Source organism: Maylandia zebra, linkage group LG5 (genome assembly GCF_041146795.1).
Source record: "Maylandia zebra isolate NMK-2024a linkage group LG5, Mzebra_GT3a, whole genome shotgun sequence".
NCBI lineage: Eukaryota > Metazoa > Chordata > Actinopteri > Cichliformes > Cichlidae > Maylandia > Maylandia zebra.
Genome location: NC_135171.1, coordinates 42762928 through 42905032, shown reverse-complemented (window position 1 = coordinate 42905032; position 142105 = coordinate 42762928). Strand labels below are relative to the sequence as shown.

Genomic DNA, 142105 nt, shown 5'->3' with positions numbered 1-142105 from the left:
AAGAGAGAAAGAGAAAAAACCTAAATAAAGAGAAGGGAAAAAGGAAAAATACTTACCTGAAAAAAACCTAAATAAAGGAAAAAATACTTACCTGAAAAAATCCTATAAAAAGGAAGAAAGCAAATTATCTGGGCTAGTCTGAAGAAGGCACAACGAAGCCGAAACGTCGCGACAGCCCACTAGCTATTTAACCCAAGACATGGGTAATTTTTGGAAACACCGGGCAGGGTCTCCACCTCCCGGCAAGAACCCTCGGCCCCCACGATGGACAGTGCACGCCAGGCTCATTGTTGGCCTGTTTTCCTCAACTCCTAACTCAGCCCGTGCCTCGTGGGGGTGGGAGATGCCCCTGCCTGATTCAAGACCCTAACCCTAACCAGGGGGGGGTCTAATTCAACTTAGAAAAAATGAAAAAACCTAAAAAAAGAGAGAAAGAGAAAAAACCTAAATAAAGAGAAGGGAAAAAGGAAAAATACTTACCTGAAAAAAACCTAAATAAAGGAAAAAATACTTACCTGAAAAAATCCTATAAAAAGGAAGAAAGCAAATTATCTGGGCTAGTCTGAAGAAGGCACAACGAAGCCGAAACGTCGCGACAGCCCACTAGCTATTTAACCCAAGACATGGGTAATTTTTGGAAACACCGGGCAGGGTCTCCACCTCCCGGCAAGAACCCTCGGCCCCCACGATGGACAGTGCACGCCAGGCTCATTGTTGGCCTGTTTTCCTCAACTCCTAACTCAGCCCGTGCCTCGTGGGGGTGGGAGATGCCCCTGCCTGATTCAAGACCCTAACCCTAACCAGGGGGGGGTCTAATTCAACTTAGAAAAAATGAAAAAACCTAAAAAAAGAGAGAAAGAGAAAAAACCTAAATAAAGAGAAGGGAAAAAGGAAAAATACTTACCTGAAAAAAACCTAAATAAAGGAAAAAATACTTACCTGAAAAAATCCTATAAAAAGGAAGAAAGCAAATTATCTGGGCTAGTCTGAAGAAGGCACAACGAAGCCGAAACGTCGCGACAGCCCACTAGCTATTTAACCCAAGACATGGGTAATTTTTGGAAACACCGGGCAGGGTCTCCACCTCCCGGCAAGAACCCTCGGCCCCCACGATGGACAGTGCACGCCAGGCTCATTGTTGGCCTGTTTTCCTCAACTCCTAACTCAGCCCGTGCCTCGTGGGGGTGGGAGATGCCCCTGCCTGATTCAAGACCCTAACCCTAACCAGGGGGGGGTCTAATTCAACTTAGAAAAAATGAAAAAACCTAAAAAAAGAGAGAAAGAGAAAAAACCTAAATAAAGAGAAGGGAAAAAGGAAAAATACTTACCTGAAAAAAACCTAAATAAAGGAAAAAATACTTACCTGAAAAAATCCTATAAAAAGGAAGAAAGCAAATTATCTGGGCTAGTCTGAAGAAGGCACAACGAAGCCGAAACGTCGCGACAGCCCACTAGCTATTTAACCCAAGACATGGGTAATTTTTGGAAACACCGGGCAGGGTCTCCACCTCCCGGCAAGAACCCTCGGCCCCCACGATGGACAGTGCACGCCAGGCTCATTGTTGGCCTGTTTTCCTCAACTCCTAACTCAGCCCGTGCCTCGTGGGGGTGGGAGATGCCCCTGCCTGATTCAAGACCCTAACCCTAACCAGGGGGGGGTCTAATTCAACTTAGAAAAAATGAAAAAACCTAAAAAAAGAGAGAAAGAGAAAAAACCTAAATAAAGAGAAGGGAAAAAGGAAAAATACTTACCTGAAAAAAACCTAAATAAAGGAAAAAATACTTACCTGAAAAAATCCTATAAAAAGGAAGAAAGCAAATTATCTGGGCTAGTCTGAAGAAGGCACAACGAAGCCGAAACGTCGCGACAGCCCACTAGCTATTTAACCCAAGACATGGGTAATTTTTGGAAACACCGGGCAGGGTCTCCACCTCCCGGCAAGAACCCTCGGCCCCCACGATGGACAGTGCACGCCAGGCTCATTGTTGGCCTGTTTTCCTCAACTCCTAACTCAGCCCGTGCCTCGTGGGGGTGGGAGATGCCCCTGCCTGATTCAAGACCCTAACCCTAACCAGGGGGGGGTCTAATTCAACTTAGAAAAAATGAAAAAACCTAAAAAAAGAGAGAAAGAGAAAAAACCTAAATAAAGAGAAGGGAAAAAGGAAAAATACTTACCTGAAAAAAACCTAAATAAAGGAAAAAATACTTACCTGAAAAAATCCTATAAAAAGGAAGAAAGCAAATTATCTGGGCTAGTCTGAAGAAGGCACAACGAAGCCGAAACGTCGCGACAGCCCACTAGCTATTTAACCCAAGACATGGGTAATTTTTGGAAACACCGGGCAGGGTCTCCACCTCCCGGCAAGAACCCTCGGCCCCCACGATGGACAGTGCACGCCAGGCTCATTGTTGGCCTGTTTTCCTCAACTCCTAACTCAGCCCGTGCCTCGTGGGGGTGGGAGATGCCCCTGCCTGATTCAAGACCCTAACCCTAACCAGGGGGGGGTCTAATTCAACTTAGAAAAAATGAAAAAACCTAAAAAAAGAGAGAAAGAGAAAAAACCTAAATAAAGAGAAGGGAAAAAGGAAAAATACTTACCTGAAAAAAACCTAAATAAAGGAAAAAATACTTACCTGAAAAAATCCTATAAAAAGGAAGAAAGCAAATTATCTGGGCTAGTCTGAAGAAGGCACAACGAAGCCGAAACGTCGCGACAGCCCACTAGCTATTTAACCCAAGACATGGGTAATTTTTGGAAACACCGGGCAGGGTCTCCACCTCCCGGCAAGAACCCTCGGCCCCCACGATGGACAGTGCACGCCAGGCTCATTGTTGGCCTGTTTTCCTCAACTCCTAACTCAGCCCGTGCCTCGTGGGGGTGGGAGATGCCCCTGCCTGATTCAAGACCCTAACCCTAACCAGGGGGGGGTCTAATTCAACTTAGAAAAAATGAAAAAACCTAAAAAAAGAGAGAAAGAGAAAAAACCTAAATAAAGAGAAGGGAAAAAGGAAAAATACTTACCTGAAAAAAACCTAAATAAAGGAAAAAATACTTACCTGAAAAAATCCTATAAAAAGGAAGAAAGCAAATTATCTGGGCTAGTCTGAAGAAGGCACAACGAAGCCGAAACGTCGCGACAGCCCACTAGCTATTTAACCCAAGACATGGGTAATTTTTGGAAACACCGGGCAGGGTCTCCACCTCCCGGCAAGAACCCTCGGCCCCCACGATGGACAGTGCACGCCAGGCTCATTGTTGGCCTGTTTTCCTCAACTCCTAACTCAGCCCGTGCCTCGTGGGGGTGGGAGATGCCCCTGCCTGATTCAAGACCCTAACCCTAACCAGGGGGGGGTCTAATTCAACTTAGAAAAAATGAAAAAACCTAAAAACAGAGAGAAAGAGAAAAAACCTAAATAAAGAGAAGGGAAAAAGGAAAAATACTTACCTGAAAAAAACCTAAATAAAGGAAAAAATACTTACCTGAAAAAATCCTATAAAAAGGAAGAAAGCAAATTATCTGGGCTAGTCTGAAGAAGGCACAACGAAGCCGAAACGTCGCGACAGCCCACTAGCTATTTAACCCAAGACATGGGTAATTTTTGGAAACACCGGGCAGGGTCTCCACCTCCCGGCAAGAACCCTCGGCCCCCACGATGGACAGTGCACGCCAGGCTCATTGTTGGCCTGTTTTCCTCAACTCCTAACTCAGCCCGTGCCTCGTGGGGGTGGGAGATGCCCCTGCCTGATTCAAGACCCTAACCCTAACCAGGGGGGGGTCTAATTCAACTTAGAAAAAATGAAAAAACCTAAAAAAAGAGAGAAAGAGAAAAAACCTAAATAAAGAGAAGGGAAAAAGGAAAAATACTTACCTGAAAAAAACCTAAATAAAGGAAAAAATACTTACCTGAAAAAATCCTATAAAAAGGAAGAAAGCAAATTATCTGGGCTAGTCTGAAGAAGGCACAACGAAGCCGAAACGTCGCGACAGCCCACTAGCTATTTAACCCAAGACATGGGTAATTTTTGGAAACACCGGGCAGGGTCTCCACCTCCCGGCAAGAACCCTCGGCCCCCACGATGGACAGTGCACGCCAGGCTCATTGTTGGCCTGTTTTCCTCAACTCCTAACTCAGCCCGTGCCTCGTGGGGGTGGGAGATGCCCCTGCCTGATTCAAGACCCTAACCCTAACCAGGGGGGGGTCTAATTCAACTTAGAAAAAATGAAAAAACCTAAAAAAAGAGAGAAAGAGAAAAAACCTAAATAAAGAGAAGGGAAAAAGGAAAAATACTTACCTGAAAAAAACCTAAATAAAGGAAAAAATACTTACCTGAAAAAATCCTATAAAAAGGAAGAAAGCAAATTATCTGGGCTAGTCTGAAGAAGGCACAACGAAGCCGAAACGTCGCGACAGCCCACTAGCTATTTAACCCAAGACATGGGTAATTTTTGGAAACACCGGGCAGGGTCTCCACCTCCCGGCAAGAACCCTCGGCCCCCACGATGGACAGTGCACGCCAGGCTCATTGTTGGCCTGTTTTCCTCAACTCCTAACTCAGCCCGTGCCTCGTGGGGGTGGGAGATGCCCCTGCCTGATTCAAGACCCTAACCCTAACCAGGGGGGGGTCTAATTCAACTTAGAAAAAATGAAAAAACCTAAAAAAAGAGAGAAAGAGAAAAAACCTAAATAAAGAGAAGGGAAAAAGGAAAAATACTTACCTGAAAAAAACCTAAATAAAGGAAAAAATACTTACCTGAAAAAATCCTATAAAAAGGAAGAAAGCAAATTATCTGGGCTAGTCTGAAGAAGGCACAACGAAGCCGAAACGTCGCGACAGCCCACTAGCTATTTAACCCAAGACATGGGTAATTTTTGGAAACACCGGGCAGGGTCTCCACCTCCCGGCAAGAACCCTCGGCCCCCACGATGGACAGTGCACGCCAGGCTCATTGTTGGCCTGTTTTCCTCAACTCCTAACTCAGCCCGTGCCTCGTGGGGGTGGGAGATGCCCCTGCCTGATTCAAGACCCTAACCCTAACCAGGGGGGGGTCTAATTCAACTTAGAAAAAATGAAAAAACCTAAAAAAAGAGAGAAAGAGAAAAAACCTAAATAAAGAGAAGGGAAAAAGGAAAAATACTTACCTGAAAAAAACCTAAATAAAGGAAAAAATACTTACCTGAAAAAATCCTATAAAAAGGAAGAAAGCAAATTATCTGGGCTAGTCTGAAGAAGGCACAACGAAGCCGAAACGTCGCGACAGCCCACTAGCTATTTAACCCAAGACATGGGTAATTTTTGGAAACACCGGGCAGGGTCTCCACCTCCCGGCAAGAACCCTCGGCCCCCACGATGGACAGTGCACGCCAGGCTCATTGTTGGCCTGTTTTCCTCAACTCCTAACTCAGCCCGTGCCTCGTGGGGGTGGGAGATGCCCCTGCCTGATTCAAGACCCTAACCCTAACCAGGGGGGGGTCTAATTCAACTTAGAAAAAATGAAAAAACCTAAAAAAAGAGAGAAAGAGAAAAAACCTAAATAAAGAGAAGGGAAAAAGGAAAAATACTTACCTGAAAAAAACCTAAATAAAGGAAAAAATACTTACCTGAAAAAATCCTATAAAAAGGAAGAAAGCAAATTATCTGGGCTAGTCTGAAGAAGGCACAACGAAGCCGAAACGTCGCGACAGCCCACTAGCTATTTAACCCAAGACATGGGTAATTTTTGGAAACACCGGGCAGGGTCTCCACCTCCCGGCAAGAACCCTCGGCCCCCACGATGGACAGTGCACGCCAGGCTCATTGTTGGCCTGTTTTCCTCAACTCCTAACTCAGCCCGTGCCTCGTGGGGGTGGGAGATGCCCCTGCCTGATTCAAGACCCTAACCCTAACCAGGGGGGGGTCTAATTCAACTTAGAAAAAATGAAAAAACCTAAAAAAAGAGAGAAAGAGAAAAAACCTAAATAAAGAGAAGGGAAAAAGGAAAAATACTTACCTGAAAAAAACCTAAATAAAGGAAAAAATACTTACCTGAAAAAATCCTATAAAAAGGAAGAAAGCAAATTATCTGGGCTAGTCTGAAGAAGGCACAACGAAGCCGAAACGTCGCGACAGCCCACTAGCTATTTAACCCAAGACATGGGTAATTTTTGGAAACACCGGGCAGGGTCTCCACCTCCCGGCAAGAACCCTCGGCCCCCACGATGGACAGTGCACGCCAGGCTCATTGTTGGCCTGTTTTCCTCAACTCCTAACTCAGCCCGTGCCTCGTGGGGGTGGGAGATGCCCCTGCCTGGTTCAAGACCCTAACCCTAACCAGGGGGGGGTCTACTTCAACTTTGAAAAAATGAAAAAACCTAAAAACAGAGAGAAAGAGAAAAAACCTAAATAAAGAAAGGGAAAAAGGAAAAATACTTACCTGAAAAAAACCTAAATAAAGGGAAAAATACTTACCTGAAAAAAAACCTATAAAAGGAAGAAAGCAAATTATCTGGGCTAGTCTGAAGAAGGCACACTGAAGCCGAAACGTCGCGACAGCCCACTAGCTATTTAACCCAAGATGGGTAATTTTTGGAACCACCGGGCAGGGTCTCCACCTCCCGGCAAGAACCCTCGGCCCCCACGATGGACAGTGCACGTCAGGCTCATTGTTGGCCTGTTTTCTTCAACTCCTAACTCAGCCCGTGCCTCGTGGGGGTGGGAGATGCCCCTGCCTGGTTCAAGACCCTAACCCTAACCAGGGGGGGGTCTACTTCAACTTTGAAAAAATGAAAAAACCTAAAAACAGAGAGAAAGAGAAAAAACCTAAATAAAGAAAGGGAAAAAGGAAAAATACTTACCTGAAAAAAACCTAAATAAAGGGAAAAATACTTACCTGAAAAAAAACCTATAAAAGGAAGAAAGCAAATTATCTGGGCTAGTCTGAAGAAGGCACACTGAAGCCGAAACGTCGCGACAGCCCACTAGCTATTTAACCCAAGATGGGTAATTTTTGGAACCACCGGGCAGGGTCTCCACCTCCCGGCAAGAACCCTCGGCCCCCACGATGGACAGTGCACGTCAGGCTCATTGTTGGCCTGTTTTCTTCAACTCCTAACTCAGCCCGTGCCTCGTGGGGGTGGGAGATGCCCCTGCCTGGTTCAAGACCCTAACCCTAACCAGGGGGGGGTCTACTTCAACTTTGAAAAAATGAAAAAACCTAAAAACAGAGAGAAAGAGAAAAAACCTAAATAAAGAAAGGGAAAAAGGAAAAATACTTACCTGAAAAAAACCTAAATAAAGGGAAAAATACTTACCTGAAAAAAAACCTATAAAAGGAAGAAAGCAAATTATCTGGGCTAGTCTGAAGAAGGCACACTGAAGCCGAAACGTCGCGACAGCCCACTAGCTATTTAACCCAAGATGGGTAATTTTTGGAACCACCGGGCAGGGTCTCCACCTCCCGGCAAGAACCCTCGGCCCCCACGATGGACAGTGCACGTCAGGCTCATTGTTGGCCTGTTTTCTTCAACTCCTAACTCAGCCCGTGCCTCGTGGGGGTGGGAGATGCCCCTGCCTGGTTCAAGACCCTAACCCTAACCAGGGGGGGGTCTACTTCAACTTTGAAAAAATGAAAAAACCTAAAAACAGAGAGAAAGAGAAAAAACCTAAATAAAGAAAGGGAAAAAGGAAAAATACTTACCTGAAAAAAACCTAAATAAAGGGAAAAATACTTACCTGAAAAAAAACCTATAAAAGGAAGAAAGCAAATTATCTGGGCTAGTCTGAAGAAGGCACACTGAAGCCGAAACGTCGCGACAGCCCACTAGCTATTTAACCCAAGATGGGTAATTTTTGGAACCACCGGGCAGGGTCTCCACCTCCCGGCAAGAACCCTCGGCCCCCACGATGGACAGTGCACGTCAGGCTCATTGTTGGCCTGTTTTCTTCAACTCCTAACTCAGCCCGTGCCTCGTGGGGGTGGGAGATGCCCCTGCCTGGTTCAAGACCCTAACCCTAACCAGGGGGGGGTCTACTTCAACTTTGAAAAAATGAAAAAACCTAAAAACAGAGAGAAAGAGAAAAAACCTAAATAAAGAAAGGGAAAAAGGAAAAATACTTACCTGAAAAAAACCTAAATAAAGGGAAAAATACTTACCTGAAAAAAAACCTATAAAAGGAAGAAAGCAAATTATCTGGGCTAGTCTGAAGAAGGCACACTGAAGCCGAAACGTCGCGACAGCCCACTAGCTATTTAACCCAAGATGGGTAATTTTTGGAACCACCGGGCAGGGTCTCCACCTCCCGGCAAGAACCCTCGGCCCCCACGATGGACAGTGCACGTCAGGCTCATTGTTGGCCTGTTTTCTTCAACTCCTAACTCAGCCCGTGCCTCGTGGGGGTGGGAGATGCCCCTGCCTGGTTCAAGACCCTAACCCTAACCAGGGGGGGGTCTACTTCAACTTTGAAAAAATGAAAAAACCTAAAAACAGAGAGAAAGAGAAAAAACCTAAATAAAGAAAGGGAAAAAGGAAAAATACTTACCTGAAAAAAACCTAAATAAAGGGAAAAATACTTACCTGAAAAAAAACCTATAAAAGGAAGAAAGCAAATTATCTGGGCTAGTCTGAAGAAGGCACACTGAAGCCGAAACGTCGCGACAGCCCACTAGCTATTTAACCCAAGATGGGTAATTTTTGGAACCACCGGGCAGGGTCTCCACCTCCCGGCAAGAACCCTCGGCCCCCACGATGGACAGTGCACGTCAGGCTCATTGTTGGCCTGTTTTCTTCAACTCCTAACTCAGCCCGTGCCTCGTGGGGGTGGGAGATGCCCCTGCCTGGTTCAAGACCCTAACCCTAACCAGGGGGGGGTCTACTTCAACTTTGAAAAAATGAAAAAACCTAAAAACAGAGAGAAAGAGAAAAAACCTAAATAAAGAAAGGGAAAAAGGAAAAATACTTACCTGAAAAAAACCTAAATAAAGGGAAAAATACTTACCTGAAAAAAAACCTATAAAAGGAAGAAAGCAAATTATCTGGGCTAGTCTGAAGAAGGCACACTGAAGCCGAAACGTCGCGACAGCCCACTAGCTATTTAACCCAAGATGGGTAATTTTTGGAACCACCGGGCAGGGTCTCCACCTCCCGGCAAGAACCCTCGGCCCCCACGATGGACAGTGCACGTCAGGCTCATTGTTGGCCTGTTTTCTTCAACTCCTAACTCAGCCCGTGCCTCGTGGGGGTGGGAGATGCCCCTGCCTGGTTCAAGACCCTAACCCTAACCAGGGGGGGGTCTACTTCAACTTTGAAAAAATGAAAAAACCTAAAAACAGAGAGAAAGAGAAAAAACCTAAATAAAGAAAGGGAAAAAGGAAAAATACTTACCTGAAAAAAACCTAAATAAAGGGAAAAATACTTACCTGAAAAAAAACCTATAAAAGGAAGAAAGCAAATTATCTGGGCTAGTCTGAAGAAGGCACACTGAAGCCGAAACGTCGCGACAGCCCACTAGCTATTTAACCCAAGATGGGTAATTTTTGGAACCACCGGGCAGGGTCTCCACCTCCCGGCAAGAACCCTCGGCCCCCACGATGGACAGTGCACGTCAGGCTCATTGTTGGCCTGTTTTCTTCAACTCCTAACTCAGCCCGTGCCTCGTGGGGGTGGGAGATGCCCCTGCCTGGTTCAAGACCCTAACCCTAACCAGGGGGGGGTCTACTTCAACTTTGAAAAAATGAAAAAACCTAAAAACAGAGAGAAAGAGAAAAAACCTAAATAAAGAAAGGGAAAAAGGAAAAATACTTACCTGAAAAAAACCTAAATAAAGGGAAAAATACTTACCTGAAAAAAAACCTATAAAAGGAAGAAAGCAAATTATCTGGGCTAGTCTGAAGAAGGCACACTGAAGCCGAAACGTCGCGACAGCCCACTAGCTATTTAACCCAAGATGGGTAATTTTTGGAACCACCGGGCAGGGTCTCCACCTCCCGGCAAGAACCCTCGGCCCCCACGATGGACAGTGCACGTCAGGCTCATTGTTGGCCTGTTTTCTTCAACTCCTAACTCAGCCCGTGCCTCGTGGGGGTGGGAGATGCCCCTGCCTGGTTCAAGACCCTAACCCTAACCAGGGGGGGGTCTACTTCAACTTTGAAAAAATGAAAAAACCTAAAAACAGAGAGAAAGAGAAAAAACCTAAATAAAGAAAGGGAAAAAGGAAAAATACTTACCTGAAAAAAACCTAAATAAAGGGAAAAATACTTACCTGAAAAAAAACCTATAAAAGGAAGAAAGCAAATTATCTGGGCTAGTCTGAAGAAGGCACACTGAAGCCGAAACGTCGCGACAGCCCACTAGCTATTTAACCCAAGATGGGTAATTTTTGGAACCACCGGGCAGGGTCTCCACCTCCCGGCAAGAACCCTCGGCCCCCACGATGGACAGTGCACGTCAGGCTCATTGTTGGCCTGTTTTCTTCAACTCCTAACTCAGCCCGTGCCTCGTGGGGGTGGGAGATGCCCCTGCCTGGTTCAAGACCCTAACCCTAACCAGGGGGGGGTCTACTTCAACTTTGAAAAAATGAAAAAACCTAAAAACAGAGAGAAAGAGAAAAAACCTAAATAAAGAAAGGGAAAAAGGAAAAATACTTACCTGAAAAAAACCTAAATAAAGGGAAAAATACTTACCTGAAAAAAAACCTATAAAAGGAAGAAAGCAAATTATCTGGGCTAGTCTGAAGAAGGCACACTGAAGCCGAAACGTCGCGACAGCCCACTAGCTATTTAACCCAAGATGGGTAATTTTTGGAACCACCGGGCAGGGTCTCCACCTCCCGGCAAGAACCCTCGGCCCCCACGATGGACAGTGCACGCCAGGCTCATTGTTGGCCTGTTTTCCTCAACTCCTAACTCAGCCCGTGCCTCGTGGGGGTGGGAGATGCCCCTGCCTGATTCAAGACCCTAACCCTAACCAGGGGGGGGTCTAATTCAACTTAGAAAAAATGAAAAAACCTAAAAAAAGAGAGAAAGAGAAAAAACCTAAATAAAGAGAAGGGAAAAAGGAAAAATACTTACCTGAAAAAAACCTAAATAAAGGAAAAAATACTTACCTGAAAAAATCCTATAAAAAGGAAGAAAGCAAATTATCTGGGCTAGTCTGAAGAAGGCACAACGAAGCCGAAACGTCGCGACAGCCCACTAGCTATTTAACCCAAGACATGGGTAATTTTTGGAAACACCGGGCAGGGTCTCCACCTCCCGGCAAGAACCCTCGGCCCCCACGATGGACAGTGCACGCCAGGCTCATTGTTGGCCTGTTTTCCTCAACTCCTAACTCAGCCCGTGCCTCGTGGGGGTGGGAGATGCCCCTGCCTGATTCAAGACCCTAACCCTAACCAGGGGGGGGTCTAATTCAACTTAGAAAAAATGAAAAAACCTAAAAAAAGAGAGAAAGAGAAAAAACCTAAATAAAGAGAAGGGAAAAAGGAAAAATACTTACCTGAAAAAAACCTAAATAAAGGAAAAAATACTTACCTGAAAAAATCCTATAAAAAGGAAGAAAGCAAATTATCTGGGCTAGTCTGAAGAAGGCACAACGAAGCCGAAACGTCGCGACAGCCCACTAGCTATTTAACCCAAGACATGGGTAATTTTTGGAAACACCGGGCAGGGTCTCCACCTCCCGGCAAGAACCCTCGGCCCCCACGATGGACAGTGCACGCCAGGCTCATTGTTGGCCTGTTTTCCTCAACTCCTAACTCAGCCCGTGCCTCGTGGGGGTGGGAGATGCCCCTGCCTGATTCAAGACCCTAACCCTAACCAGGGGGGGGTCTAATTCAACTTAGAAAAAATGAAAAAACCTAAAAAAAGAGAGAAAGAGAAAAAACCTAAATAAAGAGAAGGGAAAAAGGAAAAATACTTACCTGAAAAAAACCTAAATAAAGGAAAAAATACTTACCTGAAAAAATCCTATAAAAAGGAAGAAAGCAAATTATCTGGGCTAGTCTGAAGAAGGCACAACGAAGCCGAAACGTCGCGACAGCCCACTAGCTATTTAACCCAAGACATGGGTAATTTTTGGAAACACCGGGCAGGGTCTCCACCTCCCGGCAAGAACCCTCGGCCCCCACGATGGACAGTGCACGCCAGGCTCATTGTTGGCCTGTTTTCCTCAACTCCTAACTCAGCCCGTGCCTCGTGGGGGTGGGAGATGCCCCTGCCTGATTCAAGACCCTAACCCTAACCAGGGGGGGGTCTAATTCAACTTAGAAAAAATGAAAAAACCTAAAAAAAGAGAGAAAGAGAAAAAACCTAAATAAAGAGAAGGGAAAAAGGAAAAATACTTACCTGAAAAAAACCTAAATAAAGGAAAAAATACTTACCTGAAAAAATCCTATAAAAAGGAAGAAAGCAAATTATCTGGGCTAGTCTGAAGAAGGCACAACGAAGCCGAAACGTCGCGACAGCCCACTAGCTATTTAACCCAAGACATGGGTAATTTTTGGAAACACCGGGCAGGGTCTCCACCTCCCGGCAAGAACCCTCGGCCCCCACGATGGACAGTGCACGCCAGGCTCATTGTTGGCCTGTTTTCCTCAACTCCTAACTCAGCCCGTGCCTCGTGGGGGTGGGAGATGCCCCTGCCTGATTCAAGACCCTAACCCTAACCAGGGGGGGGTCTAATTCAACTTAGAAAAAATGAAAAAACCTAAAAAAAGAGAGAAAGAGAAAAAACCTAAATAAAGAGAAGGGAAAAAGGAAAAATACTTACCTGAAAAAAACCTAAATAAAGGAAAAAATACTTACCTGAAAAAATCCTATAAAAAGGAAGAAAGCAAATTATCTGGGCTAGTCTGAAGAAGGCACAACGAAGCCGAAACGTCGCGACAGCCCACTAGCTATTTAACCCAAGACATGGGTAATTTTTGGAAACACCGGGCAGGGTCTCCACCTCCCGGCAAGAACCCTCGGCCCCCACGATGGACAGTGCACGCCAGGCTCATTGTTGGCCTGTTTTCCTCAACTCCTAACTCAGCCCGTGCCTCGTGGGGGTGGGAGATGCCCCTGCCTGATTCAAGACCCTAACCCTAACCAGGGGGGGGTCTAATTCAACTTAGAAAAAATGAAAAAACCTAAAAAAAGAGAGAAAGAGAAAAAACCTAAATAAAGAGAAGGGAAAAAGGAAAAATACTTACCTGAAAAAAACCTAAATAAAGGAAAAAATACTTACCTGAAAAAATCCTATAAAAAGGAAGAAAGCAAATTATCTGGGCTAGTCTGAAGAAGGCACAACGAAGCCGAAACGTCGCGACAGCCCACTAGCTATTTAACCCAAGACATGGGTAATTTTTGGAAACACCGGGCAGGGTCTCCACCTCCCGGCAAGAACCCTCGGCCCCCACGATGGACAGTGCACGCCAGGCTCATTGTTGGCCTGTTTTCCTCAACTCCTAACTCAGCCCGTGCCTCGTGGGGGTGGGAGATGCCCCTGCCTGATTCAAGACCCTAACCCTAACCAGGGGGGGGTCTAATTCAACTTAGAAAAAATGAAAAAACCTAAAAAAAGAGAGAAAGAGAAAAAACCTAAATAAAGAGAAGGGAAAAAGGAAAAATACTTACCTGAAAAAAACCTAAATAAAGGAAAAAATACTTACCTGAAAAAATCCTATAAAAAGGAAGAAAGCAAATTATCTGGGCTAGTCTGAAGAAGGCACAACGAAGCCGAAACGTCGCGACAGCCCACTAGCTATTTAACCCAAGACATGGGTAATTTTTGGAAACACCGGGCAGGGTCTCCACCTCCCGGCAAGAACCCTCGGCCCCCACGATGGACAGTGCACGCCAGGCTCATTGTTGGCCTGTTTTCCTCAACTCCTAACTCAGCCCGTGCCTCGTGGGGGTGGGAGATGCCCCTGCCTGATTCAAGACCCTAACCCTAACCAGGGGGGGGTCTAATTCAACTTAGAAAAAATGAAAAAACCTAAAAAAAGAGAGAAAGAGAAAAAACCTAAATAAAGAGAAGGGAAAAAGGAAAAATACTTACCTGAAAAAAACCTAAATAAAGGAAAAAATACTTACCTGAAAAACTCCTATAAAAAGGAAGAAAGCAAATTATCTGGGCTAGTCTGAAGAAGGCACAACGAAGCCGAAACGTCGCGACAGCCCACTAGCTATTTAACCCAAGACATGGGTAATTTTTGGAAACACCGGGCAGGGTCTCCACCTCCCGGCAAGAACCCTCGGCCCCCACGATGGACAGTGCACGCCAGGCTCATTGTTGGCCTGTTTTCCTCAACTCCTAACTCAGCCCGTGCCTCGTGGGGGTGGGAGATGCCCCTGCCTGATTCAAGACCCTAACCCTAACCAGGGGGGGGTCTAATTCAACTTAGAAAAAATGAAAAAACCTAAAAAAAGAGAGAAAGAGAAAAAACCTAAATAAAGAGAAGGGAAAAAGGAAAAATACTTACCTGAAAAAAACCTAAATAAAGGAAAAAATACTTACCTGAAAAAATCCTATAAAAAGGAAGAAAGCAAATTATCTGGGCTAGTCTGAAGAAGGCACAACGAAGCCGAAACGTCGCGACAGCCCACTAGCTATTTAACCCAAGACATGGGTAATTTTTGGAAACACCGGGCAGGGTCTCCACCTCCCGGCAAGAACCCTCGGCCCCCACGATGGACAGTGCACGCCAGGCTCATTGTTGGCCTGTTTTCCTCAACTCCTAACTCAGCCCGTGCCTCGTGGGGGTGGGAGATGCCCCTGCCTGATTCAAGACCCTAACCCTAACCAGGGGGGGGTCTAATTCAACTTAGAAAAAATGAAAAAACCTAAAAAAAGAGAGAAAGAGAAAAAACCTAAATAAAGAGAAGGGAAAAAGGAAAAATACTTACCTGAAAAAAACCTAAATAAAGGAAAAAATACTTACCTGAAAAAATCCTATAAAAAGGAAGAAAGCAAATTATCTGGGCTAGTCTGAAGAAGGCACAACGAAGCCGAAACGTCGCGACAGCCCACTAGCTATTTAACCCAAGACATGGGTAATTTTTGGAAACACCGGGCAGGGTCTCCACCTCCCGGCAAGAACCCTCGGCCCCCACGATGGACAGTGCACGCCAGGCTCATTGTTGGCCTGTTTTCCTCAACTCCTAACTCAGCCCGTGCCTCGTGGGGGTGGGAGATGCCCCTGCCTGATTCAAGACCCTAACCCTAACCAGGGGGGGGTCTAATTCAACTTAGAAAAAATGAAAAAACCTAAAAAAAGAGAGAAAGAGAAAAAACCTAAATAAAGAGAAGGGAAAAAGGAAAAATACTTACCTGAAAAAAACCTAAATAAAGGAAAAAATACTTACCTGAAAAAATCCTATAAAAAGGAAGAAAGCAAATTATCTGGGCTAGTCTGAAGAAGGCACAACGAAGCCGAAACGTCGCGACAGCCCACTAGCTATTTAACCCAAGACATGGGTAATTTTTGGAAACACCGGGCAGGGTCTCCACCTCCCGGCAAGAACCCTCGGCCCCCACGATGGACAGTGCACGCCAGGCTCATTGTTGGCCTGTTTTCCTCAACTCCTAACTCAGCCCGTGCCTCGTGGGGGTGGGAGATGCCCCTGCCTGATTCAAGACCCTAACCCTAACCAGGGGGGGGTCTAATTCAACTTAGAAAAAATGAAAAAACCTAAAAAAAGAGAGAAAGAGAAAAAACCTAAATAAAGAGAAGGGAAAAAGGAAAAATACTTACCTGAAAAAAACCTAAATAAAGGAAAAAATACTTACCTGAAAAAATCCTATAAAAAGGAAGAAAGCAAATTATCTGGGCTAGTCTGAAGAAGGCACAACGAAGCCGAAACGTCGCGACAGCCCACTAGCTATTTAACCCAAGACATGGGTAATTTTTGGAAACACCGGGCAGGGTCTCCACCTCCCGGCAAGAACCCTCGGCCCCCACGATGGACAGTGCACGCCAGGCTCATTGTTGGCCTGTTTTCCTCAACTCCTAACTCAGCCCGTGCCTCGTGGGGGTGGGAGATGCCCCTGCCTGATTCAAGACCCTAACCCTAACCAGGGGGGGGTCTAATTCAACTTAGAAAAAATGAAAAAACCTAAAAAAAGAGAGAAAGAGAAAAAACCTAAATAAAGAGAAGGGAAAAAGGAAAAATACTTACCTGAAAAAAACCTAAATAAAGGAAAAAATACTTACCTGAAAAAATCCTATAAAAAGGAAGAAAGCAAATTATCTGGGCTAGTCTGAAGAAGGCACAACGAAGCCGAAACGTCGCGACAGCCCACTAGCTATTTAACCCAAGACATGGGTAATTTTTGGAAACACCGGGCAGGGTCTCCACCTCCCGGCAAGAACCCTCGGCCCCCACGATGGACAGTGCACGCCAGGCTCATTGTTGGCCTGTTTTCCTCAACTCCTAACTCAGCCCGTGCCTCGTGGGGGTGGGAGATGCCCCTGCCTGATTCAAGACCCTAACCCTAACCAGGGGGGGGTCTAATTCAACTTAGAAAAAATGAAAAAACCTAAAAAAAGAGAGAAAGAGAAAAAACCTAAATAAAGAGAAGGGAAAAAGGAAAAATACTTACCTGAAAAAAACCTAAATAAAGGAAAAAATACTTACCTGAAAAAATCCTATAAAAAGGAAGAAAGCAAATTATCTGGGCTAGTCTGAAGAAGGCACAACGAAGCCGAAACGTCGCGACAGCCCACTAGCTATTTAACCCAAGACATGGGTAATTTTTGGAAACACCGGGCAGGGTCTCCACCTCCCGGCAAGAACCCTCGGCCCCCACGATGGACAGTGCACGCCAGGCTCATTGTTGGCCTGTTTTCCTCAACTCCTAACTCAGCCCGTGCCTCGTGGGGGTGGGAGATGCCCCTGCCTGATTCAAGACCCTAACCCTAACCAGGGGGGGGTCTAATTCAACTTAGAAAAAATGAAAAAACCTAAAAAAAGAGAGAAAGAGAAAAAACCTAAATAAAGAGAAGGGAAAAAGGAAAAATACTTACCTGAAAAAAACCTAAATAAAGGAAAAAATACTTACCTGAAAAAATCCTATAAAAAGGAAGAAAGCAAATTATCTGGGCTAGTCTGAAGAAGGCACAACGAAGCCGAAACGTCGCGACAGCCCACTAGCTATTTAACCCAAGACATGGGTAATTTTTGGAAACACCGGGCAGGGTCTCCACCTCCCGGCAAGAACCCTCGGCCCCCACGATGGACAGTGCACGCCAGGCTCATTGTTGGCCTGTTTTCCTCAACTCCTAACTCAGCCCGTGCCTCGTGGGGGTGGGAGATGCCCCTGCCTGATTCAAGACCCTAACCCTAACCAGGGGGGGGTCTAATTCAACTTAGAAAAAATGAAAAAACCTAAAAAAAGAGAGAAAGAGAAAAAACCTAAATAAAGAGAAGGGAAAAAGGAAAAATACTTACCTGAAAAAAACCTAAATAAAGGAAAAAATACTTACCTGAAAAAATCCTATAAAAAGGAAGAAAGCAAATTATCTGGGCTAGTCTGAAGAAGGCACAACGAAGCCGAAACGTCGCGACAGCCCACTAGCTATTTAACCCAAGACATGGGTAATTTTTGGAAACACCGGGCAGGGTCTCCACCTCCCGGCAAGAACCCTCGGCCCCCACGATGGACAGTGCACGCCAGGCTCATTGTTGGCCTGTTTTCCTCAACTCCTAACTCAGCCCGTGCCTCGTGGGGGTGGGAGATGCCCCTGCCTGATTCAAGACCCTAACCCTAACCAGGGGGGGGTCTAATTCAACTTAGAAAAAATGAAAAAACCTAAAAAAAGAGAGAAAGAGAAAAAACCTAAATAAAGAGAAGGGAAAAAGGAAAAATACTTACCTGAAAAAAACCTAAATAAAGGAAAAAATACTTACCTGAAAAAATCCTATAAAAAGGAAGAAAGCAAATTATCTGGGCTAGTCTGAAGAAGGCACAACGAAGCCGAAACGTCGCGACAGCCCACTAGCTATTTAACCCAAGACATGGGTAATTTTTGGAAACACCGGGCAGGGTCTCCACCTCCCGGCAAGAACCCTCGGCCCCCACGATGGACAGTGCACGCCAGGCTCATTGTTGGCCTGTTTTCCTCAACTCCTAACTCAGCCCGTGCCTCGTGGGGGTGGGAGATGCCCCTGCCTGATTCAAGACCCTAACCCTAACCAGGGGGGGGTCTAATTCAACTTAGAAAAAATGAAAAAACCTAAAAAAAGAGAGAAAGAGAAAAAACCTAAATAAAGAGAAGGGAAAAAGGAAAAATACTTACCTGAAAAAAACCTAAATAAAGGAAAAAATACTTACCTGAAAAAATCCTATAAAAAGGAAGAAAGCAAATTATCTGGGCTAGTCTGAAGAAGGCACAACGAAGCCGAAACGTCGCGACAGCCCACTAGCTATTTAACCCAAGACATGGGTAATTTTTGGAAACACCGGGCAGGGTCTCCACCTCCCGGCAAGAACCCTCGGCCCCCACGATGGACAGTGCACGCCAGGCTCATTGTTGGCCTGTTTTCCTCAACTCCTAACTCAGCCCGTGCCTCGTGGGGGTGGGAGATGCCCCTGCCTGATTCAAGACCCTAACCCTAACCAGGGGGGGGTCTAATTCAACTTAGAAAAAATGAAAAAACCTAAAAAAAGAGAGAAAGAGAAAAAACCTAAATAAAGAGAAGGGAAAAAGGAAAAATACTTACCTGAAAAAAACCTAAATAAAAGAAAAAATACTTACCTGAAAAAATCCTATAAAAAGGAAGAAAGCAAATTATCTGGGCTAGTCTGAAGAAGGCACAACGAAGCCGAAACGTCGCGACAGCCCACTAGCTATTTAACCCAAGACATGGGTAATTTTTGGAAACACCGGGCAGGGTCTCCACCTCCCGGCAAGAACCCTCGGCCCCCACGATGGACAGTGCACGCCAGGCTCATTGTTGGCCTGTTTTCCTCAACTCCTAACTCAGCCCGTGCCTCGTGGGGGTGGGAGATGCCCCTGCCTGATTCAAGACCCTAACCCTAACCAGGGGGGGGTCTAATTCAACTTAGAAAAAATGAAAAAACCTAAAAAAAGAGAGAAAGAGAAAAAACCTAAATAAAGAGAAGGGAAAAAGGAAAAATACTTACCTGAAAAAAACCTAAATAAAAGAAAAAATACTTACCTGAAAAAATCCTATAAAAAGGAAGAAAGCAAATTATCTGGGCTAGTCTGAAGAAGGCACAACGAAGCCGAAACGTCGCGACAGCCCACTAGCTATTTAACCCAAGACATGGGTAATTTTTGGAAACACCGGGCAGGGTCTCCACCTCCCGGCAAGAACCCTCGGCCCCCACGATGGACAGTGCACGCCAGGCTCATTGTTGGCCTGTTTTCCTCAACTCCTAACTCAGCCCGTGCCTCGTGGGGGTGGGAGATGCCCCTGCCTGATTCAAGACCCTAACCCTAACCAGGGGGGGGTCTAATTCAACTTAGAAAAAATGAAAAAACCTAAAAAAAGAGAGAAAGAGAAAAAACCTAAATAAAGAGAAGGGAAAAAGGAAAAATACTTACCTGAAAAAAACCTAAATAAAAGAAAAAATACTTACCTGAAAAAATCCTATAAAAAGGAAGAAAGCAAATTATCTGGGCTAGTCTGAAGAAGGCACAACGAAGCCGAAACGTCGCGACAGCCCACTAGCTATTTAACCCAAGACATGGGTAATTTTTGGAAACACCGGGCAGGGTCTCCACCTCCCGGCAAGAACCCTCGGCCCCCACGATGGACAGTGCACGCCAGGCTCATTGTTGGCCTGTTTTCCTCAACTCCTAACTCAGCCCGTGCCTCGTGGGGGTGGGAGATGCCCCTGCCTGATTCAAGACCCTAACCCTAACCAGGGGGGGGTCTAATTCAACTTAGAAAAAATGAAAAAACCTAAAAAAAGAGAGAAAGAGAAAAAACCTAAATAAAGAGAAGGGAAAAAGGAAAAATACTTACCTGAAAAAAACCTAAATAAAAGAAAAAATACTTACCTGAAAAAATCCTATAAAAAGGAAGAAAGCAAATTATCTGGGCTAGTCTGAAGAAGGCACAACGAAGCCGAAACGTCGCGACAGCCCACTAGCTATTTAACCCAAGACATGGGTAATTTTTGGAAACACCGGGCAGGGTCTCCACCTCCCGGCAAGAACCCTCGGCCCCCACGATGGACAGTGCACGCCAGGCTCATTGTTGGCCTGTTTTCCTCAACTCCTAACTCAGCCCGTGCCTCGTGGGGGTGGGAGATGCCCCTGCCTGATTCAAGACCCTAACCCTAACCAGGGGGGGGTCTAATTCAACTTAGAAAAAATGAAAAAACCTAAAAAAAGAGAGAAAGAGAAAAAACCTAAATAAAGAGAAGGGAAAAAGGAAAAATACTTACCTGAAAAAAACCTAAATAAAAGAAAAAATACTTACCTGAAAAAATCCTATAAAAAGGAAGAAAGCAAATTATCTGGGCTAGTCTGAAGAAGGCACAACGAAGCCGAAACGTCGCGACAGCCCACTAGCTATTTAACCCAAGACATGGGTAATTTTTGGAAACACCGGGCAGGGTCTCCACCTCCCGGCAAGAACCCTCGGCCCCCACGATGGACAGTGCACGCCAGGCTCATTGTTGGCCTGTTTTCCTCAACTCCTAACTCAGCCCGTGCCTCGTGGGGGTGGGAGATGCCCCTGCCTGATTCAAGACCCTAACCCTAACCAGGGGGGGGTCTAATTCAACTTAGAAAAAATGAAAAAACCTAAAAAAAGAGAGAAAGAGAAAAAACCTAAATAAAGAGAAGGGAAAAAGGAAAAATACTTACCTGAAAAAAACCTAAATAAAAGAAAAAATACTTACCTGAAAAAATCCTATAAAAAGGAAGAAAGCAAATTATCTGGGCTAGTCTGAAGAAGGCACAACGAAGCCGAAACGTCGCGACAGCCCACTAGCTATTTAACCCAAGACATGGGTAATTTTTGGAAACACCGGGCAGGGTCTCCACCTCCCGGCAAGAACCCTCGGCCCCCACGATGGACAGTGCACGCCAGGCTCATTGTTGGCCTGTTTTCCTCAACTCCTAACTCAGCCCGTGCCTCGTGGGGGTGGGAGATGCCCCTGCCTGATTCAAGACCCTAACCCTAACCAGGGGGGGGTCTAATTCAACTTAGAAAAAATGAAAAAACCTAAAAAAAGAGAGAAAGAGAAAAAACCTAAATAAAGAGAAGGGAAAAAGGAAAAATACTTACCTGAAAAAAACCTAAATAAAAGAAAAAATACTTACCTGAAAAAATCCTATAAAAAGGAAGAAAGCAAATTATCTGGGCTAGTCTGAAGAAGGCACAACGAAGCCGAAACGTCGCGACAGCCCACTAGCTATTTAACCCAAGACATGGGTAATTTTTGGAAACACCGGGCAGGGTCTCCACCTCCCGGCAAGAACCCTCGGCCCCCACGATGGACAGTGCACGCCAGGCTCATTGTTGGCCTGTTTTCCTCAACTCCTAACTCAGCCCGTGCCTCGTGGGGGTGGGAGATGCCCCTGCCTGATTCAAGACCCTAACCCTAACCAGGGGGGGGTCTAATTCAACTTAGAAAAAATGAAAAAACCTAAAAAAAGAGAGAAAGAGAAAAAACCTAAATAAAGAGAAGGGAAAAAGGAAAAATACTTACCTGAAAAAAACCTAAATAAAAGAAAAAATACTTACCTGAAAAAATCCTATAAAAAGGAAGAAAGCAAATTATCTGGGCTAGTCTGAAGAAGGCACAACGAAGCCGAAACGTCGCGACAGCCCACTAGCTATTTAACCCAAGACATGGGTAATTTTTGGAAACACCGGGCAGGGTCTCCACCTCCCGGCAAGAACCCTCGGCCCCCACGATGGACAGTGCACGCCAGGCTCATTGTTGGCCTGTTTTCCTCAACTCCTAACTCAGCCCGTGCCTCGTGGGGGTGGGAGATGCCCCTGCCTGATTCAAGACCCTAACCCTAACCAGGGGGGGGTCTAATTCAACTTAGAAAAAATGAAAAAACCTAAAAAAAGAGAGAAAGAGAAAAAACCTAAATAAAGAGAAGGGAAAAAGGAAAAATACTTACCTGAAAAAAACCTAAATAAAAGAAAAAATACTTACCTGAAAAAATCCTATAAAAAGGAAGAAAGCAAATTATCTGGGCTAGTCTGAAGAAGGCACAACGAAGCCGAAACGTCGCGACAGCCCACTAGCTATTTAACCCAAGACATGGGTAATTTTTGGAAACACCGGGCAGGGTCTCCACCTCCCGGCAAGAACCCTCGGCCCCCACGATGGACAGTGCACGCCAGGCTCATTGTTGGCCTGTTTTCCTCAACTCCTAACTCAGCCCGTGCCTCGTGGGGGTGGGAGATGCCCCTGCCTGATTCAAGACCCTAACCCTAACCAGGGGGGGGTCTAATTCAACTTAGAAAAAATGAAAAAACCTAAAAAAAGAGAGAAAGAGAAAAAACCTAAATAAAGAGAAGGGAAAAAGGAAAAATACTTACCTGAAAAAAACCTAAATAAAAGAAAAAATACTTACCTGAAAAAATCCTATAAAAAGGAAGAAAGCAAATTATCTGGGCTAGTCTGAAGAAGGCACAACGAAGCCGAAACGTCGCGACAGCCCACTAGCTATTTAACCCAAGACATGGGTAATTTTTGGAAACACCGGGCAGGGTCTCCACCTCCCGGCAAGAACCCTCGGCCCCCACGATGGACAGTGCACGCCAGGCTCATTGTTGGCCTGTTTTCCTCAACTCCTAACTCAGCCCGTGCCTCGTGGGGGTGGGAGATGCCCCTGCCTGATTCAAGACCCTAACCCTAACCAGGGGGGGGTCTAATTCAACTTAGAAAAAATGAAAAAACCTAAAAAAAGAGAGAAAGAGAAAAAACCTAAATAAAGAGAAGGGAAAAAGGAAAAATACTTACCTGAAAAAAACCTAAATAAAAGAAAAAATACTTACCTGAAAAAATCCTATAAAAAGGAAGAAAGCAAATTATCTGGGCTAGTCTGAAGAAGGCACAACGAAGCCGAAACGTCGCGACAGCCCACTAGCTATTTAACCCAAGACATGGGTAATTTTTGGAAACACCGGGCAGGGTCTCCACCTCCCGGCAAGAACCCTCGGCCCCCACGATGGACAGTGCACGCCAGGCTCATTGTTGGCCTGTTTTCCTCAACTCCTAACTCAGCCCGTGCCTCGTGGGGGTGGGAGATGCCCCTGCCTGATTCAAGACCCTAACCCTAACCAGGGGGGGGTCTAATTCAACTTAGAAAAAATGAAAAAACCTAAAAAAAGAGAGAAAGAGAAAAAACCTAAATAAAGAGAAGGGAAAAAGGAAAAATACTTACCTGAAAAAAACCTAAATAAAAGAAAAAATACTTACCTGAAAAAATCCTATAAAAAGGAAGAAAGCAAATTATCTGGGCTAGTCTGAAGAAGGCACAACGAAGCCGAAACGTCGCGACAGCCCACTAGCTATTTAACCCAAGACATGGGTAATTTTTGGAAACACCGGGCAGGGTCTCCACCTCCCGGCAAGAACCCTCGGCCCCCACGATGGACAGTGCACGCCAGGCTCATTGTTGGCCTGTTTTCCTCAACTCCTAACTCAGCCCGTGCCTCGTGGGGGTGGGAGATGCCCCTGCCTGATTCAAGACCCTAACCCTAACCAGGGGGGGGTCTAATTCAACTTAGAAAAAATGAAAAAACCTAAAAAAAGAGAGAAAGAGAAAAAACCTAAATAAAGAGAAGGGAAAAAGGAAAAATACTTACCTGAAAAAAACCTAAATAAAAGAAAAAATACTTACCTGAAAAAATCCTATAAAAAGGAAGAAAGCAAATTATCTGGGCTAGTCTGAAGAAGGCACAACGAAGCCGAAACGTCGCGACAGCCCACTAGCTATTTAACCCAAGACATGGGTAATTTTTGGAAACACCGGGCAGGGTCTCCACCTCCCGGCAAGAACCCTCGGCCCCCACGATGGACAGTGCACGCCAGGCTCATTGTTGGCCTGTTTTCCTCAACTCCTAACCCCCTAACCCTAACCCCTAACCCCTAACCCTAACCCTAACCCTAACCCTAACCCTACCCTAACCCCCCCTAACCCCCTAACCCTAACCCTAACCCTAACCCCCCCTAACCCCCTAACCCTAACCCTAACCCTAACCCCTAACCCTAACCCTAACCCCCTCACTGTAAGCCCTATGTCAGTCTAACCCCAGTCCTTTGTCTTATCCTAACCCTAACCCCAGCCCTGTATGTTAGCCCTAACCCTAACCACTTTATCCCCACCTCCTGGCCCTCGGTATATATTATTTAATAAAGGGGGACTTAATTAGTGAGAAATTGGAAAATTGGCTTAAAAATTCTAAAAACCAGGGTTCATATAATTTATTAGCACAATTCATAGGGTTTGCAAGACTATTTACAGTTAAAAATGGATTAAAAAACAAATTGGGAATAAAAACAGTGATTAAATTAATTTGGGCACAATTCATAGGGTTTGCAAGACTATTTACAGTTAAAAATGGATTAAAAAACAAATTGGGAATAAAAACAGTGATTAAATTAATTTGGCTTTAAAATTCATTAACAGTAATTTCATGGAGTGCAAATAGGTTATTTTTGGCTAAAAAACAGTTAAAATGTGATGTAGATTAAAAAATAAAGACCAAATTCATTTTTACCGAACCAAAGTTAAAAAAGACGAATGGGATTTTACACAGCCGAGGGGAGAATATAAAAGGCGGAGCTCACACAGGAGCTCATTTTCCACTCGGCACTCGATGGGAGCACATCTCTGCCAGTCCAACTGTTGCCAGCTAACCTAGCTTACAGTTTTCTGTGTGCCACACCTGAAGAAGACCGTGTACGGTCGAAACGTTGTGTTTTTTGTGTTTATTTTTGAATAAACAGTTTTTTTTGGCACACCTTCTTTTGTTGTTTACTGTTTTTACGTGATTTTTTCCTTTCCACATTTTGGAAAGCGTTTTTTGTTCACATTAAGATTAAATAAATATTTTTTGAAGCACAATTAATTTTTTTTGGAAAAAAGAAAAAAGACAAAAAAATTCTGGACGCCATGGACGATGGCTGGACGGTGGTACGCTATGGCCGCCGCCGCCAACGTGACCGCCAAGTCTTCTGGGACGGGTACGGAGGGCCGCAGGGAGGGATGGACCGTGCACGCTCCTTTTCCTTTCGGAGAAGGGATTATTTTCCTCATCCTAACCCTAACCCTAACCCTAACCCCTAACCCCTAACCCCTAACCCCCCTAACCCTAACCCGTGCCTCGTGGGGGTGGGAGATGCCCCTGCCTGTCCCAAACCCTTACCCTAACCAGGGGGGGGTTTGAAATTCAACTTTGAACAAAAAACCTAAAGAGAGGGAAGAAAAAAACCTAAAAAAAGAAGGGAGCATAAATAATAAAGTAAAAAAATACTTACCTGTCGCAGAACCTAAAAAAAGAAGAAAAAGTAAAGTTAAAATATACTTACCTGAAAAAACCTAAATAAAAGGAAGAGAAAGAACCTAAATAAAAAGAGTCATAATTACCGGGCCAGTCTGAAGAAGGCACAACTCAGCCGAAACGTCGCGACGGCCCCAAGACAGTTAACCCAAGATATGGGCAATTTTTGGAACACCCGGGCAGGGTCTCCACCTCCCGGCAAGAACCCTCGGCCCCCACGATGGACAGTGCCTGTCAGGCCCTTGGTGGCCTGTTTTCACCTAACCCCTAACTTTGCCCGTGCCTCGTGGGGGTGGGAGATGCCCCTGCCTGTCCCAAACCCTTACCCTAACCAGGGGGGGGTTTGAAATTCAACTTTGAACAAAAAACCTAAAGAGAGGGAAGAAAAAAACCTAAAAAAAGAAGGGAGCATAAATAATAAAGTAAAAAAATACTTACCTGTCGCAGAACCTAAAAAAAGAAGAAAAAGTAAAGTTAAAATATACTTACCTGAAAAAACCTAAATAAAAGGAAGAGAAAGAACCTAAATAAAAAGAGTCATAATTACCGGGCCAGTCTGAAGAAGGCACAACTCAGCCGAAACGTCGCGACGGCCCCAAGACAGTTAACCCAAGATATGGGCAATTTTTGGAACACCCGGGCAGGGTCTCCACCTCCCGGCAAGAACCCTCGGCCCCCACGATGGACAGTGCCTGTCAGGCCCTTGGTGGCCTGTTTTCACCTAACCCCTAACTTTGCCCGTGCCTCGTGGGGGTGGGAGATGCCCCTGCCTGTCCCAAACCCTTACCCTAACCAGGGGGGGGTTTGAAATTCAACTTTGAACAAAAAACCTAAAGAGAGGGAAGAAAAAAACCTAAAAAAAGAAGGGAGCATAAATAATAAAGTAAAAAAATACTTACCTGTCGCAGAACCTAAAAAAAGAAGAAAAAGTAAAGTTAAAATATACTTACCTGAAAAAACCTAAATAAAAGGAAGAGAAAGAACCTAAATAAAAAGAGTCATAATTACCGGGCCAGTCTGAAGAAGGCACAACTCAGCCGAAACGTCGCGACGGCCCCAAGACAGTTAACCCAAGATATGGGCAATTTTTGGAACACCCGGGCAGGGTCTCCACCTCCCGGCAAGAACCCTCGGCCCCCACGATGGACAGTGCCTGTCAGGCCCTTGGTGGCCTGTTTTCACCTAACCCCTAACTTTGCCCGTGCCTCGTGGGGGTGGGAGATGCCCCTGCCTGTCCCAAACCCTTACCCTAACCAGGGGGGGGTTTGAAATTCAACTTTGAACAAAAAACCTAAAGAGAGGGAAGAAAAAAACCTAAAAAAAGAAGGGAGCATAAATAATAAAGTAAAAAAATACTTACCTGTCGCAGAACCTAAAAAAAGAAGAAAAAGTAAAGTTAAAATATACTTACCTGAAAAAACCTAAATAAAAGGAAGAGAAAGAACCTAAATAAAAAGAGTCATAATTACCGGGCCAGTCTGAAGAAGGCACAACTCAGCCGAAACGTCGCGACGGCCCCAAGACAGTTAACCCAAGATATGGGCAATTTTTGGAACACCCGGGCAGGGTCTCCACCTCCCGGCAAGAACCCTCGGCCCCCACGATGGACAGTGCCTGTCAGGCCCTTGGTGGCCTGTTTTCACCTAACCCCTAACTTTGCCCGTGCCTCGTGGGGGTGGGAGATGCCCCTGCCTGTCCCAAACCCTTACCCTAACCAGGGGGGGGTTTGAAATTCAACTTTGAACAAAAAACCTAAAGAGAGGGAAGAAAAAAACCTAAAAAAAGAAGGGAGCATAAATAATAAAGTAAAAAAATACTTACCTGTCGCAGAACCTAAAAAAAGAAGAAAAAGTAAAGTTAAAATATACTTACCTGAAAAAACCTAAATAAAAGGAAGAGAAAGAACCTAAATAAAAAGAGTCATAATTACCGGGCCAGTCTGAAGAAGGCACAACTCAGCCGAAACGTCGCGACGGCCCCAAGACAGTTAACCCAAGATATGGGCAATTTTTGGAACACCCGGGCAGGGTCTCCACCTCCCGGCAAGAACCCTCGGCCCCCACGATGGACAGTGCCTGTCAGGCCCTTGGTGGCCTGTTTTCACCTAACCCCTAACTTTGCCCGTGCCTCGTGGGGGTGGGAGATGCCCCTGCCTGTCCCAAACCCTTACCCTAACCAGGGGGGGGTTTGAAATTCAACTTTGAACAAAAAACCTAAAGAGAGGGAAGAAAAAAACCTAAAAAAAGAAGGGAGCATAAATAATAAAGTAAAAAAATACTTACCTGTCGCAGAACCTAAAAAAAGAAGAAAAAGTAAAGTTAAAATATACTTACCTGAAAAAACCTAAATAAAAGGAAGAGAAAGAACCTAAATAAAAAGAGTCATAATTACCGGGCCAGTCTGAAGAAGGCACAACTCAGCCGAAACGTCGCGACGGCCCCAAGACAGTTAACCCAAGATATGGGCAATTTTTGGAACACCCGGGCAGGGTCTCCACCTCCCGGCAAGAACCCTCGGCCCCCACGATGGACAGTGCCTGTCAGGCCCTTGGTGGCCTGTTTTCACCTAACCCCTAACTTTGCCCGTGCCTCGTGGGGGTGGGAGATGCCCCTGCCTGTCCCAAACCCTTACCCTAACCAGGGGGGGGTTTGAAATTCAACTTTGAACAAAAAACCTAAAGAGAGGGAAGAAAAAAACCTAAAAAAAGAAGGGAGCATAAATAATAAAGTAAAAAAATACTTACCTGTCGCAGAACCTAAAAAAAGAAGAAAAAGTAAAGTTAAAATATACTTACCTGAAAAAACCTAAATAAAAGGAAGAGAAAGAACCTAAATAAAAAGAGTCATAATTACCGGGCCAGTCTGAAGAAGGCACAACTCAGCCGAAACGTCGCGACGGCCCCAAGACAGTTAACCCAAGATATGGGCAATTTTTGGAACACCCGGGCAGGGTCTCCACCTCCCGGCAAGAACCCTCGGCCCCCACGATGGACAGTGCCTGTCAGGCCCTTGGTGGCCTGTTTTCACCTAACCCCTAACTTTGCCCGTGCCTCGTGGGGGTGGGAGATGCCCCTGCCTGTCCCAAACCCTTACCCTAACCAGGGGGGGGTTTGAAATTCAACTTTGAACAAAAAACCTAAAGAGAGGGAAGAAAAAAACCTAAAAAAAGAAGGGAGCATAAATAATAAAGTAAAAAAATACTTACCTGTCGCAGAACCTAAAAAAAGAAGAAAAAGTAAAGTTAAAATATACTTACCTGAAAAAACCTAAATAAAAGGAAGAGAAAGAACCTAAATAAAAAGAGTCATAATTACCGGGCCAGTCTGAAGAAGGCACAACTCAGCCGAAACGTCGCGACGGCCCCAAGACAGTTAACCCAAGATATGGGCAATTTTTGGAACACCCGGGCAGGGTCTCCACCTCCCGGCAAGAACCCTCGGCCCCCACGATGGACAGTGCCTGTCAGGCCCTTGGTGGCCTGTTTTCACCTAACCCCTAACTTTGCCCGTGCCTCGTGGGGGTGGGAGATGCCCCTGCCTGTCCCAAACCCTTACCCTAACCAGGGGGGGGTTTGAAATTCAACTTTGAACAAAAAACCTAAAGAGAGGGAAGAAAAAAACCTAAAAAAAGAAGGGAGCATAAATAATAAAGTAAAAAAATACTTACCTGTCGCAGAACCTAAAAAAAGAAGAAAAAGTAAAGTTAAAATATACTTACCTGAAAAAACCTAAATAAAAGGAAGAGAAAGAACCTAAATAAAAAGAGTCATAATTACCGGGCCAGTCTGAAGAAGGCACAACTCAGCCGAAACGTCGCGACGGCCCCAAGACAGTTAACCCAAGATATGGGCAATTTTTGGAACACCCGGGCAGGGTCTCCACCTCCCGGCAAGAACCCTCGGCCCCCACGATGGACAGTGCCTGTCAGGCCCTTGGTGGCCTGTTTTCACCTAACCCCTAACTTTGCCCGTGCCTCGTGGGGGTGGGAGATGCCCCTGCCTGTCCCAAACCCTTACCCTAACCAGGGGGGGGTTTGAAATTCAACTTTGAACAAAAAACCTAAAGAGAGGGAAGAAAAAAACCTAAAAAAAGAAGGGAGCATAAATAATAAAGTAAAAAAATACTTACCTGTCGCAGAACCTAAAAAAAGAAGAAAAAGTAAAGTTAAAATATACTTACCTGAAAAAACCTAAATAAAAGGAAGAGAAAGAACCTAAATAAAAAGAGTCATAATTACCGGGCCAGTCTGAAGAAGGCACAACTCAGCCGAAACGTCGCGACGGCCCCAAGACAGTTAACCCAAGATATGGGCAATTTTTGGAACACCCGGGCAGGGTCTCCACCTCCCGGCAAGAACCCTCGGCCCCCACGATGGACAGTGCCTGTCAGGCCCTTGGTGGCCTGTTTTCACCTAACCCCTAACTTTGCCCGTGCCTCGTGGGGGTGGGAGATGCCCCTGCCTGTCCCAAACCCTTACCCTAACCAGGGGGGGGTTTGAAATTCAACTTTGAACAAAAAACCTAAAGAGAGGGAAGAAAAAAACCTAAAAAAAGAAGGGAGCATAAATAATAAAGTAAAAAAATACTTACCTGTCGCAGAACCTAAAAAAAGAAGAAAAAGTAAAGTTAAAATATACTTACCTGAAAAAACCTAAATAAAAGGAAGAGAAAGAACCTAAATAAAAAGAGTCATAATTACCGGGCCAGTCTGAAGAAGGCACAACTCAGCCGAAACGTCGCGACGGCCCCAAGACAGTTAACCCAAGATATGGGCAATTTTTGGAACACCCGGGCAGGGTCTCCACCTCCCGGCAAGAACCCTCGGCCCCCACGATGGACAGTGCCTGTCAGGCCCTTGGTGGCCTGTTTTCACCTAACCCCTAACTTTGCCCGTGCCTCGTGGGGGTGGGAGATGCCCCTGCCTGTCCCAAACCCTTACCCTAACCAGGGGGGGGTTTGAAATTCAACTTTGAACAAAAAACCTAAAGAGAGGGAAGAAAAAAACCTAAAAAAAGAAGGGAGCATAAATAATAAAGTAAAAAAATACTTACCTGTCGCAGAACCTAAAAAAAGAAGAAAAAGTAAAGTTAAAATATACTTACCTGAAAAAACCTAAATAAAAGGAAGAGAAAGAACCTAAATAAAAAGAGTCATAATTACCGGGCCAGTCTGAAGAAGGCACAACTCAGCCGAAACGTCGCGACGGCCCCAAGACAGTTAACCCAAGATATGGGCAATTTTTGGAACACCCGGGCAGGGTCTCCACCTCCCGGCAAGAACCCTCGGCCCCCACGATGGACAGTGCCTGTCAGGCCCTTGGTGGCCTGTTTTCACCTAACCCCTAACTTTGCCCGTGCCTCGTGGGGGTGGGAGATGCCCCTGCCTGTCCCAAACCCTTACCCTAACCAGGGGGGGGTTTGAAATTCAACTTTGAACAAAAAACCTAAAGAGAGGGAAGAAAAAAACCTAAAAAAAGAAGGGAGCATAAATAATAAAGTAAAAAAATACTTACCTGTCGCAGAACCTAAAAAAAGAAGAAAAAGTAAAGTTAAAATATACTTACCTGAAAAAACCTAAATAAAAGGAAGAGAAAGAACCTAAATAAAAAGAGTCATAATTACCGGGCCAGTCTGAAGAAGGCACAACTCAGCCGAAACGTCGCGACGGCCCCAAGACAGTTAACCCAAGATATGGGCAATTTTTGGAACACCCGGGCAGGGTCTCCACCTCCCGGCAAGAACCCTCGGCCCCCACGATGGACAGTGCCTGTCAGGCCCTTGGTGGCCTGTTTTCACCTAACCCCTAACTTTGCCCGTGCCTCGTGGGGGTGGGAGATGCCCCTGCCTGTCCCAAACCCTTACCCTAACCAGGGGGGGGTTTGAAATTCAACTTTGAACAAAAAACCTAAAGAGAGGGAAGAAAAAAACCTAAAAAAAGAAGGGAGCATAAATAATAAAGTAAAAAAATACTTACCTGTCGCAGAACCTAAAAAAAGAAGAAAAAGTAAAGTTAAAATATACTTACCTGAAAAAACCTAAATAAAAGGAAGAGAAAGAACCTAAATAAAAAGAGTCATAATTACCGGGCCAGTCTGAAGAAGGCACAACTCAGCCGAAACGTCGCGACGGCCCCAAGACAGTTAACCCAAGATATGGGCAATTTTTGGAACACCCGGGCAGGGTCTCCACCTCCCGGCAAGAACCCTCGGCCCCCACGATGGACAGTGCCTGTCAGGCCCTTGGTGGCCTGTTTTCACCTAACCCCTAACTTTGCCCGTGCCTCGTGGGGGTGGGAGATGCCCCTGCCTGTCCCAAACCCTTACCCTAACCAGGGGGGGGTTTGAAATTCAACTTTGAACAAAAAACCTAAAGAGAGGGAAGAAAAAAACCTAAAAAAAGAAGGGAGCATAAATAATAAAGTAAAAAAATACTTACCTGTCGCAGAACCTAAAAAAAGAAGAAAAAGTAAAGTTAAAATATACTTACCTGAAAAAACCTAAATAAAAGGAAGAGAAAGAACCTAAATAAAAAGAGTCATAATTACCGGGCCAGTCTGAAGAAGGCACAACTCAGCCGAAACGTCGCGACGGCCCCAAGACAGTTAACCCAAGATATGGGCAATTTTTGGAACACCCGGGCAGGGTCTCCACCTCCCGGCAAGAACCCTCGGCCCCCACGATGGACAGTGCCTGTCAGGCCCTTGGTGGCCTGTTTTCACCTAACCCCTAACTTTGCCCGTGCCTCGTGGGGGTGGGAGATGCCCCTGCCTGTCCCAAACCCTTACCCTAACCAGGGGGGGGTTTGAAATTCAACTTTGAACAAAAAACCTAAAGAGAGGGAAGAAAAAAACCTAAAAAAAGAAGGGAGCATAAATAATAAAGTAAAAAAATACTTACCTGTCGCAGAACCTAAAAAAAGAAGAAAAAGTAAAGTTAAAATATACTTACCTGAAAAAACCTAAATAAAAGGAAGAGAAAGAACCTAAATAAAAAGAGTCATAATTACCGGGCCAGTCTGAAGAAGGCACAACTCAGCCGAAACGTCGCGACGGCCCCAAGACAGTTAACCCAAGATATGGGCAATTTTTGGAACACCCGGGCAGGGTCTCCACCTCCCGGCAAGAACCCTCGGCCCCCACGATGGACAGTGCCTGTCAGGCCCTTGGTGGCCTGTTTTCACCTAACCCCTAACTTTGCCCGTGCCTCGTGGGGGTGGGAGATGCCCCTGCCTGTCCCAAACCCTTACCCTAACCAGGGGGGGGTTTGAAATTCAACTTTGAACAAAAAACCTAAAGAGAGGGAAGAAAAAAACCTAAAAAAAGAAGGGAGCATAAATAATAAAGTAAAAAAATACTTACCTGTCGCAGAACCTAAAAAAAGAAGAAAAAGTAAAGTTAAAATATACTTACCTGAAAAAACCTAAATAAAAGGAAGAGAAAGAACCTAAATAAAAAGAGTCATAATTACCGGGCCAGTCTGAAGAAGGCACAACTCAGCCGAAACGTCGCGACGGCCCCAAGACAGTTAACCCAAGATATGGGCAATTTTTGGAACACCCGGGCAGGGTCTCCACCTCCCGGCAAGAACCCTCGGCCCCCACGATGGACAGTGCCTGTCAGGCCCTTGGTGGCCTGTTTTCACCTAACCCCTAACTTTGCCCGTGCCTCGTGGGGGTGGGAGATGCCCCTGCCTGTCCCAAACCCTTACCCTAACCAGGGGGGGGTTTGAAATTCAACTTTGAACAAAAAACCTAAAGAGAGGGAAGAAAAAAACCTAAAAAAAGAAGGGAGCATAAATAATAAAGTAAAAAAATACTTACCTGTCGCAGAACCTAAAAAAAGAAGAAAAAGTAAAGTTAAAATATACTTACCTGAAAAAACCTAAATAAAAGGAAGAGAAAGAACCTAAATAAAAAGAGTCATAATTACCGGGCCAGTCTGAAGAAGGCACAACTCAGCCGAAACGTCGCGACGGCCCCAAGACAGTTAACCCAAGATATGGGCAATTTTTGGAACACCCGGGCAGGGTCTCCACCTCCCGGCAAGAACCCTCGGCCCCCACGATGGACAGTGCCTGTCAGGCCCTTGGTGGCCTGTTTTCACCTAACCCCTAACTTTGCCCGTGCCTCGTGGGGGTGGGAGATGCCCCTGCCTGTCCCAAACCCTTACCCTAACCAGGGGGGGGTTTGAAATTCAACTTTGAACAAAAAACCTAAAGAGAGGGAAGAAAAAAACCTAAAAAAAGAAGGGAGCATAAATAATAAAGTAAAAAAATACTTACCTGTCGCAGAACCTAAAAAAAGAAGAAAAAGTAAAGTTAAAATATACTTACCTGAAAAAACCTAAATAAAAGGAAGAGAAAGAACCTAAATAAAAAGAGTCATAATTACCGGGCCAGTCTGAAGAAGGCACAACTCAGCCGAAACGTCGCGACGGCCCCAAGACAGTTAACCCAAGATATGGGCAATTTTTGGAACACCCGGGCAGGGTCTCCACCTCCCGGCAAGAACCCTCGGCCCCCACGATGGACAGTGCCTGTCAGGCCCTTGGTGGCCTGTTTTCACCTAACCCCTAACTTTGCCCGTGCCTCGTGGGGGTGGGAGATGCCCCTGCCTGTCCCAAACCCTTACCCTAACCAGGGGGGGGTTTGAAATTCAACTTTGAACAAAAAACCTAAAGAGAGGGAAGAAAAAAACCTAAAAAAAGAAGGGAGCATAAATAATAAAGTAAAAAAATACTTACCTGTCGCAGAACCTAAAAAAAGAAGAAAAAGTAAAGTTAAAATATACTTACCTGAAAAAACCTAAATAAAAGGAAGAGAAAGAACCTAAATAAAAAGAGTCATAATTACCGGGCCAGTCTGAAGAAGGCACAACTCAGCCGAAACGTCGCGACGGCCCCAAGACAGTTAACCCAAGATATGGGCAATTTTTGGAACACCCGGGCAGGGTCTCCACCTCCCGGCAAGAACCCTCGGCCCCCACGATGGACAGTGCCTGTCAGGCCCTTGGTGGCCTGTTTTCACCTAACCCCTAACTTTGCCCGTGCCTCGTGGGGGTGGGAGATGCCCCTGCCTGTCCCAAACCCTTACCCTAACCAGGGGGGGGTTTGAAATTCAACTTTGAACAAAAAACCTAAAGAGAGGGAAGAAAAAAACCTAAAAAAAGAAGGGAGCATAAATAATAAAGTAAAAAAATACTTACCTGTCGCAGAACCTAAAAAAAGAAGAAAAAGTAAAGTTAAAATATACTTACCTGAAAAAACCTAAATAAAAGGAAGAGAAAGAACCTAAATAAAAAGAGTCATAATTACCGGGCCAGTCTGAAGAAGGCACAACTCAGCCGAAACGTCGCGACGGCCCCAAGACAGTTAACCCAAGATATGGGCAATTTTTGGAACACCCGGGCAGGGTCTCCACCTCCCGGCAAGAACCCTCGGCCCCCACGATGGACAGTGCCTGTCAGGCCCTTGGTGGCCTGTTTTCACCTAACCCCTAACTTTGCCCGTGCCTCGTGGGGGTGGGAGATGCCCCTGCCTGTCCCAAACCCTTACCCTAACCAGGGGGGGGTTTGAAATTCAACTTTGAACAAAAAACCTAAAGAGAGGGAAGAAAAAAACCTAAAAAAAGAAGGGAGCATAAATAATAAAGTAAAAAAATACTTACCTGTCGCAGAACCTAAAAAAAGAAGAAAAAGTAAAGTTAAAATATACTTACCTGAAAAAACCTAAATAAAAGGAAGAGAAAGAACCTAAATAAAAAGAGTCATAATTACCGGGCCAGTCTGAAGAAGGCACAACTCAGCCGAAACGTCGCGACGGCCCCAAGACAGTTAACCCAAGATATGGGCAATTTTTGGAACACCCGGGCAGGGTCTCCACCTCCCGGCAAGAACCCTCGGCCCCCACGATGGACAGTGCCTGTCAGGCCCTTGGTGGCCTGTTTTCACCTAACCCCTAACTTTGCCCGTGCCTCGTGGGGGTGGGAGATGCCCCTGCCTGTCCCAAACCCTTACCCTAACCAGGGGGGGGTTTGAAATTCAACTTTGAACAAAAAACCTAAAGAGAGGGAAGAAAAAAACCTAAAAAAAGAAGGGAGCATAAATAATAAAGTAAAAAAATACTTACCTGTCGCAGAACCTAAAAAAAGAAGAAAAAGTAAAGTTAAAATATACTTACCTGAAAAAACCTAAATAAAAGGAAGAGAAAGAACCTAAATAAAAAGAGTCATAATTACCGGGCCAGTCTGAAGAAGGCACAACTCAGCCGAAACGTCGCGACGGCCCCAAGACAGTTAACCCAAGATATGGGCAATTTTTGGAACACCCGGGCAGGGTCTCCACCTCCCGGCAAGAACCCTCGGCCCCCACGATGGACAGTGCCTGTCAGGCCCTTGGTGGCCTGTTTTCACCTAACCCCTAACTTTGCCCGTGCCTCGTGGGGGTGGGAGATGCCCCTGCCTGTCCCAAACCCTTACCCTAACCAGGGGGGGGTTTGAAATTCAACTTTGAACAAAAAACCTAAAGAGAGGGAAGAAAAAAACCTAAAAAAAGAAGGGAGCATAAATAATAAAGTAAAAAAATACTTACCTGTCGCAGAACCTAAAAAAAGAAGAAAAAGTAAAGTTAAAATATACTTACCTGAAAAAACCTAAATAAAAGGAAGAGAAAGAACCTAAATAAAAAGAGTCATAATTACCGGGCCAGTCTGAAGAAGGCACAACTCAGCCGAAACGTCGCGACGGCCCCAAGACAGTTAACCCAAGATATGGGCAATTTTTGGAACACCCGGGCAGGGTCTCCACCTCCCGGCAAGAACCCTCGGCCCCCACGATGGACAGTGCCTGTCAGGCCCTTGGTGGCCTGTTTTCACCTAACCCCTAACCCTAACCCTAACCCCCAGAGTGGGAAACCTTGGCCCTTAATAAGTGTGTGAAAAAACCACTGCACTATTACCGATTCTTAGATGACATCTGGGGTATTTGGCAACATTCAGAGCAGGATTTTGAAGTGTTTTTGAGGACTCTTAATGACCACAATGCTTCCATTAAACTAAAATCAACCATCAACAAAAACTCAATTGACTTTTTAGATACAACCACATTCAAGGGCCCCAATTTCCTTAATGACCAGAAATTGGATATAAAAGTTTTTTTCAAGCCCACAGACACACATGCCCTTCTGTTCAAAACGAGCCTGCATCCTAAACACACATTTGCTGGCATAATCAAGTCCCAATTGCTCAGATTCCACCGAATCTGCACGCAGCGGACTGATTTTGATAAAGCAGTCAAAATCCTATTCTCAGCACTCTCCACTAGGGGGTATTCTCGCTCCTTCTTAAGACAGTGCTTCAACTCTTACCTGCAAATTAAACCCGTTGATGTCTCTCCTCTCCTCCCACTGATTGTCACATATGCCCCCTCCACCTGCAAAATGGTCAGAGTCATCAAGAACAATTTCCAGAAATTTGCTCAGGATACACAATTGCTACAAGATCATAAGGTAATTGCAGCCTTCAGGAGAAATAAAAACTTACATGATCTCCTGATTAAAGCAAAGGTTCCGCCTCTCTCTGAGCCTAGACGCAGAGACCAGGGGCAATTTTTCCAGCACCGTAAATGGTTGCGCAGTCGTTTTAATGGCAATGTTTTTTTGTCTTTGTGCAAAGGTACCCCAAGGTCCAAAAATTGTGTGTACTTGATCAGCTGTAAGAAATGTGGAATCCAATATGTGGGTGAAACGGGAAACACACTCTTAACTAGATTCACTCAGCACAGGTATAACATTCTACATAAAAAGAACACTCACACATACCTGGTAAAACACTTTTTGTCACACGGCTGGGACTCTGTTACAGCAACTGTAATCCAGCTCAATCCGAGGTGGACACCACAGCTGAGGAGGAGAGCTGAAAAGACCTGGATAGCCAAATTAGACACGGTTCACCCAAGAGGCCTCAATGAAAAGGGATTTAGGTGAACCAAACCCAAGACATTGTGTATAGTTGTTATTGTTGCTCTCATGTTTACATTCTTGTGTTTGAGGAGATATGTTTCAGTTTTCTGTGTAGGACAGTGGAGGAGAACCCCACCCCTGAAACCGGCCCTTAACCTAACCTCAGTGGACCCCATGCAGGAGGTAAATTTGGCCCTAAACCTAACCGTATTTACCCCTATGCAAAAGTCAACCCCAGACCTAAACCTAACCATCCAATTAGCTTATTGGCTATTCCCCTTACCCCTAAAACAGGCCCTAATCCTAACCTCAGTGGGCCCAACATAAGGAACAATTTCGGCCCTTAACTTAACCTCAGTGGGGTCCATACCACCTTAAACCTTTTTCACACAAACTCACCTCAAACTCCATTTGAAGTGTACTTTGGGGGCTCCTGAACATCTGAGAGGAGAACAGGTGTGGTCTGTGCATTGGAGCCCGGCCCCCTTCGGGGACCGGACTCCCAAATTTGTTTTCCCCTAACCACTATGATTGTGGCCCCAACCCAATTATTTACCCTAACCCTAACCCATGTTATTAAATCAAAATTTATTAAAAAACCCCTAAAAATACATGTTGATTAAATACACGACTCCAAGAAGCATAAAAACACAATTTGGCTAAAAACACAAATACAATTTTCAAATCATGAACTCATTTCTCTATATAACTCACCAAAATTCATAAAAACACGATTGGATTTAACACATAAAAATGCAAATTTAAAATCTAATATACGTCACTTAAAAATTCATAAAAACACGATTGGATTTAAAACATAAAAATGCAAATTTAAAATCTCATATACATCACTTAAAAATACAGTTTTTTGAAAATTCACATAATATACAAAATAAAAATACATTTCATGCAATTTTATTACAAAGGTTAAAAAACACACATTCATTTTAGTCTAAAACCATCCCAGCCATTTCAAAATACATTGCCTAACCTAAAATTCGAAAAAAAAACTCACGTTGCAAACCAAGCCTATATAAGGCTGCACAGTAGAGAGGAGCTCATTTGGGAGCTGACCGTTGAAGAGGCAACATCTCTCTCTCTCTGTGCATTCCCAGCTTATTCATTGTGCCCCAGCCTGAGGAAGACCTATCTTGGGTCGAAACGTCGCGGCAGTGGGCACATTAATTCATTGGTTTTCACTTATTAAAAATTAAACAATTTTATTAATTTCATCTATTTTTGTTTAAAAACAAATTTCATTTACTTTTTTTACTTTTTCTTTTTTTCTCGCCTTGTTTGTGATTGTAAATTCATATACACATAATTTACATATCTAACTGGAATAAATAGCACATTAACACAATTATTAAATAAAGATAACAAAGGCGACATCAAGAGATAGAAAAAAATCCATGGGGTCCCGGATGGACTCAGAAGGCTGGACGGTGGTGCGTCACGGGAGAGGGCGGCTGCCTTCCCGTAGACGTGTCCAGCGGGGGACAAGTGGCAGGGGTGGAGGGATGGACCGAGCACCGTCTGGACCCTTTCGGGACCGGACTCAATTCCACATCCCTAACCCCCTAACCCTAACCCGGCCCCATCGATGGCCCGTGCACCTCAGGCTACCAGCTTGCTGGTGGCCTGATTCTTTTCTAACACCTAACCCTAACCCTAAGAGGCACTACAGCTTAGTTGTTCCCCCCTCCTTTGTCCTCCTGTTTCCCCTCCCTCTCCCCTCCAGAGAGGAGTTAAACAGTTTGATGGCGTGTGGGACAAAGGAGTTTTTAAGTCTGTTAGTTCTTGTCTTGGGGAGAAGCAACCTGTCACTGAACAGACTCTTCTGATTGTTTATGGCCGTGTGCAGAGGATGCCCAGCATTGTTCATAATGTCCATCAGTTTCTTTAATGTCCTTTTCTCTGCCACTGTCACCAGAGTGTCCAGCTTCATGCCGACCACAGAGCTAGCCTTCCTGATCAGTTTCTCCAGCCTGGATGAGTCCCTCTTTGCTGTGCTGCTCCCCCAGCACACCACAGCATAGAAAAGTACTCCAGCAACCACCGACTGGTAAAACATCCTCAGGAGCTTCCTGCAGATGTTAAAAGACCTCAGCCTCCTGAGGAAGTACAGTCGGCTTTGGGCTTTTTTATACAGGTGCTCTGTGTTGCATGACCAGTCCAGTTTATTGTCCACCCACAGCCCGAGGTACTTGTACTTGTTGACCACCTCCACCTCCTCCCCCTCTATCTGAACCGGCAGTGGACCTTCTCTGGACCTCCCGAAGTCCACAACCAGTTCCTTAGTCTTTGAGGTGTTGAGTTGCAGGTGGTTTGTGTGACTCCATGCGACAAAGTTCCTCACCAGACTTCTGTACTCCTCTTCCTGATCATCCCAGATACACCCCATGATGGCCGTGTCATCTGCAAACTTCTGAATGTGGCATAATTCAGAGTTGTAGCAGAAGTCAGAGGTGTACAGGGTGAAGAGAAGAGGGGACAGCACAGTTCCCTGTGGTGCTCCTGTGCTGCTGACCACTGTGTCAGACGTGATGTCCTTCAGCCTGACGTACTGTGGTCTGTCGGTGAGGTAGTCGGAGATCCAAGCCACCAGGCAGGGGTCCACCTCCATCCTGTTCAGTTTTTCCTGAAGCATACAGGGCCGGATGGTATTAAAGGCACTGGAAAAGTCAAGAAACAGGATCCTGACCGTGCCTTTTCCCCCATCCAGGTGTGAGTGGGCTCTGTGTAGGAGGTACAGGATGGCATCCTCCACTCCGACACCCGCCTTGTATGCAAACTGTAGTGGGTCCTGGGCATGTTGTACCTGTGGTCGGAGGAGGTTGAGGAAGAGCCGCTCTAGAGTCTTCATAAGATGTGACGTCAGTGCCACCGGTCGGAAGTCATTCAGCTCATTGGGCCGGTTCTTTTTGGGGACCAGGACGATGCAGGATGTCTTCCATAGGGCGGGCACTCTCCCCAGTCGCAGACTGAGGTTGAAGACTCGTTGTAGCGGCTCCCCAAGTTCAGCAGCACACGCCTTTAGCATCCTAGGACACACCTTGTCTGGGCCTGCTGCCTTTCTGGGGCGAAGCTTCCTCAGTTGCCTCCTGACCTGATCCACTGTGACACTGGGAGATGTTTGGGAGGAGGGGAGGGGGGGAGATGTCTTGCTGCTGAGAGAGGGATTCGAGGAGGGGGGTGTCATGGTGTCAGGAAGGGGGGGAAGCGAGGGAGGCAGGAGAGTGGGGAGAGGACTCTGTAGTGAAGGTGAGGGTGAGGGTGGGGGGGTTGTGGGCTGGTCAAACCTGTTGAAGAAGTTGTTGAGTTCGTTTGCCTTCTCCACAGTCCCCCCCACTGTGCTTTTCTTGGTGTTGTGGCCTGTGATGGTTTTCACACCATTCCAGACCTCCCTCATATTGTTCCTCTCCAACTTCTGCTCCACCTTCCTCCTGTAGGTGTCCTTTGCTTCCCTCAGGCAGCGTTTCACCTCCCGCTGTGCTGCTTTCATCTCCTCCTTCACTTTGCTCCTGAAAGCCTTCTTCTTCATGTTGAGGTTGAATCCCCTCCAGAGAGCTATGGGAGAAGTATGGCTTTGGGACTGATTTTTATTTTATATAAGTGACATTGCTGATACTTTCAACTATACCACCTTATGGCCTGTGGGAAATAAAGACATTGGGGGACGATTTTATGATTAACAGCACATGAAAGGATGTACAAGATACACCCAAGAAGAGGAGGAGTATGCTGTGGAAGAGGAGAAGAGCCGAGAAAGGGGAAATAGGATGATTCAGCGATTCCTAGGACCGTGCACTGAAGTTTAAACCAAAACAACTAAGTCTTAGTCTCTAAATACCTAACCCCTAACCCTAATCCTACCCTATGAAAGGCAGCAACAAGTTTAATGTTCATAAACCTAAAGTATGTATCAGCAGCAGAATGGAGCTAAAAATAAATGTTGGTTTCAGTTCTATGAAGCTTTGAGTATTTTGCATTAGTAGCACTGCTGTGTGTGTTGCATCATATTGCTGTAACTGTTTATATGCTTTATATATTCTGAGGTAAGTTGATCTATAGTGTTACAACATATTCTATAAGGATGTTATGTGTTTGTAGACTTTCTGCCCAGTTTGACCCATTTAGCAGAAGTCAGCCTGTTTAAGGCTCTGATATCTATTCTGTATGACTTAAAGCAGTTATGACATGGTCTGATTTTCTCACCCAATAAAGGAATATTTCATATATCAGTCTACTCTTCATTCTATCAGACACAGTTTTCACAGCTCGTACATTTTGTTTTCATACATATATGTAAGCATTGAGCCAAATTTAGTAATGCCAACATATTAAATGAACAATATTTCGCTCTTATGTATAACACATCTATATATACACTGTCAAAGATACTCGTCTTTGAGTGACGATTTAAGGTGATAGGACATATAAATAACTGCAACTTGAATCTTTAGTATCATGAACAACATCAGCTAATTGTTATTTACTAACTAATATTAAAATGACTGTTCAGTACAGAAATGAAGCCCAACAATCATGTTTTACAGTCCTGTGGTCTCAGCCTCAGATACTCAATAAATCACACAGAGTTCATGTAGAAACAAATGAACAAAATGTGTTCTCCTTCATTTCTGTCAAACAAAGCTGTATGAAACGTTTCCAGTGGTTTGTATCATGGTTGCTAGGCAACCTGGGCAGCGCGACAAAGGCTAGACCGTCCCATTTCACAAGCCTCGCACTTCCGGCCTTAGCGGTCTTTGAGTACGCCCCTTGAGGACCGTTAAGGCTGCGTACTTTAAGGCTGCAGACCCTGAATTGGGATACAGCCGCAGTTTGTTGCTGTGACTTCACTCTGAGGTAGTGATGGTAAATTTGATTCTTTTTACTGAATCGAGTTTTAATGAGTCACTCACCAAAGTGAATCGTGTTTTTTGAGTCATTTGATTCACTGAGTCAGTTGACCAGAGAGTGCAAAAAATGTACATTTTCACTCAAACTTAATTTGTTTCTCTTTTCATGTAAATCCTACTGCTAAGATGAATGATTTTATAGAGAAAAAAAGAGCAAAAACATTTCTAAAATTAAGCAATTTCCTATCAAAATTGCTAAATAAACATTTATTTTGTTTATTTTTATTTTATTAGTATTTTCCTTAAATGCGTTAAATATATATTTTCTCATCTAAATGTCCACTGAAATGTGAGCCAGGGGGCGTTAATGCGCCTTAACATTGGTTGCCAACCAAGAAGAAGAAGCTGTGAGCCAGGAGGGAGGGGGTTAGTGAGTCCTGAGTGATTCGCTTACGCTTACGATTCGGCACAGGAAGGGAGGGGGTGAGTAGCTCAAATGTGCTGTTAGCATGTTAGCAGAGCGATGCTACTGTGAACCGAGGAGCTATTTTCTTGATGTGAGCTTCTACTCAGGGTTGTTTCTTCCAGTTCAGAGCAGAAAATTTTTTGTTAAGATACTGGATGTTGTTTTTCTCCACAATTTTAATTATAAGCTAGATACATTGCTGCTAACAGCAACAGGGATGAGTCAGTGAGTCAGTTGGGCTTGTGAATCATGATTCATGAGTCAGTAAAGTGATTCTCGAGTATTGAACGATTCGTTCATAATTCGCGCATCACTACTCTGAGGGAATCATGGGAGGAAGTGTTTCAAAGTCCACCTGAGTGTGCGTTTCTAACACCCTCGGATCACAGAGAGTGTGTGTGTCTGTCATTGTGTGGACCAGCATGGAACAGCAGAAGAAGATTCTGTGTGTGGGGCTGGTGTGTCTCGACATCATCAACGTGGTGAACAAATACCCTGAAGAAGACACTGACAGCAGGTTAGCATCCAGGCTAACTCTCACAGCAGGTTAAGCTGCAGGCTAAAGCTGACAGCAGGTTAGCCTGCAGGCTAAAGCTGACAGCAGGTTAGCCTGCAGGCTAAAGCTGACAGCAGGTTAGTATGCACGCTAACTCTGACAGCAGGTTAGCCTGCAGGCTAAAGCTGATAGCAGGTTAGCCTGCAGGCCAATTCTGACAGCAGGTTAGCCTGCAGGCCAATTCTGACAGCAGGTTAGTATGCAGGCTAAAGCTGAGAGCAGGTTAATATGTTAATATGCAAGCTAACTCTCCAGGTTGGTACAGCTTATGTTGAACCAGCTGTTTAGAGAAGTGGATCTCTAAAAATTGATTTACTGTGACATTGTATACAGTCAGGATTAGGGGTTTACGGGTAAGAGGTTTTGGTGATGTTTAGGTGTCGGGGTTGGCAGTTTTTTTAGGTCAACGTGTGGGCAAAGGTCACACTTTCATTACGTAACAGATTTCAGTGCAACACTATCGACATTTGATACTCCATTTATTTTTTTATTTTAAAAATGAAAAAGCCAGAATATGATGTAAATGCATCTCCTTGGTGCTGCAACAAGCCCTAACCCCACAAACAGGGGTGTCACTAATCTGAAGAAGAGAATTCATCTTTTACCTCTCTCCTAACATGAGGACATTAGCATCACTGGTTCTCCTGTTCTCTTCACTCGTGTGAATGAGGCCAAGCGGACTGATCTTCTATTATCTAAGTTTTCCTGGCTGAGGCCCTGGCACTAACCTGACTATGACCCAGCTGTCCCCCAACCCTTTGCTTTTAAGTGTGGTCGATAACTGTAGCAAGGATTGCAGGCTGACAGTTTCTCCAGCACATGAACGTTTTTATATGTGTAAAACAGCATACAGCATACTGAGTGGCAGGCTTTTCAGCCCCACTCTCTCCAGCTCAGTGCTCCTCACTTCTCCTGTATAGCACACACCTCACTTCTCTGAGATCCTACTCATAGGGACGACATGATTAGGCCTTGGGGAACAGCTGTGTGCGTGAGGCTCCCCTGACATTGTGAACCCACTGCTCTGCCACAATGACTTTGTTTGTGATGCACTGGTGCTTGTTTCTCATTGGCGATGAGAAACACACTCCTTTGACTTTAACGTTAGCAGCTTCTTTTTGTTTCTGTGTGTAATGTTTGACTCCATGAAGCCTTTCATCACTCCTGCCATCAGACTAAGACCATCAGGTACCGGAACAGCTTCTTCCCCACAGCTGTCAGACTCCTGAACTCTGCCTCCTGACATCTGACCCACGTTAAACTCATGGACTGACCATACACACACACACAACCACCTACATACACACACAATGGACAACTGTACCCTCAAACACACAATAATAACATGGACTGAACCACCACTCACAACCACTAGCACTTTATATAGCCTCTGTAGAAATTATCCACACCCTCACTTACCTTAACTGCACTACTGTGTAGCTCTGTGTAAATAATCATTCTGTACATACGATAATTTTTAATCCTACAACTGTTTATAACTTGCATAGTTCACATTTCTGTATAGCTGTATATCTCAGATTTCTGTAAAGTTATTTATTTCATATTCTGTATAGTTTTTCATATTTATATCCTGTTCATAGCCTGTACATAGTTTGTACTCACTACAGCCTGTACATACTTATAGTTATAGAATATTCATAACATACTTCATACCATGTACATTATAACATACCATAATAGACCCATTTCTGTAATATACTTACATATCTATATTATTGCTAATATATATTGTAATATATCTATATCATGGCTAAAGCACTTCTGGATGGATGCAAACTGCATTTCGTTGCCCTGTACCTGTGCATGTGCAATGACAACAAAGTTGAATTCTATTCTTATTCTTATTCTATTCTATCAGTATTGAAAATTAATGATTGCCCCTCTGATGGATGATGTCATTACTTTGTACCTACAGATGTCTGTCGCAGCGTTGGCAGCGGGGAGGAAATGCTTCAAACTCATGCACAGTGCTGTCGCTGCTCGGAGCGCCCTGTGCCTTCATGGGCTCCTTGTCAGCTGGTCCTGTGGCCAAGTGAGTCCTTTTCAAATGCTCATCAATAAATCCATTTGTTCAGAAATACAAGAAATACACAGTCATCAATGTTTGAGGGCAGAATCCAGACTGTTAATACCACAGTTTTTTACTGAAACTGTGGTATTTTGGAGATTCTACACACACACATACACAGAAATGAACATTATCAACCTACTGAAATAAAAGACTTTCTGCTACTTATCTGGGATATTTATCTGCTCAGTTGTTTAACTGACTGTATTCTGATTAAAAAGTATTGCTTTAATTTTTAGCAGTATAAAGAAAAATGATACTGGCAGCCACCAGTCTTTAATTTGGTGTTTGTGTGATGAAAATTAAAAAATTCGAAGTTGATTCCTTCTTATTGCATTGACAAAATTCATTAAACTTCACCTCATACTTTAACCTCGATATCAAGTCGGTGAGACTGGAAAGTGTTCACAATGTTTAATAACTGCACCAGTGGCATCAGTTTGAAAGTGACTTCCCTTCTTTTTACATTCATGAGGAAACTGGACCTCTTACCTTAACCTGAAATTCAAACTTGTTAGAGAATTTTAGCAAATGCATGCGAGATATGAATTTTAAAATCTTACGATGCCTGATTCTGAAATTATCACGTTAACAGACCTAGGCGTCCATGCTGCCAGCCTGGCAGGGTGACAGCAATACCACATCAGAGCAGGTTAAAGGTGTGGAGATGGTTCTTGATGTTTGAAGCTGTGGTGAAGTACAAAGGGGAAAACTCCTCTGGTGCTCACATTTACAAAGTGCTCTTCAAAGGGTAAAAAAAAGGCAGCTCTTTGTTCACCAGCAGTTTCACCTGAGCACTAAAAACAGGAGATTTATCATCTTTATTTAACATCCAGTCAGAAAGTGCATTACTAACATACTTGTTACCACCTCTGACTTTAATTTTTCTGTCTGCCATGTGGAGGATCTGTGTTTCAGGAAGCCAAGTCAGTGTAAACAGTTACCTGTCTGTAGTTTTATTTTGGAAGATTTTCAGAAGTACTGCATCGATGTGTCTCTGCTGTCTGAGCACCCTCAGTGCTTCCTTCCAGCCTCCATGGTCATCAGCAACACCAGCACAGGAAGTCGCACTATCCTGCACATGAACAGGTGTGTTTGTGTCACTAACGGCATCTGTTTCAGGGTCATCATAGAGGAGCTCCGCCCCTCCCCTTCTGCCAGTCAGAGTTCGGGTTTCTGCCAGAGTTTTATTTTCGAGGGGACATGATCTTTCCTGTCTGTCTTTCTGTCAGTTTCATCATGGCTGACTTCTCGCAGCGGGACATCGATGTGTCAGCAGTGGTTTTGCAGGTCGAAGGTCAAACTCCATGTGCTTGTTGTGTGGTTTGTCCATCCACTGGAACTCGAACCGTCGTTCTCTCCGATACGTAAGGCATCAGGTCGTCGAAGAGCTGCGATTTTCACAGCTCACGTTAGATATTAATTAATAATGATTATTACAATGATCGAGGTTTTCTTCCAGCCTGTTTGATCAGTGTGTTATTTCTGACATTATGCCCGGCTAATCAGCACCGCAGTGAAATAATCAGTCTTCCCTTTGTCAAAAATACATTTTTAAATAAAATTCTGCAGAATCTTTCCCGTTTCTTTTGATTCTCTTTCTGGTCACCTGAACAAACCCATCAGTGGTTCAGGTGAAGCTTTACTGATTGGATTGCACCACGCCCTCTCAGACTCTAAGCTCCATCCATTGGCTGCTGAAGGTGGATGAAACAAATACACTGATGAGTTTAGAGAATCTGTCATCAGGAAGCATGAAAACCTAAATGTCAGCCTAAATCTGGTCTAATGACAACTGGGCACATGAGCCACTGCAGAGCAATGGCTCCACCAATCAGATGAGGTGAATAACAGATGACTTTTTATCAGGTCAGAGGCGAAGTTGGAAAAAGTGGACCAAACTCTTTAAAGGAGTTTCCTAGAGCAGTTTGTGTGAAGGTCGCGTAGAGGAAACTGATGATGTTGGTATTCTTTTCGTTTTGACCTCAACAACCACTGTAGCTCATTCATTTCCAGTTTCTGTTAAAAAACGTCCTGGTTGAGATATCCACATCGAATGTTAGGTGAGCAAAAGAAAAGCGTGAAGCAGTCAGTAAAACCTTCAGGCAGGTAAACTGTTTATAAAGCAGCTTCCTTTTTCTCGCTGAGCCTTGTCACAAACTTTTCTGTTAGCTCTGCAGTGGTTTCTGGGGATAATTCATCATAAATTATTTAATTTCTCCCAAAGTATAAACAAGTTTATTAATCAAAAGTCAATCTGTATGGGTTTTCTTCCACTATAAATAGAATAAGCAAAGATAAGCAAAACTGTGCAGGTGTTGTTGATCACACTTGAAGCCTAATATGGCGTTTTGTTGCAATAAACACCAAAGTATGCTTTTCTACAGTGGGCACCAGAGATGGGCAGTAGCGCGTTACTGTAATTTGATTACTTTTTTCAAGTAACGAGTAAAGTAAGGGATTACTATTGCAAAAAAGGTAATTAGATTACCGTTACTTTCCCGTAAGCACCCCACGTTACTGTGTTACTAAAACCGTGATTTTTTTGCGAGGGTGTCTCATGACAATGATGTAAGCGAGTGCGACGTTCGTGGCAACAGCTGTGTGCAGATCAAGAATGGATAATATATCGAGTCTGGGAGCGAGTATGACCGCGCAGCATTTAAAGCGTGGAAGTACTGACCTTACTTTGAGTTTAATTCTGTAAAAAGTGACAAAAACATTAGCTTCTGCTGTTCACTGCGTGGGAAGAAACTTCTTTTTACAGCGAAAAAAAACCCTAAACATCCGAGCAAGCACTGAGTACGCTACCAGTGAATGGGAAGGAAATTCACAGACAAACTCGCGGATTCTTCCACTGACCGCTGAGACACACCTGCACCAGGGCAAACATCCGCCTACCCCACTTTTTACTTGCACCTATTTGAAAGACTGAGTGTAAACACAAAAAAAAAAAATTATTTTATGTGCTGGAATGTGCAGAAAATAGGTTTAAATGTTAAACAAATTTCTTCCAGTCAGAGAATGTTGCAGATAATTAAATCTTTGCTTGATGCATAAAGTTAAAAGATTAAAACTAATAAAACAAATTTTAAAAAGAGCCTTTTCCGTTTGATTACATTTTATATGATGGATTAGGCAGAAAGTAGAATTGGGCTGAAAGATCTATCGCCTTATTACCTATTCAGGTTGTAAATCGTGTTCTCAATGGGGTTCAGATCAGGTGAACAAGGAGGCCATGTCATCAGTTTGTCTTCTTTTATACCCTTTCTTGCCAGCCACGCTGTGGAGTACTTGGACGCGTGTGATGGAGCATTGTCCTGCATGAAAATCATGTTTTTCTTGAAGGATGCAGACTTCTTCCTGTACCACTGCTTGAAGAAGGTGTCTTCCAGAAACTGGCAGTAGGACTGGGAGTTGAGCTTGACTCCATCCTCAACCCGAAAAGGCCCCACAAGCTCATCTTTGATGATACCAGCCCAAACCAGTACTCCACCTCCACCTTGCTGGCGTCTGAGTCGGACTGGAGCTCTCTGCCCTTTACCAATCCAGCCACGGGCCCATCCATCTGGCCCATCAAGACTCACTCTCATTTCATCAGTCCATAAAACCTTAGAAAAATCAGTCTTGAGATATTTCTTGGCCCAGTCTTGACGTTTCAGCTTGTGTGTCTTGTTCAGTGGTGGTCGTCTTTCAGCCTTTCTTACCTTGGCCATGTCTCTGAGTATTGCACACCTTGTGCTTTTGGGCACTCCAGTGATGTTGCAGCTCTGAAATATGGCCAAACTGGTGGCAAGTGGCATCTTGGCAGCTGCACGCTTGACTTTTCTCAGTTCATGGGCAGTTATTTGGTGCCTTGGTTTTTCCACACACTTCTTGCGACCCTGTTGACTATTTTGAATGAAACGCTTGATTGTTCGATGATCAGCTTTGCAATTTTGAGACTGCTGCATCCCTCTGCAAGATATCTCACTATTTTTGACTTTTCTGAGCCTGTCAAGTCCTTCTTTTGACCCATTTTGCCAAAGGAAAGGACGTTGCCTAATAATTATGCACACCTGATATAGGGTGTTGATGTCATTAGACCACACCCCTTCTCATTACAGAGATGCACATCACCTAATATGCTTAATTGGTAGTAGGCTTTCGAGCCTATACAGCTTGGAGTAAGACAACATGCATGAAGAGGATGATGTGGACAAAATACTCATTTGCCTAATAATTCTGCACTCCCTGTATAGTAGCTTGCTGTCTGATAGGCTGCACCTGCTCTGTGGTTGTTCCATGAATTTTATACAGCAGAGCAGTTTACCAGTCCTGCTGGTTTGGTGTCATAATGATGTGATAGGAAGGTTAACATGAATCTGCTAAATGCAGGGAGAATCCAGAAAAAATGGTTTGACCTGAGTTTTGAAGAGATGGAAGTGGTTGTTTTAAAGGACCATAAGCTCTGACCTCAATTCCTGTCTGTCAGGAACCTTCCAGATGTCACAGCAGAGGATTTTTCAAAAGTTCACCTTCATCAGTTCAAGTGGATCCACTGGGAGGTGAGTAAAGTCCAGTAAACGAGCCAACCCAACCTAGTATTAAACTGACATTGGTAATCAGAATTTTAAATTAAGATCATAAACACAACCTGTTAATGATGAGTAACTAATCAGAAAACACCTGTCACCATCTTAACACCTTTCCAGCCTGCACTCCTCAGAGGTTTGTGCTCATTTAGAAACAATATTTTCACCAGAAGACTTAAAAAACAACAACATTAATTTGAAATTGATCAATGATGATTAATTCATTAAACAAAAGTGCACTCTAACCCACTGGAAACTGTTTTGTCTCATAAATCTTGTTTGTTTGCTGTCACACTTTAACTCCTGTAGGGCCGAAACGCAGAGGAGCAGGTGAAGATGATCCAGCAGGTAGAGCGATATAACAGCATGTTGCCACAGCAACAGAAGATCACCATTTCCGTGGAGATAGAGAAGACCAGAGAGCCGCTGTACCAGCTGTTTCCTCATGGCGATGTGGTGAGAGCTTCTGTGCCAGAACCAGGAGAACATAAACTGCCCACTCTATCAGACAAAATGTTATTGCATGTTTTCTGTCACGTGTTGCAAATTCATCGCGGTTTCATGTCTTTAGGTGTTTGTCAGTAAGGACGTTGCTCGTGATTTTGGGTTTGAGTCAGCTGAAGCTGCCCTGAAAGGACTTTACAGTCGAGTCAAACAGGGGTGAGTGGTCACAGGTCAGCAGTGTAACATTAGTAACAACCATAGAAATAAAAATATGACGCCATCCTTCCTCAGGGCCATCCTGATCTGTGCCTGGGCAGAAAAAGGAGCTGATGCTTTGGGTCCTGATGGTGTGATCATTCATTCTGATGCATTTCCTCCTGAAAGTCTCGTTGATACGCTTGGAGCTGGGGACACCTTCAACGCTGCTGTCATCTACACACTGTCCAAGGGTGAGACTTTTAAACATCTATGTAGCAGGAAGCCAGCAAAACCTCAGTATTCTGTAGCAAATAGCTTTATTAATAAAGTGCTGATCCTGATACACGCCAGAACAAAACCTGTTTTAACATATATCCGTTGTTGTAAGTGTACATGGATTGGCTCTTATATAATCCTTTTCTACGCTACTTGAGCACTCAAAACTTTATACAACATGCCTCATCCACCCATGGACAGACAGTTTTCTATCCACAAGCTATGCGACTTGGGGTCCTATTTTGGCATGCAGACTGGAGCAGCCAGGAACCCAATCACGACCGTTCTGATTAGTCGGTGACCTGCTCCCATGACCCCACGGAGGAAAAGATGAGATGGAAACATTTCAACACAGGACCATCACAATAAGACTGTTAATTAAATTAAAACTGTTAATTAAACTTCCCTTTAATTAACTTTGATTTATACAGCACCAAATCACAACAACAGTCTCAAGGTGTTTTATATTGTAAGGTAGACCCTACAATAATACATACAGAGAAAAACCCCCTATGACCCCCTATGAGCAAGCACTTTGGCGACAGTGGGAAGGAAAAACTCCCTTTTAACAGGAAGAAACCTCCGGCAGAACAAGGCTCAGTGAGGGGCGGGGCCATCTGCTGTGATTGGTTGGGGTGAGAGAAGGAAGACAGGATAAAGACATGCTGTGGAAGAGAGACAGAGGTTAATAACAGATATGATTCAATGCAGAGAGGTCTGTTAACACATAGTAATGCCCTTTAATTCCCCTTTACTTTTAAATAAAATAAATCAGTAACACCTGAGGACTGATTAATTTAAAAGATCAATGTTTTCTGTCTATAGGTGGACGTTTGCAAGATGCCCTAACCTTTGGCTGCAGGGTTGCTGGCAGGAAGTGTGGTTTCCATGGTTATGACAGCATCAGCAAAGTCTTCAATGACATGCAACCACAAAGTTTGTTTTAGGGAAACCCAGTCCACAAAAGCACATGACCACATGAAAAACAATGTGTAAACATAAACATGTGTGTTAACGTGAAAGTGTTTGAAGGCACAACTGAAATTTTATCTAATTTTCAGTTTAAGGAAAATCATCTGTGGTATAAGGGATCTGCATAATTACAATTAGTAACTGACATTTAACATCCATTAGTTCATTCATTCACAGATCAATAACTGGATTATTGTTCAATAAATGATTAACTGAAGTGAGAGAAGCAAACGTTTCTTTGGAGTGTTTTTACTTGGTGGAATTAAATCTCACTGATCAGTGATCGGGTTGATTGTTTTTGTCCTGATAGTTTGTTTTTCATTAAAACAATTACCACTCGATGCTCAGACACAGCTTCCTTTCATTCTCTCTACAAATAACCGTGTCAGGGTACTCACTCGCAAGGTCTGGTTTCCTGCGCAGAAAGGAACAAAAAGCCAAAGACGACAAACGTGTTTTTATTGAAGACCCAATTCTACTAACGATTTCCAGTTTAACAACCAGGCGTCAAACAACTGTTGTACTCCAGCTTCTCACAGGTGAGTTAAACATCCCAGGTGCAACTGGCAGTGGCAAGCAGGAAGGGCCACCTCTAAAACACAAGGCATAATTGGCACACATACACATGAGTGAGAGCGATGGAGAAAGGAAATTGAGTCATCAAAACCACAACAATAGCAGAAAACTTGCTGAGCACCAGTTCAGCTCACTGGGATGAGCAGGTGACCATATGCCTCTCAGTTTTAAGAAAGGCTAGTGACCCCTGTTATAGAGTCTGACAGCTGCAGGGATTATATACAAATATTCAACTGGGGGTTAGGGTTTAACCAGGTCAAAATTTTTTTTTAAAAAGAAGACTTTATAAGATAGACCTTCTGAGTATCACTACAAAGATTACCAACAGTGGTCCTCATACCACAGTTTGATATCAGCAAACACTGAGAGCATACATTGATATGACACCACAGCCATGCTATCATTCAAACACTGATAACAGCATAAATCGAATTAAATCGGGACTTGATGAGACCTTTCGAGTATCACTAGAAATATTATAAACAGTCGTCTCCATACCACAGTTTGCTATCAGTAAACACTGATAGCATACCACATCCATGTTAGCAGTGTATAAACAGATGGTTTAGCATATATTAGCAAAGGTATCAATAAAGGACTACCGTATTAAACACTTTTACTAACCTCAAGCAGATGGACAGGCGCTCTGCAGGTGGGATTGAGCGCCTGTAGTTGTTGTCTAGGCGGGCGATGCTTGGACCGCCGTGGGACAGCAGCTCCTCAAACTGGGCCAGGGAAAGACAGTGGTATCGCTGAAAGTGGCCGTCATCCAGGTGCAGCTCCTGGAGCAAGTGGTGAAACTCACCAAACTGCTCACGCTTCTGGAGGACTTGATGGACCCAGGTACGGCGAGGACGTCCTTTACGCCGCTGCTCTGCTCTCCACAGTAAATAGAAAAGGGAGACTCTCTATTCAAACGCTAGATCAACAGCTGCCATCTTGCAAACATACCATCTGGCACTACTTCCTCCAACATTTCCACAAGTAATTCGCGTTGGACAAACGTTGAGGTGCGAATGTGCACGCGTCAAGCTGGCACGTTTTGGTCGTGTCTGTCGCGTTCGGTGTGAACACACCGTAATGACAGAATGGCAGCTGTTTTTTATGAGCGGAAGTTTTAATTCAGTTCAATTCAATTTTATTTATACTGCTCCAAATCAAAACAAGTCACCTAGAGGCACTTTATATTGTAAGGTAGACCCTACAATAATCAAAAATAAACTGCTGACAGGTGTCAGGTTTAGCTTTCAGTTTATTTTGAACAGGTCCATAATCTTTAATGTTCAGGTAAGTACAGGTGAGACAGGTTTGCCAGCAACAGCACAGATGAAAGATAAAATCTCCTGAGTGGTTTCCAGTATTATCATGTAGTTTTAACCTGTTTACACTTCCTAATGAGACAAAAAGCGAAAGATTCATCAGGTCAAAGACATCTAAGTACATCAGACAGCGAAGCATTTTCTCCCCAATCGACTTGACAGTGATGAATCGTGTTTCATGTGTAAACTGAGCCAATGAGGAGGCTTCCAGCTACCTGACATTCAGGTGTAAATAGAAACAACATGAATCAACATGAAGTGAGAGGTTTTAGAGAGAACATGAAATATAAATTGATGTTCTCGGGCAGAACGTCAGTTCTTTAGAATAAACTAACAAAAGGTTAAAGATATAAACCTTGACAGCTACCACGTGATCACTTTTCTGCCCACTGGAACAACACCCTCAGAGGAGTGGCAACTTTCGAGTTGTTCTGACACAGTGTTGTCATGGATACAAGTGTTTCCCTTCATGTTTAATTCAGTCCTTCGTATTTATATTGTATGACCTTCACAGCGTCAGCGTGCATGTGACCTATGGTGAACAACACTGTCTGAACTATAATTACCTGTAATCTTGAAGATAATCTACGAATAATACATTAAACTGTGAGAAGGAGTAATAGTGTCTGTAACTGTAACCTTGTTAGTTTGGACTCATTGCAAGGTGTAAGGCTCACTGTGCTGCTGTCAGTTCTTTTCTGATCTGTTCATCATATACTCATCCTTTTAATGATGTGTTGTATATATTCACATTAATTGTAGATCTATGTAAACCCTGCGTATGAACATTTAGGCAGTGCTGGTGGTGGCGGTGGAGTTGGCAGTCTGTTGCTCCATCTCTGAGCTTCCTACCACCATTTCTCTCAGCCCTTTGCTGAAGTGAAGATTTGCTCCGATCACGATGAAACCCTGCAGAGATGGAACAGCTCCTGTCAGCCAGGGGGCAGCACTGAGTTTATTTCTGCATAAATCTGACTTTAAAAAAAAGAAAGCCTAAAACAAATAAAATGATAATACAAGACTTTATTATAAAAAATGTGTGACGCCCACAAGTGTATGGTCACAATTGTAATTTTTTTGTAAATTGTTTTTTTTGATGGTGGTATTTAGGGATGGGTATCGTTTAGGTTTTATCCGATACCGGTGCCAAATCGGTACTTTTGAAACGGTGCCGGTGCTCAAACGGTGCTCAAACCGGTGCTTAAAGAATGGAGAACACAAAATTGGTCCAAAAACCTCTCATGTTCAGCTGGTTTTTTGTAAAAAGATAACAATGTTAGCCTTTTCTGCAGCTATGGGGCATATATGGTATCACTCTTGGCTGGAAGCAGTGCTTAAACAATGGAAAAAACACAAACTTTGTCCAAAAACCTCTCATGTTCAGCTGTTTTCCACTTTTTCTTTGGTCATTTTAGCCTTTTTGGCCAGGGTGAAGGGAGCATCTGCCATCAAACAAGAAGACAGACGCATGTAGCTATGATGATGTTTGCTAGTTCACTTTACATGCATGCATACAACAAGTGCACTCATGGGTCAAAATGTTCACCAGTACTGAATATCCATTGACATGGGAACAGTAAAATAATTCTATTTAACCTCAGACACACACAGCTAGATGCTCTTCGGGGTCAGTCGGCTCACTGAAATGATTTATCTGCCACCTCGGTTGTGGTCCCAACTCGAGAACAAGAGCTCAAACTGCCCGACTGACATCCTGAAATATGACCGAAAACTCCTGGATCAATCCAGGACATTCTGTTGCCTATTCCGAGGAATCGGATGACCCAGACTCTCTGTTTCTTCCTTTTGTTTCTTAGCAACATCAGGATCATCATCACTTCACGTGTACTCTGTGTTTGTCAGTGCATTTTTGAGGACAAATTTTCCATAAAAGCACTTTCGATGTGCATCTATTTACACAACAGGTTTGCATTCAAAATATTTGAAAATTTATTCAATTTTTTTTGTAATCCACTCAATGTGTTACAACTAATCAAAATCAATTTTATGTTTTATTTTCATAAATATGAAAAAAGTCTAAAACTCCTCAAATAGTCGAGGGGTAAAATCACACTCACGTTATGATATTCAACCACCTCCTCAATGAAATCCACCCCATCAGCCAGCGGGATCCGAACGCCTCTCTTTGTCCAGTCTAAGAGAGCACACACAAACAGAGCGACACTGTCACGGTGTGTTCAGGGTCTGTGAGTTTTTTGATTGATGAATTAGGTTCTTACTGTTGATCAGTGGAACTACAGACATCTGCAGCATCGTCTTTAGAGGAGCCTGCAGAGGAATCAACTGCAGACACACAGAGAGGTTTTAGGGTGTATACGCTTCATGTTTTGGTCAGAACTTGTAAAAATCAGGGAGAAAGTGTTTGTTCTGTAGTTTTGTGTCTTGTGGAGATCAGAGAAATATTTTTACTGCTATTGTTCATGGTCATCATCATTATCATTGCATTAATAACATAATCTACAGCATTGATATTGCATTCAGATGTTTAAATATATTGGCACCCAATCAGCCTTTATTACAGGAGCAGTTATAACCCCTTTAAACTGTTGAGTTAAATCTATAATCTTAAATGCTTTTGAATGCTTTTCATAATCTTAAATGTTTATATGCAGATTATATTGCATTATAAAAGAAAGGCCTAACTCTGAGTACACTCTGTGCCAAAGTAGACAGGAAGCGCAGGCTTTTGCAGAGCGTGCTTGTGAAAGTGAAACTAAAGCAGAGTCTAAGTGTAAGTTACTTTGAAGAGCAGTTTGGATGGGGCTATTTGAATAACCAGGTTATTCATTGTTATCTTTTATTCTTTTATATTCTTTTATTAAGTTTTAAGTAGTATCATTTGATTAAAACATTTATTCGATATATTACACATATAGTTTCAGTTGTGTACGTGCTGGCCTTCTGTCTGGTGGAAAGGTTACAAGGTTTAGCTGGTGAGGTGAAACTGAGTGCATTTCAGGTTGACACAAACACACACACACCCACACACACACAGTAGATGGACTCATTTATAGGTGAAAGTTCTCCACCATTTGACCTTAGAACTGAAGAAGCTTCTCGGATGAGAAGTGAAACGTCTTCAAGCAACTTAAAGAAGTCCAGACGCTTTTCTTTGCAAGCTCCTTTGACTACGATGACCTGGATGACTGAGAACCTTCACAGACATAGGTGAAAGTTTAATTATATTTTGCTTGTGACCAGGGTTTTAATAGTTTTGCAGTTTTCATTAGTTTTTATTTTAATTCAGTTTTGATTTCAGATTTTCAATTTTATCTCAGTTTTAATTAGTTTTTACCAATTGTTTGCTAGTTTAGTTTTTATTTTTTTGAAAATCCTTAGTTTCAGTTTAGTTTTGATTAGTTTCAGTTATAGTTTTAGTTGTGTTTGCAATAATTAAGTGTAACAAAATCCCAGTTTCATCATGTCAGTCATGCTCTTCTGCTCATCCTTGGGTATGTTGCTATTCCAGCTACCTGCACCCTGGACAGGTCGCCTGTCTGTCGCAGAGCTAACACGCAGAGACAGACAACTCACATTCCCACCTATGGGTTCTTTAAATAAATAAAGGCAGATGAACAACCACTGATACCAGGCAACTATAAAATGTATATCTTGGCCCCAATGAGACTATTAACTCTTGCAGCACCGGGTGTTCATAATTTTGGTTCAAGTGAATTGATAAACTTTTTGAAGGCAATTGACTCACACAGTTATGTAGATATCCTCGTCCTGTTGTCTCGGGATGCATCACACTGCCTTGCCTGGGGTTAGCTTCTGTTTCTGGGGATGAGGGTCGAGTGTGCTCCCTTACCTTCTCAAGGTAAGCTAGGTTAGCCTTCTTGTGTGAGCTTTTCAAGCGCACTTTAAGGTTTGTGGGATTTTTTTCCCTTTAGAAATGTCCCTCATAATTTGTCTCTTTCCACTACAAGACACTTGCTTTATCCAAAACACAGTCATATTCAAAGTAATCCCAAATTGGACTCTGGCGCTTTCTCCCGACTTTTCCTGACATGATTCTGCGCGTGGACGGAGCAGCAACACAGACGACTCGACTAACGTGCTGCCACCTGCTGGCATAATGAGACACAGCAAGAAAAAAATCTGGAAACTAAACTTCATTTTCACCCTCGACTATTGTAGGACACGCACACATCAATGAAACTAAATACATTTTTGCTATAAATTCAGTTAATTTTAGTTAGTTTTGTGAACACTCATTACAGTTTTAGTTAGTTTTCCTTTTTTTGTTTTTATTTTTATTTCCGTTAACGAAAATGTTTTTCACTTCTAGTTTTCGTTATTTCGTTAGTTTTCGTTAACGATAATAACCTTGCTTGTGACTGCAAAATTGTGCCTGCATGAGTGACAGTTTCTTGCAGAATGTGTGCCTGATGTTCCAGACCAAAAGCGAGCGTCCGGCAGCGACAGGAAGACACCTGGCATGGAGACGAGGCGATGTTGTTTTTTCAAACTGTGTTAAAAGTCATTGTGGTTTTGAAACTTATGCATGTGATGACGCATGAGGGGGCGTTATAAATTTCCCTGATGATATAAAACAACTGATTGTGTATTGTTCGAGAGAGATCGATGCTGCGTACAGTGTTCATCTCTCCACGCGTGTGTTCATTAAAATCATCGTTTGACTTAACCCGGCCGGACCAGTGTTGTTATTTTGGATTTCCTCCTATATCCCTCCTCAATATTTGAACCCTTAACAGTCTCCTTGCTGTCTCATTGAACCAATTACTGTAAGATGAAAACAAACTTACCGCCAGAGACTCGAGAGCTGACTGGTTGGAGAAGATCTTAAACCTGAAAGGTGAAAAAAAAGTCGATAAATAATCAATAATCAAGTTGTGCTATAAAATGGTGGATCATTACGAAGCCAGTTTTAACCAACATGGCGATGGTGTTGGTGATGAGTTCGTTCTGTTGGAGAACCGGTGTGAGAGCATAATGTGGTGGGTTAGAGTTTTTCATTCCTGTAGAAGGTGAGCGATGACAGGTGTAGTCCGTGGTGTCAGGGGTGTGTGTGGATGAGAGGAAGAGAGGACCCAAACGCAGGAATAGCAGGTAGGTGAAGATTGGTGATTTATTGTAGACAATGGAGAAATGAACAGACCATGAGATGGCTGACTGCCTGGACGACTGAAAGACTGGCTGAATGGCTGACTGAGCATAGGGCACACACAGGAACGACAACATCAATGACAAGACAATGACCAGGTTGAAACTGAGGGCTTAAATACACCGGCTGAATAGTGACTGATTGGAGACTGGTGAGTGAACAGCTGAACACAGAGTCCAGAATGAATCAGTCCTGGTGGGTGGCCGTGTGGCCAGGGGTGGCATTGGAGTCGATCTTGTGGGCGGCCACGTGGCCAGCAGTGACGCTGGAGTCGATCTGGCGGAAGGCGGCGGCGGCCACTCAGCAAGTCCAGAGGCTGGCTGCGAGGAAGACAGCGGTGGCCACTCCGCAGGTGTGGAGGCTGGCCGCGAAGAAGACGGCGGCCTGGTGGCCGGTAATGGCGAGGAAGGTCAGTCAGCGGCCTGGAAGGTGGCCACCGATGCCAAACCCAATGTGGACAAGGCGGTGGCAATCGCTTGATCAGGCGGTGTGGAAACCTCTGGCTGAGGAGAGAGAGAGAGCTCACAGCTGGCTCTGGGTGCTGTGACTGCAGATTGGGGAACAGAGCTAAAAACGGACTGGGAGACTGACTTGGAAGCTGAACAGCAGGAGACTGGACTGCAGACTGGAGGACAGGAGACTGAGCTACAGGTGACTGAACTGAGGATGGGGACAGTGCTGCAGCCTGAGACAATAAACCGGGAACATGAGATGGAAACAGATCTGCTAATTTACTAAGGGAGTGAGCTAGGGCCTGAAAACCTGGATGAGGATGTGGATGAGGTGGTGAACAGGCAGGTCAACATGCTAGCTCTTCCAATCCATCCTCCAGAGCGCGAGGGCAATGCCTGGAGAGCCTCAGCTGAATCTCAAGGGACGTCAGGTTAGATCCTGGTCTCCGAGGGCTGCCCAGAGCCAGGCGAAACCCCTCGAAGATGTGCTGTCTTTCAATTCAATTCAATTCAATTTTATTTATATAGCACCAAATCACAACAAAAGTCGCCTCAAGGTGCTTCATAGGTACAGAGAAAAACCCAACAATCATATGACCCCCTATGAGCAAGCACTTTGGCGACAGTGGGAAGGAAAAACTCCCTTTTAACAGGAAGAAACCTCCAGCAGAACCAGGCTCAGGGAGGGGCGGGGCCATCTGCTGCGACCGATTGGGGTGAGAGAAGGAAAACAGGATAAAGACATGCTGTGGAAGAGAGACAGAGATTAATAACAGATATGATTCAGTGCAGAGAGGTCTGTTAATACATAGTGAGTGAGAAAGGTGACTGGAAAGGAAAAATCCCCCAGCAGCCTACGTCTATTGCAGCATAACTAAGGGAGGATTCAGGGTCACCTGGTCCAGCCCTAACTATATGCTTTAGCAAAAAGGAAGGTTTGAAGCCTAATCTTGAAAGTAGAGATAGTGTCTGTCTCCTGAATCCAAACTGGAAGCTGGTTCCACAGAAGAGGGGCCTGAAAACTGAAGGCTCTGCCTCCCATTCTACTTTTAAATACTCTAGGAACAACAAGTAGGCCTGCAGAGCGAGAGCCAAGTGCTCTAATAGGGTGATATGGTACTACAAGGTCATTAAGATAAGATGGGGCCTGATTATTTAAGACCTTGTATGTGAGGAGCAGGATTTTGAATTCTGGATTTAACATGAAGCCAAAACAGGAGAAATCTGCTCTCTTTCTAGTCCCTGTCTGGACTTTTGCGGCAGCATTTTGGATTAGCTGAAGGCTTTTCAGAGAGTTTTTAGGACTTCCTGATAATAATGAATTACAGTCGTCCAGCCTGGAAGTAATAAATGCATGAACTAGTTTTTCAGCGTCACTCTGAGACAGGATATTTCTAACTTTAGAGATGTTGCACAAATGGAAGAAAGCAGTCTTACATATTTGTTTAATATGTGCGTTGAAGGACATGTCCTGGTCAAACATGACTCCAAGGTTCCTCACAGTGTTACTGGAGGGCGAGGTAATGCCATCCAGAGTAAGAGTCTGCTTAGATACCATATTTCTAAGGTTTTCAGGGCCGAGTACAATAACCTCAGTTTGATCTGAATTAAGAAGCAGAAAGTTAGCGGCCATCCAGGTCTTTATGTCTTTAAGACATTCCTGCAGTTTAACTCATTGGTGTGTGTTATCTGGCTTCATGGACAGATAGAGCTGGGTGTCATCTGCATAGCAGTGAAAATGTATGCTATGTCTTCTAATGATGCTGCCTAAGGGAAGCATGTATAATGTAAACAGAATTGGTCCTAGCACTGAACCCTGTGGAACTCCATAATTAACCTCAGTGTGTGAAGAGGACTCTCCATTTACATGAACAAACTGGAGTCTATTAGATAGATATGATACAAACCACTGCAGCGCAGTACCTGTAATACCTACAGCATGTTCTAATCGCTCTAATAGGATATTATGGTCGACAGTATCGAACGCTGCACTGAGGTCTAGCAGGACAAGCACAGAGATGAGTCCACTGTCAGAGGCCATAAGAAGATCATTTGTAACCTTCACTAAAGCTGTTTCTGTGCTGTGATGAGCTCTGAAACCTGACTGAAACTCTTCAAATAAACCTCTGCAGATGATCTGTTAGCTGTTTGACAACTACTCTTTCAAGGATTTTTGATATAAAGGAAAGTTGGAGATTGGCCTATAATTAGCTAAGACTGCTGGGTCTAGAGATGCTTTTTGAGTAAAGGTTTAACTACAGCCAGCTTGAAGGCCTGTGGTACATAGCCGATTATTAGAGATAGGTTGATCATATTTAAGATCGAAGCATTAATTAATGACAGGACTTCTTTGAGCAGTTTTGTAGGAATGGGGTCTAAAAGACACGTTGATGGTTTGGAGGAAGTAATTATTGAAGTTAACTCAGAAAGATCAATTAGAGAAAAAGAGTCTAATTTAACATCAATGGTACTAAGAGTAGCTGTAGATAATATTACATCTGTGGGATGATTATTGGTCATTTTTTCTCTAATGATTAAAATTTTATTTGTGAAGAAGTTCATGAAGTCATTACTGGTTAACGTTAAAGGGATGGTTGGCTCAACAGAGCTCTGACTGTTTGTCAGCCTGGCTACAGTGCTGAAGAGAAACCTGGGGTTGTTCTTATTTTCTTCAATCAGTGATGAATAGTAAGATGTTCTGGCTTTGCGGAGGGCTTTCTTATAAAGCAGCAAACTATTTCTCCAGGTTAAATGATGATCCTCTAAATTTGTGACACGCCATTTCCTCTCCAGCTTACGAGTCATCTGCTTTAGGGTACGTGTTTGAGAATTATACCACGGAGTCAGGTACTTCTGATTAGAGACCTTAGTTTTCACAGGAACTACAGTATCCAGAGTCGTACGTAGTGAGGAGGTAAAATTATTAACAATTATTAATAACAGTTTCCTCTGGAACTTCTCCACTCAAAGGGAAAGCACTGCCTCCTGCTACTTGAAAAGGTCAGAGTCCGCTGGGTCACAAACATGTCTTCGTGGCACAGGTCTTGTCATTCTGTCAGGGGTGTGTGTAGGACTCGCAGGTAGGTGGAGACTGGTGAGTGAACAGCTGAAGATAATTGAACTAACACACAGGGAAAGGCTGGCACAAAGAACAGGGAGTGAAAACAGAGAATAAACCGGACATGAGACAAACTGAAAACTCTGAGTCAACGACCCAGGAACCCTGTCACGTGGGCAGTGGACGTCATCAATGAAATGCTTGTAGAAGCCACTCCCACACCATATCACATCAGACAGAACTCATCGCCATGGTAACCCAGAAATGGAAAGAGTACGCCGTCTCAAACTCAGGAGAGTCTACTCCAAGCACAACATCCCAGTGTACTTCAGACCCAGCCACACACTCAGACACAAACTTCACAACGTGGTGTAGCTGTGCAGTGTACCGAGGAGTGCTCAGACCTCTACACTGGAGACACCAAATAACCACCTCATAAATACATGGCACAAGATACAAGAGCCACCTCGGGACAAGACTCGGCTGTTCATCTGCAACTAAAGTTCAAAGGTCACTCTTTAGAGGATGACAAAGCTCATATGGATCTGAGCTGCTCACATCACATGGACGTCATCATAAAAGCAGCGAGCACTTCCTTCTGCGCCGGCTGAAGAGGTTTGGAGGTTTGTACTCTGGACCCCACAATACTTACCAGCTTCTATCAATGCACCATTAAGAGTATTCTGTCTGGCTGCATCACAACCTGGTACGGCAGGAATGCTCTGTAAACAAAGATCTATGGAGGAGGTCAGATGATCCCACCATAAAATAATAATAACATTTTATTTACATTTTTTATATAGCACCTTTCTAGACAGAATCACAAAGTGCTGAGATAGCAATGGTGTCACATGAGAATACTTGGAGGATTTTGTCAACAGCGTAGCTGCAGCGTTTTGGAAAACCTGCAGACGATCCAGAGAACCTTTGCTTAGACACATAAAGAGTTACTATAGTCCAAGCGTGAGGAAATAAATGCATGTGTAGCTATCTCCAGTTCAGGGCGAGATAAAATAGGGCAAGGGCGTAGATTTGGCATGGACGGAAGGGACGTGTCCCCACCAATATCCAGCGATTATTGAATTGTCCCCACCAATAATTTGATCTCTTCGAGTAAAGAACAACAAGAAAAAAACGATTTGTCAGCGTCTCATTCACCCAGCGGAGCAGAAAGAGTTAAATTACGTTCTCTGCTGGAGTCCTACGTCATGTGACAAATATGGCCAATGTGATTGGCTGAGCCTTTCAGGGAACTGTTTAGTTTTAGCAGCGGCAAGCCTGCGCTGCGAGGAGGAGAGGAGGACGGCAGCAAAAAGGAAGAACCTGGATATAAGAAAGTGTTTTTCAAAGAAACCTGTAAGTCACTTAAACTCAAGTTCACTCATATAATGTGTCCGTCACAATAACGTTATAGGCTATGCTAGGACATACATGCCAACACTCCCGATTTTTCCGGGGAATCCCGAATTTCAGTGCCCCTCCCGAAAATCTCCCGGGGCGACCATTCTCCCCAATTTCTCCTGATTTTCCACCCGGACAACAAAACTGAAAACCATATCCCAGACTGGCCCAGCCAATTCCAGTTTCCAACAATGGCTACTAGTACTGCAGCTACTTAGTTTTAATATTACTCTTATTTCTCTTTCTGGGTCGCAAAATAAACTTTTAACACATTTTCAGGCGAGAATGTAGCTGTGTGTCAAATAACTTAAACATGTTATTGTTTGGCCTTTTTCAGTGCTTTAGTTGTGTTTTATTTGTTGGTGAGTAAATCGTTTTGGCTGAGATTAAAGTTATTAGATTAAATAAAACTTTATCCCTCGGGAGGATTCCTCCGGGTTTTCACACAGCTGTGTGAGAACTCCGGTTATATTTTAGACAGCAAGGAGCAGACGGCAGGTGACGTAATTCTGAAGGCTAGACCGTCCAATTTCACATTTCCGGTCTACCTGGCTTCCGGAGGACCCGGCCCACTTAGACCACAAAGGCCGGGTCCTCAGGTGGACGCAGCCTCTGAATTTGGACACCCCCAGCCTGTTTCCGGTCAGACAATAATAACGGTGATATTTAACTTATTTTATCCGATAAATAAACACTGTAAGATTCAAGTTTTTTGTATATATATGTACATGTATACCCCCCCCCCCCCCAGCCCCTTTGAATGTCTCCCTAAAAAATCCAGTTTTTTAGATAATATAAAATCATTCAACAAGAATGATTTATTAGACAGAGATCGAGCGTTAAAAAGCGCCATATTCAGTAGAAGCCTCTGTATTTGCGGAGGCTCGAGTTAAAGGAAACTCAGGGTTTGAACCATCACGCTCGTAGAATCCACTCACCGTGGGAAGAAAAAGCCAGCCGGCAGAAGAGTCTGGATAAACCCTCCTCAGGCAGGCCGGTCTCAAAGAGCCGGGCCCAGCGTATCCAAACAGGGACGTGGAAAACAAGTCCCCCTCCATGGAGCTTCTCTGAGCTCAGGAGACAAGGCACGCTCGGCGTCGCTTACCAGCCGAACCCCACCGCCAGTAAAGCCTGAGCTTTACCTGAATACCTCCTCTTCTCCTTCTCCGTGGCGAAAACGCCCGACGAAGATCCAGCTGATGGAGGAGGGTGGAAAATGCCGAAAGGAGGACGAAGAGACATCGTGAGGCATCATAGAGGATCGGATGGATAGCAAAGCCAGACGATCATACACCAAGGCAGCCAATACATCGTTAAAACTAAATGAGAACAGCAGAGCAGAAAAAAATTATACAAAAGTGGAGCGCGACAAACTGCACCCGGCAGCGGCAGAGCCAAACACAGGCGCCATCATACCAGAAGTTCTTCAACAGCTTCCAGAACATACTGGAAGTTCTATGCACAGCATAGCACCAGGTCTGAGCTGCCGGTCATCCAGGACCTCTACAGGCCCAGATGATCCTCTCTGCTCCCAGCCCACCCAGCCTTACACTCTTCACAGGACCAGATTCAGGGACAGTTTCTACCCACAGGCCATCAGGCTGCTGGACTGCAAAACAGGTCAGAGAGGTATAACAATTGAAAATGCACAACATGAGGAAAGATGAGGAGAACAAAGAACTCCCTCCAGACTGAGCTCCAACAGGGAGATCCAACAGAAAAAAAACCCTTAGCACATGAATCATCACATCTCACAACATAGCAGACAGACGCTTCAGAGGCGTTTGGAGGGGATGGGGGGGTGAGTGTAGGTCTGTGTCAGTGTACATGCGTATGTGTGTGTATGTGTGTGTGTTCCTCATTCAGCCGAGAGAAAGTGTCCCTTCTCCCGGTTAAGCAAAGTCAACAATCTTCAGTCGATGCGGGTGACCTTGAACGAGGAGGGAGAAAGTCACAACACAGTCAAAGGAGTTTGCAAAGAAAAGCGTCTGGACTTCTTTAAGTTGCTTGAAGACGTTTCACCTCTCATCCGAGAAGCTTCTTCAGTTCTAAGGTCAAATGGTGGAGAGTCCCAGATATAAACCTAGTGGGAGTTTCCCCCCACAGAGGGACAAAAGGACCCCCTGATGATCCTCTAATCGCCTGAGCCAAGGTGGGAAACTGGGCGTGAGTCCCAATCAGCCAGTTTCGGGTGTGTTCATTGTGAAACCTGGCCCCACCTTATCATGCGAATTCCTGAGGTCAGATGGCCCAGGATGTGAGTGGGCGTTAAGGCGTCTGGGAAGGGATCTCAAAACTGGATTAGGGTTAGGGTTACCCGTCTTCAAGCAACTTAAAGAAGTCCAGACGCTTTTCTTTGCAAGCTCCTTTGACTACGATGACCTGGATGACTGAGAACCTTCACAGACACGTGACAACACAGTCTTGTTATCTGAAGGAGAATTGTTATTCCCCTTAGCTTTTGCCTTGAGCATCCAGCTGGCGCCGGGGGGGGGGGGGGGCGCATGAGATGAAGATGGCAGTTGTTTTGGTTAGTGCGAACAAACTGCATCCAATTTAAGAGTTGGTCTAATGTCCGTCACTGGTCACCAGGTCTCAATTCCCGTTGTTCTTCTTCAAGATGTTATGTTATGTTGTCTCGATCCTGGGTCTTATGACCCGGTGTTTTGAGTTTTAGTTTATTTTGATGTTTATAGTATGTGATTAAACTCATTAGCTTTTCTAGTTCATTTGTTTTTAGATTCCCTTTGTGTCTTCCAACCCCTGTGAAGTCTCCCTTGCCCTTCATGTGTTTCATGTCTGTCTTACGTTGTCAAGTTCATGTAGTCATGTCTGCGTCTCATTATGTTTCCTGTTTTATTTTGAAGGGGTCCTGTGTTCCTATGTTCAATGTTTTTAGTTTTACTTTCCCCTCGTGACGTCGTTATGTTCATGTGTGTCAGCTGTTTCCCCATGTGTTTCCATTTCCCTCATTATCCTCCTGTGTGTATTTAGTCTGTGTGTCTTCAGTCATTCCTTGTCAGGTTGTCTGCTCATCCACGTCACAACTTCAGGTATCCATGTCAGTTCACCATGTTTAAGGTTTCTTCATGTTTAGTTTTGGTTCACCCAGTTTAGGTTATTGTTTAGTTTCACCTATACCCTTTGTTTGTACCTTGTTTCCTAGCCTCAATAAACGGCTTGTTTTTTGTTAAATCCACGTCACGTTCAGTTTTTGGTCTGCGTTTGAGTCCTCTCTTGCAAACACATACAGTCTGCCTCAGCCAGACTGTGACACTATGAGCTTCTCCAAGATCTTATCCATATTGCGTTTAATAAACACCGTCTAACAGAAGAAATAAAAGAAAGTAAAAACATAAACTAGCTTAAAATAATTTTAAATAATTATAAGAATGAAGAAAACAGGGTTAACCCAGGACGGTGATGTTGCTGGTAATGGTGTTGTTGTTCTTTTTGTTTTTGTTTGTTTGTTTTTTCCATAACTTGTGAATCAGCAAATTTACACATTCTGTCTTTTTCATATGAAAGAAACTATACTTGTTTTTGATGTATGTTTGTGTTTTGCTTTACTTTTGCTTCATATGATGTTTGTTTAATTTAAGACTAAAAGAAAATTAACTGAATGAGAGGTAAAACTTGAGGGGGTAGGGACAAAAAAGTATATGCTTCTGCCGACTCCCTTTCAAGCAACAAATGGAATGATATTTTGTAATGATTGTGAAGGCACATGTTTGAAATGTTTGAAATAAAAATGGGCACACATGCCACAGATAGCACGCGACGGGTTAACTGATGGCACGACTGGGCCAATGGTTTGTTTTGTTTTGGAGGGGTTTTGTTTTAGTAACGGTATAAACAGTGAAATCTGGTGGATTGGCCAGTGTGTAAAAATAACTCAGTTGTTTGGTGGTGGCTGTGGCGGAGCTTCCACAGAGGCCAGCAGGTGGATGAGGGAAGGAGAGGCAGGAGGAGGAGAGACCCGAGGCGGCCGCCGGTCTGAGTGTCAGGTGAACTCCAGGTAAGAAGTTATGACCTGCAGTCTATCTGGGTCAGATATAAACCAAGTTTAGGTGGAGTTTATTTTCGTTATGCTGACTTTTTACTGTCAGTTGAGTTATTGTAACTGTATTGTAGCTAGCATGACGGAGTTTCTATACAGCTGGGTGGGTAATTGATGTTACTGATAATGAACTTTATTTTATTCATAAGGTCAGTTAGTAGAGTTGCCAACTGTCCCGTAAAAAACGGAATCATCCCGTATTCAGTGAAAATATTACGTGTTTCTTATTGAGGTGAAAAGGAACACAAAGCTGCAGTTTTTCTGCGTCGTTACGCTGCACAGCTGCCTCTTCTCCTCTCATTCTCCCCCCTCCTTCTCCTGTTGCTCCTTCAATCATGAAACTGATCAATGATCAGCTGATCGTCTCTCTTGTTTGTTTATCGCCCACTTTGCACCAGAAAGAGGAAACCAGCAGATGTCGCGCTAAACAACAGCAGCACGTTTGATCAGCTGTTGTTAGAATTTATTTAATATTAATTTCTAGTATCAGCTGATGTTTGCTGGAGCCACAGCTGTAAAGCTGCTGGTCATGATGTCGGTTTGGATATGTGGTGAGAGGGAAACATGAGGATGAAACCAGGAGATGTCCTTACTGAATCATCAGAGCTGAACAGGTTATGGAGAAACAGGTTTACCTTTTAGGTGACATGGATGAGTTGAAGTTATGAACTGTTTCTGAGAGACAAATAACACCAGGATCCTTTTCTAAGTAGCTGACAGCTGGTAACTGTGCAGGGGCGGGTCTAGCAAAGTGTTGCCAGAGGGCAGGTAGGGCATTAACAGGGAGAGGGGGGCACAAAGAAATACTTTTCTTTCTTATTTTCAGTTAAAATGTCTCGCTTTTATTTTTTTTATTTTTTTTTATTAAACAATATTTTTTATTGCTTTTTGCAACAGCATATAAAGGTTTGTTTTCACAGTAATATGCCGCAGTAATAAGAACACCACCCCCACACACACACCTCCCATCCCTGCTCTCTCCCAAACCTACATCAAATAAAAACACATGAAATATGCATACATTAGTACAGTATGAAATGTTTCGCTTTTAATAAATAATTATCTGAATCTAACAACCAAAGTTTTTATCTGATGTAAAATGTATAGAAATCATACATATACCAACAAGACTGTACATCACTGTCACCACAGCGTCTGTTTTCATTCAAAGGCTTTATGGCTTTAATACCTGGGGGGCCGGTCTCTAGTCAAAATGCCCGGGCTGATGTTTTGTCCCAGTCCAGCCCTGGGCACGACACGCAGTGAATTAATCTCAGAAGGTGCATTAAAAAAATAAATGGCCGCACCAGTGGTGCACATCGCAAATTAGCTCACATAGACACATTAGTTGTGCCGCTTCTTAATGACAGTATCTTAGCTAACAACCCCAACTACCAGATTCAACTTGTAATTAGCTAAAAATAACTTAGCCTACCAGTGAGAGGGACGTTGCTAGCTGGCAGTTTTTTCAAGCGATGTTTAAATTTCCACATTCTGACACTTTAAATTCTTCAGCAGCTGTCCGCCCAGCGCAGCATCAGCACCACGGAAAAACACGGATACATCCGTACTCGAGACAGAATTCACAATGTGTTTTCAGGACTTTCAGGCGTATGGACCAATATTTTCTTTTCTGATCAAACCAGAAAGCTTTAAAGAGCAGCTGGGTTTGTCTCACATTAACTGGCTGAGTTAATGCCAGTTAATGCGACATTGAAATGCAGTTGATTGAACAGAAAAGCTCGACTCTGTGGGGTCAAAGTTTGCAGAACTACGAACACAGCTGGAATCCACAGCTGTGCGTGTTCATGGAGCTGCATGTTCACCTGCTGGACATCACTGCCTGACAAGTTTAACTGTCTTCAGAACATTGCAGAGGCCTTATTGACAGTATTTGGCTCTACATGTCTGTGTGAGCAGATTTTCTATCACATGAGTCCTCAGGCAGCCTCTGAATGCTGGACACTTGGAGACCTGTGTCTCTGAGTGGGAGACCAGAGATCACATTCACATGTGTGTCTCTGTATTAACAAACATGTCATCATATTGGCCCAGTTTATTTTTCTTATCATTGTTGTGAGGAGACCATAAATAGCATTTGTATTTTCTGTTGTACAGTTCATTTGCTGTTATGGATAAAAAGTCTTTTTTTTGTTTCATAATAGCTGATAACTATTCGCTGACAGCTGCCAACATCTGCACACAAATATAATCCTATAAAGTTGTTCTATACAGTGTGTAACTGTTCATGTAGAGCGTTATTAAATTTATTGCTAATGCAGTCATATGGCACACTGACTTCTGAGGAAATTTTAGATGCGCTCGTCATCAGAAAGGTTGCCGACCCCTGGGTTAGAGAATAATCGAGACTATTTAAAAGACATGAGAAGCCCAGCAGGGAAGATAAGGGAGAGAGAGAAAGTGCGGCCGCCTCCCTCAAGAGCCAAGGAGTTACAAGGATATACTGTGTTTTGTATTAGTATTACCTTGTGTACAATTTTGCTTTTTTTCTACATGAAATATTGAGGGGGCTCTGAGCCTAAGAATTTCTTTGCTGGTAGTGATGTGCCACTCTTACATATATAGGATAAAATAAAACTTGAAACTTGAGACTGATTGATTTTCACAGTAAGGAAGATCAAGATTCAAATATTGCTACAGGAAAAAAATCTTGCTACAGATTTCAATGTGCAAACACAATCGAGTGAGTGTGGGGTGACTGGGTTAGGCCAATCTGATATTTAATGAACATGTTGCAGAAACAAAGAAGTGAAACATGCAAACCTGCGTAGGTCAGCGTGAACAGACAGACGTTTTCCTCTCATGGAAACTTTGGCATTGAACTTGGTCTCCTGCAAGAAGGGAAAAAGACGCTTTTAGTTTCCACCTCAAAGTCTGTGAGTTTTTTCTTGTTGAAAGGCTCAAAGATCATAAATGACAAGAAGGCGCAAACACTGAAGCCACAGGGATGCTTCAACCACATTTCTGTCACGGTTCTGGGTCATGTTGACCCAGCTTTCTGTTTTTCTAGATTATGATTTATGATTTGATTTATCAGTGATACTGTTTTGATTATGATTATTATTTAGTAGGCTTTGGTCAGTGTCAAGTCTGTCTCTCTCTGTCTAGTCCGTGTCTTAGTAAAGTGTGTTTTGTTTCCTGTTTTACTTCGAAGGTTCTTGTTCCTGTCTGATGTCAGTGGTCCAGCTTTGCTCCCCCTGTCTCTTTAGGTCTTATTTCTCCCAGCTGTGTTCCCCTTCTGTCTCTAATTCCTTGATGACTCCCTCAGTGTATTTAAGCCCAGTGTGCCTTTGTGTCACTGTCGCGTCCTTAACGTCTGTTCACCCTCTCTCCCTCTGTGTGCTCTGTTTTCCAACCTGTCTAGTTATTCGGTACTCCCAGTTTAGTTAGTGTTTTTCTGTTCTGCTTCATCCCAGCAATAAAGCTGTGTATTTTGAGTTTCTTCCGCCTCCTCGAGTCCTGCCTGCCTAGACACAGACAATTTCAGAGTTTCTTTAGGGTCTTCGTCTTCATTTCTTTGCCTGGGACAGATATATTCTCTGTATAATGTTATATAAGTAAAGCTTAGTAACTTTTAAAAGGATTCAAAGGAGTCTTTACAGCATGAACCGAGTGTGTGGGGCATTGACTTAATGACCTAGGAGCTCAGGAAGAATGATGGGGTTTCAGCAGGTCAGAGATATACTGGGAAGCTTCACCATGTAGGGCGCTACAAGTTAAAACTAGAATTTTAAGGTGAAACCTAAAATACATTTAAAATGGGGTGGTTGTAGCTCAGGTGGCAGAGCAGATCAGCCACTAACCAGAAGGTCGGTGGTTCGATCCCAGGCTGCTCCAGGCTGCATGCCAAATATCCTTGTACCCAGGGCAGCTATGGCTGCAATGTAGCTGCCATCACCAGTGTATGAATGTGTGTGTGAATGGGTGGATGACTGAACGTGTAAAGCGCTTTGGAGTCCTTAGGGACTAAGTAAAGCGCTATACAAATGCAGGCCATTTATTTTACATTGGCAGCCAATGAAGAGAAGCCATGGAGTGACTTCATGGAGTGACATGTGAGCTTCAGCTGGTGACAGGTAAAAGTCTTGACGCAGCATTTTGCACAGTCTGAAGACAAGTCAAAGCTAATTTGTTAAAACAGAAGAAAGACGACGGTCACAATAATCAGTAAGAGCAGTTCAGCCTTTTGACACCAGCAGTCTGAGTTTAGAAATATTCATTAGATGATAAGGAAGTCATGAGAGGTTCCTGCGGTGTGTTTTTAAAGAACAGCTGTTATCCTCCCTCCGGTTAGGGTGGATTTGGAGTTTGTCTTTCTGCCTCAGATTAAAAGCCATCAAACACATATAATCAGCCTTTTAAAAGGACCAGTGCAGCCATCCAGTCTTCACTAGATTATCAGGTCACCAGCGTGGCAACCAGACCAGCCCAGCTAAGACAATTTCTATCAAAGGCAGAACTGTTATTTCAGATATCACTGACTCATACAAACAGTAAAAGATCTGTTAGATATGACATGGCCCATTTTAAAACAACACCAGTAATCCTAAACAAGTCCTTAAGAACGTTATCATGACGCAGTGATCAGCAGTATCAAACCAGACCACAGTGTACAGTCTTTAGAGTCTGCTTTGGTTGTGTCCAATGTGTGTGTGTGTGTGTGTGTGTGTGTGTGTGTGTGTGTGTGTGCCTGCCTGTGTGTATGTGTGTATGTACCATGGTCAAGCTGCTCAGCTGAACCGGAGGCTGACCTGGAGGCAGCACCATCACATTGACGATGGCAGTCATGACAACCGTGGCTCCAGACGTCTTGATGGAGGTTTTGGGCGGAGAGTTGACGGCGAGCTGGAGAGACAGTGGAGCATCCACCAGTGCCGGGTTCTACCCAGAGTACACAAGGAGAACAGAAAATCAGGCTGGTGTTACACACTGAAAAGTTTAACTTTATTAACTTGTTAAGCCCCAGGGTTATTCCTAACATTCCTGCTGGAAAATGACGTGCCCAGAGCTAACTGACTATTTCTCAGCAATTACAAACTGTGTAAATCATCTTGATATCAAAATAAAGCTGACACTTGTGAGACTTCATCAAAAACACAATGATATCACAGCAGAGGCCACTGTTTCAAAGTAATTGAGGATAAAACCATATCTTCATCATATCATACTTGTCTGATCGCACTCAGTTCATTCAACTCAAATCCTTTACTTCTCAGCCCTTTCCTCTGACCACTGGCGTGCCCCAGGGATCTGTCCTGGGCCCCTTCTTTTCATTATCTACCGCTTGGACATATTTTCCGTAAATACAATATCCAGTTTCACTGTTATGCCGATGACACCCAGCTTTATCTGTCCACTAAACCTGATTCTGCTCTTCCCCCATCCTCCCTCACCCTCTGTTTAGCTGAACTAAATTCATGGTTCTCTTCTAATTTTCTCAAACTCAACAGTAATAAATCCGAGCTCCTCTTGGTCGGCACTAAATCTACATTATCCAGAACCAACAGTTTCTCTGTTACTATCAATAACTCGCCGGTCTTCGTTTCTTCCTCTGTGAAAAGCTTGGGTCTCATCCTCCACAGCACTCTATCTTTCAATTCACACATTAATAATATTACTCGGTCTGCATATTTTCAATTGCGCAACATTAATCGTCTCCGTCCTTTTCTCTCCCCACATGCCGCTGCCATTCTTGTCCATAGCCTTGTTACTTCCCGGATTGATTATTGTAATTCACTTCTTTTTGGTCTTACTCAAAAATCCATCCACAAGCTCCAACGCGTCCAGAACTCTGCTGCCCCTATCATCACCAGGACCCCTTCTGTCCACCACATCACTCCTGTCTTGCAGCAGCTTCATTGGCTCCCGGTCAAATATCGCATCAATTTCAAAATACTCTTGTATACATTTAGGGCTATTCATCATCTCTCTCCTCCATATCTCTCTGATCTGGTTAAGATCACCGCCCCATCTCGTTGTCTCAGATCTTCTTCCCTTTCTCTCTCCGTCCCTTCCCCCCGTCTTGCAACCATGGGGAGCAGGGCTTTCAGCTGCTCCACGACTCTGGAATTCCCGACCTCCTGATTTAAGAAACATCTCTTCCTTCTCTCTCTTTAAGTCCAAACTCAAAACCCACTTGTACAAAATAGCTTATCCCACATAACCTCTCCACTCTGCTATTTTATTTGTTTATGTCTTATGCTTTTATGATTCTGTAAACTTCTTGCTTTTATGTTGCTTTTACTCTACTATGTACAGTGACCTTGAGTGTTTTGAAAGGCGCTTTCAAATAAAATGTATTATTATCATTATTATTATTATTATTATTAAAACACAAAAATATAAAGCCAAATATTGTACCTATGTTTGTTGTTGCTGGTGTTTGGAATTAGGACGCTGCGGCCGTTCATATGTATATTCAGCAACTGTATGTGCAAATAAAATATGCTGCAAAGCACAAATATGGCTTCGGGTCTGCCGTGGAGTTTCACATAAGCATTTTGCAATTTTGCCGAATTTTGCAGTATTTGGGAAATGAAGCACACTGAGAGATACAGCTAGGCAGGAAGTTTTTAACTTGACTGAAGCAAGACAGCAAAAGTAAGAGGGAATTGATTTCAATGTTTTTCACATGTGTGTCAGGGTTCCTTGACCCAGTGTTTCAGTTGGACTTCGTCACTGTTCAGTTCCCATGTATGTTTCCTGTTTTGTTGTGTTAGCCTTTTTGTCCGTGTGCATTATGTTTTACTTCATCTGTGTCAGTAGTTAGATTTAGTTCAGCTGTAATCTCACCTGTTTCTAGTCATGGTGACCGTTGGGTGAACATGGGTTCCATGCTTTGTGTTTACATCTTTTTGACTCAGTTGGTTTCTCTCAAAATGTAAAAGAACCCACCCACCACTTTAATCACACTCTAGATCTTGTTTTAACATATGGCATAGAAACTGAACATTTAACAGTGTTTCCTGAAAACCCTCTCCTGTCTGATCATTTCCTGATAACATTTACATTTACAATAATTGATTACACAGCGGTGGAGAGTAGACTTTATCACAGTAGATGTCTTTCTGAAAGCGCTGTAACTAAGTTTAAGAATATAATCCACCCACTGTTATCATCTTCAATGCCCTGTACCAACAGAGAGCAGAGCAGCTATCTGAACGCTACCCCAACAGAGGTCGATTATCTTGTTAATAATTTCACCTCCTCACTACGTACAACTCTGGATACTGTAGCTCCTGTGAAAACTAAGGTCTCAAATCAGAAGTACCTGTCATGATTCGGCTGTGTGGCAGGCAGGAGAGGACCCAAACGCAAACTCACGGAGACAAAACATAAACTCAAAAACACAGCTTTAATGCTGGCAAAAAGTGGAACACGAAAACAGTACTAAACTAAACTGGGAAAGCTAAACATAAAGTAAACCAGGAACCACGGGGAGAATCACACACAGCATGAGGGAGAACGCGACGCCGAACAGAGGGAGACGCAGACAGAAATACACAGAGGGTTAACGAGGAAAGTGGGAACACACGGGGAACACAGCTGACACAGATAACCATAACGAGACAGGGCGGGGTGAACATAACACTGACGGGAGACAGGCAGAGTCAAACAGGAAGTACAGAGGTTCGGACAGGAGGAGAGAGAGCACGGGGAAAACACAGACATAACGGGCTGGGGAAACATGGAACAACCACAAAGGGAGACGAGGGCTCATAAATACACAGAGGGCACACAGGGGGGAGAGAGAGCACGGGGAGAACTTAGACATAACGGGCAGGGGAAACATGGAATAAAATATAAGGAGAGACGAGGGCTCACAGATACACAGAGGGGAACACAGGGGGTAAAAGCCACGAAGGGAAAACACTTAGGGAACAACACAACAGGGCAACTCAGGAAATATGGCCTAAATAGGGAACAAAATACAAACATACAAGAAAACTAAGAATACTGGGCCAACATGGCCCAGGACCATGACAGTACCTGACTTCGTGGTATAATTCTCAAACACGTACCCTAAAGCAGATGACTCGTAATCTGGAGAGGAAATGGCGTGTCACAAATTTAGAGGATCATCATTTAGCCTGGAGAAATAGTTTGCTGCTTTATAAGAAAGCCCTCCGCAAAGCCAGAACATCTTACTATTCATCACTGATTGAAGAAAATAAGAACAACCCCAGGTTTCTCTTCAGCTCTGTAGCCAGGCTGACAAAAAGTCAGAGCTCTGTTGAGCCAACCATCCCTTTAACGTTAACTAGTAATGACTTCATGAACTTCTTCACAAATAAAATTTTAATCATTAGAGAAAAAATGACCAATAATCATCCCACAGATGTAATATTATCTACAGCTACTCTTAGTACCATTGATGTTAAGTTAGACTCTTTTTCTCCAATTGATCTTTCTGAGTTAACTTCAATAATTACTTCCTCCAAACCATCAACGTGTCTTTTAGACCCCATTCCTACAAAACTGCTCAAAGAAGTCCTGCCATTAATTAATGCTTCGATCTTAAATATGATCAACCCATCTCTAATGATCGGCTATGTACCACAGGCCTTCAAGCTAGCTGTAGTTAAACCTTTACTCAAAAACCATCTCTAGACCCAGCAGTCTTAGCTAATTATAGGCCAATCTCCAACCTTCCTTTATATCAAACATCCTTGAAAGAGTAGTTGTCAAACAGCTAACAGATCATCTGCAGAGGCTTATTTGAAGAGTTTCAGTCAGGTTTCAGAGCTCATCACAGCACAGAAACAGCTTTAGTGAAGGTTACAAATGATCTTCTTATGGCCTCTGACAGTGGACTCATCTCTGTGCTTGTCCTGCTAGACCTCAGTGCAGCGTTCGATACTGTCGACCATAATATCCTATTAGAGCGATTAGAACATGCTGTAGGTATTACAGGTACTGCACTGCAGTGGTTTGTATCATATCTATCTAATAGACTCCAGTTTGTGCATGTAAATGGAGAGTCCTCTTCACACACTGAGGTTAACAACTCCAACATCATTGTCAAGTTTGCGAACGACACTACAGTGGTGGGTCTTATCACCAACGGTGATGAGACGGCTTACAGGGAGGAGGTCAGCGCCCTGACCCACTGGTGTCAAGACAACCATCTCACCCTCAACGTCGCAAAGACAAAGGAGTTGATAGTGGACTTCTGGAGGTGCAGAGAAGTACACACCCCCATCACCATCAACGGCGCTGCTGTGGAGAGAGTGAGCAGCTTCCGGTTTCTTGGTGTACATCTGGCTGAGGATCTTACGTGGTCAGGACACATAAACAAAACAGTGAAGAAGGCGCAGCAGCGCCTCTTCTTTCTCAGGAGACTGAAAAGATTAGGCATAAGCGCCCGCATCCTCAGGACCTTCTATTGCTTCCTTCTACTGGATGCATCACCACCTGGTACGGCAACAGCACTGCTTACAACCGCAAAGCTCTCCAGGGAGTAGTGCGGTGCTCTGAACGGATAATTGGAGGTGAGCTTCCCTCCCTCCAAGACATCTACAGGAAGCGGTGCCTCAGTAAAGCGGGAAGGATCATCAAGGACTCCAGTCACCCCAGCCATAAACTGTTCAGACTACTTCCATCCTTCTGACAGTCTCCACGGCCTCTGTGGTGGGTATGCAAGTGAAGAGAGAGACTACATCAAAGGACACCATCGTTTCATCTGGATCCAGGGTAAGTTTCTGGACCTTGTCGGTGAAGTCAGTGAAGTTCTTGATGTGGTGTGGGGTGTTCTCCACGAGAGGTGCAAGGATGGTAGCAAGGTGTTTTGCAATGTTATAAGTGGCTGAGTTTATGCTACTGACTATGGGTCTGAGTGGGACAGCTTCCTTGTGGATTTTAGGAAGTCCGTAAATGCAGGGTATGGTATCCCCTGGGTAAAGACGGTGATATGTAAGGCGGTCAGTGATTTTGTCCTTTTCAAAGTCTTGAATGCAAGCTATAACTTTCTTTTTGTAGCTGCTTGTGGGGTCTCGCTTTAAGGCTTCGTAGGTATTGTTGTCACTGAGGAGTGTAGTGATCTTTGTGTGGTAATCTGTAGTATTTAGGACCACGGTGCATCTTCCCTTATCAGCTGGTAAAACAGTGATGTTGTGATCTTTGCTCAGGGAAGAGTACCCAGCCACTGGTACAGATATGTGGACGACACCTGGGTCAAAATCAAGACACAAGAAGTGGAATCCTTCACTGCGCACATTAACGCTGTGGATAAAAACATCAAGTTCACCAGGGAAGACACAAAGGACGACTGTTTGCCTTTCCTGGACTGCGCCGTGCACATTGAAGAGAACGGCAAACTCAACATCGAAGTTTACCGGAAGCCCACACACACGGACCAGTACCTCCTCTTTGACTCCCATCACCCTCTGGAACACAAACTTGGAGTAATTAGGACCCTACACCACCGGGCAGAACATGTTCCCTCTAAGCCTGAAGGAAAAAAGAAGGAACACACACATGTAAAGGAAGCACTCAAAACGTGCGGCTATCCTAAATGGGTGTTCTTAAAGTCAGCAAAGAGGCACAGAAAAGAAGACCAGACACCAGCGAGGGAGGATAAGAAGGACAGACGCAACAACATTGTCATCCCCTATGTAGCCGGTGTATCAGAGAAACTCAGGAGAGTTTTTCCTTTCCAGTCACCTTTCTCACTCACTATGTATTAACAGACCTCTCTGCATTGAATCATATATGTTATTAACCTCTGTCTCTCTTCCACAGCATGTCTTTATCCTGTCTTCCTTCTCTCACCCCAACCAATCACAGCAGATGGCCCCGCCCCTCCCTGAGCCTGGTTCTGCCGGAGGTTTCTTCCTGTTAAAAGGGAGTTTTTCCTTCCCACTGTTGCCAAAGTGCTTGCTCGTAGGGGGTCATGTGATTGTTGGATTTTTCTCTGTATCTACCTTACCATATGAAGCACCTTGAGGCGACTATATAAATAAAATTAAATTGAATTGCAGAATCTGTTTACCAGTTCTTTAATTGTTTGTTGTTTTAGCTGTTTGGTGGTTGTTGAAATGCTTTTGTGAGTTTTTAGCTGGGATTCTGACATTTCTGCTTTACCCAATATCTGGTGGTGCATCCCATTAAACAAACCTCTTTTTTAATGAGCCTTTACTCTTGCACTTCATCTCTGTTCTGTTTCTATTGTGTTGCTCTTGTGTTTCAGTCATGTTTCTGCTGTGTCTGCTCACCAGCATCATGATGAGTCCAAAGTAGGTGGTTCTCAATAACATCTCCAGATCTTTGGGCATCTGAGCAGGTACAAGAAACAAACAGCAAACAGGAAACTAGTGACTTCTGTGATGGTTTTAGATGTTCTGGTTTTTATGGTTCTGGGTTAGGGTTAAGTCTAAATGTTTTGTTTATGCTGGTTGACCTTTTCATTGACTATGTGCATCTGAAAGACTCCGGCCGTGTAGTAGGAGAACAAGCCACTGTCGAAGAAGAACTCGGACAGTGCCAAGTATACCATCCGGTCATACTCTTTGATGACGGGTTCCACAGCATAGTTCACCAACGAGACGTTCTGGTGAGAAAGGTCGAAGAACATCCCCTATGGAAACAACAGACACAATTCATTTATGGCCTCTATAAAAACTACATCAGGTAATCTCAGGTAATCTTCACCCTGAAGTGCATGTCGAGGCTCCGGGACGTCACCACGGGATCATCAATCAGCGAATAATCGATTCCAATAAACTGATCAACTTCTGTCCTCACTGGGATCGTCTCCAACAGTGAGTTCACAAGAACCAGAGCGGCATGATCCAGAGCCGGGCAGATCTGAGCGAAAGAGATAGAGGAGACCGGTGAGAGAGAGAGAGGGAGTTATGGGACAGGTGACACAGGTGACACAAAGGAGACAGGTGAGGGAGATGACACAGGTGAGCGCAAGAGGTGAGGGAGAGAGGGATGGGTGAGGGAGGTGAGACAGACGGATGGGGAGACAGGTGAGGGAGGAGAGACAGGAGAAAGACAGACATGTCAGAGAGCGACAGGTGACCAGGTACCTTTTGGTTGAGGAGGAAGCGCATGCCTGTTGTCAGAAATCTGGCCAGGAAGCCGTAAACTCTCCTTTAAAAAAGACACAGAGCTTCCTGGTTGGCTGATACTGTCACATAAGTCACATCATGCATTTAATGTTTATTGTTTATTGAATCACTGTAATTGATTACCCCAGCGTTCCACTGAACTTTGCACTCATTTTGCTGATATTGGCATCACAAGTGATGTTATTGATCTTCAGCCGTCCCTCCTCATCTCTGATCAGGTTCAGAGCTGTGTTGATGTTCACGCCCTCAGCCGACGCGTTGATGTTTCCTGTGTCGTAACTGAGAGGCAATAACATTATCATCAACAACAACATCATCTGCAATTAGTGTTCCTGTGAGCAGCAGCTCTAGTGGAGTGATTTGGTTCTCTATGGTGGAACTGCTTGGGTTGAACCATGTGTTCTGGAGGAGAACTCACAAGAACCAGTACAGGATCCGTCTGTTGAAAGTCAGTGAGATCGATGAGTTCTGAACGTCGAACAGCAAACCAACATCAGGGATGAACTGCAGATCAGCGTGAGTCAGATTCAGCTCTGTAATCTTCACACTAATACATAGCCGACAGAGAGGTGATGTTACTAAAACACATGTGGATGGGTCTAAATGATCACTTCAGATTTTGTGGGGTCACGTACTCAGTGATGGTGTACTGGAATCGTCCTTCTTCCCCCTTCATCTCCGGCATGCTGATGTTACTTAGCTCCTCTTCAACAAATTTTTGAGTTTCATACTTCACTGTAAACACAAAACAAACCTGATGATGACATTTCTAAAGTAGACATTTAAAGAGCTTTGGCAGAGAAAGTTCTTCAAACTTCCAAATAAATAACTAAATAGATAACTACCTCATCAGTAACTCTCTGGAGTTTAGAAGGACTTAGCAGCTGAGCTCAAAAATGTCCTGAAGGTTCCCAAACTCATTTAATCAGAAGAACTTTTCAACCTGACCAGTGATGTTTGGGAGTGGCAGAAAGAGCACTTTGACCAACATGTCCTCCATGTCATCCATCAGCTCCTTGTTTCTGTCAGTGATGGCCTCTGTGATTGCTCTCCTTTCTAAAGTTCTGCACACTGTAAACTTGATACAGTCCCGATCAAAAGATGCCTTTAAAAGGCAAAATCTGTGCAAAAATGTGGATTCATTGTCATTTTCTGTCAGGTAGTCAGACTGTCATGATGTCATTCTGACTTTTGTGTCTCCCTCTCTGATGTCCATGACGTTCTGACGGCAAAGACAAAAAAGCTTTCCCTTTCTGAACGTGGTCGGGTTGTTGAACTGCATAAGCAGTCACAGCACGCCGTCACTGCTGAGGTGGGACGCCGTAAGACAGTCATTTGGAATTTCTTAAATGATCCTGAGGGTTATGGAACAAAAAAGTGAAAGACCCAAAAAAATGTCACCAGCACTGAGCCGGAGGATCCGATTGGCTGTCCATCAAGACACTTGACAATCCTCGACCCAAATTAAGGCCGTTTCTGGTGCCGACTGCAGCCCCATAACCATCAGATGGCATCTGAGACTGAAGCGCTTCAAAAACAAAAACTCTTCCTCAAAGGCCTCGTCTACTTGGACATAATACGCTAGTCAACTCAGAGTTGTCACTAGCTGAATAAAACATGGTGGACTCATCGGTGTACATTACAAGATGAGATTTACCCAGGACATACGGCAGATCATTCATGAAAACAGAGAAGTGGGTCGAGGCAGCTGCCCTGGGGTAGACCACGGCTCATGACGAAGCCCTCTGAAAAATACTGTTATAATAAACCTTTTACCTTCTTCCACACAAATAACTTTTCATCCAGCACAAAGCAGCTGCTGAAAATCCATAACATTTTAGTTTATCAATCAAAAGATCACAATTTATTAAATCAGATGCAGCACTGAAGTCCAAGAATACTACCCAGAAGCCTTTCCCATCATCTAGATCTTTATACCAGTTATCTGTCATGTGAATGAAGAGCTGGTGGAGTGACCAGGTTTGTAAGCATGTTGAAACTTAGTGAGTCAATAAATAATAAATAATACTGAATTTGTCCATAAACAACTCTCTCCATGACTTTCATTTAAACAGGGAGTAATGGGTCTGCTATTGACACCATTAAAACCAACATTCTTATTTTTTGGAATGGGAATTACACTCAACAAAAATATAAACGCAACACCTTTGTTACTGCTCCCATTCCCCATGGGATGGATGTAGAGACCTAAAATTCATTCCAGATACACAATATAACCATCCCTCCCAAACAGTGGTCACAAATCAGTCCAAATGTGTGGTAGTGGGCACATCTGCTATATTGAGATAATCCATCCCACCTCACAGGTGTGCCACATCAGGATGCTGATCTGACATCATGAGTAGTGCACAGGTGTACCTCAGACTGCCCACAACAAAAGGCCACCCTGGAATGTGCAGTTTTGTCTCACAGCAAAATGCCACAGATGCCACAAGCAATGAGGGAGCGTGCAATTGGCATGCTGACAGCAGGAATGTCAACCAGATCTGTCGCCCGTGCATTGAATGTTCATTTCTCAACCATAAGCCGTCTCCACAGGCCTTTCAGAGAATATGGCAGCACATCCAACCGGCCTCACAACCGCAGACCTCGTGTAACCACACCAGCCCAGGACCTCCACATCCAGCAGGTTCACCTCCAAGATCGTCTGAGACCAGCCACCCAGACAGCTGCTGGAACAATTGGTTTGCACATTGGAGAGGTGTGCGCTTCACGGATGAATCATGGTTCACATTGTTCAGGGCAGATGGCAGCTGAGAATGTCCCAGTTCTTGCATGGCCAGCATACTCACCGGACATGTCACCCATTGAGCATGTTCGGGATGTGCTTGACCGGCGTATACGACAGCGTGTACCAGTTCCCACGAATATCCAACAACCTCGCACAGCCATTGAAGTGGAGTGGACCAACATTCCACAGGCCACAATTGACAATCTGATAGACTCCATGCGACGATGTGTTGCACTGCATGAGGCAAATGGTGATCACACCAGATACTGACCGGTTCTGGGTCCCCAGACCCCCAATAGCGCAAAAAACTGCACATTCCAGGGTGGCCTTTTGTTGTGGGCAGTCTGAGGTACACCTGTGCACTACTCATGATGTCAGATCAGCATCCTGATGTGGCACACCTGTGAGGTGGGATGGATTATCTCAATATAGCAGATGTGCCCACTACCACACATTTGGACTGATTTGTGACCACTGTTTGGGTGGGATGGTTATATTGTGTATCTGGAATGAATTTTAGGTCTCTACGTCCATCCCATGGGGAATGGGAGCAGTAACAAAGGTGTTGCGTTTATATTTTTGTTGAGTGTATTTTCAATTCTTTTCACTGGAGTGAAAATAAGCTGCATGAAAACATCTATTAAATATGTGACTTACAGGAAGAGACACAAACTTGGCCTTAAATGATTAGGTCTTAAAATGGGTCTTAAATAATCAGGCCCCATCTTATCTTAATGACCTTGTAGTACCATATCACCCTATTAGAGCACTTCGCTCTCGCTCTGCAGGCCTACTTGTTGTTCCTAGAGTATTTAAAAGTAGAATGGGAGGCAGAGCCTTCAGTTTTCAGGCCCCTCTTCTGTGGAACCAGCTTCCAATTTGGATTCGGGAGACAGACACTATCTCTACTTTCAAGATTAGGCTTCAAACTTTCCTTTTTGCTAAAGCATATAGTTAGGGCTGGACCAGGTGACCCTGAATCCTCTCTTAGTTATGCTGCAATAGGTGTAGGCTGCCGAGGATTCCCATGATGCACTGGGTGTTTCTTATTCACTCACTAGGGATGGGTACCGGTGTCCGGTGCCATGATGGCACCGGTTCTGACATAAACGGTAGTAACCAGACCGAAAAGCAGCGCACATTTTGGTGCTTTATTTCGGTGCTTTTTTTCCCTGAGCTGTGATACACTTCTAGCCAATAATTTTACGTTTCCGAGGATAGTAGGAGGGTCCAGGTACGTGCATTCTTTTAGAGCAGAGCTACAGATTAAAAATGTCCAAGGCAAAGCGGTCAAAAGTCTGGCTGTACTTCACAGCAAAATATGCAAACTCAGCAGCCTGCAACAAGTGCTTTAAGCTGATATTGTGATACTGTCAAAGGAGGTAACACCTCAAATCCGATGAAACACCTGGCGACGCATAGCGTTTTTTTTAAAAGCCCAGAAATGCGCCGTATTTGATAGCTTGCTGCGAGACCTCACACCGAGCGCATCTACTGCGGGTGGGTTGCCTGTTATGCAACATCCCCCAAAAACACGAAGAGGAGAGTCCTGGCCCCTAGCCCTGCCAGTGTAGCAGAAATGATGACGGATGATGATGCAGCAGCAGCCGTTCTTCTCTGCGTGAGTAGCTTCATGTTGTTCGTGTGTAATTTACGTTGAGTAGGCTAACCACGTTATTACATTAATGCATGTAAGGTGAACTAGCAAACATCATCATAGCTACATGCGGCTGTCCTCTTGTTTGATGGCAGATACTCCCTTCACCCTGGACAAAAAGGCTAAAATGACCAAAGAAAAAGTGGAAAACAGTTAAACATGAGAGGTTTTTGGACAAGTTTGTGTTTTTTCCATTGTTTAAGCACTGCTTCCAGCCAAGAGTGATACCATATATGCCCCATAGCTGCAGAAAAGGCTAACATTGTTATCTTTTTACAAAAAACAGCTGACCATGAGAGGTTTTTGGACCAATTTTGTGTTCTCCATTCTTTAAGCACCGGTTTGAGCACCGGTTTGAGCACCGTTTGAGCACCGGCACCGTTTCAAAAGTACCGATTTGGCACCGGTATCGGATAAAACATAAACGATACCCATCCCTATCACTCACTATGTGTTAATAGACCTCTCTGCATTGAATTATTAGTCATTATTTATCTCTGGCTCTGCTGGAGGTTTCCTCTTGTTAAAAGGGAGTTTTTCTTTCCCACTGTCGCAAAGTGCTTGCTCAAAGGCGGTCATATGATTGTTTTAGGATTATAATGACTCATATACTCACACATGTCCAGTCCTCTGTCAGTGATACGTATTTTACAGCCTGCAGGTTCAGCAGAGGCCATGACAGACAAAGACCAGAGGAAGAGGAAGTGCACGAAATAGGAAGTCATCCTGAACCTGAATATGCCAACCTGAAACAAAGAAGAGTTCACATAAAATAATCCCACCTTTGTATTTCCATCTGTAAGGACAATAATACAGGTTTTGTAAGATGTCCTGAACATGCCATTTTTAATGTTAAACCCTTGAAATAGAGCTGAAAGAAAATGTTTGGACCTACAGTGGAGGGAAACCTAAAATAAGAACTGTGCACTGAAAAGTGCTTCTAAGGTTCTGATTCTGGTTCTTGGTTGGACTGTTTGGTAATTGCGTTTAGATGTGCACAGATGTTGTTTTCATTGTTAAATGTGGTTTTCTGGCCTTTTTAAAGAGTCACAGTCATGCTTTATAACAACATTTGTAGGATCATGTATTTCTGGTCCATCGTTTCTCCACAGCAGAACGTCTACCATCGAGTCAGGGTTGAGTCATCAGGAAAAGGAGGCAGGAGGTCATTTATGAGGTTTTGGGGATTTTTTAATAGACTGTTCAGAGGAGGTGTTTGTACCCTGAGCTGTGACTTACAGGCATCCTCACTTTATTTTTTTCTCACTCAGTTTTTTTCTCAAGCCAACTGCTCAAAGATAGCACAAAGTGTTTTATGAACCTGAAACAAGAAGCTGCGTTGGGGGTCAAAGATGATGATGGCCACATAGATCTGTGGAGTGAACACATTTCTCCATACAAACACAGTTCAACTTGAACTGCAGTAACCTCTGTTCCTCTGTTGCAACAACAACCCTCCCCCTGCTCCGAGTGCCTCTCAGCAGCTCCTGACCTGATTTCTCTGCTTTTCTGACAGGAAGGGAAATTGTTGACTTTCTGATTAGAAATGTCCACTTTGTGGTTCCTTCTTTTACTTTATTTTAGATTTAAACTGTTTTTAGACTGCAGTCAAGCAGTCAAAGGTCTTCAGCATTGTTACACCCCGGCCTAGCATGAAAGAACACTTCTTGGTTTCTCTTTAAGCTGAAACGTTCGCTCTAATCACATTAAAATGTCCGCCTATAAAACCAAAGTCACAGCTCCACAGCTGTTAGAAATAAACACCTCTAAATCTAAAACACTGAACCATCCTGAGCTCTCTCTACTCACATTAATGAACTTTTTTGAGTTCTGGTCTGATGTTGGTCTGTCTCCAGATTCCTTGTACAAAGAGTTGCCATAAATTGCAAAATTCTGATGTTCTTATCATGGGTTGATTTCCTTCTTTAAAATGTGGACTAAATCCTCTCAAAGATGTAAACAGAGCAACTTGGACCTTAAAAGCGCTCCTGACATGAGAAATTGTAGGAGCACTTTAAGAGGACAAAGAGTTTCCTCAGCAGCGATCGGTGGAAACAAAGTGTTGTGCTACCGGAAAACCTGGATGGCAAATAGAGCTCCCAAAATCCCATCAGTTTGTTTTGTCAGGCTTTGGAGGATCCAACCCTCTCTGAAATGTGACATGCAGAGCCAATAAAAACAAACTGAATGGACAAAGTGTTGATATTAAAGGTAGATGGACTCATCAGCTCACTGGCTAACACACAAGAAAACCTTCAACCTTAAAAGCAGCTGCTTGTCTCCTACAGTCCATACCGGCTGGTGGAAGCAGGTGGAGATGACTCACTGACTTCATGCACTCAAACATGTGATCGTGGGCTTACAGTCAATTCATATATATAAACATGAGTATATAAAATGTTTGATGGTACAAACAGCCCCAGCAGTTACAGCACTTTCAGAAAGACATCTACTGTATTCAAACGTATTCCCCACTGCTGTATGATCCACTATTGTAAATGTAAATGTTGTTAAGAAGATGAGGTTTTTTGTCCTCTTTCTTTCTCCCTTTCCTATCTCTCACTCATGTCTGTCCCATCTGTAACAACTGAAAATAAAATAAATAATAAAAACAAAGGTCGATCAAATGGACCAATACGGCAATGCCACGATGATCCATTTGGTAAAATAAATCCATTGGGTATCCTTGTTGGTCTTCAGACAACAATTCTGACGGCTAACCAAATGGGACAGGCAAAAAGAAAAAAAAAAAAAAAAAAAAAAAAGATGGTTTGAGGTAGGTTATTTGGAACTATCTTCTACCTCACAAAGTGTCAGTGCCTAAAACCCAAATTCTCTTTAATGGCCACCAGGGGGCGATGCCTGTGGCTTCCAAGACCCTTCCAGTCCTAAAGAAAGTCCACAGATGCTCTGACATGTGTAAACACTTTGTTGATGAGTTCGTAGTGCATCTTGACAGATTTTAAAAGATTAGATGTCATGATGAGCCTTGAACAGAGAACAAGACCTGAAAGACCACACACACATCACTCATCAGGTTTGAAGCTTCCAGCAAACTTCCAAAAAGCAGAGCATCCTCACAAATATTGACACAAGCTCAGTCTGTAATCAGTGTGTTTAATAACAGCTCAGTGCCAAGAGCCAATCAGCATCCAGCTGCTGCTGCACCCACATCTAAACATCTGGCTCACCACTAACTGCTAAGGGCTAACCTTTAATTACACTCCTTCAGAGTCCTCATTCATTCAGCTACTGAAGCTCAAACACAGACTCCACACCCAAACGCTGACCTCCAACCTCTGACCTCCCAGTCTCAGAGGCAAACAAAGCAGCAAATTTTCCCCAACAAACAATGAAAGAGTTAAATCAGTGACCTCATAACATTTTAATTCAGCCTAATAAGTCCAGCAGTTTCAGTTTAACCCTGTCCTGTCCTGCAGTCTCTCAGTGACGCTGTGGCGACGGGCGAGCTTCCTCCTGCTCTACGAGTCAGAAGCTTTTTAAGGATCTCACATCTCAATAAAATCTCTCCACCAGACACACGGTCCGTTTTGAAACGTTTTCCTCAGTGAGCTGAAAGCCTGGATGAGGATTATACTGGAGCAGGAGGTTATGTGGTGGGGGGGGGGGGGGGGGGGGGGGGGGTACAGTTTAAACCTCCTCATCCTCAGACCTGCATCTACTGAGCTGCAAATTCAAACTAACAATCACAATAAAAAAAAAAACCTCAGATGGGGCTCACCTGTCCATGATGTCACGCTCTCTGTTTGTTTACCTGCCTGTCTGGTGTCAGCTGACCTCTGTCTGTCTGTCTCTTCTCTGAGTTGAACTCTTCCTTTTGTGTCTCCCTCTCTGATGTCAGCTGTTTTTCCTGCCTCTGAACTCTGCTCTGAATGTCTGAGTGATGAAACTCACAGATCAGCAGCTGGAGGATGAAGAGGAGGAGGAGGAGATCACGTCGAAGTTTCTGGTTTTCTGTCCCTGTTCACTCTGAGCACCGATCTCTCTGTGGAGACTTTTATCCCGAGGGAGTCACAGACTCCTCCCCCTACCCCTCATGCTTCCCCTTCCTCCCCCTCCCCCTCCTCTGTGTTTCTCTTCATGTTTTAGCTATACATTTTCTCATTTTCTTTTGGAGAGGTCTTGAGTGAGCTGAGGGTTTTTTATTGTGTAAGGGTTCAAACCAACAACAAAACAAAAATACTGTCATGCACTCATCATTGGTGGTTTTATCTAACAGAAACTGACTTTAAAAAAATCAGAATGTGCCTCACAGTAAAAACAATAATATTGGCATAAAATAATCAGGTGTTTAAAAACCAGGACATTTATTATTAATGTTCTTTTTACATAATATTTTAAATAAATTTAGTTCCTTATTCAGATTTCAAGGATTATTTTGAACATACAAAGCTACTTGAGTCCTCCTGGTCTCAAACTGGGAGCTTTCCTGTGTGAGGCATAGCCACACCATAAAATAACTAAATAAAAAAAGTAATAATAATTTTAATCCATATTAAAAACAGTACTGTTCTGGTAGTTTGAGCAAAAGAAAAAAATAAAATAACAAAATAATATTAATTTCTCATCACATCAATCTACAGATTATAAAACTGTAAGTAATAAATGATCAAAGTATTACAATGCAGTAAATTAAATACTTTTGTTGTACCTTTAACTTAACATTCAATTCAAATTAATTTTACTTACATAGCACTAAATAAATGCTGCAGATGCTTCTATTTCATTTGTATTATAAAGAACCCCAGAGAAGCCCCAACAATCAGACAACTTTCTTTAAGAAAGTTTGGAGACGGGAGTGTGATGGATGGGAGTCCAGCCTGGAAGTAATAAATGCATGAACTAGTTTTTCAGCGTCACTCTGAGACAGGATATTTCTAACTTTAGAGATGTTGCACAAATGGAAGAAAGCAGTCTTACATATTTGTTTAATATGTGCGTTGAAGGACATGTCCTGGTCAAAAATGACTCCAAGGTTCCTCACAGTGTTACTGGAGGCCAAGGTAATGCCATCCAGAGTAAGAATCTGCTTAGATACCATATTTCTAAGCTTTTCAGGGCCGAGTACAATAACCTCAGTTTGATCTGAATTAAGAAGCAGAAAGTTAGCGGCCATCCAGGTCTTTATGTCTTTAAGACATTCCTGCAGTTTAACTCATTGGTGTGTGTTATCTGGCTTCATGGACAGATAGAGCTGGGTGTCATCTGCATAGCAGTGTAAATGTATGCTATGTCTTCTAATGATGCTGCCTAAGGGAAGCATGTATAATGTAAACAGAATTGGTCCTAGCACTGAACCCTGTGGAACTCCATAATTAACCTCAGTGTGTGAAGAGGACTCTCCATTTACATGCACAAACTGGAGTCTATTAGATAGATATGATACAAACCACTGCAGTGCAGTACCTGTAATACCTACAGCATGTTCTAATCGCTCTAATAGGATATTATGGTCGACAGTATCGAACGCTGCACTGAGGTCTAGTATATGATCTATATCCTTAAACATTCAGAAGGACATCTACTGTAATGAAGTCAACTCCCCACTGCTGTGTAATCATTTATTGTAAATCCAAATGTTATCAGGAAATGATCGGCAAAGGGAGGGAACACTGTTAACCCTGTCATCCATGAATTATTACAACCTCAGTCAGGATTTTTATTCACCTTTAGGCATGAAAAAAATATTTTTGTACTTCATTTTTTTAAACATGTACTTTCAAATAGTTTTTTACATGTCCTCTTAGGTGGACAACATACGTTTTGATTTGTGAATTTGACAAATGAATAAATACAAATGTGTTGTGTTTATGTGCAAGTATACCGTCGACACTGACACAAATACAAGAAGGCAGCCTTTGAATTGCTGTCCACTGTAGTGACCAGCCAGCATTTTAAGGAGAATGTCACTCCTGGTCTGATTGGGGAGGGGACCAGAGAAAACAGCAGTCTGTCGTGGGTGTGTTGAAAAATGATTACAAATACGAACAGGTTGGCGGTGTACCAGAGGCCTCTATTTTGGACTCTGCTTCCGCCTCATCATCAGCCAGCTGGCCTTTTCCCCCAACTGCTCAGGACAATCTGCTTGGGCAGAGTTAAAGGCTGCTACGCGACCTTTGGCTGCACCGACTACAGCGACCTGGTTAGCTATAGGTTTTATAGGTGTGGAGAGACAGGTCTTCAATTCACTCATCCTAGCCTTAAATGTTTAAGATGAAATGAGATCATCTTTTATTTATTTTTCAGCTATTTATTAATAAGTGACTTTATGTATATATATATATGTATGCATGTATATATGGTGCTATTCTTAGTTGTGTATTGTCTGTCTTTTTACTGTTTGTGTCACGGTTCTGGGTCAGTTTCGACCCAGTATTTTCAGTTTTGATTGTTAGTTTAGTTTTGAATGATTGTTGTGGTTTTGGGTGCTATGATGATGATTAGTATTAGAGCTCCATGTTTCTGTTTATTTGTGTTTAAGATTTGTGTTCTCATGTTTTGTGTGGGTTTAGTTCAATGTGTCATTTTCTGTCTGTCTCTCAGTGTCGAGTCTGCGTCTTTGTGTAGTGTTCTTGTTTCCTGTTTTATTGTGAAGGTCTGCGTCTCATGTGAGTGTGTGTTCAGTTTTACCTCTGTCTCGTCTTGTTGATTACTCCCAGCTGTGTTCCCCACCTGTGTGTAATCTCCCTGTGTTTCTCTGTGTGTATTTAAGTCGCATCTTCTGTCATTGTAGTTGCTGGTCTGTCTGTGTATCCACCCTGCTTCATCTGTGTGTTTTCCTGTCAACCGCCATCTGTTTCTGCTCGCTCTCATTTGTGTTCAGGTTCTGTAGTCTGTTTGTTCCCAGTATAGTTTAATCTTTGTTCCGTTCGCCTTTTGTCCATTTTTATTTTGTGTTTAATAAACCACCCTCACACCTTTACAAGTGCCTGCGTTTGGATCCTCCTTTATTTTTCCACACGGCTCATCTCACTCGCCGTGACAGTTTGTTTATAATGGAGCACTGTAACGAAAAATAATTTCCCCTAGGGATCAATAAAGTATTGATTCTGATTTGTCCCACAGTGGGGACATTTTGAGTGTTACTGCAGCAAAGATTATAATATTAAGAATACTTGTTAGATTTGAATGGTTATGATTTTATGGGATTAATATAGAAATATAGGAGGCCAAGCTGAAAATGTTTTAATCTTCACTGAGCGCAAAGCAGGATGGTCACGATTAGAAATGCACACATTAAAGGGACAGTCCAGGGTCAAAGAGGCCAGAGGGAGAGGCTGAGATGGTTTGGACATGTACGGAGGATGTTCACTTATTCTTAGCAGGGTCATGGAAGAGGGGCTGGAGCCTATCCCAGCTACCATAGGGTGATGTACACTAATGACAGGTTGCCAGGAAACAAGCTTTTATTAAAGAGAATGTTTTTCTTCAGCTTTCAATAATAAACTTCTTAACCAGATTAAACTTGATTTTAATCTCGTTGGTTGAATTTTAGACTTTTTAACTGACAGATCTCAGTGTGTGAGAGTAAACCTTTCCAAACAGCTGAATTCTTCAGCTGGCTCACCACAGGGTTTTTGTCTCTCCCCTTTACTATATATTTTGTACACTAACGACTGTCCCAGTAACAGGCGTTTCTTTAAATATGCAGATGACACAGTTATTGTAAACCTCCTTCATGGTGGAGAGGATTCCCGTGGGCCTGTTGTGGATGAGTTCTCTTCTTAGTGTGATCATTCCTTCTTAAAGATCAACACCTTGAAAACTAAGGACATGGTGACTTCAGGAAGACATCCTCCCATCCTGCACTAACAGTGGTAAATGGTGCAGCCATTGAACTGGTGGACAGTTGTAAATATTTGGGGGTTGTTCTTGATAAGGCTCTGTCCTTTCAGTCACATCTTGATGCTACAGTGAAAAAAGGTCCAACAACGACTGTACTTTGTGTCATGATCGGGAGTCTGCGACTCCGTGTTTATGTTATTATTATTCTGTGGTTTTGGTTATTTTGGGGTTCTTGTACTTTCCCTGTTCACGTTTCATGTTCCTATGTTCTGTGTTCCCCAGTCTGTGTGAAGTCTGTGTGTTGTGTCATTGCGTGTATGTGTTTCATGTTTTATTGTGAAGGTCTGCGTCTTATGTGAGTGTTTTCAGATTGCCTCCGTTGTCTCGTCACGTTAATCACTCCCAGCTGTGTTCCCCACCTGTGTGTAATCTCCCTGTGTTCTCTGAGTGTATTTTAGTCGTGTCCTCTTTCTTAGTAGTTGCTGGTTTGTCTGCGTTATTCCCCTCCGCTATTCTGTGTTTGTTCTTCCGGCTTCCTGGTGATTCTCCCTGCAAGGTACCCTCGTTCGTGTTCTGGCTTTGTGTTAAGCTTTAGTTTTCCCAGTTTAGAGTATTTTCTGTTGTGTTCCTCGCCCCCCCTTCCTGTTGTGCTGTATTTCACCTTTTGTTAATAAAGCTCACTCACTACTTAGCAGTCCTTATCTTGGGTCCTTATCTCCATTCCACACGTCAGCTACGCCAGGTGTGACACTTTGTAAGGAAACTGGGAGGTTTTAACGTTTCATCTGAAATGATGACCCTTTTTATAAACGTTTTATTGAATCTGTTTAAATGTTTTGTATCATTGGTATGGTACTGTGTCTTTGACCAATAAGACCAGACTTGCTAACCTGGTTAAAGTGGCTGGTCAGATTTCAGGGAGGTCTCAGGTCCAGCTTGTGGACTTTTATAACAGACAGGTGCTGAGGAAGGCAACCTCGGTCATGTTATGTTCAGACTGTCCTCCCTTTAATGATCTTCAGCTGCTTCCCTCAGGTCGTTGGTATAAAGTGCCTGCAGTGAAGACCAAGAGACATAGTGTCCTTTGTACCTGCTGCTATTATCATGGTTAACAACACTAAACCATGAGTGTTGTTGCCATTGCACTTTGTTGATGATAACATTTGGGCCGTCCTCTCTGGGGGGGGGGGGTTCCTGTGAGTTGTGCTTGTTTACTTTTATCTGTGTGTGGACAAACTGCAAATCAATTTCCCACTGGGGACAAAGTTACCATTGACCACTGACCAATCTGTTGGGTTGCCAACACATAGGCAGACAACCATTCACATTCACACCTATGGGCAATTTAGAGTCACCAGTTAACCTAACTCCACTAACTACACGTGTTTGGACTGCAGGCGGAAGCTGGAGTACTCGCAGAGAACCCATGCATCATCAAAACAGTCAGGCTTTCCTAATATGACTGAGATTTTCAGCTTCAATGAGATGAAGTGTAATATTTAATGGAGGATAACCTGCGACATAAAAAGCAAAATCAGAGAAAATTTGGGATTAATGTGAGCACACTGAAGGATTCACAAAGGCCAAAGAATAAAATTATAAAGAGAACCATGGAGTTCAATAATATCTACATTCTTTATAGCCACTCTCCCTACTTTGCACATGTTCAAATCAGCTAAGCCTCTCTGACTCTGAGCTGTCTCTCTGATGGACTCATTTCTAATCCTGTCCAACCCCTCTCAGTTCCAGTGAACATCTGGATCATCTTCAGCTCTGCCACCACCATCTCCAAACCATCCATCACAGAATCCAAGACAGTCAGGTGTTAATGATGATGTTAAACTGCTCAGCGGCAGATTTAAATAATCCAAGACATTCCATTCATTTGAGTGCAGGGGTACAATAATCCAGTGTGATGGTTGGAGGCTCATTTGGAAAATGGCTTTAACACCCTTATTTACGTATTGTTTGAATGGGACGCTCTGACGTGTGCTTTCTGAAGCACCGTCAGATGTATTACGCTGGCTGTAGTTTTACGCTCGAGCTGACGGGGGCAGCAGTGCGCCTCAGAAGTGCCGGAAAGCCTGGCTAAGGAAGAAGAAGTCAACCGGAAACAAACGATTGTGTTTCCTGTTTTCATCAACACACGTGTGTGACTGTGTGGACAACGTCTTCAGAACCCGTTCAGACCCGGACGTCGGACCACCATGTTGGAGCAGCTCGGTCTGATCGGGACGATCCGGGACGAGGATCCGATTCCCGACGAGGCGGAGACCGAATCCGAGCAAGAGGTGAGTCGGATCCGGGACCAGAGCCCATCCGCTGGTATCGGTGTGAGTAATTTTCGGTGAGGTTCAGCGGCTCGCTGTCATTTCCTGCGGACTGTCCCGAAGAACAAACATTATCTGACACTGTGAAATCAATGGAATTAGTTACCGTTCACCGTAATATCGGCCCGTGGGACCTGGTGTTGGACCGGTACCACAGAGCATCGCACAGCTCCGGTGCTCCGCGTAAACTGAGGAGAGCTGAGTGCAGTAATGGCCACTAATGCAGCATCACCTCTCCCGGTCAGTCATAAACACATAAGTAATGAAGCCAACTATGAATCCAAAACCAAACGGAGGTTAAAGGTCAGAGGTGAGCGGCGTCTCTGTGCTGCGGGCCGGACGGGGGCTTCTCCCTTTTCTTTGATGTTTGGTGGTTTCAGCTGCGGGCAGTGTTGGGGAGTAACGGATACATGCACCGCCGTTACGTATTTAAAATACAAAATATGAGTAACTGTATTCCGTTACAGTTACCGTTTAAACAGGTGGTATTCAGAATACAGTTACTTTGTTGAAATAAATGGATTACAGGCGGTCTTTTCCTGTTTCATGTTCGGCTGTGCTCTCTCTATTTTTGGTTTCCACGCCGGTGTAAACCCAAACAAAACACTAAGAGGCTCTGATGTCTGTGTCTCTGTCTCGCGGCCCATGTCACCTCTACTTGCAGCAGCATAATGACGTGAAGAAATATTTTTAAAAATAATTTAATATGAAGGCAACAGGAAGAGAGTTACAGGCATCGCCCTAAAGCATGCAGCCTGATGGGCAGTGCAGTCCATGCTGCAGGGAGGATGGACCCGTGATGTGTCTGTGAGCAAGGAGGGAGAAAAAGGGAAAGTACAGCTGTCACGGGAGCTGGAAGCATGTAAATATAATAATAACCACTGCAGCCAAACAGAGAGGCTGACCAGCCCAGCTGTAAGTAAGCTATTAAGACTCGACTGTACACTGTTCGTGTTTTGACCTCTGGGCAAGCGTCAGATCTGACTGCTCAGCAGGAGGTCTGGATCTTAAAGGCTGTGTCTGCAGTATCAGTTGCTGTGGGGATATAAAGAAGCGTGTTGTGAACTCCTCTCATAATGCTGAAATTACAGAATTAAACCTGAAGTTACCTAATGTTGCATCTGTATGCACTTTCTATGGAAATGCCACCGTCTGCGAGGTTTATTGCTAAAGGGTTACTGGGAGGGGTCACTCACCTGTCGGCTGTCTCACCTGTGCTGTGTCTGTGTTCCAGGAGGAGCCGATCGTGCTGAAGAAGAAGAAGAAGAGTCGCGGGTCGAGAGATTTTAACTGTGACTTTGAGTTTGGAGAGAGAGACGGGCCGAGCCACGACGATGACTGGGCGATGGCCGATGTCATGAAGCAGCTCAAGAAGAAGGTAGAGAACAACCTGCTGCGGAGCAGCACAGTTACTTCATCGCACACATGGAACAACGGGAAGAGCATGACGCTCTCCACCTGTGTGTTTGTTCTCACGTTCTGCGTTCTGTCTGCAGAGAACCTTGACAACTCTGGACCAGAAAATAGAGAAAATCCGCCGAAAGAGGAAAGCTGAGGTGAGTGTGAGGCTAACGAGCCTGAAGATTGGAGCAGATTCTCTTTAGAACATGAAACCTTGTTTCATGTTCTAAAGAGAATCTGCTCTATATGAATCTGCTCTATATGGACATCATATTCCACATGAAACCTTGTTTCATGTGGAATATGACAGCATGAAGTCACATGACAGAAATACCCACAGTGCTTTGCAGTAGTAAATCTTGCACAGGTTAAGCAGAAAAGGACAGGTGAGTTGACTGGCCCCTTGTATCAGTCTGTTTTCTGTGCGTCAGGTGTTGTTTTTGTTTTTTTTTACCTTCAGGAGAAATCATCTCAGAGTGACGCTGCTGAAGCTTCATCAGAGAACCACCAGGAGGAGGAGGATGTGAAACCTCCAGCTGGAGAGACAGATGCTAGTGATGAGGACGAAGATAAGGACGAAGATGAGGAGTTTGGCTCGAGCGACGAGGAAATTTTGACCAAATCAGGTAAGAAAATTATTTTTAAATCCAGCAGGAAGAATTCTTTCAGACGTTATTGTTTGAGCCTGAGACCGATGAGTGGCGCTCTGATACAGTTGTTAATACTGTCAGCGGAAGTTTTTTTTTTTTTTTTTTTTTACTTCCCGTTTCCTGTCAGACACGCTCAGAGACAAGGAACGACGGGGGAAGAAGAGGAAGGTGGCAGAGGAGGTGAGGAAGACAGCCGAGTAAATTCACGTGTTCATGTTGAGGGTTACATGTTAACAGCCATCTTTGTGTCCAGGCAGCAGAGTCGTTCTATGAAGACGCGTCGCAGTACGATGACCAACTGACTTTCGATGACATGAATCTGTCCAGGCCGATTTTGAAGGTAAGACCAGCACGTCTGCTCAGACCTGGACTCCTGCTGCTGTGTGACTCGTTGTTGTCTGAGTAAACTCGTGTTCCTGCAGGCCATCACTGCTCTGGGCTTTAAGCAGCCCACTCCGATCCAGAAGGCCTGCGTCCCTGTCGGTCTGCTGGGCAAAGACCTCTGTGCCTGTGCTGCTACTGGGACAGGTAACACTGGGTCCCATTTATCATACTGGGTCCAGTTGATCTCAGTTTAATTGGACACGTGAATTCCTCCTTTCTGTGCAGGGAAGACGGCAGCCTTCATGTTGCCTGTGCTAGAGCGATTGGTTTACAAGCCCAGAACATCCCAGGTGACCCGCGTCTTGGTTCTGGTTCCCACCAGAGAGCTGGGGATCCAGGTTCACTCTGTTGCCCGTCAACTCGCCCAGTTCACGTCTATCACCACCTGCCTGGCTGTTGGTGCGTCTTTTTGTCGTGGTTCAATCAGTGTTCGATCTGACTCTGGACCCGGTCCGATTCAGACTTGGTCTGGGCCTCATCTGTGTTGATTTGTCTTCAGGTGGGTTGGACTTGAAGTCTCAGGAGGCAGCTTTGCGGGCTGGCCCGGACATCCTAATAGCAACACCTGGTCGGCTGATCGATCACCTTCACAACACGCCGAGCTTTGAGCTGACGCACATCGAGATCCTGATCCTGGACGAGGCCGACAGGTAAAGAGCGACGGGGGAATCCGTCACACCAGAAACCAGAATCTGCCGAGACACTTACGGTTGTGTGTGGTTCCCTCAGGATGCTCGATGAGTACTTCGAGGAGCAGATGAAAGAGATCATCAGGTTGTGTTCCTACAACAGACAGACCATGCTGTTCTCTGCGACCATGACAGAGGAGGTATGCATGCTTAACCATGTGTGCTGCTGTATCATTTGACCACCGAGTGACTGTCCTGTGACATGTGTTTTCAGGTGAAAGACTTGGCAGCGGTGTCATTGAAGCAGCCAGTCAGGATCTTTGTTAACAGCAACACTGACGTGGCGCCGTTCCTGCGGCAGGAGTTTGTCCGAATCCGACCTCACAGAGAAGGAGACCGCGAGGCCGTGGTAGCTGGTAGGTACTCGTGATACTGCAGTAACATAGAGGTACTAGTGACAATTCTACAGTTGTTCCTGTGTTTGTTTTTGTCAGCTCTGCTGACTCGGACGTTCCAGGATCACGTCATGTTGTTCACTCAGACGAGGAAACAGGCCCACAGACTGCATATCTTGTTGGGACTAATGGGATTGAAGGTTGGAGAACTGCATGGAGAACTGAGTCAGAACCAACGACTGGAGAACCTCAGGTGCACGCACAACTGGGATTAGAGAATAAGTTACCCTCCATATTAGAATGGCCCCAGCACTTGATATTTTTAAAGAACACACTTTTTCTCCAAAGTGTTTTAGGAGTAGTACCAGACTCAGCCTGTAGTCAGTTTTTGGTCGCTTCTTTATTTTGTTAATTTTATTTATCGTCTGTTTTATTCGTGTTTTACTACTAATTTTATTTATTTTTTACCTTGGGCGCGTTACCTCTTATTTATGTGTTTATATGTGTAAAAACCACAACCAATACAGCCTTCGTTCTCACAATATCACACAATTGACTTTCCCTAACCTTTGGTCAGCCGTGTTGACTTTAAAGTGCTCTATAAAAAAAGAAGCTGAGGTACGCTCAGAACTACAAGTTGGAGAAACTCGGGTTTAGAATAAGGAACTTTGCTCTTGTTGTTGTTTTGCAGGCGTTTCAAAGATGAACAGATTGATATCTTGGTGGCGACAGATGTGGCAGCCAGAGGTTTGGACATCGATGGAGTCAAAACAGTGAGTGTTCTGCAGGAGAACCGTAAGGTTATGGCAGGGTTACTATGGTGACGTTCCTACAACCACTGAAAGATGAATAAAGACAGAATTCGATGTTTAATGAAATATGGTCATAAAAGAAGAAAAGTCACATGACTTTGTTCTTCAAACATGATTCAAAGTGGATTATAGTCTGTTACCATGGTAACCAGAGTAAACAGAAGCGTTAAAGCTGCTTTTTAAAACGTGTTTCGCTCGCCTGCCCCTCAGGTGATAAACTTCACCATGCCTGGCACGGTCAAGCATTACGTGCACCGCGTGGGGCGGACTGCGAGAGCGGGCCGATCGGGGCGTTCGGTGTCTCTCGTCGGAGAGTCCGAGAGGAAGATGCTGAAAGAGGTCGTGAAATCAGCCAAGAGCACCGTGAAGGCTCGCGTTCTGCCGCCAGGTAAACAATCCCAAACTGTGAGCAGGTGGCCCAGGTGAGGAGTGTCCTTCAGGTGAGAGAACCCGTCACTGAAATGTGTATTTGTGTCATTCAGAAGTCATCCTGAAGTTTAGAGACCTGATTGCCAAACTGGAGAAAGACGTGGAAGCTGTGATGAAGCTGGAGAGAGAGGAACGAGAGCTGGCTGCGTCTGAGGCCAAGGTACACCTGGATACCTGCATAACTGTCACTAAAATACCTGTTTTTAATTTAAAAGCAAAAGAGCTGAACTGCAACAAACAGCATTTTTATTTAAACCATGTGTGTGTTTGTCTGTGTGTAGCTGAGTGTGGCTCAGAGGCGTCTCACTGACTCCGCCTCCTCTGATCAGTCACAGCGGGTTTGGTTTCAGACCCAACAGGAAAGGAAACAGAGCCGCAGTAAGTACTGATTCACACTCTGTAGTATGTCGTAATCCTTCGTTCAAGTTGACGGCTGACCAGGAAGTACTGTGTAGTAGTGCTGTCGCAGTACTCGGGTTTTAAACTCGATCCTGTTATCAAAGGAGAGTGAAGTGCTCTAATGGGCGATCGTGGCTCAAGAGTTGTGTGTTCGTCTTGTAACCGGAAGGTTGCCGGTTCGAGCCCCGGCTCGGACAGTCTCAGTCGTTGTGTCCTTGGGCGAGACACTTCACCTATCGCCTACTGGTGTTGGCCAGAGGGCCCGATGGCGCGATATGGCAGCCTCGCCTCTGTCAGTCTGCCCCAGGGCAGCTGTGGCTACAACTGTAGCTGCCTCCACCAGTGTGTGGATGAATAGTGGACTACAAGGTCATTAAGATAAGATGGGGCCTGATTATTTAAGACCTTGTATGTGAGGAGCAGGATTTTGAATTCTGGATTTAACAGGAAGCCAAAACAGGAGAAATCTGCTCTCTTTCTAGTCCCTGTCAGGACTCTTGCTGCAGTATTTTGGATCAGCTGAAGACTTTTCAGAGAGTTTTTAGGACGTCCTGATAATAATGAATTACAGTCGTCCAGCCTGGAAGGAATAAATGCATGAACTAGTTTTTCAGCGTCACTCTGAGACAGAATATTTCTAACTTTAGAGATGTTGCACAAATGGAAGAAAGCAGTCTTACATATTTGTTTAATATGTGCGTTGAAGGACATGTCCTGGTCAAAAATGACTCAAGGTTCCTCACAGTGTTACTGGAGGCCAAGGTAATGCCATCCAGAGTAAGAGTCTGGTTAGATACCATATTTCTAAGATTTTCAGGGCCGAGTACAATAACCTCAGTTTGATCTGAATTAAGAAGCAGAAAGTTAGCGGCCATCCAGGTCTTTTATGTCTTTAAGACATTCCTGCAGTTTAACTCATTGGTGTGTGTTATCTGGCTTCATGGACAGATAGAGCTGGTGTCATCTGCATAGCAGTGTAAATGTATGCTATGTCTTCTAATGATGCTGCCTAAGGGAAGCATGTATAATGTAAACAGAATTGGTCCTAGCACTGAACCCTGTGGAACTCCATAATTAACCTCAGTGTGTGAAGAGGACTCTCCATTTACATGCACAAACTGGAGTCTATTAGATAGATATGATACAAACCACTGCAGTGCAGTACCTGTAATACCTACAGCATGTTCTAATCGCTCTAATAGGATATTATGGTCGACAGTATCGAACGCTGCACTGAGGTCTAGCAGGACAAACACAGAGATGAGTCCACTGTCAGAGGCCATAAGAAGATCATTTGTAACCTTCACTAAAGCTGTTTCTGTGCTGTGATGAGCTCTGAAACCTGACTGAAACTCTTCAAATAAACCTCTGCAGATGATCTGTTAGCTGTTTGACAACTACTCTTTCAAGGATGTTTGATATAAAGGAAGGTTGGAGATTGGCCTATAATTAGCTAAGACTGCTGGGTCTAGAGATGGTTTTTGAGTAAAGGTTTAACTACAGCCAGCTTGAAGGCCTGTGGTACATAGCCGATCATTAGAGATAGGTTGATCATATTTAAGAAGCTTTTATGACTGGACTCTCACACAAATGCAAAACAGAAGATGAAGCAGAGCATTCTCATCCCCAACGCGTAATACCGACGATTTGTCCTAAAGCATCTCATAGTAACGCTTCCGCGTCCTGATATGTTCCGGATTTTCCATTGAATCCAACAGAATCCCACTCACAGCAGTAACACACACTCCAGCCGTGTATTCCAGCCCTAACCTTAACCGTATGAAACCTTTACATGTATGGATTCATTCCAAATGGCTCTCATGGAGCCAAACACGTAACACACTGACGTCACATAGCATCGGTGTGTTACGAGCTGGGATGAGAACGTGTTGATCTCGCCTTTGGCTTCACCTGCATTACGACGGTGCCAAGGTAGGCCTCCCCAGCAGGATTAGTTTGCGTCGGGAGCACGCGCTGGGCGCTCCAAATCACGGACAAACAGTTGTTTATGTTCTTAAGACAACAGAAATTGTCAGCCAGCATTTTTTCCACGACTGCTGAGGACAGTCTGCTGGGCGAGAGCTAACAGTAGCTACAGTACTCCTCCAGAGCTATACTGAAACTAGCACCACTAACAACGGGCTGGGAGGTCAGTTTATGATCATTGATCAACACCTGCTGATCAATAATAATAATAATAATAATAATGGATTGGATTTATATAGCGCTTTACAATGCCACTATTCATTCACTCTCACATTCACACACTGGTGGAAGCAGCTACAGGTGTCGCCACAGCTGCCCTGGGGCAGACTGACAGAAGCCAGGCTGCCATATCGCGCCATCGGCCCCTCTGGCCAACACCAGTAGGCAAGTAGGGTAAAGTGTCTTGCCCAAGGACACAACGACCAGGACAGAGAGCCCAGGGATCGAACCGGCAACCTTTCGGTTACAGATGCGATTCCCAACCCCCTGAGCCACGATCGCCCCAGTATCAGTTCATATAGTTAATATATCAGAGTATTGATTAGTACAGTGGAGTACCATTTGTGTAACGGTAGTACTTTGTTCAGTGTCAAAGGCTCTGCAGGAGTTTGATCTTGCCGTTAGAGGGAAGAAGAAGAGAGAGAAGTTCCTGAAGGACGGCAGGAAAAAGGAGCTGACGGTAAAAAACGATCCAGCATTAATCAGTACTCACCTCCGATCAATCACCTGCTTACCTGTTACCTGTCTGTCAGTCTGAGGAGCGTGCTCAGTTCGAGATTTTGAAGGCCCAGATGTTTGCTGAGCGAGCAGCCAAAAGAGAGCGCCGACCAAAGAGGGCGAGGGCGATGCCAGAGGATGAAGCGCCAACTAAAGGTATGATGCTGTAAACACGCTAACAAACACACTAACCCTGATAATGTCCTCGCTCTCACCAATCCTCTGTGTGCAGCAGCCAATCAGAAAGCAGGAAAAGGAGGCAAGAAGTCGGTGTTTGACAAAGAGCTGACAAACACCAGCAGTAAGGCCCTGAAGCAGTACCGAGCAGGGTACGTACAGGTAGCCAGCTGTCTCACTGTCTGTCCATCTGTCCCGTCTGTCTCACTGTCTCTCTCCCTTACAGACCGTCCTTTGCAGACAGGAAGCGTCTGGGTGTGGACAGGAAGCGACCTGGCAGTTCCAGGTAAGTTTCACCTGTTCTCTCTGGTGTCACACTGACCTGAATGAGGTAAAGATGGCTGACACTCTGCTCTATCTGCCAGGTTCAGGAGGAAGTGACAGAGCACGCGGGAAACGCCTTGTTTTTTTTCTATTTGTTTATTACAGTAGTTTTAAATAAAGTTTCAATGTGTATTAAACCCATTGTCAACGGGGTTTTTTGTTGTTGTTTTTTTTTAATCTTTGGGTCATTCAGACGGGCACAAAACAAACCAAACTAAAGGTCACATGACAAAACGTGAAAAATGAAATGTAAACTGGAAGCTGAGGAAGAACGGGGCGAGGTGCGGCAGATCAGCTGACCTCAGCACACCAATGGAAGTCTGTTGTATGGCAGGTTTTCATTGGCTGAATACTGAGCAATGACAGCAGGTGGCTGTGGTTCAGAAGTTAAAGCGGGTCAGCTGCCACTTCAAAGACTGCCTGCTCTGGTCCACAGGTGTCCACAGGCCAGATATTGAACCACAGACCACTTCTAAAAACGCAGGGGAACAGAAGCAGTTTGGACGCAGAGGACCAGAGGAGGGCGCTACAGCAGGAGAGCGCTGACAGTTATCAGCTGAATTTTTTTAACCACCGTTGGTTTAAAATGGAACATTAAAACACTCGACTGCTAACTAGCTGCTCCTTACAGTCTGTTTCGTTCTGCGTCCGAGCTCGTGTGCGCTCCTGAAGTGATCTGTGCGTTTGAGCAGATATGATGTCCGGCCTCAGTTTGTGTGAAAGTCACGGAGAAGACTGGAGACGCTCCAGTCTCGTGGAAGCGTTCAGTGTGGACACGCCTCCGTGCGGCCGTCTGCAGAAACAATACGAAGTGTGAGTTCAACAAGTCGGTGCCTGAGACTGCTTCAAACACATCTCCGTGCAGACACGGCCAGCGTTTACCGGACAAAGTTTTTGCAGTTTAACCTCACTGCTCACCACCACAACAGACTTTATAGGTGTAACTGAAGAAGTGCGGACTTGAAGCTTGAGACGTTTTAGATTGTACGCACAATCCTCCATTATTAGAGACTCTAACGCAGCTGGACAGGGGTCCGTTCCCTCATTATTTCATGGTAATACTTAACAGCAGTGGGAAACTACGCTATCATTTATTCCTCATCACAGAGGAACCATTTCGAAACTCTATGATACTATCCTGTCTTTTAGTAACCACTCTAATGTTAAGCTTAAGTGTCCATGGGAAGGGGAACTAGGAATTCGAATACATGAGGAGTCTTGGGAACAGGCTATCACGAGGGTACGATCTTCCACCTCCTGCGCTCGTCTTGGACCTATTCAATTTAAGGTCATACACAGGGCGCATTTCTCTAAGTCTAGACTTTTTGAATTGTAACTAGAAGTGGAAAACAAATGTGATAACTGCCACGGCTCTCCTTGTCACCTTAGCCACGTCTTTTCTGTGTCCTGAGCTGGAAGGTTTCTGGACAGGTATTTTGCTATTATGTCAGCTGTTCTTGGGGTAACTCTTCATTCCTGATTGCTGTATTTGGGATTCCTGATCGCTCACTTACACTTGACTCTACACAAAAAGATATCATAGCCTTCACATCCCTGTTAGCGAGACGTCTAATATTGTTGCAGTGGAAGTCTGTTAAGTATCCAACTAGTTCCCGGTGGCTTAAAGATGTTATGTTTTTTGTTTTTTTTTAAAAACTTGAAAAAATAAAATGTACGTTGAGAGGTTGCACAGCCAAATTTTTCCACAAGTGGCAACCCTTTATCTCTTATTTTACTGGTGTAGAGGTATTGCCTGGTTAATTGTATTTCGGTAAGTGCAAGTACTGTGTTGTTTTCTTTTTTCAATAAATAAATTACAAAAAAAATTGATTCAAAGTTTTTATTTGTAATTTATTGCTTTTCACTGTCATTTTAAAGATGAAGGCCAAAAATTATTTCAGTGTGAGTGCACATTGAAAAAGAAAGCAAGCGGAGCCACAGCAGGAATATTAGAGACTTGAGAAATGATAAAAGACAACTGAAGAGCATGACGACAGAAATATATTCTCAGAAAAACAACACCTAACCAAGTCAGGAGGATCACTGTAGGTCTTCAAAATGGAAAGTTAACTCATTCACTGCCAGCCATTGGCAGTGAATGAGTTAAACCCATTGACTCATTCACTGCAATTGACGGCTATAGACGTCAATGGCAGTGAATGAGTTAACAACAGGGTGCGAGCCTCCGGTGACAGTCAGGAACAGCTCTACACTGTCTTGTATTTCAAATATGTTTGTCTTGTTAGTTTTGAGCTTCTTAAATCAGGGCACTGAGTATAAAAATGTCATTTCAAAATATCAAGTTAAGTTTGATTATGGAGAAACTTGTGGCAAGATGGCGTCGTAGTGTGAACACCCGTCTCGCTGTGCTCCGGTGAGGTCCCTCGATTATCCGTCTAAAATACGTGTTCACCTGGTGAAACGTTACAAATGTGCGTGGGAGTAACTCTATAATGAGTCTGGACGACTATTTTTCTAAAATGCCTAACGTCAGGTCTAAGAAAAAGACAGCTCCGGTTGTGCAAGCTAGCGACATTGTGGGTCCTATGGCGGCTGAGCCTGAAGAAGCTAACGCCAGCGACACAGAAATCTCCGCTGACGCTGAGGAAACTGGGAGTGATATCGACCCGAATATCCTTGCGGCTTTGAGTAAGATAACTGACAGCATTACAACTTTGTTGGATGTTAAAGTTGATACTGTGCTGGCCGCAATCCGTGAACAGACGTCTCGGATCCAGGCTCTGGCGACACGGGTGGGAGACGCCGAGATACGGATTTCAGGCGTGGAAGACACGGCAGGTGTATTGCAGGTGAAAGTGGCTCGACTCGAAAAACAAGTAACTGAGATGGCAGACCACATGGACGATTTAGAGAACCGCAGCCGCAGATGTAACCTTCGCCTGGTCGGGCTTCCCGAGGGCACGGAGGCAAATGATGTTGTCGCCTTCATGGAGTCATGGCTCCCCTCCTATCTCGAGCTCACAACTAAAAATGGGAAGATCAAACTAGACCGCGCTCACCGCTCTCTAGCACCGAGGCCGGGCCCCAGCCAGCGCGCCAGACCCATCATTATGAAGCTTCACAACTTTGCTGATAAACAACGTGTGATGGCCGCAGCTCGGCGCCTGGCTACGCAGCCGAACCAACCAACAGGTCGGATCAAAGTCTCCTTCTTTAATGATTATTCAGCGGCGGTAGCCAAGAAACGCAAGGCTTTCGACGAGGTGAAAAGCTGCCTGAGGAAGAAGAATGTGGATTATGCGCTTCTCTACCCCGCCACACTGAGGCTGTTTGCCAACGGCAAGGAGAAGAGATTTAACACACCGGAGGCAGCTGCGTCCTACGCGGACTCGCTGCCCTGAATCCCCGTAACCACCGGAGTACTCCTTTTCTTCACACTATGCCTTATGAACCGGTGTGAGTACTTGCCGAATCTAGGCATATGTGACTCTCTTTTTTCGTCCTCGCTGCTTATAAGCGACCAGGTGAAATCTTCCACCCCATCGGGCACCGGACGGACTGTGTTTTCGTCTATGGGTAGGCGTGAGTTACGCGCGTGCAATGCCCTTCGGCTTTCCCGACGGGCAGGAGGAGATTGGTTTTTCCCTACATGTTTAGTAGGGCTGTTGCCAAATCACTGTTCTTTGAATGTTCTGTCACACAGCTCTTTTTTTGTTGTTGTTTTTTTTTGTTTTTTTCCCTGTTTTATTTTCAACCAGGGTGTGGTGAACCCTTTGGCTCAATATGCTTTGTATGATACATGAATGAGTCTAATAATGAGTAGGCTGCGAATATGCACCTGGAATGTACGAGGGGTTCACAGCCCTATTAAGAGGAGGAAGATATTTACTTGTCTAAGAAAGGACGGTGTAGATGTTGCTATGTTACAAGAGACACATCTTGATAATAATGAGCACTTGAAGTTGCAACAAGGATTATATGGACAAGTGTTTTTTTCATCCTTCACTACAAGAAGTAGGGGAGTGGCAGTGTTGATTAGGAAAAATGTACCTTTTGTAGTAACTGATTGCGTTAAAGTTCTGAAGGGCCGCTACGTGATAGTCAAAGGGATTTTGCAAGGCCAAAATATTTTATTACTGAATGTTTATTTTCCACCTGCCCACCCGACTACCTTTCTTACCAAAATGTTTCTGGAATTAGCCCCATTTCTTCCTAACTCTACCGTTATTATTGGTGGTGATTTCAACTTAATGTTAAATCCGCTTATGGACAGATTTCCACATAGCATTGCAACTCCCTCTCCCCAGGCCAAAGGGCTTCACGCTCTATGCGACGAGTTTGGACTTGTTGATGCTTGGAGATATACTCACCCCTCCAATAAGCAATACACATTTTTTTCGGCTCCGCATAGGTCCCAAACTAGAATTGATTACTTTTTTCTCCCGGAAACTGACTTGGGTTCGGTAGTATCGTGCGACATAACAAGTATAATCATTTCAGATCACGCTAGGGTAATCATGGATCTCGATCTTAAAGCTGCGCTTCATAGGTCCCGCCACTGGAGGCTTAATACCATTATTCTTAAGGACGAGGAATTTACCTCTCACTTCTCTGCCGAATTTAAAGCGTTTTTGGATATCAACACCTCCTCAGCTAGTACTGCCTCTGTTTTGTGGGAAACATGCAAAGCTTATGCGAGGGGCCTAATTATTTCGTATTCTGCGACAAAGAAGCGACAACGGATGGAGGAACAAAAATCTTTAGAGAGCGAATTGATGGATAAGGAGAAAACATATATTGCCTCCCCATCACCACCATTATGGCAAGAAATAACCGCACTCAGGTCAGCGCTGAATTGCCTTCTTACCAGAGATGCAGAGAAGAAACTTAAATACACCAGACAGCGGTTCTACGAGCATGGAGATAAGGCCGGTAAATGTCTGGCGTACTATGTTAAGAAGCGCGCAGAATCTAATACCATTGCAGCGATATCTGATGAAGGTGGCCACAAGATATATGAAAACAAACTGATAAACGACTGTGTTAAGAAGTTCTACAAAGCCTTGTACTCTTCTCAACAAGTCCCGGAGGGGGAGCAGCTGATGCATAATTTCTTTACCCAATTCGACTTACCAAATTTGTCAGAGGAACAGAAGACTGCCCTTAACAGCCCTATAACTAAGACCGAAGTGTTTAAGGCTATTAAATCACTACGAAGTGGAAAGTCGCCAGGGCCTGACGGCTTCTGTTGTGAATTTTATAAACAGTTTCGAGATATTATTGTGGAACCGCTTCTTGATATGTTCAACCACTCCTTCATTACGGGTGAATTCCCGCAGACACTGAAGGAAGCCAACATTTCCCTAATTCTAAAGAAAGGGAAGTGTCCTGATTTGTGCAGATCCTACAGACCTATAGCCCTCTTAAATGTGGATAGGAAACTGCTTTCTAAAATTCTGGCCTCCCGCTTAGAAATTTTTTTACCTGTGCTGATAAGGGAGGACCAGACAGGCTTTATAAAAGGCCGAAACTCAGCCACCAATGTTAGACGCTTACTGAACGCTATTGTAGCTTTCAAGCAAAAATCTATTGACGGCCTGGTGCTTTCTCTCGATGCGGAGAAAGCATTTGACAGAATTGAGTGGTCTTATTTGTTGTATACTCTAGGCAAATTCGGCTTAGGGGAGAATTTTATAAAATGGGTCAAAGTTATCTACAATAATCCACAGGCAGCAGTCCTGACTAATGGACTTAGGTCTGATTACTTCAACACTCATAGGGGAGTTATGCAGAGCTGCCCCTTATCGCCCCTTCTATTCGCTCTGGCCATAGAGCCTCTTGCTGAGGCCATAAGGGCGACGCCCACAATACGTAGTTTAGAGATTGGACAGCTGTGTCATAAAATAACCTTATACGCGGACGACATCTTGATTCTTTTGACTTACCCTGTAACATCCGTACCCAGTCTCATTGAGGTGATTGACAGGTTTAGCCGTTTCTCTGGCTATAGAATCAATTTGGCTAAGTCAGAGGCCATGCCTCTCGGTACTCTTTTCACAATGCCAGCTACTGTTCCTTCTTTTCCTTTTAAATGGTCTCCTAATGGATTTGTGTATTTGGGGATCTTTATTACCCCGTCTCTCGACCAATTGTACAAAGCCAACTTCACACCCTTATTTGGCAAACTCAAACAGGACCTAGAGCGGTGGGCGTCACTTCCTGTCTCCTGGCTAGGACGCATTGCCCTGATCAAAATGAATGTGCTGCCCAGGCTATTGTATCCTATCCAAATGATCCCCGTCTTGTTCTCTAAGAGAGTACTGAAGGACATAAATGGTTGGCTCACCTCTTTCATCTGGAACAAGCGCAGACCCAGGCTCAAGATGGCAGTGTTGCATCTGCCAAGCTCCAGGGGCGGCTTGGATCTACCTAATATTAGATTGTATCAGCTTTCTGCCCATTTAAGATTTGTGAGCGACTGGGTTAGGGGTAAAACCTCAATTTGGTCGGATATTGAGGCAGCTCTGTCACAATGCAAACTGAGCGATCGATTATTTTGTAATGATTTTAACGGAATTAAGGCCCTTTGTACAAATCCTGTAACAATCAACACCCTAAAAGCGTGGCGAATTGTCCGCCGTCTTGAGGTTCAAGGTTCAAGGTTCTTTATTTGTCACATGCATAGTTATACAAGTATAACACACAGTGAAATGTAGCCTGACACGCTCCTCGACATGTGCAAAAATTGGGGAGGGGGGGGGGGGGGGGGTGTAGAGGAAGAACATAAAAAACACCCAGCACGCCCCTGCGGGCGGTTTATCCTTCAAGCTCGGGTCCTCTACCAGAGGCCTGGGAGCTTGAGGGTCCTGCGCAGTATCTTAGCTGTTCCCAGGACTGCACTCTTCTGGACAGAGATCTCCGATGTTGTTCCCGGGATCTGCTGGAGCCACTCGCCTAGCTTGGGAGTCACCGCACCTAGTGCTCCGATTACCACGGGGACCACCGTTACCTTCACCCTCCACATCCTCTCGAGCTCTTCTCTGAGCCCTTGGTATTTCTCCAGCTTCTCGTGTTCCTTCTTCCTGATATTGCTGTCATTCGGAACCGCTACATCGATCACTACGGCCGTCTTCTTCTGTTTGTCTACCACCACTATGTCCGGTTGGTTAGCCACCACCATTTTGTCCGTCTGTATCTGGAAGTCCCACAGGATCTTAGCTCGGTCATTCTCCACCACCCTTGGGGGCATCTCCCATTTTGACCTCGGGACTTCCAGGTTATACTCGGCACAGATGTTCCTGTACACTATGCCGGCCACTTGGTTATGGCGTTCCATGTATGCCTTGCCTGCTAGCATCTTGCACCCTGCTGTTATGTGCTGGATTGTCTCTGGGGCATCTTTACACAGCCTGCACCTGGGGTCTTGCCTGGTGTGATAGACCCCAGCCTCTATGGATCTTGTGCTCAGAGCTTGTTCTTGTGCTGCCATGATTAGTGCTTCTGTGCTGTCTTTCAGTCCAGCTTTGTCCAGCCACTGGTAGGATTTCTGGATATCAGCCACCTCCTCTATCTGCCGGTGGTACATACCGTGCAGGGGCCTGTCCTTCCATGATGGTTCCTCGTCTCCCTCCTCTTTCTTGGGTTTCTGCTGCCTGAGGTATTCACTGAGCACTCGGTCAGTTGGGGCCATCTTCCCAATGTATTGGGAAGATGGCAAGTAACCCTGGCGGAAGGGGCTACATGAATAGGATGAGGGACCTATGGATATATATATATATATATATATATATATATATATATATATATATATATATATATATATTTATTTATTTAAAATTTATTTAACCTTTATTTAACCAGGAATGTCCCGTTGAGATCAAAGACCTCTTTTTCAAGGGAGTCCTGGCACCCCTAATATTTATATTAGGGGTGCAACGATATTCGTATCGATATTGAACCGTTCGATACAGTGCTTTCGGTTCGGTTCGGTACGCATATGCATCGAACAATACAAAATTTGTAATTTATTTTATCAACTTTCCCTCTGACGATGCTGTCTGTGTTGAGCGCTCAGTGGATCTGCGTTCAACTGCTCCGCCTAGGGTCGACAGTGCAGCCTAGGCGGAGTAGTCGAACGCAGATTCTCTGAGCGCTCAACACAGACAGCATCGTCAGAAGGAAGAGCGCAGGGCAAGCTAGTGAGACAGAAGTTAAGCTCTCCTTACAACATGGACGTTCCCCACTTTCATTCAGATCTGGTGTTTGGAATTATTTTGGTTTCCATGTGACGTATGACCCTGAAGGTAAGCGAGTCATGGACTAAAGTAAAACAGTATGTTGGATGTGCCATGCAATGCTCAATTACATGGGTGGGAACTAGTGTGTTAGCGCAGTTAGCTCGTTAACGTGTTGGCCGTCTAGCCCCATGCACGGGGCGATCGGCGGTAGCTCGTTAACGGAGATTTGCCGTGTTGTGGCGTTAAGGTAATTTCAACGAGATTAACCTGAAAGCACTAGTGGGAACACAACGAATATGACTGCACATTTACGCCGACATCATCCTAGTGCAAAGACAAGTGGAAGCAGAAAAAAAACAAGCACGCATGCTACTAACTTTAGCCGAGTCATTTAGACAGCTGTTAGCACATGATTCTCCTTATATGTTTAATATGCTGCTGAGAATATAGCCCAGAAGAAGCGGATAGTATAGCTTTTATTTTGGAAAGAGACATTTCTCTGTAATAAACTCTCTTTTCCAAAGATGAGTGATTCCTCAATCAGATACAGGGCTCGCAATATCGCTAGCCCGACGTCCCGGGGCTAGCGATTTTTTCAGTCGGGGTACCAAAATCTATCTCTGCCCTGCCCGTCTGGCTTTTGTAGGAAGGAAAAATATATGTCAATGCTTTTGCATTCTTTCGGAAATGTAGCTGGGTAATTATTTCATTGGCATCGGTGAGCCACTGTCAATATGTGACATATTGAAATCGCGTTTGAATTTGCGCTTGTTTTTTTGCTTTCACTTTGCAATCGCGCGAACTGTGTATAGAGAGCGACAGCACTGATCTGTGAGTGATGATAATTTGTGCACCAATTCCTCTGACATCGTCTTATTAATTGTTAGCTTACTATGCAAACATGACAAGTGAAATCTCCCGCAGCAAGCTTAAACATGTGAGAGGTTGATCGCGCAGAGAATCACTGAGCTTATGTGAGTGCGTGTGTAAAAGCAGCAGGATATATATTTGACTACGATGACCTGGATGACTGAGAACCTTCACAGACAGATATATATTTTAGTTCTGCTGAGCCAAATAAGACAGGTCAGGGTGAAGAAGTGACAGCCAAAGAAAAGCTTACCACAAAACGGAGAAGTTATGACAAATCAGACTATAAGGCAAAAAGAAAGTGCAGCTTTATGGTTTCATGGACAAAAGAATTTCTGTGGCTGCAATATGACGAGCTAAATAACCAGGGCTGCACATACAGTGGGGCAAAAAAGTATTTAGTCAGCCACCGATTGTGCAAGTTCCCCCACCTAAAATGATGACAGAGGTCAGTAATTTGCACCAGAGGTACACTTCAACTGTGAGAGACAGAATGTGAAAAAAAAAATCCATGAATTCACATGGTAGGATTTGTAAAGAATTTATTCGTAAATCAGGGTGGAAAATAAGTATTTGGTCACCTCAAACAAGGAAAATCTATGGCTCTCACAGACCTGTAACGTCTTCTGTAAGAAACTTTTCTGTCCCCCACTCGTTACCTGTATGAATGGCACCTGTTTGAACTCATCATCTGTATAAAAGACACCTGTCCACAGCCTCAAACAGTCAGACTCCAAACTCCGCCATGGCCAAGACCAAAGAGCTTTCGAAGGACACCAGGAAAAGTATTGTAGACCTGCACCAGACTGGGAAGAGTGAATCTACAATAGGCAAGCAGCTTGGTGTGAAAAAATCAACTGTGGGAGCAATCATCAGAAAATGGAAGACATACAAGACCACTGATAATCTCCCTCGATCTGGGGCTCCACGCAAGATCTCATCCCGTGGGGTCAAAATGATCATGAGAACGGTGAGCAAAGATCCCAGAACCACACGGGGGGACCTGGTGAATGACCTGCAGAGAGCTGGGACCAAAGTAACAAAGGTCACCATCAGTAACACACTACAACGGCAGGGAATCAAATCCCGCAGTGCCAGACGTGTTCCGCTGCTGAAGCCAGTGCATGTCCAGGCCCGTCTGAAGTTTGCCAGAGAGCACATGGATGATACAGCAGAGGATTGGGAGAATGTCACGTGGTCAGATGAAACCAAAGTAGAACTTTTTGGTATAAACTCAACTCGTCGTGTTTGGAGGAAGAAGAATAGTGAGTTGCATCCCAAGAACACCATACCTACTGTGAAGCATGGGGGTGGAAACATCATGCTATGGGGCTGTTTTTCTGCCAAGGGGACAGGACGACTGATCCGTGTTAAGGACAGAATGAATGGGGCCATGTATCGTGAGATTTTGAGCCAAAACCTCCTTCCATCAGTGAGAACTTTGAAGATGAAACGAGGCTGGGTCTTCCAACATGACAATGATCCAAAACACACCGCCCGGGCAACAAAGGAGTGGCTCCGTAAGAAGCATTTGAAAGTCCTGGAGTGGCCTAGCCAGTCTCCAGACCTCAACCCCATAGAAAATCTGTGGCGGGAGTTGAAAGTCCGTGTTGCTCGGCGACAGCCCCAAAACATCACTGCTCTCGAGAAGATCTGCATGGAGGAATGGGCCAAAATACCAGCTACTGTGTGTGCAAACCTGGTAAAGACCTATAGTAAACGTTTGACCTCTGTTATTGCCAACAAAGGTTATGTTACAAAGCATTGAGTTGTATTTTTGTTATTGACCAAATACTTATTTTCCACCCTGATTTACGAATAAATTCTTTACAAATCCTACCATGTGGATTCATGGATTTTTTTTTCACATTCTGTCTCTCACAGTTGAAGTGTACCTCTGGTGCAAATTACTGACCTCTGTCATCATTTTAAGTGGGGGAACTTGCACAATCGGTGGCTGACTAAATACTTTTTTGCCCCACTGTAAGTGGTCCGCAGGTGCACATTCGCTGTCAAAATAAAAAACACGCACAAGGGTTAGGGTTAAATTTAAAAACTGTACTTTTGAGTTAAAATATATATTTATAATTTTAATAAATGACAAATTAAAAAGGCATGAACATTTTTTTTGTATCGAAAAAATATCGAACCGTGACATCAAAGTATCGAACCGAACCGTGAATTTTGTGTATCGTTGCACCCCTAATATATACACTCAACAAAAATATAAATGCAACACCTTTGTTACTGCTCCTATTCCCCTTGGGATGGACGTAGAGACCTAAAATTCATTCCAGATACACAATATAACCATCCCTCCCAAACAGTGGTCACAAATCAGTCCAAATGTGTGGTAGTGGGCACATCTGCTATATTGAGATAATCCATCCCACCTCACAGGTGTGCCACATCAGGATGCTGATCTGACATCATGAGTAGTGCACAGGTGTACCTCAGACTGCCCACAACAAAAGGCCACCCTGGAATGTGCAGTTTTTTGCGCTATTGGGGGTCTGGGGACCCAGAACCGGTCAGTATCTGGTGTGACCACCATTTGCCTCATGCAGTGCAACACATCGTCGCATGGAGTCTATCAGATTGTCAATTGTGGCCTGTGGAATGTTGGTCCACTCCACTTCAATGGCTGTGCGAGGTTGTTGGATATTCGTGGGAACTGGTACACGCTGTCGTATACGCCGGTCAAGCACATCCCGAACATGCTCAATGGGTGACATGTCCGGTGAGTATGCTGGCCATGCAAGAACTGGGACATTCTCAGCTGCCATCTGCCCTGAACAATGTGAACCATGATTCATCCGTGAAGCGCACACCTCTCCAACGTGCCAGACGCCATCGGATGTGAGCATTTGCCCACACAAGTCTGTTACGGCGACGAGCTGGAGTCAGGTCAAGACCCCGATGAGGACGACGGGCATGCAGTTGAGCGTCCCTGAGACGGTTTCTGACAGTTTGTGCAGAAATTGTTTGGTTGTGCAAACCAATTGTTCCAGCAGCTGTCTGGGTGGCTGGTCTCAGACGATCTTGGAGGTGAACCTGCTGGATGTGGAGGTCCTGGGCTGGTGTGGTTACACGAGGTCTGCGGTTGTGAGGCCGGTTGGATGTGCTGCCATATTCTCTGAAAGGCCTGTGGAGACGGCTTATGGTTGAGAAATGAACATTCAATGCACGGGCGACAGATCTGGTTGACATTCAAATTCAAATTCAAATTTTATTTGTCACGTACACAGTCATACACAGTACGATATGTAGTGAAATGCTTGGACAACTGCTCGTGACCTAAAGAAAACAAAAAAGGAAAAGGCTATGAATAAGATAGGAAATAAATATGAAAAATTAAAAAGGGTAAATTTAACTAGGAAGGAATAGAATATAAATTAAGGTTAAAAATGAAATAACTGTACAACACAAATTAGAATGAAGGGTAAATTTAACTGGGAAGAATAAGATAAAGATAAATATATAAATTAAAGTTGAAAATAAAATAACTGTACAACAAAATACACAATACACAATATAGAACTATATAAGAATGTATGAAGAAATCTAAATATATATAAATATATACACAATAACAGCAGCTGTACAAGTATTAACCGGAAATGAAGAATATAGTGACCAGTGTTGTGCAAAACCAAAGTCCAGAATGTCCAGTGTGTGTAAGAACTGTATGTGTGGGTCAGTACTGTGTGGTGGTGTGATTGAGAGACCGTATCGCCTGCGGGAAGAAGCTCCTCCTCAGTCTCTCTGTGTTGGTCTTCAGGGAGCGGAATCGCTTTCCTGACCTCAACAGAGAGAACAGTCTGTTGTTGGGATGGCTGAGGTCCTTCACGATCTTCCTGGCCTTGGTCCAGCACCGCCTGCTGTAGATTGAGTGCAGGTCAGGGAGCTCGGAGCGGATGGTGCGCTCAGCTGACCGCACAACCCTCTGTAGAGCTCGTCTGTCCTGCATGGTGCTGTTCCCGAACCAGGTTAAGATGTTTCCCGCCAGGATGCTCTCTATGGTGCACGAGTAAAAGTTCCTGAGCACCTTGGAGGGCAGTTGGAAGTCTCTCAAGCGTCTGAGGTGGTAGAGACGCTGTCGGGCCTTTTTCACCACGGTGTTGATGTGACAGGACCATGACAGGTCCTGCGTGATGTGAACTCCGAGGTATTTGAAGCTGTCCACTCTCTCCACTGGGCACTCGTTGATGACGGGGGTCTGGTAGTTCCTCTCCTGCTTAGTGCTGAAGTCCACTATCAGCTCCTTTGTCTTACTGACGTTTAGAAGGAGGTTGTTCCTCTGGCACCAGTTCTCCAGATTCCTAATCTCCTTCAGGTAGGCCGTCTCGTTGTTATCAGAGATCAGGCCCACCACGACGGTGTCGTCAGCAAACTTGATGATGGTGGTGGAGCTGGTAGTGGCCACACAGTCATATGTGTACAAAGAGTACAGCAGGGGGCTCAGAACACACCCCTGGGGGGCTCCAGTGCTGAGAGTGGTGGAGGCTGAGACATGTCCGCCCATCCTTACTGCCTGTGGTCTGCCAGTTAGGAAGTTGGAGATCCACTGACACATAGATGAGCTGAGTCCCAGATGCTCCAGCTTGGTGGTGAGTGTGGAGGGAATTATGGTGTTAAATGCAGAGCTGTAGTCTATGAAGAGCATTTTAACATAATTCCCCCTTCTAGTGTCCAAGTGAGTGAGTGATGTGTGGAGGAGATGAGAGATGGCATCGTCTGTGGAACGATTTGGACGGTAAGCGAACTGTAGTGGGTCCAGTGTGTCTGGTAGTGAAGAAATGATGAAGTCTCTGACCAGGCGTTCAAAGCACTTCATCACTACTGAGGTGAGGGCTACAGGGCGATAGTCATTGAGAGAAGCAGGGTGGGGTTTCTTCGGGACAGGAACAATGATGGACTCTTTGAAGCATGTGGGGATCACCGACTGAGATAAAGAGATGTTGAATATCTCAGTGAACACAGGAGCTAGCTGGTATGCGCAGTCTCTGAGGATACGACCTGGGATGCCGTCTGGTCCTGCTGCTTTCCTGGTGTTCACTCTCTTGAAGGCTCTCCTTACTTCATGCTCGGAGATGACGAGCACGTTTCCGGTGCTGGCAGTATCTTCCTGTCTGCAGCCGTTAGCGCCGCTAACACTAGCATTGTTGGAGACCTTAGCTGCAGCCTCGAAGCGAGCATAGAAAGTGTTCAGCTCGTCTGCCAGAGTCACGGCCGCGTTCGTCATACCGGTTGTTGGTGCTTTATAGTCCGTTATTGTCCTTAGTCCCCGCCACAGGCTCCTAGAGTCACTCTGTTGGAGTTGTGACTCTAGTTTCCTCCCGTAGCGCTGCTTCGCCTCTTTCACCGCCCTCCGCACGTTATATGACGCGGCTTTGTACGGGTCCATGTCCCCCGTCATGAGTCCCGTGTTGTAGGCAGCGGTGCGGGATCTCAGAGCGTCGCGGATGGTTTTATCCACCCACGGCTTCTGGTTGGGAAACGTTGTGATAGTCTTTGTCTCCACGGTATCATCCGCTAGTTTCCCGATGAATCCCACAACCGCTTCCGTAAACACGTTGACGTCATCGTCGGAGCTGTTTCTGAACATGCCCCAGTCTGCGTCATCGAGTGCGTCCTGTAACGCGGCCACCGATTGATCCGTCCAGCGCGCGACCTTCCTCTGAACCGGAACTTCCTGTTTCAGCCTTTGTTTGTATTTTGGCATGAGGAAGATGGCGGCGTGATCAGATTTGCCAAACGGGGGGCGGGATTGTGCCTTGTAGCCGTCCTTGACCGTAGTGTAGCAGTGGTCCAGTGTCCTTTCACCCCTGGTGGGGCAGGTGATGTGTTGATAAAAGTTCGGCGCTGCGCGTTTGAGGTTGGCGCTATTAAAGTCCCCCGTCACAATAAGCGCAGCGTCCCGGTGTTGTGTCTGGTGCTGTGTGAGTGCCTCATGCAGCTCGCATAAGGCGGTGACCGTGTCCGCTTGTGGTGGAATATAAACGGCACTTATAATGACCGATGTAAATTCCCGAGGTAGATAAAAAGGACGACACATGATGGACAGTAGTTCCAGATTTGGTGTGCAGGAGCGTGTGAGAGGAACAACGTTCGCACTGTTGCACCAGTTGTTGTTCACCATTAAACACACGCCGCCTCCCCTTGACTTCCCCGAGTCCCATGTCCTGTCCATGCGGTGAACCGAGAAGAACTCGGCCGGCTGGATGGCGTGGTCCGGCACCGCTGGGTTCAGCCATGTCTCGGTGAAGCAGAGGAGATTGCAGTCCCGAATGTCTCTCTGGAACTTTATCCTGGCCCTGAGGTCGTCAAGCTTGTTCTCCAGTGACTGGACGTTGGCGAGCAGGATGCTAGGCAGAGGTGTGCGGTGTGCACGAGCTCTCAGCCTGTTCCTGACGCCGGCTCGCTTCCCTCTAGGCCGCCGCCGCTTCCCTTTGTTCTCCCTCGAGATCTCACTCGGCCAGCTCGGATCCGGAGTTAAAAACTTCGAATTGTGAGTACATTGTAAACCAATAGAAACAAGAGTGTCACTGTCATACCTAATGTACCCAATGGTGATGATTTTGCCGATTTAGAAACGCTGAAAACTAACTTAAAAAACAAAGACAAAGAAAAAGTGGTCGGAGCAGTCGTGACGGCAGCCGACCTCAACGGCGCCATCCTGCCAATTGCACGCTCCCTCATTGCTTGTGGCATCTGTGGCATTTTGCTGTGAGACAAAACTGCACATTCCAGGGTGGCCTTTTGTTGTGGGCAGTCTGAGGTACACCTGTGCACTACTCATGATGTCAGATCAGCATCCTGATGTGGCACACCTGTGAGGTGGGATGGATTATCTCAATATAGCAGATGTGCCCACTACCACACATTTGGACTGATTTGTGACCATACAGTTGTTGAGAAGCAGTCCTGCAGTTGAGAAAGGGCTCCTTCAGGCCAGGTTTTTATTGTCTTTGTCTGGGGCTTTGTTTTTCTCAGCAGGGGGGTGTAGGTGGGGGTGAGGGACATGCAGAGGTGGTCAGATCCAGCCAGGTGGGGGAGGGGTGTCGCTCTGAAAGCATGCCTGATGTTTGAATAGACATGGTCCAAAGTGTGTTCTCCTCTCGTAGCAAAGTCCACGAACTGGACAAATTTAGGAAGCACAGTCTTTAGGCACGCTTTGTTAAAGTCGCCGGCGACAATAAAAACCCCATCGGGGTGGGCAAGCTGTTGTTTGTTTATGGTGTTGAGCAAGAGGCTGAGAGCCGTGCTAACGTTAGCATCCGGCGGTATATAAACAGCTATCACAATAACTACTGTAAACTCCCTCGGGATGTAAAAAGGTCTGCACGAGACTGCCAGAACCTCCAAATCAGGAGAACAGTGAGTGTGAATGATCCTGCTGTTACAACACCACTCGTTATGCACGTAAACACATAGCCCCCCTCCTCTGATTTTACCTGAGTTGCTGTTTCTGTCATGCCGGTGTAGCGTGCGGCCTGCTAACTCGACTGCAGCGTCGGGAATCAGCGGGTGAAGCCACGTCTCCGTAATAAGAATAATGCTGCAGTTACGTGCAAAGCTTGTGTTGGCTATCTGTAGCTCCAATTCGTCAAGTTTGTGGGTGATGGATCTGGCGTTCGATAGGAAAAGGCTCGGAAGTGCTGGCCGGTGTGGATGTTTGCGTAGCCTAGCGTCTGAGCCCGACCGGCATCCCCTCTTCTGCTTTCTTTCCCTCCGTCGCCTTCTACGCTTGCTGGGCGGGCAGACCATCCACGGTGACCCTGGCGGTCTCGCTATCTCCACCAGGATGTTGTGTGTTCGCTGATAGTCGCCAGAAACAGACAAACTATATTTAAAACCTAGATCAATTAGGTTCTGGCGACTGTAAGAGATGGCGGCGTTGCAAACATTCAAAAATATCCACATTAAAAGTAAAAACGAGCACCAAACTGGAGAGCTAAGAGCCGCTGCACCCGTGCGCGCCGCCATCTTGTTTTTCACGTGTGAAGCCTGAAGCAGATGCCAGCATACCAGGTTAAGGAGACGCAGGCCATAGCCAGACTCAGGGTACATGTGGAGCGAGTCATTAGGAGGATCAAACAGAACAAACTTTTTGATAGCATCATTACCATGTCACATGTTTATAATATCAACCAACTGTTTGCAGTGGCATGTATGCTGTCAAATTACCAGAACACAGCATTAGTTTAAAAATGGGTTAAGTGAGACAAGATGGATTTTTCCCAAGACACCAGTGCCAGTAACTTATGGAAAATGACCTGCAGCTGAGGCCACTACAGTTGCATTTCTTCCTTCTCAGCTGACAATACTTGATTACAGAACTGGTACTTGAGTGCTGATAGTTGAGTTTCAGTTATTGATAATTCAAATTCATTGCAAATGTTTAATGTTAATAATACTGTTTAATTATACTACTATATTACTATTCAGATTCAACAAAACTGTTTATCAAAATTATAAAGTAAATCACTAAATCGTTTTAAAATCATAAGTGACATTGAGCTTTTGGAACATCAAAAATACCATTTGTCATTTTCTACAGTTCAGTTGTGTTATTGTCTAAATGTATATCAGTATGCTAGGCATGGAGTTTTAAATACTTACCATGTAAATAAGTTCTGCACAAATTCAACGTTTTAATGTGTGTTTTTAAAAATTAAATTGATGCCATTGCTTAAATAACAGTTTATTGATGTCACATAAAGGTAACATGTAACAACAAAAGAATTCATGAAATATATTGAAAATAAAACATCAGTTATTTTGTTCCAGCCAGCCTGAAGGATCTGTTTTTCTTTTTGCTGTTTTCACTGTTCATTTTTTTCAAACACAGGTATCTTGGCATATATATGTAAAAAAAGAAATAGTCTGCCTTTTCTCTGATTGCATTGTGCACATCTATATCCATGTATATTCTTTGCACTAGGTAGTCCTCTTGTGCCCACACAACAAAGTCACACCACTGCATCCCACTGATGAGCAGTTGTCCTTGCACTTGCCAGTAATATGCGTGGCTCTTTTTTAGTTTAGGGGTACCACATTCCATCTGCACATATTTGCAGTCAATAAAGTTTTGTACATTGGGACATTTGAATTCGACGAAGCCAAACTGGGGGTATTCATTGGGGTCAAAAACAACACCATCAGGAGATGCAGCAAGCCAGGGGGCAATGGGGTGAATGACCAGACCACAGGGTGAGTAGTTAACATTCATTAGCCTACTATACTCTGCTGCTATTGCAGGCTCCATCTCAGTTCCTCTCCTCATGTCTGCTGTCTGCCTTGTTCCCTTCAATATACGCTCTGCTAGTGACTCGGCCGAGCTCTGGCCTCTGACGTGACACACCTCCCGAAACCTAGAGGCAGTCACTCTGGGCCTGCGGAGCTGATGCCACTCAGACGAAGAGCTTTGCTCACGTGTAGCTTCCTCTATTTTGTGAGCCATTTCCAGAGTTACAGACAAGCTTTTCAGATGCAGAAGCTCTTCTTCTGAGCACACAAACACACAATCTGATGGCAAGATGTCATACCCCTCCAGAGGCAAGTGCGGTGTTGGTGGTGCATCGCGGTGTAGTGTGATGTACCGGGTTGTCAAAACCGGCTGCTGATATGACAGAACACTGCCCTCCTGCACCAGCCCAAAGGCACTTTCCACAAGGGGCTTGTCAGGTCTCATGTTCATTGTGGTCACAAGTGGCCTGTCCTCAATATTAAATTTTGCATATGCCTCCGTTATTCTGAACAAGCAGGGATCTGGTAACGGACCCACCATGCCTCTGTAGAAGCCACTCCTAAAGAAAACATCAATGACAATAATGTAAGGAAGAAGGTTGTTATACTGAACAACAACTAAACTAAAAACTAAAAGGTGTAAAACAGTGGTGCATAAGTTAGAGACTGGGATGTATATGTACATGACTGAGTTAGCCGTCTTCAGAAAGTGTAATGTTGTATGTAAATTAATACCTATTCTGACACATGTATGTATGAAAAAAATAGCAACATACATTTGTAACACGTGAAACCAAATTTTACAAATCTAATTACCGTACTCCAGTCTGGGCCATCCTATTTGGTACCGGCTTAGTGAAGACCATGGAGTTGATGGGTCCTGGCCTCACACCCTAACAGAAGACACATTTACTATGGATGGTGTTGCTGTTCATATGTAAACATGGACTAATTCAAAAACTTTAACCTCATTTAAATTACCACTGTCCGTGGCTTGTGCCATTGCTGTTCAGATTCCGTGCAGCTATGCACAGGGGGGACAACCGGCACTCTGAGTTGTGAGTAGTGTGCTGTTTGGAAGAGCAGTGCCACTGTGTGATTGCACATAACAGCGCCTGCCACACAGGAGCACTGGCTATGTGTCAGTATCACCGGCGATGAATCCAGAAGCTTAATCTAAGAAGAAAGAACGAAAATTAAAAATTTAACATCTTCATGGAAGAGCCGAACAGGAACATAGTTCAGTGTTATGGTTACGCACCCTCCTGAATGCTTAGTGTTTCCTTCTCTCCCTATTAAAACAACTTAACCATGCTTGATAACTGTAATAACTTAGATTGTGTATATTTGCAGTATTAACTGGTTGTCAAATGTTTCTGATCACCCAAACACACGTTGATTTAACTATCTGACTAGTCAAATTAGGAGTGATAAAGCAGGGAGACAAGGAAAACATTCAAGTTGATGGGCCTTTAGGAATGAACTTAACTAATGCTTAAATGAACTGAACCCCACTGAACGGGGATTAACAACTTTACACAGCTTCCTGCCTACACTTAGTCTGTGTGGTGCCTCACTCTTCCTCATCGACCTGTAGCACAGGGCTCTCACACCGACCTCCCCTGACAACCTGTCTTTATTGGACACTGAATAAAGATACAAGTACCATTAGCATTATTTCTGTATTACTCATTTCAGCATGTCTTAAACATATATTTTACACTTAGCAAGAGTAGCATTAGGTAGTTAACTACCTCCATAGTTAGCCAACTACCTAACGCTATTATAACAGTGTCTAACTACAAAAGTGACATTAGTTAAGAAAACCTCAACTATAGTTTAGGACGACATAAAACACCGTTTAAGAAAACATGTAATGTAGAGAACTGACATCAAATGAAGGACATAGCGGAGTAACGTAGTGTTTGCATTTGACGTTAGCTAGCGTTTCTTTGTCGGTTAATTTACGCTTTCTTACCTTCGTAGTTGTGTATATATGATGCAGCATATAACTTAAATCCTTTATCTAATTTGCTGGCGGGGGTAGTCGTCACTCTGCAAATCCGATGAACATCGTGATGTTCAATTTTGGGAGCTCTTGTAGGCAGCGAGTGTAGAACGTCGCCATGGTTTAACCGCACCGGAAGCACTGGGGCAGGACTACATAGAACGCGGAAGTGTTAGTGCAAGTAGTCCATTATAGATGATGTGAGAGGGCGGGTGTGTGTGTTTAGGGCACGGATGGCTTGGGGATAGAAGCTCCTCTTGAGTCTCTCTGTCCTTGCCCGGAAGATGCGGAACCTTCTACCAGATTGCAGAAGTTGGAACAGTTTGTTGCCTGGATGGGACGGGTCCTTCAGTATCTGCGCTGCTCTAGTCCGGCATCTCCTGGTGTAGGTGTCCTGAAGCGGGGGGAGAGCAATCCTGCAGCAGCGTTCTGCTGTACGGATCACTCTCTGGAGAGCTTTTTGGTCCTTCACACAGCTGTTCCCAAACCACGATGTCATGTTCTGTGTGAGGATGCTCTCCACAGCACCTGTATAGAAAATCCTGAGGATCTTTGGAGAGACCCTGAACTTCCTCAGTTGTCATAGGTGATACAGGCGCTGCCTAGCCTTTTTGGTCTGGACCTGAATGTGGGCAGCCCATGTCAGGTCTGAGGAGATGTGGACACCAAGATACTTGAAGGACTGCACCCTCTCCACTGGAGCTCCATTGATGATAATGGGCTTGTAGTCTCTGTGCTGACCCCTTCTGAAGTCCACCACCAGCTCCTTGGTCTTGCTGACGTTCAGCTGGAGGTGGTTGTCCTGGCACCACGATGCCAGATTCTTCACTTCATCCATGTAGGCCGCCTCATCGTTGTTGGAGATGGCACCCAACACCACTGTGTCGTCAGCAAACTTCACAATGGTGTTGGAGCCATGGGTGGCCACACAGTCTGAAGTGTAGAGGGAGTAGAGCTGAGGGATGAGGGTTTGCTGTTCTTGGGCACAGGGATGATGGTGGATCTTTTGAAGCATGTGGGGACCACAGACTTCGCCAGGGACTCGTTGAAGATGTAAGTGAACACACCTGCTAGCTGGTCAGCACAGCAGCGCAGCAGACGGCCGGTGATGCCGTCTGGCCCCGCCGCTTTCCTTGTGTTCACTCTCCTCAGTGCCGCTCGGACGTCATGCTCCGCGATGCTGGTCACCGGTCTCTCGCTGATGACGTCACTGTCCTCGGTAGTCAGGCGGTAGATAGCATTAGCCGCCTGGCTAACCTCGAAACGGGCGTAGAACCGATTCAGCTCGTTGGTGAATGCAGAGTCGGCGTTGATCGGCGCAGTGTCCCTGGCTTTGTAGTCCGTAATGGTGCGTAGTCCGTGCCACATACTCCGTGTGTCGCCCTGGTGGAAGCGGGACTCCACACGTTCCCGGTACCGGCGTTTGGCATCTCTCACCGCGCGCCGCACGCCGTATGAGGCCGCTTTGTAGGCGCTCATATCGCCAGCGGCGAGACCCGCGTTGTAGGAGGCGGTCCTGGCGTTTACTGCAGTGCGGATCGATCTGTCCATCCACGGTTTCTGGTTTGGGAATGTGGTGACTCTCGCAGTGGGGATAATCTCCTCCGCTAGCATATTGACGAAGCATACTGCTACTTCCGTAAACTCGTTGATGTCGACTGCGCATGCTCTGAACATGTCCCAGTCTACGTCGTTGAGTGCGTCCTGTAGCGTAGCTTCTGATTGGGCAGTCCACCGTTTTACCTCCCTCGTGGTTACTTCTTCCCTCCGTATGCTTTGTTTATACTGGGGGATGAGGAAGATGGCGTTGTGGTCAGACTTCCCAAAAGCCGGGTGTGAGACAGCTTTGTAGCCCTGCTTGTATGGCGTGTAGCAGTGATCCAAAATCCGATCCCCTCTCGTTGGACACGAGACATGCTGGTAAAAGTTTGGCATGACTTGTCTGAGGTTCGCTTTGTTAAAGTCTCCTGCTACAATGAGGGCTGCGCCCGGGTCCTTGTTTTGAAGCGAGCTCAGCACATCATGTAATTCGGACAAAGCCATACCTGTGTCCGTTTGGGGTGGGATGTAGACCACCGTGGCGATGACTGAGGTGAACTCACGGGGCAGATAGAAAGGGCGGCACTTAATGCTCAGGAACTCCAGATGTGGCGAGCAGCCGCTGGAGAGAGTAGAAATGCTCCTGGCATCACACCACTTTCTGTTTACCATGAAACACACTCCCCCACCTTTGGTTTTGTTCGACTCTGCCGTCCTGTCCGCGCGGAGCACAAAGAATGAATCCGACGGAGTTACGGCCTGGTCCGGCACGGTGGGGGTCAGCCATGTCTCCGTGAAGCACAGAATGTTGCAGTCCCTCATGTCACGTTGGAAGGTGACCCTTGCTCTTAGGTCATCGAGCTTGTTCTCCATGGATTGTACATTGGCCAGTAGGATACTGGGCAGTGGTGCGCGATGCGCCTGCTGTCTCAGTCTGTTCCTAATACCAGCGCGTTTTCCCCGGCGCTTCTTTGTTCTGCGCCTCGGATGAGCGGCCCGTCCTTTGTTGTTCTCCGCGCCGCGTAGAATCTCTGGCGGCCAGGAAGGGTCAGGTTTAAAAGTGTCCAAGATTAGATGTGCAACCTTGGCACCGATGTTTACAAATGATCCGCTGTCGTATACTATAAGACTAGAGGATTTTGGGATGTAAACCAGAGCAAAAAATAAGTAAAAAACACGAAAAGTGGATAGTCGGAGCGGCGCGGTCAGGAAGGCGTCTGGACGTGGCCGCGCCATCTTGTCATCGAGAAGATCGAGAATAACATCAACCTTTACCCCTATAATGAATAACCCTGCTTTCCCTCCGGGGTCCTCGGACGTGCAATCCCTCGGACCCCGGAGGGATTGCACGTATCCCCTCACCGCAGACACCTCTTCAACCGCTCTCTTTCCCCTGTGTGTCTTAAGTGCAAAACTGATGTAGGGACTTTAACTCACTGTTTTTGGTCCTGTTACAAGCTTCAAGAATACTGGGCTGACATTACAGGTGAACTGGGGAAAATCTTCCACGTTGATATAGAGATGGACCCTTTATCCCTGATTCTAGGTCTTCCAAGTGACCGCCTAAAAGCGGCGGCCAACAAAAGATTGTATAACACTCTAACATTTGCAGCCAGGAAAAATATCCTCTTACAATGGATCAACGATAGGACTCCCACTGTCTGTGGCTGGCGCAAAATAATTTTCGAACTGATTCCTCTGGAATACCTCACACACGTTATACACCACAGTGTGGGTCAGTTCTACGGGATGTGGCACCCCTTTTTGGACTATATTGGACCGGACCTTTCCGCTATCTTATTCAAAGGACTACTACGCACGTGATCATCACCCGGGCGCTGTAAGACTGACTCACCACCTCTTGTATGTTATATTTTGTATCTTGTATTATGCCTTATTTAAGAGCTGTTGTGTACGTTTTGTGTTTGTACTGTTTTGTTGTTCTGTGTCTAATGTCGAGACACTGTGTTGTTAAAGGAAAATCTGCAATAAAAACAATGATGAAAAATTGATTATGGAACTGAACCTAGATGATAGTTGATGTCCAGCATTTACCTTCCTAACATTTACCTTCCTAACTGAACATTAACGAAGGACAAATCCAAAATTTATCATATCAAAAAATATTTCCTGGTTTTCAAACAGGAAACAAAGATGATGGGCTTAGCAGCGTCCACTTAAACAGCAAACAACGTTTTTACATTCAGTCCTCCATTTGTGTTAAAGCAGGTGACTTTTATCAACCAATCAGAGCAGAACAATTAGCTGATGCACTAAACTTTTTTCAAACTCTTCATCTAGCTGGAGCTCAGGCAAATAGAGAAGGGTCTGGCTGCAGCCACTGTGGAGCGCCATATTGCAACCTCCACAGTAGCCAGAAACACGTGGATACAGTGGAAACCTTGCAAGTGGATCGTAAAGGTTGGGACAGAGTCTTTCATATGTACATTTGCCGTTAGTAATTTCATAATTCTAGGAATCATCTAGTTTGCTTACACTGATCATGTTGGCACTCTGTTTGCGTTACAACAACACTCATTGTTAAATTGTGTTTTTTTTATCGTGCTTCGCAGAGAAACACAGATGTGTCCGTTTACTGGCCCTGGTTAAAGTAAGAGAGCTGGATTAAGGGCTTCTGTGGGCGACAAGCCAAAAAAATACACATTTTGCATTAGAATATGATTTTTTTGTTGGCTTCAGAGACGGAAAGTAACGAAGTACAAATACTTCATTACTTAAATAGAATTTTCTGGTATCTGTACTTTACCGCTGTACTTTTTTGTGCCTAATTTATACTTCTACTTCTTACATTTTAGCACAAGTACCTGCACTTTGTACTCCCGACATTTTCAAATCAGGGTCATTACATTATTCCCCCCCGCGCACTGTGGAAGCAAGATTACTTAGAATTTTTGTACTTAAAGTACAAAAGCCTGTACTTCTTACTTCCACTTGAGTAAAAAGTTGAGTGAATACTTCTACTTTTACTCGAGTATTTTTAAACAGAGGAATCTAAACTTTAGTAAGGAATGTGTGTACTTTTCTCTGTTTTAGATGCACATATCAATTTGGAGTTCTGCCTCCAAGCCAGAATTGCAGAAATGCACCACGTGTTGCCTGTTTCACTGCCCTCTGTGCCCCACTTTCAGCCCTGCTGTCAGGGCAAAGATTGAGGAGCAAATAAATGGACACATTAAAAATGCTTTGCCTTTAAAGGTATGTTGGTGTTAAATATACCTCATAGTTAAAGTTATAAATATGCCCTTCTTTTCAGCACTTCTGCAGTCTCTTTGTTGACTTACAAGTTGCTTTTCACATTGTACAGTTCAGTGCATCAGCAAGAGAATAAAGTGTGTTTTTATTAAGAATATTTTTATTTCCTGTTCACCACATTTCTTGACAGCTCTTGTGATCCACACCATTTTGCTTTCATTACTGAGGATGGCTTGGATGTTTTTCTTAATATGTACAATCTGATTGTTGGATAAACTGATTGCATTCTATACAACTGCATTTAAATTACATGTGGGGGTTTTCCTCTCTCACAGACAAAATGATATGCTGATGCAGGACACTTTCACTGCCCTGTCTGTAACATGACCACCATACGGCGTGGGGATATGGCACGGCATTTATTGTCATGTCAGCCACTACTATCAGGACTGCTCTCCGCTGCACTCTCCGAGGAGCCCCGCCTCCCTCCCGCTGCACTCTCCGAGGACCTCCGCCTCCCTCTTGATGTCTTGTCTCCAGCATCTAAACCATTTTCTGAATCTTCAGTAGAACATTCATGTGCTCCTCCCTCTGTGCTAAATGAAACTGCGGCTTATAGAAAGTCCATGAAAATGAAACGCCCTCACTGTGGTCTTAGTGTTCTTAAAAAAAACTTCAAGGCTCACATGATGAGGAGGCATTCAAACACATCAATGTTTGCCTGGCCTGTCATCTGCACTGTGTTTGTGTAGAGGGACTTCCTCCTCTTTGTTTTCCAGTTTGCAGAGGACATGGAGCTCTTTTTAAAAGCATGTGCTGATGAGCAGGGACTACGGGTCAATGCGATGTTTGACATTTAATGGGCAGATGAAGGCCCCGGCTGTTTGTTTTGTTTTGTTTTTTAATGTGTTGTTTGGGGGTTTTTTTTGTTGCATTGTTTGCCATTTGTGACCATTTCTGCTGTGTTGTGCAAATGTAATGAAACTTGTAATGAAACCCATTATAACCACCTTTTTTAATTCCTTGCTGTTGACAGTACTAAATCATATAAATTAGGTAAAACTGCTTTCATTCTAAACTCAACACATGTAAATTGTATTTTTTTTTTAATTACGTCATTTACCCATTTTTGGCCAAACAATCAATTTTATGTAATTCTGATTTTCAAATAAGGGTGTTTGATGGCTTACCGCACTGCAATGGACCAAAAGAATGACGTAGGTTTGATCTTAAGGGTCCAATAGTTTGTGCATGACATTGCAGCACAAATATGTGTTTGCAAGATGTAGCTTGCCATCACCAGTATGTGAATGTGTGTGTGAATGGGTGGATGACTGGATATGTAAAGCGCTTTGGGGTCCTTAGGGACTAGTAAAGCGCTATATAAATACAGGCCATTTATCATTTACCATTTAGTAGGCAGCAGCAGGGGGATTTTCCTGGTTTGATCCAGGAGCTGAAGCTTACAGACATATTTCAGGATGTCAGGGGGGCAATTTGAGCTCTCGCTGGCAGAGCTGGGACCACAACTGAGGAGGCAGAGGACTCAGCTCCGGACTTTTGAGGGACTGTGCAGATCAACTCTGTGAGGTTATCTTTAACCTCAGTCTCAGCCTGGAGAGGGTCTCCATTCTGTGGAAGACCTCTTGTTTGGTGCCTGTCCCAAAGACAACGCAACCCAAGGAGCCAAACCACTTCAGACTCGTTGCCCTGACTTCAAACCTGATAAAGACCATGGAGAGGATCATACTACACCACTTTCGCCCACCAGTTGGGAGAGATCTAGACCCGCTGCAGTTTGCCTACCAGCCTAACATCGGGGTGGATGACGCGGTCACCTGCCTTCAATACAATCCAACCCTCAGTGCTAAGGGAGAAGATGCAGGGATTGGTGGGAATGGACCATCAGCTGTCCTCGTGGATTATTGACTACCTCACCAGAAGACCCCAGTATGTGAGTGTCTGAGGTGGTAGTCTGTAGCACGGGGGCCCCATAAGGAACAGTACTCGCCCCTTTAATCTTCACCCTGTACACTGCGGACTTCAGTTATAACACAGACACTTGCCATATCCAGAAGTTCTCAGACAACACTGACATTGTGGACTGTCTGCTGGAGTACATCGAGCAGGTTGGGGAGGAGAAGATGTTGTCGAAGCTAACATCCATCATGGACAACAGCTCCCATCCCCTGCATGAGACTGGACGAGCACCGAGCAGCTCGTTCAGCAGTAGACTTTTACACCCACAGCGTAGGAAGGAGCGCTACCGCAGGTCATTCTTACCAGCAGCTGTCAGACTCTATAACACTCATTTTATATAAAATCTTAATATAAATGAGTAACAGTAGGTGGACATTAGGTAAGACTGCACTTTTTGCAGCGATCTCGTATAAAAAACTATTCGGCGCGTATATAAAACAGGTCCGCGGCTCCGAACCGTAGTAAAGGGACCTCTGGCTAATACGCCTCTTAATGCGTGTTTTGTTTGGGTTTCCACCGGCATGGAATTACCAAAAATAGAGAGGACATAGCCGAACATATGAAACAGGAAAATACCGCTGTGTAAGCCATTTATTTCAGCAAAGCATTCTGAATACTACCGTTTTAAACGGTAACTGTAACAGAATACAGTTACTCATATTTTGTATTTTAAATACGTAACACCGGCACATGTACTCCGTTACTCTCCAACACTGCCTGCAAAGCACTCACTAACAAAACAGGAAACTGAATATCTGCTGAAACAGATCAGAGCCCCTGGAGCTGTACCCAAACTGGAAAACCTTAAAGGTTACTAGCAAGTCTCCTTAACTGAACATGCTTCCAACATTTAAGCCATCATCAGATGACTTTTTATACTCTCATAGCATTTGATATCAGTAATGCTCATGTTACCTTTCAGAGGCTGATAAAGTTCTGAGTGGCCTCTCCAACTGCAGTGCCTATTTGGATGACCTGGTGGTTTATCCGGAAACTCGGCAAATCATTTGACATGGGCAGGTACAGCCCATGAAGTCCAACTTTGTTGCGCTTAAAGATTATTCCACAACTAAAACAATGCGTGAGCTGCATAGGTTTCTGGGAATGGTTGGTTATTACAGCAAATCTGCAGAAATTTCTCCTCCACGGTCCAACCATTAACCATTAACTAGTCTTAATTGCCCCTTGGGAATAATAATATAAAAAATAAAGTCTTTCTGATTCTAATCTACTGTCCAAAGGTTGATTTTGTTTGGTCAGATGAGTGTCAGGGTGCTTTTGAAAGTGCTAAATCCCTCCTTTGCCACACCCCATGCTCGCTGCACCTGAGTTGACCTGACCTTTCAAATTGGAAGTTGGGGCTGGAGCAGTGCTGTTGCTGGAAGATGTGCAGGGTTTGGACCACCCCGTTTGCTATTTCTCCTGCAAGTTTAACAAAAATCAGCTCAATTATTCCACTATTGAAAAGGAAACTATGGGTTTGTTGTTGGCTCTTCAGCACCTCCAAGTTTACCTGCAGTCCAGTATTTTGCCTATCGTTGTGCACACTGATCGTTTTCCTTTCACGTATATTCAACGTGACAGGCTCTGCTGACGCAGGAATACACTCTAGACATTCAACATAAAAAGGGAACTGAAAATATTCTGGCCGATGACCTTTTCAGGTTGTATGATTTTGGTTTTTGTTTTTCATAAGCTGAAAAACGCTAAAATTTAAGTTTTCAGCAATGCTTACCATATTTAGAGAGCCCGATTGGCAACAAGCATTAAAAGTAATCTTCCCCTGATGTCTACTCTGAAATCACAGCAGCAGTAAATTTGCAGCAGGTCTGTGAAGCATGGAGTTACTGGAAGATTATGTCTTATTTATTATCTTTCAAAATACATAAGCATGTGTGTTAGCACTGACCTATCAAATCGTCCATACAGTCTTCCACAAACACCTGGGGAAAAAACAATAACCTGCTAAAGATTACATGTAGTAGATGAGCAGGTGCAAGCTGATAGTGTCACAGTAAGAAGATGCTCCAGTGACCGTGCAGAGTCACATTTAGTTAAATAACCAGAATATTAAAAAACATATAAACAGAGTTCATTGATACTGCTGCAGCCTCTAGAGAGCAGAATAAGATACAGATCCCATACATAGCCAAAGTTACCTGAAAGCTCGTGGTTCACCTGAAAGTTAAAACCCAGCAGCTCCGGATCTACTTCCTAAACTTTGGACAGGAAGTAGATAAACAAACAGCAGTCTGGTCCATCTTTCCAACTTTTCTTTGTTTAAACGATTAACAAATGTATTGGCGAGCTGAGATTATGTGATTATTTTATACATAGAAACAAGCAACCAATCAGGTGAAAGCGTGTCCCAGCAGTGTGCCAGTTGGTGACAGTGTGGACAGATGTTTGCCGTGCAGAATCTGTCACGTAAATCGTACCATCATGGGTGCGGCCGCTGAGCTCTGTACACAATAATCCTTTGCTGTGAGCCTCCAGCTGGTGGTTTAAATCTTTATGTTTACTTTTTATTCACATTTTGATGAATACTTTAAATGTTCTGCTGGTTGTGACTCTGGATTTCTCGCAGCTTCATTTGGTTCCAGTCCAGGCCCGGTCCGAGTGCGGCGACGGGGCACAGAGCTCGGAGTCGGAGTCTGACTCCCCCTCAGCGATGTAGGACCGGACGGCGGTGCAGCAGGCAGCTCCTCCCCCACCATGGCGATCTCCCAGGTTGTTGGAGGAGTAGAATCCATTGTTGAGGAAGTCCAGGTTGTCTCTGGACTGGGAGATGGAGAAGCCACTGAAAGAACGCTCCAGCTCCTCATGGTCCACTGATGGAATGGAGATAGAGGTGTCACTGTCAGGCTTCCCCTCCTCGCCTCCTCCTCCCATCCCATTGGACCCCTCTCCTGCCCTCTCCTGTTTCTCCGCCCCCCCTCGGTCTCCGGTGCTGTGACGGTTCGATCGGTTCCCACTGTGTCTCTCCCCAGATGGAGGAGGGGGCAGTCGAACCAATGACCCATCCCCCACCGGACTTGGAGTATTACCCTGGCTACGATGAGGAGGGGGCGGAGCCTGCTGGTGGAGCTGGGAGCTGATGGGCTGCCAGGAGGTGGAGGGAGGACATGTGGGGGCATTGTAGTTCCTGTGTCCGGTGGAACTGCTGGAGCGAACCATCTTCGTCACAACCCGAGCCTTCTCCACATGTTCAACTGGCAACCCTCTGTGTGTGCAAAATGTAAACACATTAGTAAGTAACCGCCATTTTATCAACAGGAAGTTCTGAGATTATCAAAAGGAAGTTGTTTATGAACAGCTAGATCTGAGGTCAAGTGGAAGATAACAGATTCCTTTTTGCTAAAGCATATAGTTAGGGCTGGACCAGGTGACCCTGAATCCTCCCTTAGTTATGCTGCAATAGACGTAGGCTGCCGGGGATTCCCATGATGCACTGGGTGTTTCTTCTTCACTCACTATGTATTAACAGACCTCTTTGCACTGAATCATATCTGTTATTAACCTCTGTCTCTCTTCCACAGCATGTCTTTATCCTGTCTTCCTTCTCTCACTCCAACCAATCACAGCAGATGGCCCCGCCCCTCCCTGAGCCTGGTTCTGCTGGAGGTTTCTTCCTGTTAAAAGGGAGTTTTTCCTTCCCACTGTCGCCAAAGTGCTGCTCATAGGGGGTCATATGATTGTTGGGTTTTTCTCTGTATGTATTATTGTAGGGTCTACTGTACAATATAAAGCACCTTGAGGCGACTGTTGTTGTGATTTGCCGTTGTATAAATAAATTGAATTTAATTGAATTGGATGGTCGGGCCTTTAGGTCAGGTTCAAGTTAGATTAAAATTGGGAAATATTTATTATATTTTTCTCATCACTACTGTGACTTTGATGACGCTACCCTTTACTTGTATTTTCATTTACATTAATGACATGATGAATGAATAAAAAGACACTGACTGCATGATCTTGGCGATGGATTGGCTCTTCTCCAGCTGATCCACTGGACTGTGATAGGGTGGTGCTGGGTCTGGCTCCTTGGATCCAAAGTAGGCGTCGGTCTCAGCCTGAGGGATTCCCATTCGCTGGATATAGATATTAACCAAAAAGTCGAGCTTTCTCTCCATGGACAGGACCTAAGTGAGAAAACACCAGCAAAACAGACTCATGTCTGAAACCATAGCAGAAAAGCCACCAGGTGTACTCTTTATAGTCTGTTGGTTACCTGCTTCTCCACCTTCCCCAGGCGTCCCATCATGCTCGGGTCTTCAGGTAGCTCCTCACTGGCTGCTTTGGGACGATCCTTATCTGCAATTGGTGTTCCTCTGCCAACGATCTGATCCACCCTGCCAGTCAGGAGACAGAGTGAGTCAAGCCATTCAAAACCTCATAAAGTCTTACTTCACGCAGTTTTACCTAGACTGGAGGTTCTTGATACGGGCGAGCATGTCCAGGTGTCCGGCTGAATACTGTTCAATCACATCCATGACATCATAGGGACGAAGACTTTCCTTAAACTTCCTCTTGGATACCATGAAGCGCATGATGCTAAGAGAGGAAACAAGACAGCCAGCAGTCACACCACTTGTCTGAAATCAAAAAACCGAATCTGAATACTTAGAAGATATTCTGGGGCTTTTCTGTACAGGGTGCTGTGTGGTTTCTTTATCCAAGTCCTGGTGACTAGTTTGAGTTGCACGCTGTTTACCGGCATGCTTTGGCATGAGTGCCTGGATTGCTAATGAGGTCAATCAAGTCTTGACCACATCCATCTACAGTCTGTGGAATGGAGATAAGGAATGGTCCATATCTCTGCTTCAGTCCTGAAAACTGTGGCTCACAGTCCTGCTGGTAAGCTCTGGGCTCAGGGTCACCACAATGGAGAAACACGTTAAAAGTAACGGTTTGAGCTTGGCCCAAAGATGAAGACCAGATCAAATCTACAAAGAGCAGGCAAAGACTGTTTCGTTCTCTGACAGTCGAGTCAACCAGAACTTTGAATGGTTATCTTTAAAAACGTCAGCGATACCTGGGAAAGAACAGTAACGTTAGGGTAGGCCACATTGTGTTCATCCTTTTATCACACTTTATAGACATTTATATATTCCATCCATCCATTCGCTTCCGTTTATCCTTTTCAGGAGCCTATCCCAGCTGTCTTAGGGCGAGAGGCGGGGATACCCTGGACAGGTCGCCAGTCTGTCGCAGGGCTAACACACAGAGACAGACAACCATTCACACTCACATTCACTCCTGCATTCACACCTATGGGCAATTTAGTTTCCGAATAACCTATCCCCACTGACTGCATGTCTTTGGACTGTGGGAGAACCCACACAAACACGGGAAGAACATGCAAACTCCACACAGAAAGACCCCAGCCTGATGGTGGAATTGAAGTCAGGACCTTCTTGCTGTGAGGCAACAGTGCTAACCACCGTGCTGCTCCATGATATTTCTATATCTTACTACAATGTTGGTTTTATTCTGTGCCTTGTAGAAGGTGGGTCATGGAAGTCCCAGAGGTAGGGCCCCTCCATTCCCACATGCTTCAGGATTAAAACAAACATGGAAGCTAGCCCACAGCTTGTTTGTTTACATGCTGTTTCTTAGTCTCTGCTCTGAAGTGAGCTGAGGGGGGTAGCATACAGCATACAGCAAACTAAGGACAGCCAACACTTCTGGAGATTCAGCGTACGTCCTGAGGGAAGCTGGTTCTCTTTGAGGAGGTTTTATTTCTACTGGAGCTGCTGCATGTCTCAGAATTTAGTTCTGATCCAGATTCCAGAACCAGACAGCTGGACTGCTGGAGAGCTGCTGAGGCAAGACCTGAAACTTCAGATAACTGATATGCCTGAATACACCAACAAAAAACACATGAGAAATGATAATAACAATAATAATTGTAATGTCTTAGCAGAGGTGCTTTTACAACACAACAGAACACAGTGAAACAACATAAAGCAATGAAGCTAACTGAGGTCAGACTGACTGCTCTTACCCAACAGCTGATGGGGACCTTTGACCCTGGGGTGAGTAGAAATTTAAAAAAAAATACAAAAAAAGAAATAAAAGTAATGTGAATAAAAACATGATTCAGTGCAGAATAAACAGCAAATAAAGGGTGAGCAAAGCGATGAATGGTGGCAGAAAAACGAATATTTGCAGGAAACTGTTCGTACCAGATGGCTCTAATGGTAACCTTTAACGCTGGGGTCAGGTCCTGAGGGACAAACTCACAGTGGCAGCTCTTGTTGTCATCAGCCATTTCTTCTCCAGGAAGGCTGGCCTCTAAAACGGCAACAAACACAATGGGTGTAATTGACCACACACACACGGGACTGCAGAACCTGTGGGACCCAACATGTCATTACAACCAGAGACCTCAAACTAGTTCACCTGATGTCTGGACAAAAAAAACAAACAAACAACTAAAACAAAACTAAAATGTTGTCACAAACATGACCTGCAGGTGGCAATACAGCCCCTCACGTCATAATGCCCAACAAGACGCCACTGCATGTAAACAAAGTAGGAAATGTGACTCACTTTTATCCTGCTGAAACGCTCATGGTAACCAAAGCTCTGCACACAGACTGAAACCCCATGTCCCTGTTTACCTCTGCCCTGATGGCCTCCCTCTGTGTATTCTGGTGTGTGTGAGTGTGTGCTGACCTGGGGAGCTCTTCTGTCTGAACTCTTCATCCTGCATCTCTATCAGCACTACAGGAGGAAGAGGAGAGAGGAAACACCTTCATCACGGAAGATCACACTCATCATCACAGTCACCCAGAAAACCAAACAATTACCAAATTTTATACCTGCAAGTGTTAGCCTAGATTAGCACACACCGAATGTGCTACCCTAGCTTAGCACATCGAATGCGTTAGCCTAGCTTAGCACACACAGAATGTGCTAGCCTAGTTTAGCACACACAGAATGTGCTAGCCTAGCTTAGCACACAGAATGTGTTAGCCTAGCTTAGCACACACAGAATGTGCTAGCCTAGCTTAGCACACAGAATGTGCTAGCCTAGCTCAGTGTGACTGGAAGATGAGGAACGCTGTGATCTGAAATGGATGCAGAGCTTAAACTTGACAGTCAGGTTGTAAGATCTAGCTTTTTTTAATGTGAGGCACTTCATCTAAAATAGACCCTATTTTATCAAGGAAGCTTTTTGAGACGGTAATCCATGCCTTTGATACATCAAGGCTGGATTACTGTAACACACTTTATTGTGGGGTTAGTGATGCATCCATCAGGCATCTGCAGGTTGCGCCTAATCCTAACCCTGCAGTGCGATGTTTAACTGGCACATAAAAATCTGAGCACATTTTTAATTAACTCATTTCAGGATCCTTTATAAATCTCTTAATGGCCTGACTGCCCCCCTCCCCCAAACTACTACAGCCATATACACCTGCCCGCTCCCCTAGGTCTGCCAATCAGCAGCTCGTTAAGGTACCAAAGACTAACTATAAATTTAAAGGTGGCTGTGGTTGTGCTGTAGCTGCTCCAAAATTGTGGAATGATCTGCCCTCGCACGTTAGGCAGGCCTCTTCTCTTTCTGACTTTAAGACTCTTCTAAAAACACATTTTTTATTTCAAATTGCTTTATAAAGGTGGTATGGTAAATGGACCCAACAATGGACTATGGGAAGCGCTTCGGCTCCCTTAAGGCCAAAACAGAGAGCATGAGGAGGAGCTTCTTCCCTCAGGTATCTGGTCCCTCAACCAGGTGTAGGACTGGACTCTCTCTCATTCCTGTACATCAGCAACTGTTTATTCCCACACGGTTTATTTGCACAGTTTTATAACTTCTTAAATTTGTTTATCTGCACATTCTATTTGTTTTTATTTATAATTTTTTACCTTCAATTTTACTGTAAATTTTTACATTTTAAACGTGTATATTATGAAAATTTCTGGCTAGTTTAGTTTTATGTTTAGTTTTTTATGGTCGGGCATTGCACAGCAACAAGCATTTCACTGCATGTCGTACTGAGTATGATTGTGTATGTGATAAATAAAATTTGAATGTGTAAATATTAGAAGCAGAGGGAAGTTTATTTGAAGAGCAGAACCAAAGGGATCCCACGAGCTTTTCTATAACGCTGGAAACAGAGGGTTTGCGTGAACTTTACATGAACGCCTTGAACTTGAATGCTAGAAGTCTGATATCACGTCTCAGATTACAGTTCCTGAAACATCCTATCCGGTCGTTAAGTCTGACGTCACTAGCCGTGTCTGGACCTAAACTCCGCTGCAGGTCCATATATCAAACGATCACTATGGCATTACTGAGAGTTGAAAAACTGTCTAAAGTCTTTCATCTTTAATAAAATGATCAGCGTTCTGATCTACCAGGTGTAACAATTGAGTTTAACATCCAGGCATCCATGAAAACGGAATTTATGACATTTAACAGAGTTAGAAGTTAGCAGGGAGTTAGCTCGCTAGCTTCTATCTAAATACAATATAGCATGTCCTGACTGCGGGGTTTTGGAAACAAATTCAAACGTACAGCTCTGCTATCACTTCCAGCATAAATGAAGACAGAAAACTAAACAGCAGTGACGTTTGTAGGGTTACTGAAGTTGGGCTAGCTGGTATATAATGATGTGCTACGTGACCGCTAGCGACACAGCTATGTTAGCATAATATAAACAAGCTAACTTTTTCCACTCGATAAAAGTTAACGTGAGTGTTCTCGGTGGTCAGGAACAAATGTAATCGCATGGCAGGATGCTGTAAAAGGACCAAACTTCAGCCAGGAGAACAACTGAGATAATCCATCCACAATACAAGGTTAGTCATTCATATACTGCTGCATGGGCTGGGCTGTAGTTACATCCTAAGGTTTTAAAAACTGAGCTTAAATAAATGATTAGTGGTAATAAAAGCCGAGGGAGGTCAACAGGGATCACTGACTGTTTTAGGAGCTTTTTGAGATTAAATAGAAGAAAATACAAAACATTAATTATGTTAACAACACAAAAGCCATATTAAACGCAGACTACTTTAGGCCCGGAAGTAGGATTCGTCGCGTCATCACTGAACAACCGGATAGCTAACTGCTCATTAAAGGGACGTCCACACAGGAAGAGGCTGCACAGCCAACGGAGAACATAAATATCAAAAGCATTCAGGTAAACAATGACACGTGAAATGACTTCGAGGTGGGCGGGTCCTTTTGTTAACCGCCTAAACCCAAACTCTTTCATGGCAGCATTTTTAATTTCTCTTTGCTATTTGGGCTGATTGGGACCTGATGAATGTAAAAACAAAGAATTACCTGATTTTTTTTTTTACTGGATTTTTGTTTCTGAGAAACATGAGATCGACATAAGAGAACATTAGTTTCAAATTTCGATCGAGCAGTGGCAGTATAATGTCCTCGTAAGTGGATATCAGGCACTTGTAGAGCAACATTTAGTATTTTAGTCTAGACGACCCAAAATGTGATGTCCACATACAGTATGTGGACGCCAGGTCCTAGGAGGTTAAACTGATCTCAGCTTTGAGGACAGAGAGGAACCACTGACTGACACAGAAGAAGGGGGAAGTCCACCAGAGGATCATCCAACTGTCAGCTACAAATGCATCCACTGTGGGCAAGGTTTGAGAGTCTGCTCTAAATGCTGATATAAAAACCATTGAAACTGTAGCTAGAACCAGTTAAACCAGTCAGAATCATTCACACACCAAGACTCCACTGATGCTCAGATGATGAGCGTGGATCAGTCACACCTCCAGTTTCCTCTCACGACCTTCTCCTCTTCCCTCGTTCTTTGTTTTTCCCCTCTCTCATTTGTCCTGCATGTGTCACAGTGACCTCAGGTGATGTCTAATGAAAACAAAGAGCTGGGTTCCTCTTCCATTTTTGTAGAAGAAATTCTTTATTTGACACAAATGTTCGTCCCACAGCAGTGTGGAAACGGCTCCGGCCATGCTCACATCCACTGTGAAGCCTTGCACATTTGCACCTGTACCATTGTAGTGTTGTGAGCCCACACATGGCGCCATGGTACTTTTTTTATGTCCGATACCGATATCATAAATATGGATCTGCCGATACGATATGATTTGTTTTTTTAATGTCTCGCTGTTCATACTCACATTTTAAAAAACAAAACAAGCTGTTCTGTTACACTGTATGCAAAAAATACACCACACCCCAAACATTTCACAGTTCAGCAATAATGATCTTTGTATTTACATATTTAGGAGAACTTTAAATCTAAGTATTTAAAGTAAAATTCAAAAATAATTTAAATTGCAATTTTATGCAGATTTCAAAAAGGTCTTTGTTCTGAAAAAAGTGCAATATCAGCACAAAATAATCTTTATATTCAACAACTAAAAAAGTGGAGCCTTTTACACTTAAAGCTGAACATAAACAGACATCCAGAGTGGAAAACAGTGCAAATAAATGCAAACACTTCATGACACTCACCTTTGATCAGGATGGATGTCAGTGTGAGCTGTTTCTATCACTTTTAACCTGAGGCTAAATTTTGTGTCATTTACATACATATAAACACTTATTTTTAATAGTTTTTTTCTGAACCATGAAACTGTTTGGCCATGTGTCGTCCCTGCGTCGGGAGCACATGCTGGGCTCTCCCAATCACACACAAACAGTATCCCACATTCCTGATTTTTAGTTCACAGACACTTCTTATAACGACTAACTTCTCCTGAAACGTTGGAGGGTTTTATACAGTAAAGTCACAGGATAAAAATAATTATCAGTCATTTGTTAAAATAATAATTTTCTGTTGTAACCCTCAAACTGAATGGTAATGTAACCACAAATATTTTTCACAAAACTAAAACACACTACTTCCACATCTAATGTCTTTACTCAGACTAAACTGGATCCGCACTCCGTGTCGGCGAATGCTCGCAGCATGGGGGCGGCGGGTTTGTCCCCGATATCCGATCCAGTAATTTAGGTCAGGATCGGATCGATACCGATGCTGTATATCGGATCGGTCCGGTCCAGAAGAGTTTGTTCACCCTGAGTCATCATCACTGGAGCTCAGATTCCTAATTTCACCTTTGATTTTAATCTGATGATCGAACTCTGACCGGACAGATCAGAGGAAGTTTGCTGATGGAGGTGAGACAGCAGCAGACTCTGGATCAGTTTGAATCCAATAAAAACTGTCCTGCCATGCAGGTGAACCCTGATTCGCTGATTCCTTCGGGTGGATTCGGTTCCAGGCTGACAAACACGATGATGATGATGAAGTCTTTTAAACCAAACATTTAATCTCAAAATAACAGCAGTTTAGTGACTAATGCTTAAGTAAAGACAGACCACATCTTACAGAGTGTCCTGGCAAACAGGACAAGCTGCTGATTTTTCTGAACATGTGATTTTAGTGCAGATTTTTGGGCGACTGGTATCGACACTGCTCGGCTTGGCCGGTCTTACCTTCAGAGTTCTGACGGGATGCTGCTCCCCGGATCCTGAAGGCCTGCCTAGTTCTGCTGCGTTCTCCAAAGCTCCAGCTCTTTGGAACCTTGCTGGGACTCTCTTCCAAATTGGGCTCTATGCTGGGGGACCGCCGCAAGGCCTGGACTCCCCCAGGACCTCCAGGTACTCCAGGACCAATGCCAGGAGCAGGACCCATTCCAGGTGCAACTCCTGGGCGAACGGGAGGAACCAGTAAGAAGGAAGGAAGACAGAGTGCTACTTCAGGTCCTGATTACAAGTAACGTTCTTTGCTTAAATGGCTCCTCCTGGATATGACTGCCAGTCCTTGATGTGCACAAACCAGTAACCACCAGCTCACAGGGGTGCAGTGGTTACCTATGTTGCCTCACAGCCTGAGAGTCCTGGGGTTCCACCCATCCTATGAAATAGGCCGACCCCCCCCCCCATCACCACCAACGATCAGTGGATGGCGTGTTGTCTGACTCTGTGTTTAAAGACTCATTTAGCACGTAGGTGACATCAGTATCAGGATTACTCCCAGACCAAAAACATGAACGTTAAAAAATATCAACACCCACCGTGCTGAGGAGAACCTTTGCCTTTGGTTCCTGAACTCCGAGGAGACGAGAAGACCCTCTCCTTTAGACTCACCTTCTGACTGTGGGAGGGAGGAGAAAGACCAGGAGATTTTAGTCACATCTGGAAAATGATCAGCTCTTAAATCCCTTTGGGTTATGGTCATATAATTACATAACTAACCAAACAGATACACTTTAGTCCTCATA

The 142105-nt window shown here is 44.4% G+C and overlaps 5 protein-coding genes and 1 long non-coding RNA gene across 18 annotated transcripts in view; 2 read left to right on the top strand and 4 right to left on the bottom strand.

Annotated features, from left to right (window-relative positions):
* Positions 1 to 36842: 36842 nt before the first annotated feature.
* Positions 36843 to 37428, bottom strand: LOC143418772 (uncharacterized). Its single transcript, XR_013098788.1, has 3 exons — positions 37273 to 37428; positions 36995 to 37163; positions 36843 to 36884 (listed from the first exon to the last, which is right to left on the bottom strand). It is a non-coding gene; the product is annotated as an uncharacterized LOC143418772 (long non-coding RNA).
* Positions 37429 to 42833: 5405 nt separating this feature from the next.
* Positions 42834 to 52197, top strand: khk (ketohexokinase). Of its 6 annotated transcripts, none has more exons than XM_004558924.6 (9): positions 42834 to 43258; positions 45234 to 45350; positions 46341 to 46475; positions 46619 to 46753; positions 49861 to 49933; positions 50270 to 50416; positions 50532 to 50620; positions 50696 to 50853; positions 51704 to 52197. In XM_004558924.6, the coding sequence occupies exons 1-9, from the start codon at positions 43164 to 43166 to the stop codon at positions 51823 to 51825; spliced, it is 1071 nt and encodes a 356-aa protein (XP_004558981.2). In that variant the 5' UTR covers positions 42834 to 43163; the 3' UTR covers positions 51826 to 52197. The 6 variants fall into 6 exon arrangements, with proteins under 6 accessions (XP_004558981.2, XP_004558984.2, XP_004558983.2 ...); XM_004558927.4 differs by having other exon boundaries at positions 42835 to 43258; positions 46355 to 46475; XM_004558928.6 differs by lacking the exon at positions 42834 to 43258 and adding an exon at positions 43275 to 43345 and having other exon boundaries at positions 46355 to 46475.
* Positions 52198 to 53660: 1463 nt separating this feature from the next.
* Positions 53661 to 88376, bottom strand: pltp (phospholipid transfer protein). Of its 3 annotated transcripts, none has more exons than XM_004558932.3 (15): positions 88285 to 88376; positions 84986 to 85115; positions 80596 to 80695; positions 80379 to 80507; positions 80084 to 80239; positions 79919 to 79982; positions 79536 to 79691; positions 79285 to 79461; positions 79100 to 79159; positions 72603 to 72767; positions 70650 to 70717; positions 58536 to 58578; positions 55986 to 56049; positions 55824 to 55900; positions 53661 to 54654 (listed from the first exon to the last, which is right to left on the bottom strand). In XM_004558932.3, exons 2-15 carry the CDS (start codon positions 85092 to 85094, stop codon positions 54535 to 54537), a joined length of 1488 nt encoding a protein of 495 aa, XP_004558989.1. In that variant the 5' UTR covers positions 85095 to 85115; positions 88285 to 88376; the 3' UTR covers positions 53661 to 54534. The 3 variants fall into 3 exon arrangements, with proteins under 3 accessions (XP_004558989.1, XP_004558988.1, XP_004558987.1); XM_004558931.3 differs by lacking the exon at positions 88285 to 88376 and adding an exon at positions 88145 to 88278; XM_004558930.6 differs by lacking the exon at positions 88285 to 88376 and adding an exon at positions 88112 to 88273.
* A 4290-nt stretch (positions 88377 to 92666) lies between these two features.
* Positions 92667 to 102945, top strand: ddx27 (DEAD (Asp-Glu-Ala-Asp) box polypeptide 27). 2 transcript variants are annotated; one of them, XM_012921225.3, is made up of 22 exons: positions 92667 to 92714; positions 93919 to 94466; positions 95740 to 95883; positions 96002 to 96061; positions 96367 to 96532; positions 96684 to 96736; positions 96810 to 96896; positions 96979 to 97084; positions 97166 to 97339; positions 97440 to 97590; positions 97670 to 97769; positions 97844 to 97985; positions 98064 to 98217; positions 98656 to 98737; positions 98987 to 99164; positions 99259 to 99365; positions 99487 to 99583; positions 102178 to 102269; positions 102343 to 102463; positions 102543 to 102636; positions 102711 to 102770; positions 102850 to 102945. In XM_012921225.3, exons 2-22 carry the CDS (start codon positions 94383 to 94385, stop codon positions 102863 to 102865), a joined length of 2268 nt encoding a protein of 755 aa, XP_012776679.1. In that variant the 5' UTR covers positions 92667 to 92714; positions 93919 to 94382; the 3' UTR covers positions 102866 to 102945. The 2 variants fall into 2 exon arrangements, with proteins under 2 accessions (XP_012776679.1, XP_004558991.1); XM_004558934.4 differs by having other exon boundaries at positions 102540 to 102636.
* Positions 102946 to 120567: 17622 nt separating this feature from the next.
* Positions 120568 to 123817, bottom strand: LOC112429775 (uncharacterized). Of its 3 annotated transcripts, XM_076884407.1 has the most exons (5): positions 123107 to 123817; positions 122683 to 122774; positions 122110 to 122304; positions 121945 to 122021; positions 120568 to 121688 (listed from the first exon to the last, which is right to left on the bottom strand). In XM_076884407.1, the coding sequence occupies exons 2-5, from the start codon at positions 122713 to 122715 to the stop codon at positions 120656 to 120658; spliced, it is 1338 nt and encodes a 445-aa protein (XP_076740522.1). In that variant the 5' UTR covers positions 122716 to 122774; positions 123107 to 123817; the 3' UTR covers positions 120568 to 120655. The 3 variants fall into 3 exon arrangements, with proteins under 3 accessions (XP_076740522.1, XP_076740523.1, XP_076740521.1); XM_076884408.1 differs by lacking the exon at positions 122683 to 122774; XM_076884406.1 differs by lacking the exon at positions 123107 to 123817 and having other exon boundaries at positions 122683 to 123090.
* A 6624-nt stretch (positions 123818 to 130441) lies between these two features.
* kcnq2b (potassium voltage-gated channel, KQT-like subfamily, member 2b) overlaps positions 130442 to 142105 on the bottom strand; it is a 28599-nt gene continuing 16935 nt past the window's right edge. For 2 of the 3 annotated variants that reach the window (XM_012921255.4, XM_076884405.1), the window contains 8 exons: positions 141899 to 141978; positions 141318 to 141530; positions 136550 to 136597; positions 136057 to 136165; positions 134291 to 134422; positions 134100 to 134220; positions 133835 to 134010; positions 130442 to 133091 (listed from right to left, as the gene is read on the bottom strand). In XM_012921255.4, coding sequence (XP_012776709.1) covers positions 132458 to 133091; positions 133835 to 134010; positions 134100 to 134220; positions 134291 to 134422; positions 136057 to 136165; positions 136550 to 136597; positions 141318 to 141530; positions 141899 to 141978 — 1513 coding nt within the window. In that variant the 3' untranslated portion in view covers positions 130442 to 132457. The remainder of the gene's footprint in view (positions 133092 to 133834; positions 134011 to 134099; positions 134221 to 134290; positions 134423 to 136056; positions 136166 to 136549; positions 136598 to 141317; positions 141531 to 141898; positions 141979 to 142105) is intronic. The other variant, XM_012921256.4, reaches the window with a different exon arrangement.

Coding starts and splice junctions, on each gene's coding strand:
- LOC112429775 (XM_076884407.1), bottom strand. CDS start 122,715: ATGAGGAAGAGTGAGGCACCACACAGACTAAGT. Junction 122,305..122,682: donor AGGCACCACACAGACTAAGT/GTAGGCAGGAAG, acceptor CTTTCTTCTTAG/ATTAAGCTTCTGGATTCATC. Junction 121,689..121,944: donor ATGGCCCAGACTGGAGTACG/GTAATTAGATTT, acceptor TGTTTTCTTTAG/GAGTGGCTTCTACAGAGGCA.
- khk (XM_004558924.6), top strand. CDS start 43,164: ATGGAACAGCAGAAGAAGATTCTGTGTGTGGGGCTGGTGTGTCTCGAC. Junction 46,754..49,860: donor ACCGTCGTTCTCTCCGATAC/GTAAGGCATCAG, acceptor CCTGTCTGTCAG/GAACCTTCCAGATGTCACAG. Junction 50,621..50,695: donor TACAGTCGAGTCAAACAGGG/GTGAGTGGTCAC, acceptor ATCCTTCCTCAG/GGCCATCCTGATCTGTGCCT.
- ddx27 (XM_004558934.4), top strand. CDS start 94,383: ATGTTGGAGCAGCTCGGTCTGATCGGGACGATCCGGGACGAGGATCCG. Junction 94,467..95,739: donor AGACCGAATCCGAGCAAGAG/GTGAGTCGGATC, acceptor TCTGTGTTCCAG/GAGGAGCCGATCGTGCTGAA. Junction 96,897..96,978: donor TGTCCAGGCCGATTTTGAAG/GTAAGACCAGCA, acceptor GTGTTCCTGCAG/GCCATCACTGCTCTGGGCTT.
- pltp (XM_004558932.3), bottom strand. CDS start 85,094: ATGACTTCCTATTTCGTGCACTTCCTCTTCCTCTGGTCTTTGTCTGTC. Junction 79,160..79,284: donor TGCACATAGTCAATGAAAAG/GTCAACCAGCAT, acceptor GTACCTGCTCAG/ATGCCCAAAGATCTGGAGAT. Junction 70,718..72,602: donor AGCTGAGCAGCTTGACCATG/GTACATACACAC, acceptor CCCTTCTTGCAG/GAGACCAAGTTCAATGCCAA.